The sequence below is a fragment of the Rhamphochromis longiceps genome, linkage group LG18, assembly GCF_057381845.1.
Source record: "Rhamphochromis longiceps isolate RC_006_pf linkage group LG18, R_longiceps_female_GT1.1, whole genome shotgun sequence".
Taxonomy (NCBI): domain Eukaryota; kingdom Metazoa; phylum Chordata; class Actinopteri; order Cichliformes; family Cichlidae; genus Rhamphochromis; species Rhamphochromis longiceps.
Genome location: NC_140574.1, coordinates 3,514,949 through 3,644,514, shown reverse-complemented (window position 1 = coordinate 3,644,514; position 129,566 = coordinate 3,514,949). Strand labels below are relative to the sequence as shown.

Sequence of the window (129,566 nt, the reverse complement as noted above, 5' to 3'; positions counted from 1 at the left end):
GATCCGATACCCATACTTTGTAGAGAAACTTATTTTATTTATTGTATCTCAAATTATAGCATCATAATGATTACAGGACATCAGATTACTTGTTCTTATCGCTTAATAATGCGAAGTTCATCATATAGAAATAAAAAAAAAAACTGAAGCTGTGCGCTATTTGAACACGTTGCCTGCCTGCAGCACTAAAGGACTCCGTGAGAGACGTCTGTCTCGCCCTAGCAGCATCTGTCCCTGTCCTCTCCTCCTCTTCAGTTCGCCTCAACATACGCTCATCATATTCTGTGATATGATTTATTCTGAGGTGTTTGACAAGGTTAGTGATGTTGCCACAACACCTCACTTTCTTGCCACATGTATTGCAAACCACGTCTCAGCTGTTTGTGGAGGTAAAATACATCCGCACATGACTCCAATTAAGCTCAGCCAGGGGCTGCGACACATTTATACAGCCGTATTTCGCACATGACTATGAAAGGCAGAAGAGGAAGTAGTTCCTTCGAATGCAGACAATCCGAATGTTATAGTTTCTTCCCACTGTGTTCCTGTTAATGATAAACTACAAATTTACCCTAAATTACTAAAATATCGATATTTTAATGTGAGAATCGATTCTAGAACATAAATGACTGGTATCGGAGGAATCGATATTTCAGGATCGATCCGCACATCACTATAAAGCAGTCACAAGGACGTTTTTAGTGCAGTATCATTTAACTTTTTTGACCAATTTCACCTAGCAACAGTAAGCCACCAGTCAGGGTTACATCTTTTTCCCTTGGAACTGGTAGTTACCAGTACTGACCGGTCTCTAGGCCTGTGTGACTAGGGTCTAAATAACCAGCAGACTGTAGGCCTGTCCATCAGTATTCACACAGTAAAACTGGCTTGTGTCGAAGGGACACCAGAGTGGCTGTGGGCAGCACTGCTATACCACAGGGACCATAAAAGAAACATGACATATGGTGCCTTCTGGCTCTACAGTGATTGTAAAGGATGTGGGTTATAAAAAAGATTTGCTCTTTTGTAGGGTGGGACTAAAGAAATACCAATTAAAAGACAAGACAAAGAGCAACAACTCCGCATATGTTCTCTACTCCGGAGTGTCATAAACAAACATGAATACCCGTACGTTTTTATCCCTCCGGCTCCTCGCCATAATTCAGGATTCCTTTTTTCTCTGGTCAACACCTGCTTTCTCCTCCATCAGAGTATTCAGTGACTTTGTGCAGCCATGCCTCAGAAGAAACATCAGAAACTCAAAGAAGAGAAACACGAAGCTTGTAGTGGTCGGACATTGGTGGCCTGCACTGGTAGTGTGAGGCGCTGACTGGAGGAAGGAAACTGAAGCTCAAGCAGGGGTGAAATGCTGGTTTGTTTTGCCCTGAGGGTTATATTCTCACTGTAATGCGTTTACGATATCAAAGTGATTATGTAATCAAGCTGCTATACCACAGGGGATAATGGGTTTTTCCCTCTCTGTCAAACAGATAATATCAGTGATGCTGAAAATAGAAATATAGGCACTCATCCCAGAGATGACTGCAGAGGAGGAGAGTGTGTTTCCTTTGAAAATGCAGTAAAGGAGAAACTCTGAAAACTCAAGAAACTGTAGCTCATGCCAGGTTCAGACTACGCAGTGTTTGTGTCTGATAATGTGGAAGTAGCACCCACCAAGAGCTCGAATCTCAAAACTGCAGTTCCTCTAACGACCACTTGAGGCTGGGCCCAAAAGTGAGTCAATCCCCATAAACTCGCATGTTAAAAAGTACAACTTTACATCAGCAATAAACATGTCTACAGCCTGCTCCAACAAGCAGTTTAGATCTGTATGGGAAGTTTCACCCCTCGTAACATTATGGAGGTCATTTTTGTTTCTTTTAATAACTTTCTTTTAAGCCTGAGCACATGGCTAATGTTATTCTTTGTAATTATGTGGAGTCACTAAACTTGTTCTTTGGCAGTGTTTGTGCTTTTGAGGTGTTATTCAAATGGATGAAGTGTGTCAGCTAATAACTAGCTCTCTGTCCATTTTTCTAAATATAGTCAACTGTGGTTCTGAAGCATTGTGGTAACCAAAACACTAATGATGAGGCTTCAAACTACAGAATGTAAAAAGACAGATTTTTTTTAATACTGTGGCATAAAACCATCAAAATGTTGCTCATTTGTTCTTCTAATGTTGCTTGGACCATTTTTGTGCTAATGTCTATATAAAAACAGAACATTTTGACATTAAATTTTCAGTGTCTGATGTCTGAAAGTGATAACTCAAGAACGAAGCGATGTAAGAGTTTTAAATTTATACCACAGGTGTATTTAATAGGAAGCTGTGGGGTAGCACTGTCCACTGTCCATTTTTATTATGGCAAAGACTCTAGGAAATAAAAAGACTAAAGAAATAAGGAAAGATGAAGCGCAAACCAATGGAGGAAACGCTGCCCCCTGGTGGAGAACATTTTCATTAGTTTGTAAAGTATAATTACAAAAGCTACCTTTAAGTTTGGAACGAGCTCGTAAAGAACATAACACGAAGAAACGATAAAGCCCATGAATGTTGACTCTTGAAGCAGAGTTTCAAACTGGGATGAAGTGAGGAGTGAAATTCTACAAAGAAGCTAGGAAGGAGGTGAAGTCATTACCTTAAAATGACCAGCCCAGGTAGACAACAGGAAAAACAAAGACCTCAGCATATTTCCACATTACTGTAAGCTCCTTCTCAGCATGCACTCTTTCTATGCGCGGTGCCTCTGCTAGTCTCTGCTATCAGCTTACAAACATCGGATTTATTTGTGCAAATGCAATTTGAAACTTCCCGAGCTTTCAGGAGCTCAGACCATAAACCGCTCCAAACACCGTAATGGCTTTCCTGCAAGAGCAGCTGCCGTTTTACCTGAAACTTAATTAAGTGCTTCAGGTGAGCCAATAACATGGAGCCAAGGTAGACAAGCTAATATAGGAGACGTATGATCTCGGTCTCTTGTTCCTGTCTCAGATTTCACATCAGAGGCTTTTCAAAGAGCTACTGGGACATCCTGATAATAAGGAATTAGACTAAGAACGCCCTGTCTCAGAGTGATGCCGTAAAACTACATGTAAAAGTATGAAGCAGGCCGCCCAAGAGCAATAATCAAAAGTGTATTTCATACCAGAGGAACTGTAATGTCCAGAGTAATATTCTAAGCTTCTGTTCACGAATTTTTGGTGAATTTATAAGTATTAAAGGTCAAAGTTCTTTCTTGGCTCATACAAGTTTCCATCCTCGAGGAACTTCAGAGTCAGTTTGGAATGAGACACAGTCTGTTAGCTTAGCTAACAGAGGTAAAATCCTGTTTAACAAATGGATATTAGAGTTTCCCACTGAAACCAGTTAAATATGTCCATGATGAGAGATGGCGATTGTTTTTCTGATAAGAACGTGGAGTTGGAGCTCAGAGGTGTCTGAAGGACCTCGGTATGACTCTATAGCACTGGACTGCATGCTGAGGTGGCAGTTCAGCCATTTGATGTTTCATGTTGCAGCAGCTCATGACTGAATGAACATGGTGCAATAAAAGTATTTTTAGAAGCAGATTTTTCCAAACACTTAATTTACTTGAGTAGGGTTAGGCGTTGCCACTTCAGCATGCAGTCAAGTTCTATACTCTTGCTAATGGCTTACTAATTTTATTTAGGTGTGTTGCAACAGGGAGACATGGAAAAGTTTCAGGACACCGGCCCTCAAGGACTGGAGTTTGAGACCCCCGGTTTAGAACATGTTCATTTGATAAAACATGGAAGAAGCAGTGGATCCAGAAACCGTCCCAGGACATGGACAACTGTCCATTTCTATTTCCCTTTACATCAATAATCTGTACCATTTTAATTAATGAGGAACATTTATCAGCAATTAAGATTCAATAAAAGAACTAGATGTTACAGTCCCTGATAATGTCTTTTTGGGAAATGACAAACATCTGAATGTAGTTTGTTTGAGTGTTGTAGTATTTCAACCGTCAATGTTTTAAAGTATTTTAAAGTGAAACTCAAATAAAGAATAAATAAATCCAGAGACGCTGATGTGTGTGTGTGTGTGTGTGTGTGTGTGTGTGTGTGTGTGTGTGTGTGTGTGTGTGTGTGTGTGTGTGTGTCAGAGAGAGAGTGTGTATTGATATCTTTGTGGGGACCAAAAATTGGAAATTTACTATACTTGTGGGGACCAACAGCCCTTATGAGGACCCAAATCCAGGTCCCCACAAGTTTGAAGACATTTTTGAGACTCAAAATGTGGTTTTAGTGACAGGGTTACAACTGGGTGATGGTTAGGTTTAGGGTAAGGGTTAGGGTTAGGCATTCATTTTTCATGGTTAGGGTAAGGGGCTTGGGAAAGCCTTATGTCAATTAGATGTCCCCACAAGATATGAATACCCGACGTGTGTGTGTGTGTGTGTGTGTGTGCGCGCTCTCTGGTTAAAATTGACTGAAGTCTTCAGACTTCTGTCGATTTCAGTCCAGACTGAGACACTGGTCCATCCAGCTGCTCCGTACAAAGGCTACTAATGGCGCTCGATTGTATGCGTGTGTGTGTGTGCATGTGTGTGTGTGCATGCATGTCCGTGTGTGTGTGTGTGTGTTACAAGCGTGCACACACAGCGCTCGCACAGAGACCCCATTTCCAAATGTCAAGTGTTTGTGAAATAAATGTCAACTAGCTGAGGGATGGGAAATCAAAAGGCTCCTTTAGCGCCGGCTGCAGCAGATACGACGGGAAACGGAAAAAAAAGTCATCGATTTTTCTTTTTTTATTTCCATCTTTGACGTATCTTTAAAAAACCCAACAAAAATCCACATGAGGCCTGCAAAGAGAGCAGACGGGGCCGTCCTGGAATCTGCAGAGAGCAGCTGGGGGAGAATCTTTGGTATTGACGGACTGTCAGGGCGCCTGCCTCGCTCTCATAACGTCAGCAGATCTGAGAGAGGCTGGGAGACGCGTTATGACACCGGCGTGCGGTGGCAACCATCCCACGGATTTCTGGTTTTAGTCAGCCTCCAGAATCCGCTCCATCTGTTTGAACAGGTGAGAAGACGCCACCTGATTCCTGCTGCCATCATAGCACACCTCGTCCTCAAACTGTCGCTTCTTTAACTCAGTTTATTTTGCCAGAAAATGAGCCCAACATGTCAACTCGTGTGGTATTTTCTGGACAAACCGACAGCCGATGAATGTCTGATGACAACTGATAAAAAATGTTATCATATCATCCATCCATCCATCCTCTTCTGCTTATCCAGTTCAGGTTGTAGCCGATCCCAGCTGTCACGGGGCGAGAGGTGGGTACACCCTGGACAGGTTTCCAGCCTGTCACAGCACATCTCCTGGAAGCTAAATAGTCTTTCCCTCTTTGTGCCTGCATGACGGATGTAAATAAAACTGGTAACTCATGTGGGACGTTTTGCACACAGCGCAGGTATTGCACATTGGAAAAATAAATTCACGAGGGGAGGAAACCTCTTTTGTCCAGTAAGCTGACCGTCTTCATTACTCACCTCTTGTCTTTGGTCACATGTAATGGAATCACCGAGTCTTTGTGAGCGGGACGGATACGCAGGCGCGCTGTAATGGTTCACCTTTATGGACGTGCAAACTGATACTGGGCGGTAAGGATAGCAAACACTGCACTGTGTTCCTCTGCCTTCATTACACTGCAGGTTTTGCTTTGAATAAGTTCGTTCTGTTGCTTTGCAGTAAAGACAAAACTTTAGAGCACTCTTTGCATCTGATTTCTTCCTGGTTATCATCACTTGCACTGCATCTGAAGTATTTCTAAACGGCAGAAAATCCACTTTGAGAGACGAGCTCGTCACGTTCTGCTGTGCCAGACTTTTGCTGTATATCTGTCGTTTAACGCGATGTTCCACATCCAGACTCCTCCAGGCAACTTCACTGTGCTGGAATTCACAGGTTTACCACAAGGTTCACGTGCTATCAGCCAAAGGCTTCACCCAGGAAGTTTCCCTGAACTGTGACACCAGCTGAACCGTTAACATTTGCGGCCACAGACTGCTGGTTGTTTGGCGAAATGATGGCATATTTGCCCCACAGGAGGTTGATCAAGGCGTGCTGTTTGTACTTTTTAGTTTGGGTCACTCTAATCAAACAGAACTGTAGTTTTCCATGAACAAACATGATGAACTGCTGATTTTGAAAGACTCATTGATCACTAATGAAAGAACTCTGCGGTCTTTGCTTTTAGCAAATCAGGAAATCTTCCTGGAGATGTTCAATCAGTGACTTTTCTGTAAAACTCGAGCAGTTTTTCTGGTTGTTTGCAAATCACATCTTTACTGTAGGAATTAAAAGGACGTTTTTTGTAATTCTCTACAAATACGAACAACCTCAGGGCTGAGTTGTAATATGCAGATTGCAATATTTCATGCTCGCAAAGGAAACAACCTGTCTGATATAAAATGTTCAGAAAGGTCTTTGTGCTCTTTGCTCTGAGTGTCTGTTAGTCTCATTAATGAGCCACCTCAGAGCCTCATTATAGTCTCACTGCAGGTTTGGTCATAGTAAAAAGAATGTGTGCACGCTAAGCTAGTCCACAGAAGCTTAATGCTTGTACTTTTGGCTTACTGACTTATTGAACGTCAAACCGGAGCACGAACAGATTCAGGGTGTTTTTATATGAGATCCTACAGACGTGACTGCTGTAGCCATGAAAGCAGGTTTCTGAAGCCGCCATTGTTTGTGCTTTGTGGTGCACCGACGCTCTCGTGCACACGCGTGCCTCTTTTCTTTTGCAGTGTACCTGTTCCTTCTTTTGTCTCCGGTGAAACCTGCCCGTCACGTCCTACTTTCAGTCCGATCCCATCAGCAGAGACCTCTGTGTGCCGCGTCTGAGTGCACCGAGAGAGGAAGCAGGGAACACAGCAGCAGGACAGCAGCTCAACTCTGCCCTCTAAGGTGGGAAATGTGGTTACTGTATGCTGGTCTGTTAGTGGTTCAGCACATTTTCTGTGTTTTTGTTTATCAATCTAGCTGAAATAACGCGCTGCAGCCAAACGATTTCCTTTCTGAAGTTTCTCTCAGAGCATGTCTGAGTCACCACATCAAATACAAACGTAGGAGTAATCCTCCTAAAAGTCAAGTAGTCATCATTCCAAGAAAGGAAGAGTTTCTTTTTATCTTCATTTAACATCGCAGCTCTTGTGCTATCATTCAGCTTTGTTTCGTGCTCCAGTATGGTGGCTCTGCTGTGTTATTGCAGAGGGAGGATGTACACAGCAGCGGTTCATCCAACGTTCATGCAGAATCTAAACCTCTAAGTGATGTTATCTGCAGACTAGAGGTTGCATTAAAGGGCGGAGCTGTGAAAATTCATTTGAATCATTTTTTAGTGGTAGACACATTTAATAGAGATCAATCGGTCAAATCAATTTCAGTCACTGATACCATAAAGAGAGGGCTTTTCTCAGGGCAAGATAAACACGACCCTGAGTTTCCTGCACTCGCTTTCATGAGAAAACAGGAAATAGTCCCCAAAAATTAAAATGCACATTTGTTTATATTTATTTTGTAACTTCTCTAATTCAGTATTATAATATCGTGTTTGATCGTTACAGCAGAAGCACTGAAGCGTCGCCGTACGTGTGTCTAGACTTCGCTTGTAGGTCTTTTATTGGACAGACAACTTTCATATTAGATTTTATTTCATCCCTCAGCTGCCTTCTCCGACCCTGAAACTGTCAGTGTCATGGACTGCGTGAAGCAGGCAGGGATGAAGGACCCAGAATGCAGACTCAACAGGCAGACTTAACTCAAAGCTCAGCTTCATTGCTGGAAGGAAAAACACAAAACTAAACTGGGAGATACTAGAAACTACACTCTCAAAGCGAACACACAGCCAGGGATGAGGGAGAACGTGACGCCGAGCAGAGGGAGACGCAGACACTAAATACAAAAGGGAAACAGGGCAAAGAGGAAACACCTGGGAAACATGGCTGGCAACTAATCAGACAAACGAGACGTTGGAGAAGCAAAACAGAACGCGACGCACAGGAAGTACAGGAACACACTGAGACACATGTCGTGTCCAAATTCATGGGCTGCATTCTCCTGAGGCCGCATTTGTAGACCGATTACGTCACAGCGACGCGCCGAAGGCTGTCCAAATTCGTAGACCCCTCCGAATGCAGCCGACAAATGCGTGCTCCTTTTTCCGAATTTGAAGGATGGGTCGGGTGTGTCCTTCGTGGCCCACCATATCCCAGAATTCATAGCGCGGCCCAGCCAAGCTCCAGTTTCCGGCTAATGGCGGCCGCTACTAAGTTTTAAAATTACTCTTATTAATCTTTCTGGGTCACAAAATAAACTTTTAACATATTTTCAGGCGAGAAAGTAGCTGTGTAAACATCAAATATCTGCTCGGTTTATCAAGATATCGCATCTTTGCTAAAGTGCTTCGACGTTTTCGGAGACGTCTGCTACCCACCAGCTCGATAGCTAGCCGGGAGCTCGAGGGTTACTGATGCGGCCGAGAATGGCACAACTCCCGGCACATCATTTTCAGATCACCGCGGACTTTCGCTGCTCGGGTTAAACGTTGTCAGCCGGTGATCAGCTGTGATCAGCTGATCACGAGGCCGGGGTTAAAAGAGAGACGCCACCCACCTGTTCGCCACTCAGACATCATTCTCTTCGTGTCAGGAGCTCCGAAACTCTGCCGACGTCAGTCTCCGCCTGATTCAGCAACCGTGAGTGATTATCCCTTCAATCCTTTTTCTCTTCCCGGCTCCGCTCGCTCTCTGTCGGTAACGACCGTTCCGAAGCCACGCTTCGTGCACTGATCGTTACTAGAATAACTGCGTGCCTGCTCCAAACCCACCGCTAGCCTTCGCCGCGCTTGGGTCTAGCCAGCACGCCACACGGGCACGCCGAATTACTGTGTGTAACCCGCCCGGCCGTGACAAACGTAATATATAAGTCACTTAGACAACCTAAAAATGTTATTGTTGGGCTTTTTTCAGTGTTTTGTTTGTTCGTGAGTAAATCGGTTTGGCTGAGATTAAAGTTATTAGATTAGATAAAATAAGACTTTATTAATCCCCCGGGTGGGTTCCTCCTTGGTTTTTACACAGCTGACTAAACGTCAAACAGAAAACTGATTAAACAGAAGTGTGAGATGGCCGAGAGTTTACTCCAGTGTCCTGTTATATTTTAGACAGCAAGGAGCAGACGGCTGAGTTTATTAAACTCCACCGAGACAGCGGTGACGCTAATCAGAAGGCTAGACCATCCAATTTCACGGCCGTTTACTTCCGGCCTACCCGATCTTCTGAGGACCCGGCCCACGTAGACCGCGAAGGCCGGGTCCTCAGGAGGATGCAGCCCATGAATTTGGACACGACCACAGACTGACTAGATCAGGCTTGGTCAACCCCAGGCCCCGAGGGCCGGTGTCCTGCAGGTTTTAGATCTCACCCTGGGTCAACACACCTGAATCAAATGATTAGTTCATTACCAGGCCTCTGGAGAACTACAAGACATGTTGAGGAGGTCATTTAGCCTTTAAATCAGCTGTGTTGGATCAAGGACACATTTAAAACCTGCGGGACACCAGGGCCTGGAGTAGATACAGGTAACAGCAGGAGCGACAGAGACACGACTGGGAATAAACAGAGACAAGACTTTACGTGGGGCATGGAACAGCAGGGAGGCAAGACAACAGAAGACCTCAAAACTAGATTGGAAAGTGAAGACGACCTTACAACATAAACAGAGGGTCGACAGAGAGCACACAGGAACTGGGGAGACAGACCACTTAGACAAACAGGAAGACAAGATAGACTTCACAGGAAACACACAGCGGCAACATGCAGACAACAAGAACACTGAGACGAGACCAAAACACGAACAGGACCAACAGGACTAACTTAGACACCAAAACCAGAATAATACTGAATAAGCTCCCTTGGTCAACGACTCAACAATCGGCCAGTATTCAGCCGTGGTTCGTTGGTCAGGAGAGATCAGAGTCACTAAAAGTGAGAGTTTCTGATCCTGCAGAGTGGCCTCCTTCTGCCTCTCTGACCCTGCAGATGCTCCAAGACATTGATGCAGGATTCAGCCATGTATGTTTAATGTTATAAAGACAGCTCAGTGTTAACAGTGTTGTGTGTGAATTTTATGGCAGATTCACCATAAACCTTTGAATCATTCAAAATGACAAACAGCCGTTGGAAATGTGAAAAAAATATTTGGTTAATGAAGCTCTGCTGCAGGCTGTTGGTGCACTCGGCTGTGTAGTGTTTGGTTTTCACTTCATGTTCACGCTGCACAGTTTTAAGATCCCAGTAAGATTTAGTCAGCCTGATGTTTAGATGCTTTTTGTTTTTCATTCTTTTCTTTATTTGTGATCTAACCCGTGGAAGCTGCAGGTCACCTGTTACTAAATAAAACGAATGGGATTTCTACACCCAGAGCCTGGTTCTGCAGTCTGTCGTGTCCTCGTCTTTGTTTGCCTGTCTCATTCTCCTCCCAGGGAAACAGTGAGGGGACTCAATACACTTACAATATCAGGCATCTGGAATTTAAACTGGGATTTTATGTGCAAGTTTCAATTTATTTGAAACTTTTCATGGTGAAACAACCAAATCATTTAAACCTAAGAATCCAAAGCAGAAAAAGAAAGAAGACTATGATGTGGAACCAGCTAAGAGTAAAGTTACTCAGAGTGCTCATTTCCTCATAAATTAACATAGATTATATTTAAAACCAAGCAGTCTTAAACCTGCAGTCTTTCTAGTGGCCAGCAGGGGGAAAAGAAGTCCAGATGTACGGAGTTTTTGCAGATGTGACCACAAACGATGTCGTCTGCTATTTTGGACATCGGACAACCGCGGTGATGATGTATGATCAAGTGAATAAGGACTCGGTCACAAAGGCTTAGAGAGCGATCCACACGGAAAAATCAATATTCCCCAACTGGTTGTGAGCGGTTTCTGGAAATCCCTGGGAAAGTCGCACAGGCCTTCAGACCAGTCCATGACCCCCCCAGTAACGATCTATCGCTGGGGAAGAACGTGTATTCTTCAACCTGCTGGCAACCAAAACAATGGCTGCGAGGTTTCTTATGCATGTCATCGAGCAAAAGCTACCTGCCTACAATGCCAACCAACCAGGGAATACACATTTTCCCTGGCTGCATCCTGTCGCCAGCTCGATAGCAGACTGAGAGGTCAAGGATCACTAGAGCCCGGCCGAACAGCAAACACACCCCGCAGTCTTTCGCTACTCAAGTTAAATATGATATACATGCCAGCAAACATCCTCTCAGATGTTTGCTGGCCCCTCTCTAAGCTCATGTTAGCATATTTTTACATATAAAACAAGGCAAGAACAATAAAAGAAAAATTAGTAGCTATGAGTGAAACTAATCTCTGAGAAAATTGCTGAGCTTGGTTGGTTTGAACTGGGATACTGGAGTACACAGAAGCTCAAACAATGAGTGAGAGAATACGAAGTAATTAAAATCCAGTTTGGGCGTATGTGCGCATCCCTGCAGGAAATCAAACACCCATTGTTCCTCCACCTGCCACTGCCTGCTCATCTCCTCATCCCCTCACTCTTCCAGACATGCCGTCTCCCCCTCTGTGGAGGATGACTCATTGTTTTCAGAGTTTCCTCGACTCACAGCCACATTGGAGTGGGCTTATTTCTCCCTCTGTGCTGTGGGACTCCTGAACCCCCGGCTCATCAGCTGTAACGCAACTCGTCACATTGACCTGCCAAAGTTTTCAAGGATTCAAAGGCTCAACGAGAGCTCGGAGCCCTTTTAGAGCGAATAAACATGAAGATTTCTTCCAGAAGTGTAACTCATGTGTGTGAAAAGAAGCAAAACTAACACAAAGAGGCTCGGAGAAGCAAAGGGACACCAAAGGATGAGTACAAGATGCAGAAAGACATGGAACCAAACACGGAGCTCCACCATCTCCTCCAAATGTGGTCATTCATGTCTCCAAAAATGACCGTCTGAGGCTTCAAAATGTTGAGTCCAAAACTAATCAGTGACATGATGGTGGCGATGATCCAATAAGAGGCCTTTACCCATGACTACCACACAAAGTTACCAGAACAGTGATAAAATATGATATAATGAGGAACATGAACAGGTTCAGATGATTATTTGCCCTCCTGTCAGTCAGACTTTGAGTGTGTTTTCCACCTCGGGCTCAGCAGCTGTTATCGTGTGTCAGAAACTTTCCTTCCTGCTCAAACTGTGATCTCACACTTACAGGTGCACTCGCACTGCCTCGCTGTTTTCATTCCTCCAAACCTCGGTTCCCAGTTTCATCCGAGTGCTGCTATTCTCAGCCTCCTGATGAAGAACAGGGCCCACAGCTGACACACAGGTGCTGCGACACCTTTCGCATCTGACGGAAATGAATCGACAGCCTGAGAGCGCACGAGCGCAGCGGGCTTTGTTCGTTGTCATTATGTTTTTACAGTTTAAACTTCTGATTTCGTTTCAGCACCTCGGCTTTTCAAAATGAAACTCGCCGACGAATGATTCAAAGCTGGCAGAATACAGATCTTTAGTCTGCATTTAAATGCTCCATGCTGAAATCTGCAGACCTTTAAGGCTCCTGTCAGCTCCAGGTTTTGTGGCTTGTGGCTGGTTACATATATATATATATATGTATGTATATTCTTATGGGAAGTGATCCTACAACATGAAACGCTGGTATCGGAAGTATGGATATTTTAGGATGGCTCCACACGTCACTACCCCTCAGTCAGTGAGTGAGATGGTAGACAGCGGTGAGGAGGAGAGTGCGAGTGCGTCGCAAAAACACATAAATATGACTGACACAATAGACAAAGCAGCATCTGGCTGCAGTTTAAAGAAGAAGCAGATACTAAGAGGAGAAACCGCATCAGCCCATCCAAGCTGTTTGGTTTTCAGCCTGCACTGAGGACAGACTGCTCGGCTGCTGAGTTTGGGTCTGTTTCTGTTCTGTGGTTTTGTTTACAGTGTTTTGTTTTTGTGTTGAATTAAAATGAAGTTTGATTAAAACATTAAACAAAAGTAAGAATGCCTGCTTTTGTAACAGAACAAATAAACAAAATTAGGCAATTATAAGGTTTCTCATAATAACACTAAATGCAAAAGAGTTTATCAACACACATGTATGAGGCTTCAGACGTATGAAGGAGAGGAAGGTGAGAAAACTTTCAAAGGTCAACTCTAGGAACTGGAAATTTAAATCTTACATGTAACGACTGAATTCATTTTATTTTTACATTTTCATTTACTAAATCGTGACAACTGAATGTAAAGCTTTTTGTGGCTGAGGCACAATCGGCCCTGTCTCTGTTACACAACAAAGACGAGTCCTGATGGTTTAGCTGGTGACTCAGATGAAATGAGCACAAACCTGTTTCTTTTCCTTTTCCTCGCTTTCCTGGTTTGATCGTCTGAAAGTCCATAAACAGGGTCTGTTTATGCCGTCAGGGTTATGAATCTTACATGTAATATATCCCCTGAGCTGGAAATCTTGCCTTCTGTCTCAGACTGGATGACACTCTAACGGCTTCAGCGTGAGCGCTGCCTCTGAAGAGGAAGATTTAGGCAGCAAGGAGACGATCAAAAAACTCTTTTTAGCTGAGGTACAATCTGTTCATGCTGGCGCATTATTACCATTTAATATATGAAAATTGCTTCATGTTTAACATTTAACTGTTGATTTTTAGAGATAATGAAGATTTGGGGATTCTCGTATGCAGTTAAACATTAAAAACAGCAACAATTTTCATTATTTCCCTGTTTCAGCGATCTATCAGGCAGAAGTAGGACGAAACTGGCAGATTTGGTCTTTGAGCTTCTTAAACGATTGACGAGAACATCTCACATCTTCACTTTGGGATCCAGTTACTATTTACAGACATCTCATGAACCATATTAGTAATGAAACGACTAATTTGTTGCAGTGGTAGTGTAAATGTTTTGCTTATTAGTCATGCAAAATAAACTCAGCAGGCAGGAAACAATTTGCAGAGTCATTCATACGGAGATAATAGATGAGTGTAATCTGCCTCGCAGTCTGTCATCAAATATCCTGAGAGATGCTGCGCTCTCTTTTAACCTGCCCGGCCCTCCTCTGCTCTTCACACCCACTGTCTGCTTTATGTACGAGCAGCTGCACTGCCTAAAACGATGAAATCACGTCAATCATTCACAGAGTTGATCCACTGGTTTTCCAAGTCAAGTCCGGAGATAGGCAAGCCTTTCAAAGCTACAGGGATGTTTCAGAGCCTGAAGGTGAGACCGTGCCAACGACAGAGGAAGAACAAAGACCATCCATGTGTCCGTGTGCGCTGTGGGGAGTTATCGAAGCCCTAACTCAGGGAAAGCCTGGCAGGAGATAAAAATTTGGGTCTGTTCACTCAAACTGATGACACACGACTCATCATTTGACTTTTAAAATGAAAACAGTTTAAAGGAAAAAAGTTTCTCCAGTGCCCTCAATCTATAATTTCCTGCCTCAAATTGCTGTGATTACTGCCTATTGTGCAGCTCGTTATGGGCTGAATAATGTTTCACGATGAATGCTCAGGTTTGTTTGGCCTTTCTTTCATTTTTTCTTGTAAACAACTAAGAAAACCTCCGAGAATGGTTTCCAGGAACAGTCTGAGATCACGCAGCGTTGTCCAAATGTTTTGACAGAAATGTTATTGTTCTTCTTCATGACGGATCACGTCTTACCCTGTAACAGAAATATGCAGCGTAAACTTCAAAGAACAGAAGCAGCTCCTGGTATTGTTTAGGCACCTGTGAGACGTGGACATTAAATTGCTATTTTTGCATGTGTAGAAAGTTAAAGTCTTATGTATGCGTGCTTTAAAATAACAGTTTAACATTAAAGTTAATGTTTTGTCTCCGAGTTTTGTCTCCAGTTATTGATGTGTTTTAATAAGAGTGAACTGCTGCCCATAGAGTCGAATATCTCCTTTAAAGAAGAAGGAAGGGCGCGTTCAATTTTCTTTCACTCGAGTGAACTTTCATCACATTTTCAGGCTTGTAGGAGGCAGGTTTGTAAAACATTACACATTTCATGCTACTCACCAAAGCATAAGATCTCCTGTAATCTCATATAAATGGCCCAAAATGTGTTTAACTTTTACACTGACAGGGATTTCAAACTTTCTTCATCCAAAGTGAAAGCAGAGTTGCAAGTTAGCCCAAGGTTCCTGATAGATTATTTAACAAATGTCGAAAGAGGACCAAGAGCTTTCATCATCGTAGATACAAATCTGCCAGGAGCACACACAAGGACTTCAGTTTCAGTAAATGTATAACTGAAGGCCATCTGCATAGCAGCAATAGCAAATGTCTTCAACGGGGCTCAAAATATGCTGAAGAGGAAGTAGATATATTAGAAACAGTAAGGGGCCCAATAAAGAACCCGGTGACACACCGTGGGAAAGGGAAGTGGCAGATGACCTGTACTTGGAAACCGCCACAGAAACGCATCGTTCAGACAAACATGAGAACCACTCCAAGGCAGATCCAGATACACCGACCCAATATTTGTTGGGTTTTTCTCTGTGTGTAGTATTGTGGGGTCTACCTTACAACACAAAGCACCTTGAGGTGACTGTTGCTATATAAATAAAACTGAATTGAATTGAATAATTAACATCATAACAAATGCAGCAGCATTATGCAAGGAGACGTGTTGCAGACAGGTTGCACTCATCAGCACACACTGGCTCAGGCTGACTGCAGTTATTCTCTCCCTCTGTGAGTGACTCAGTGACCACCAGGTGACCTCTGCGATAACCCTGCTACTGAAAGCTGATCCTAAGTTACCATCTCCAGATTCAGCCACAGTCTTCCTCCAAAACCTCTCTTTAAAAATGACCCATCTTCAGATGCTGCTCCTGTCTGTTTCTGTCCTGTTGGTGCTGACATGAACTTTAATTTTACCCAGAAGTTGTTTCAGAGAGCAGCAGAAAGAGCCAATCAGGAGTCTCATCTGTTCACCGCAGCCGCTCGTCAAAAACTAAACCGGTTCTGACTCGAAGCACAAAAACATCCCAGAGCAGCCCGACAATCAGCAGCCATCTTGGAGGTAATGAGAAAACTGTGACTGTTTTAACGTTTCATTGACCTCACCGGCTCGCTGATTACACTTGTCAATATTGTGCTGCACGCCGCCGCCGCCTCCTGAGCAGGAAGAAGATGAGACAGCGGTGAACAGGCCACTTATGGTCTCAGCGCCTCAGCAGAATCGCAGATGAGTGGACTGACTCCATACGATGCAGGATGTGTTCATTTCTCAGTCACACAGCAGCTAATATATTAAAGTAGGATTTGTTTCTGATAGCACAAAATAATCACCACGTACTTTTCAAAGGGGGGTGACGATAAGTGTTTTCCCAGCTGCTTCCTGGCTTTTAAAATCGGCTGTTTTCAGCGGCTCAGTGGCAGCAAACTGGCTTGGTGTGTTAGAAATGTTATAATTAACAAGCATTCATGGCTGAAATGTTTAATGGCACAAACAGTTTGCAATCAATATATTTAATCAACACTTACGTTTCCACAGACACATTTTGGTAAGATTGTGCCCGGTGGTGTTATATCGAGTGGAAAATGTGGGCACATTTAAGAGTCCACACATACAAACTCACAGCCTTACATTGATTCCTGCATATACACACACACACACACACACACACACACACACACACACACACACACACACACACACACACACACACACACACACACACACATCAGCGTCTCTGGATTTAAAATCAAAGCGGGAACATCAGGAGACCCTGATCAGTCGATCTGGGTCAGTTAATAACTTCCTGATTTTTTTCAAAGGTGCACATAACAGTGGCTTTGGTATCACCACCTCTATTGGTTTTGATGTGTTTCACTACAACTTGTTCATGAACAAACAGATTAATTCACAGGATGTGAGAGACGGGAATGTCGGCAGGTATGCAAAGATTGACCTTCCCGCAGGGACTCACCTGTCAGCAGATCAGGTGTGTGTGGCTTTAACATTTTAAACTCGGGTCTAAAAGGTTTACATTGAAAAAAGCAATAGATGGATGTTTATTTTACTCCCTATCTGACATCCCATTGGTTTAAAAATTAGACAGAGCTCTCTGTGTGTGAAGCCCCGCCCTCTTCACACACATGTAAACAGGCTGAGTGAAACTTCTTCCTGGTTAAATAACCGTCTGTGTTTCTGTGCTGACAGCGAAACGTTGCTGACTAACGGATAAATCTGTTGATGTTTGCTCGGTGATCACAACACGCCCCCCCCCCAGCTTTATTTATAAGCTGACCCACCTCTGTCACTCTGTCCAGATGTGACACGCAGGCATCTCCTGCATTAGAGTAATTACGCACACACAGAAAAAATGTGTTTTCGTGTATTTTGCGTCAGGCGGAGGGAGAGTGCTGCCGGCTGCAGTTGACTTTAACAGACGCTCGGCGTGCCATCTGTGGGGCCAAAGCTCTTAATCACCCTTAAGTCTATTGGACAGTGCAGCAAATGTCCTTAAGAGCTTAAAAAGCACAACCGGCACACTTTCACACACATTTACACATCAGCTCTGAAGGGTTGTGCGTTCTTTTTTTTTTTTAGCAGAGTTCAGATAATTACCATCTGCAGATCATTATTTATTCTCTTATCTTGCTAACATGTGACAAATTAAAGGAAAAACTGAAACATAGACCCCTCCCACCAAATGCCAGACGTCCAATGGCTTTGTTTTCTGGGATGAATCTGGTCAGCTATAGTCTCTGCTGTTAGAAAGGCGTTCTTTTACACACTTATAGAGGTGAAAGTGAAAGATTTTCAGCTTAATATGGGACTGGAATTATTAGCGAATCTGCCTCAGCTGTTACAGCCACCACTTTTATTATCATAAACTATATGATGCAGTCTGCTTAGTGTCTTCATCATCATCAATTAGCTGAGCTGCATCATAGAGATTACGTTTTAAAAGAACTTCCAGCAGATGAGCTGATGACACTCACACAGCTGTCACTTCAAATCTATTTTTAATGAAAACATCAGGAAAAAAACGTTCATCATTGAAATATTAGCTGGGAACGTATAGTAGGAACAAGAGTGACACATCCAGACAGCATTCATAAGAGTAGATATGCACTGATAGCAAAACCATCAGAGCTGTAAAATGAAGCCAGCATGGACATGACAAACACTGCACTTCCTCTGATGTCCACTAGGGGCTGCCTCCAACCTAGTCCTCATGGATTCCCAACTTTACAGCAGAAATAAACATGTTTACAACCTGCTACAAAAGTAAACAAACAAAAACCACTTTAGGTCTCTACTGACAGTAATGGTAAGGCTTAAAGTTAGGGGCGTGGCCACTTTGATTGACAGGTTAGAAACAGAAAGCTGTTGCTTCTACCTGTGTGCTGGGCTTCACCTGCACAGGACATTTCAACCATGTCTGTGTGCTGCAGTCTGTGCTTCAAATTTGATGAGAGCCATTCTAGTATAATAGTCTGTTACTTAGCAGTAAGTGGATAACCTAGCAGTGTGAGTGTGTGCAGACCTGTATGGTTTATAATTTAGCTGATAAACACTCGGCCCATTTATCTAAATAGGGTCAAACACTTATATCTCCATAAAGTATGACAGCAGCCAAAATGCTCATAGTGGTTTCCAAATGTGATGAGTAAAATAGTAAAATAACCACAAAATTAGTTTTTGTGACTATTTTACATCTTGACTCGGCTCTTTGTGTTAATTCACCTCTCTGCATTCAGTCATTAGTTATTCATCTCTGGCTCTCTTTCACAGTGTGTATTCTCCCCCACCTCCAACTGATCACAGCAGATGCCTGCCCTCCCTAAGCCTGGTTCTGCTGGAGGTTTCTTTGTGTTGAAAGGGAGTTTTTCTTTCCCACTGTCCCCATGTGCTTTCTCATAGTTTTTTTTTTTTTAAAAGGCTGAAATGTAAATAATCATGTAAATATTCAGTCAGTGTGTGTGTTCGTTTTGGACCCTCATACTTAAACCCAGCATGCGCTGAGGTGATGTATCTCATAATGAGCTCATGGTAACATGACTGAACTCCATCATGGCTAAAAACGCATCGCTGACCCTCTGCGGTGAGCTCCGGGGTCCCGTAGGCGGCTATAATTAGCACCGTCCCGGTGAGCAGGCAGCATATGTAGAGCGGGGGCGGTTTTTGGCTCCTACACACACACTTCCGTGTTTATCTGTCACCGTAAAGCAGGAAGCACTGTAGTAATGTGTAGGAGTTGACGAGCCCTCCTGCTGCTGGTTCCTCACAGGTATGTCCACCGGTTACCGTCTCAACTCTCTCCCCCTAACGTCCCCCTCCCGCCTGTCTCCGCTCCGTAAACCCTCCGCAGCCGTTTGGACCGCAGACATTAGCCTCTCCCGGGCTAATTCCTCCCGGACGGTCCGTGTTTACACCGCTGTTCCTGTTTAGCCCATTAACGAGCCTCCCGGCCTCTCTGTTGAAGGTGTCTTATGAAGCCACAGTCAGGTGATTTCTGCCGTTACAGGTAAAGAGAAAGCAGCCGGGGAAGGAGCTACATGGAGGCTAACTAACTGAGCCCGGATCCGTCGGTGCTCGGCAGACGATCACACACACACACACACACACGGGGACTGCGGTACATCGGTACCGAAATGCCAGCCGGTAAGCTGCATGTCGGTGTGTGTCAATGAGTGTGAGTGTGTGTGCTGACATGTTTGACAGCTATCCCTACAGTCCGGTGTGTCAGTGTTGCGTTTAAGTGTTGGGCTAATTGTTACAACGGTAAATGGCTGTCTTAAAAAAAGTGCGGTGGTGTGTTCATGGTCACTGTTTCACTGTGGGATTTTTAAGGTGTCACCTGTAGTCCCCGCAAATGACGGATCAATCGATTAATTGATGATCTTCATCCTTAAAATGCTTCTCAAAGTAGAGAATCTTTTTTTTTAGTCCAGATTGTTACACGTTTCACCTATAGAGTGTAACACATATCTTCAAATCAGTTTAGAAGCAAAATAATCTGTTTTGTTTTTTTTTTTAATTTGAGAAGCTGCAGATTGTTACTTTTGACATACAAAGGCCCTAATTCATTTAACTGTTTAGAAAAAAAAAAAAAAAAACCCAGTTATGATTTAAGTTTCAGTGAATATGGAGAATATTACGACAGTGCAGCTCTTTTGTCCATCCCTAAAAGGTCAAACTCACTTGCTGTTTAGTTCAGTTCCAGCCGAGATCTGCTCAGCTCAGCAAGATTGGTCTCGAGGAAGAAAAAAGTTTTGACAAGAGAATGTTTGGAAGTTACGACTCCAGAAAAACATTACTGACAACATCTAACAAGGAAGGGCCTGATATGTCATCACATGGTTCAGAGTGAATCATTGTCCTCGTCAGTAGGGAGTGTCCACTGGAAAACTTGGGTGGTAACTTGTACATCCATTGTCTGCTTTTGTCGAATAAACATAAAAATGCCTTTCAATACAGAAAAAACTTTTATGTGGTGCAAGAAAAGCAAGAAAAACACCAAAACAAGGTGCTCGGTGGAGGATAAGCCCCAGAAATAAAATATCCAAGTCGTTTTTAAATCTAAAAATGGAGACTGCGTCCTTCTCTTTTCACCATCGCCTGTCGGTTGGGTGTAACTGCTTCTGTGCCGTGAAAGAAATAAGGATGAGATGTGGGCTAAATCTATCAAGCGTTTCCTCGAGCCGTGCAGTAACTGTGATAACGCTGATATAAACTCATAGCTGAGTATCATTTCTGATCTAAAGCTTTTCCTCTGAATGCTGTTGTGAGTCACTCCTGCTGCCAGTGCGTGTAAGGTGCGGTCAGACCTGTGAGGCCAGGTGGAGTTTAACCCTCTGATGTGATGAAAAGCAGCCGATGATGAGAGCAGGGCTGTAAACAGGAATAAATTGTAGGAGATGGCACGAGTTAGCTTCTCTGAGCTGTTCCTCCTGCTCTGCTGCAAACATTATTTGATCATCCAGGTGAATAAGCTGCACTTTATTTCTGAAGATCAGACTTGTTTGTAGCCTGAAGCCAGCCTATCACTCCTAAGCTGGCTGAACACTGATCAAACTTCATTGTCAGTGTCTGTAAGTTCAGACCACCATGACTGAAGACTTTATTACACGAATGTATTTCCTCCTGTATGTAAATCACTGCTCTCTGCAGCAGCTGTGTAACTACTGGTGCAGTTGTAATGTCAGCTTGGTTTCAACATAATCATTTATTAAGGAGGAATTGATCTTAATTTTCAATCGACAGACCTAAACATTCACCTACATGCACACGCAGCTGAATCCCTGATGTCCACTTCATTAGATTCCTGGAATATTATGGGTTTTTGTGGAAGTGTGTTGCAGAGAGGAAGCATCAGTCAGGCAGTCTCAGAGGTAATTTGACGACTGGGTCCCTTTAACAGAAATGAATCCAGATGCTTTTTTCCTGTTGTTTCCCCCCTCACGGTATTTTCTGCATCCAGCCCACAAAGTTTGATTTGTGGAAATGACGCAGCTGCTGTCGGCATCACAAAGGATTTATTGTCATTGAACTTTTGTGGTGTATTCAAGTAAATAATAAAACATGTGTAAACATAAAAACAGCTCTCATATAGCACACTGGATGCGTGAGACGTCTTCCAGTGTAAGATACCGGTGCCAGATGAAACCCGTCCAAGTGCTGTTTGTTTGTTTGTTTGAGCATTTGGAAAGAAGCTCTGGTGCTTCTGGATTTCATGGATTGATGACGTCTACTAGAACGCAGCAGAAGTCACACGTGAACTTCTGATAGTTTCAGGGATTTCTTTTCCTCGTGCAGACGGTGACAGACAGGTCGGGGTGGTCTGTGGTGGTATAGAGAGGGCTGTTGATGAAGTGATTCCTGCCCTCACCTGTGGTCGCGAGCTGTGCATAGTGATAGAAAGAAAGAGCTCATGGATACGAGCTGCAGAAATGAGTTTCTCTGAAGGATGTCTGGGCTCTTCCTTAGAGACAGAGTGAGGAGCTCCATCACTTTAAAGGACTCAGAGTAGAGCTGCTGCTTCTCCACGTTGATAGGAGCTGGGTGAGGTGGTTCAGGATGTCGCCCGGGGCACCCACGACATGCTGGAGTGATTATGTCTCCCAGCTGGACTGGAAAAACCTCTGTGCCCCCCCAGAAGAGCTGGAGGAGTTGGCCAGAGAGAGCAGAGTCTGGGTCTCTCTGCTTGGACTGCTGCCCAGATGCAGAGAAGCAGCAGAAGATGGATTTAAGTTTTCTGCTGTGAAAACTTGTTTCTGAGTTTGAAAACCCGTCTCATTCATCACAGAGGAAGTCCTAAAGTTTGATTCTCAGGGATTTGACAGGATTTTTGTTTTCTGCCGGCTGTAGGTGGAGTGAGTCACACCTCTCGACATTGGAGTTTATCATCTTAAAATTCAGCATTTTTGTTTTGCTTTTTTCTTCTTTCGCTCTCTGTAACTCTCATCTTTTATCTGCTACATTAAAGATGAAGTCAAATAAAATAAATCAGTCTTTTTATTAAAAACACATCGAGGTTTCTGTGATCTGCTGCAGTGGTTTTTTTCTTGTCCTTCTTACTCTCTGTCCTCACTTTAACCCCTTTAATCTTGAATCAGCGATACGTGATTTCAGACTCTGTGTGTGTGTGTGCGGAGTCTTGACTGTTTCTATTTTGGGAAAGTTGGACTTTGGGCGCCCTCGCCTTTTCTCCTCCTCGAGCAGCAGCTCTGGCAGGTAACCAGCTGCTGTTTACTGCAGATCGTTTCTCTCCTAAAAACCCACTTGGCTGCTGAGACAAGTAGGATGAGAAACGAGTCTGCGGGCCAAGAAACAATCTCCCCCCAGACGGACTCATTATGCTTTGGAGCAGTAGCTGGTGCTGGTGGTGGAGGAGGAGGAGACGGAGGTGGTATTTCAGGCTGCTGATGTGTGTGGATGCTGGCGGTTTTGCTGCAGACAGCATCTGCAGCTTCAAGGACTCTGCATCCCTGCAGGCCTCGAGTCTGCTCTATAATTAGTCCTGGTGGTAAACTGCTGATTGCATTAGTGTTAATGTGACGCTTTCAACATCGATCCCCGATGGGCTGAAGGAGCCGCGCAGGGGTGCGTGTATACATGTATGCATGCATGCATGTATGTATGTATGCATGTGTTTGCTGGACCCAAACGTCCCTCCTTATGTTTGTTTAACTTAACATTAAAAGTTTTCCACTTTTAAAGGGTGAAAACATTGTTTGGACACACGCAGCACTTCAGAGCACTGAACTAATTATTATAATATTTTATTATTAATAATAATAATATTGTGATTTACACTTCCTTAATAAATGACTCCAGATTGAAGTAAAGGCCTACGCTGGGAATAAAAGTAGGGATTTACATTTACTTGGAAACTACTCGATAAAGATGAGACAAAACGAGACTAAACCTCTGAGGGTTAATCAGATCAGTTTGTGATAATAAAAATGAAAATGTTCTCAGTTTTTACAGAGCTCAGGTTTCTCGGTTGCTATGGTTACGCATCCCACTGAAGAGTCTCAGTCATGCGTGCTGTTGGTGTCGGCAACAAACAGCGCTTTGTGACTGTTTCACTTTATTTTAAAACGATTTAACGGCCAAGTTTAAAATAACTTTATTCTAAAACGAGCTCCCAGACAGACGGTGGGCGTCAGTGATTGGTCCTTAGTTTTTCACGCTCGCAGCTCATTCTCGCCTCTGTTTGGCTGCTAATTGGGCGAAGGAATGTGCTGCTCCCCTCCCCCGCTCGCTAAACAGTCGGTTCACAGGGAGATGCTAACAGGCTGCAGCTGCGGTGATGTCACTTTTTTCTTATTTTTCACATGAATTCTGGAGCAGACGTTACAAACTCGCTGTTGTCTCAACGACGATCCCTCCATGCTCATGTACATCCAACCAAAGTCTCGTCCAATCAGCATCGGTGTCACGTTTCCTTAATTCCATGTCAAACATGGCTCAAGTTTCAAGTTATGACATCAGTGTAGGTACAAGGCTTCAGATTGCTTTAAACACTCAGTATCGGAGCATTGCGAGGGAATGACGCTAATATGGTCATCTCATTCCCACGGTTTGCAAGGGACAGCCAATCAGAAGACAGCTAGCTTAAAGGAGGGTTGGCTTCAAGCCTACCCAGTCAAAGTTGAATCAGGCGTGTGCGTCTGAGCCACTGGGAGACAGGAAGTGGATAAAACTGTGTTGATTTGGCTCATTTTCAGTTCTGTTGGCATTTATAGTCGACACAGATTTTTCTGAGCGCTGCTCCATTTCCAGAGCTCTCACTCCTGGGTGTGTTGTGGTCTAGAGGCTCTTATTATCCTCAAAGTGTTAACCACCTCAATTAAGTCATTATGTAGGACAAACCCGCCGTCGCTGCTGTCGCCTCTCCCTGTGCTGCTGCTGCTCTTTAAGTCTGAACGAACAGTCAGATAAGCGCACGGGGAGATAAGTGGAGATAAATGGAAATATTCCTGATGGGAAACATTTTTTATTCTCCTGTTATTATGCAGAGACATTTACATTCAGGGTGATCTGAAGAGGACGCTTCAGTCTACCACTCAGATCCTGATGCCCGTCTTCTTGTAGCCACTAAACGATGCTTTAAACAGTTACGTGTGGCCTTTCGGCTCTGTGATGAAGCACCTCTGCTCGCTCCCCAGAAGCCTAATGTTTTTCATAATGCTGTCGTCACTTCTTTGGATGTTGGCAGAGTGCCTGGTTGGTCCCAGTGCTGCAGGAGGTCTGCTGATGCCACATTTACCAACCCTGCCTTAAAACTGTCTTCATCTACTGGCTATAAATCGATTGTACCAGCAGGCTTTGAGCAAACAGCACCAGCTTGTCTTAAGAAGTCAGGAGTTTTGGGTCTGTCTTAGGTCTTAGTTTCCAATTGTTTTGGCCCAGTGTCGATAAGTGAACCATCTTAAACAGTTACACATGGGTTATTAGTGGAGATTGACTAATCACAGAAACCCCTGAAATTCTACCATACGAAGAGCTGAATGAAACAGATTGTTAAAAGTGTCCACTGCAGCCATCGTCTGTGATTTTCAGATGTTTTTTTGTGATATTTACCTTTTTAAATGTGTTTCTTCCATTCCTGGTGAACGCTGTCACTCGCTTCCCTGTTACGGTCGATTTATCAAACAGCCAGAATTCAACGGCCGCGCAGCATCGTCCACGTTCAGCGCCGAGTTTGGGTTATTCATAGGTAAACGCTTTTGCAAATGGACACAACCGCAGTATTACTCGGCATAAGAGGCACAGGATGAATGGAAATCATGTACAAAACATCACGTGCAGTAAGCTGGAGGAGCTTTATTTTGAGAACTGCTTCAATGAGAGTGATAGAAGTTCTTGAGATCTGGTGCAGCTGACAGCAAAAAGAAATAAAGGTTACTAAAAGCTCGGTGCTTTGTTCTGAACATGAATGAAAAGAATCACCAAATCTGCTGTAAATCAGAGCTGCTATAAAGGGAATCTGAACTGGAACACCTTTAAAAACATCAGAAATAAGAAGAAATGTTGGAGCACCTGTGTTATTTACAGGTGGGATCAACGTTTCTTTCTTTAATTTGAAGAAAAAACAAGGTCAGGTTCTCCCTTCCTGTTGAGCTGCTTGTACCTGTAGCGGGCCCAGTCTTGATTCCTTGATCGATCCGATGGTTCAGACTTCTCGATGTGCGGCCTGGCTTAATGAAACATACTTACGATCAGCCTGAGATGATCGACGACTTCGGCCTTTAGGAGACTGTTGGGATTTGTTGCCATTTTCTGATCTTTTGCAGATCATCATCATCAGTTAATCGAGAAAAATATCTGGCAGATTAATTGATCATGAAAACAATCATAAACAACAGCAATAATGTAACCTTCAGAAGATGAGACACCAGCGTACGGTGATGATTACACAATCTAAAATTAGCAGGCTGCTAATTGATTTTCATCCCCTAAAGAAAAAAAATGAATCGAGAAACATTTGACCAAGAAAGAAACGGAGAAGAGTGCAGGACGCATTCAGAGATCATCAGTAGAAATCAGGCAGTGTTCAGAAGACTTTACAAGCTGTGTCAGAATAAAGGTTAACATGATAGATGTGCTATAACTTAATCCTCTTTTCTGCCACAGCTAGCGTGTGCAGGGTTGCCATTAAAAAAAAAACATTTAAAGGTTTATTTCCATTTGCGTTGCACTTTTATTTGCGTTGTCGGTGCTTACGCCGTTGTAAAAGCGTCTAAATAGATCAGGACCACCTGCGGCGAGGGCCCTCCGTCCGCTCACATCTTCAAAGTTGTGTCGGATGAGAAGCTGGTCGCCCGTTTGCGTCCTCGGTGGAACACGGGAGTATTTAGGATGCAGGAGGAGTCGCAGTGAAAGAAACCCAGCGGGCCCGTGCTGTTTTGATGCTCCGCTGGCTAATTGTACGTGAGCTGTCGGTTCCTGTGCTCTTAGGACGGTTCCTCCCTCAGTTGTTGGCTGTGATTTGTATTCACAGTGGAAGACGGTTTGTTCTGCAAAGGAGGATTTTGGCCTAAATATAACTTCAAAGGAGATGCGCCTCGCTCTGTTTCCCCCACCGGTTGCGTCTTTGCAGACGGGGAAGCTTTTATCTTTCTGTGCTTGTTGTTTGACGCCCAGCTCTCTGCTTTTCAGCACTTTCGGATGGATTTTGCACCTTTCTTCTGGTCTGTTTTGTAGTCGGGTGTTTGCACGCGTCGCTGTCAGTATCACAGGTGTCGGTACAGAGATGTTGAGCCGCAGTCCTCTGTCAGGACAACAGCAGCATGTAAAACAGCCAAACGGGGGGCAAAGCTTCCAGTTTTCACTGCAGATGCTATAAAATGACTGTGCAGCTTCCACATAATGTTAACCCTCTGAGGTCGCCATCGATCACGACTTTAATCTCAATTCTAATCATAAGTAGATTTAGTTTTTATTAAATTGTTCTTCCAAGTCTTGGAGATCAGGGGACAAAGACGACGGTCATTCTAGCTGACAAATCAAAAACTCGTCACGCCTTCCTCGCAAACACAGGGTTGGGTCGGGTTATGCTGCGTAGCTGATTGATTCATCTAGCGTTCATTTCTCCAGCCAGGTGTGTGGAAGCAGCCTGTGGATCATCAGCAGATCACATCTGTACAGTCGCTTGATGGAAATATTCTAACATTTATTAGTGGAATAAAAATGTATTTGGTTTTGTAGCTGAGGGGGAACCTCATCATATCAGGAGGCTGCTGACATTTAAACTCCGCATGTTTGACATGGACCAGCTGAATTTCAGGCTGCTGTCAGTCCAACCTTTAACCTTTGCTGTGAAAACAGGAAGAGTGTTTTCTTCACGGCACAGCTTAATCTTGTAGTTCCCACATCGCTCCCTTATGGCTGTTTGCTGCCAGACCTTGCCTTTCAGTTCAGCGTCATGTTTTTAAAAGAGATTTTTTTTTTTGCAGTTAGATTGTTGTTTAGAAAGGTACACAGTGTCGTATCTAAAGACCACAACCCGTCCATCGTGGCGCTCTCGTGTTCCTCTCTCGGTGTTTTGTTTTCAGAGCACACGCGACTCGCGCGGTAGCGGTCCAGACGCTCGCTGTGAGGTCCCTCTGGCTCTGCAGTCTGTCCTTTTTTGGATGCGAGAGGCTGTTTGTGAAGTCTGTGGAAAGAATGTCAGAACACAATGAGCAGGAGGAAAAAAACACAGCTAAACTTTGCTTATTTTAGAATAAGCAAAGTGACTAAAGCTTGGCATAAATGAGCACTGTCTACAAACACCACGCAGTGACCTGCTTGGATGTTTGATGTTTGGCTTCACTTGGTCAGGTGTAGGAAAAGGTCATGGGCGGGGCTAAAAAACCCTCTGGCTGCTCAAACTAGTGATGAACCCAGCATCTAATTTACTGTTACGCCGATTTAAACAGGAAGAAATCACGTTTAGTTGATTGTTTTGAAACATTTCAATACAAGTGAGTCGTAGATGAGGTTAAATATTACAAACATTAGTTGTGAATTTTGACTTTAAGGAGTTCATAAATCAATCGATTTGTATTCATAGGTATACTGCTGCCGTTCCACCCCCTTATTGTAATATTCACATCTTCATGACATACGTACGAGTCAGTAAGGACAAATGACTCAAATTCATGACAGCACTTAACACTCAAATGAAATAATATGTAGGAAATATTTCCACCTTAAAAGCTTCCAGTAGCTGCGGGTTCATATGTAAACTAACAACGAGTTATCTTACTGGAGAACAACAGAGTGACTGACAGACACGGGCAACATCATACATCATCATGTGATCTGCTGACTAATGTATGTAAACATGAGCCTTGATCGTGTGCTCTGCTATCTGAACTCATACCTCTGTACACCTCTATTCTTAATCTTATACCAAACAGACGTCAGAAAAAGGTTAATCTACTAAATAAATCATGTATGTGTTGAATGTTAGTAACAGTTCAGAGAGTTGTTCACTTTGTGTGATGTGATTTGTCATTGGGGTCTGGTCAGTCGTCAGCATTTTGTTATCATTTCTGGTTAGCGCTGTAGGTCAAGCAGAAACGGACCTCACAACAACTGGGAGACTTTGATCCATGCACATCTGTACGAATGAGCTTTGTGGGCTCACGGTGTTTGAACGTGTCAGCCAAGAATGGCTCTCGAGCCGGCTCAGCTCACGTTCACGACTTTTTCGTTATCCAAAACTATCAGCGATGTGTTGATAACGAAGCTCGTGCTGTGGATGGCTCGTCGCAGACGTTTGGTCCATTTTCAGCGTGGCCTTCCTGCCACCTGATGGTGTTTACCTCTGCTCGAGACCCGGAGCTTGAACTTTTACTGAAAACTGTTTAACCATCATGCTCCATCCTCCCTGTGCTGGCATGTTTATATTAGCCTAACCTTAGCTCTGTAGTCACAAGGGAGCACGTTGTGTCAACTGGCGTAAATTCACCAACTGTCCAAACGTTGCTAATTTTTAGCTTCTGGTCTTTGTTCATCGCAGATAGCTGACAGACGTTGACCTCAGACCAAGTCTGTTTCTCTCGGCTAGGTGTCATATTAACATGAATTTAATGTAATTGTTGAGTTAACAGTAGCTTTAATAAGAGTGCACGACTCACATGGAATATACTGGATGCACCTTGTGGTTCAAAATGGTTTTGTGCAGCTGAGCTTCGTTATCAACTCCATCTTCTCTGAGATACATTACATACACGTCCCAGCTGGTGTGTATTCAGATTCTGTTCATATTTTTATTATTTTAGGTTTGAAGCTGTTTGATAAAAAGCTAATTTAAGAAACAACTAGAAGCTAATAAAACACCATCAGAACTAGGGCTGCCACGATTACGTCGACTATCAAAATCGTCGACGACTAATTTAATAGTCGACACGTCGTTTTAAGCTTTGTAAGATCCCAAAAGACGCAGGAATAAGTAGCAGGATTTAAGAGTGTAATAACGGACTGAAACGGAAGATGGCAGCACTGCATGTACAAGGATGCCAGCTGCCGTTAATCCTCGAAGAAGAAGCTGTGTCCGGTATCTTAGCTGTGTCCAAATTCTGGAACCGCATCCTCCTGTGCCCGCGTTTGTAGGCCGATTATGTTACACCGACACGACGAATACTGTCCAAATTCGTAGAGTCCGACAAATACGCCCTTCGTTTCCCCAGATTTGAAGGATGGGTCGGTTGTATACTTCGTGGCCCAACCTATCCCAGAATTCATAGCGCGGCCCAGCTCAGTTTCCAACAATGGCGGCAGCTAGTTAGTTTTAATGTTACTCTTATTATTCTTTCTGGGTCACAAAATAAACGTTTAACAGTTTCAGGCGAGAATGTAGCTGTGTAAACCTCAAATATCGGCTCAGTTTATCAGGACACCGCATATTTTCAAAAGCGCTCCGACGTTTTCGGAGACGTCTGTTACCCACTAGCTCGATAGCGAGCCGGGGGCAAGGCTCACTAGAGCCGTGAGAACACCGGACTCCCGGCAAATCGTTTTCAAACCCACCGCCGTCTTTCGCTACTCAGGTTAAACATACATAAGTCACTTAGATAACTTAAAAATGTTATTGTTTGGCTTTTTTTTTCAGTATTTTATTTGTTCCTGAGTAAATCGGTTTGGCTGAGATTAAAGTTATAGTTTTTACACAGCTGAATAAACGTCAAGCAGACAGCTGATTATCAGAAGTGTGAGATGCTCCAGAATTTACTCCGGTGTCCTGTTATATTTTAGATAGCAAGGAGTTTATTAAACTTCACCGAAACAATCTGCAAATTTCATTAAAATTTAACAAACTATCATCTTGTCTTTATTGTTATTTAGCACATACCTTAAACACTTAAAGCTGTAAGCTAATGATAGTTATATAAGAGCAGATGCTGCTGGTGCAATAAGCTGTACGTTTTTACGTTCAGTGGATGATGATCTGACTAGTCGACTATCAAAATAATCGTTTGTGGCAGCCCTAATTAGAATCATCTCAGTAAATTCAGGAACAATAAAGTTTTGTTTGTCTCTCACAAGTAGTAAATACAAAAACGAAAAACAAAATCTACACAAGATTAATAAAATGTAGCAAATATAATATGTAAATATTTCAAAAAGTAGCAGCAGCAGGAAACAGTAACTGAAGCTTTGAGTGTTTTCTGGCAAATGTCTGAGCAAAATAAAGGCGACTTAATGGAAAAGTGTTTATTTGGAGATTATTTTTAACAGTTTCTGTCAGGTTTAATTTTGCAGCCTGTATGTTTATATAAGAGTGGAAGTGGAAGCTGTGTCCTTCCCTGTTCATTCAATAATTGACCAGTTATTCTTGTTTTGGTTGTTTTTTGCTGCTCTAACAGAATAAAATCTGGTCCTGTCCCCTCCATTTAGTCCTGATATTGCATCTTTTGAACTACGCTGCGGTTCAGGAAACGGAGCCCTGCGATAAAAGTTTTAGGTAATTTTAACAGACCGAGCGCTGCTGTGATTTGTGCCTGTCTGGAGTGTTTTCAGCTCAGTCTGACTCTAAAATTAGAGCCTGAGCCGCCTGACTGTGTGAGGTATGACGGTATCTGCAGCAGCCATCTGTGGCCGTTACGCACCGAGCTGCTCCACACTCGCGAGGACCCGACATCAAGCGTTTCTCCGCTATCTAACCTTGAACCCGAGACCATGTCTACACTAACCCTCTGAAATTGAAAGTGCAACTTGGCTGAGCTTCTGTTTGGACTGAAACGTGAACTCTTTTAAAAACAGACTGAATAAATCCATAAGTTTGCTCACTAGCATAGATGAAAACATTTTTTTAAAACCTCATTTTGTGCCACATCAGCAAACTTATTAAGCATGTTTCTAAAACCAGATAACGACTGTTGTTATTTTTAACCCCGAGTAACTGGCAGCTGTTTGGCAGGCGTCAAAGCTGGTCAAGGATTTTATAGGGTTCAATTTTCCTAGCGACCGCTGGTTGCCAAGTGGTTTCCAGGTATTTGCCAGGTGGTTGGCAGCCAGTCTCTAGGCCTGTGTGACAGCGCTCTTGGTGATGGCTCTCTGGCAGGTGTGAGAACTCGTCGAGGTTTTCTGGGGAGCCGAGAGTCTCTGAGTTCTTGTTTGGGGCAGTTTCCCACATTTGTCCTGCACGAGGTTTCGACTTTTTGCATTTGATTCCTGCTAGCTGTGATGACACCTTCAGTTTGTGCCTCTTGTTGTGAATGTTGAGGTGTGTTTAGGATCAATATCTGTTAGAGAAACCGTCCTCTTGTCATCTTTTTAACGCTCCCGTGCCTGCGGTTGCAGCACCGCCTGAACCAGCATCGATTCATGTTTGTGCTCAACATTCGGAGCTGAGGTTGCAGCCAAATGTCCACATTTAGACGTCGTCCTTGAGCGCCGTGGGGCCGGTCACAGCGGGAGGGTAACAGTGAGGATCTGTTCAAAGAGCAGATCATCGTGAAAGAGAAAACCTGGCTCTGAATGTCGTCTCTCTTTGAATCGCACCAGCTTTCTGAAATGTTCTTTACTTCTGAGAAACGTCCTCGTGTTCAAGGTCTTCAACTAAAATTAGTCCCGAGTTACACAATCGCAGAGGCCCACACACACTCACACAGATGTAAATGCACATGCTCACACACATTTTTAAAAACGCCAAATTCCTTCAGCAGCAGTCTCTCAACAAATCTGCGTAATTACTCTCCAATCAGGATGATTAAAACACCGTCGACCCCGCACACGCACAAAGCCAGAACACACACGCTCATTATGTCAGCTCTCCAGAGTGTGTTTGCATCTGCGTGTGTGTTTTAGCATCCTTTCCCCTCAGCCGTCGGTGGGGGAATGATACCGACGTGGTTTTTTGGAGCCACTCTGCAGCGTTGCAGCTTCACCTGCGGCGTTTAGCTGAGCTGCTGCTGCTCTGCCGCTGCCGGCGGCGAGGGGAAACGAGCACTACAAGGTCAGTGGTGAGTGTCAGCATGTGAGGAGGGGGGAGGAGAGAGGGAGCGAGCGAGCGAGGCTGGAAACAAAAAAAGGAGAGGGAGAGAGAGAGACTGTGGAGTCGAGGTCCACCTGGCAGGCCGTCCTCTGCGTCGCCTCCAACAAGATGGATTCAGAGAACAACGAGTCGGGTAGGGAGCTTCTTTTTAATAAGCAATGCCTCTCCTGTGTGTGAGGGTGTCTGTGTGTGAGAGACATTGGCACAGTGAGAGAGGCTGACAGAGTCCAGGTCTCGGGGATGAAGCCTGCGTGGCAGCGGCCATCGATCTGCTCGTCTCGGTCGTCCAATCAGCTGCCGGTGCTCCTTGACTGACGTGCCTCGAGACCAATGATGGCGAATGCACAGATTTCATGTTGTGAGGGATCCTGACGCTTTCTGACTGCTTTTGTTTTTGAATCGAAGCTCACAGTCGCCTCAGCAGCTGCAGACGGTGTGTGTGCGTGCACGCATGCATGGGTGTGTGTCTGTAGGATTTGTGCCTGTACAAATGTGAGTGCTAGATTCTCTTATTGCTGTGTCATGTATAAATGAGTATGGGTGGCATTCAAAGAGCTACTTAGATGTATGAACATATTAAAATGCTCAAACATACAGAAAACTCCAGAAAGAGAGGGGAAGAGCTGAGTTACACCATGAAATACAAAAGTTGTGCCTTATTAATCCCAAAAGTTCGGAAATTATTTTCACAGCAGCCAAAAAGCAGCAATAAACCTGAGTGACGGTTTCTCGCAGGATGTCGAAAACCCATCGGCTCGTCCGACGTCGCCGACTTTCAGAAATGGAGGAGGAGCTCGCTGGAGCTGGAGCTGAATGGCTCAACTTTGCTTTTATGCAGGAGACACAAAACAAGCGAGAAGTGAGAGAAATCTCAGCATCCCACATGAGGTTCTGGGAATAAGCTGCTGTAGTTTGGTTCCAGCTGTTAGAACATTTCCGGGGAGTTATCTGTTACGGGTGCAGTTATGACCACAATGATATTTATCAGGTTATTTATCAGGATTATGCTTTGAGTTTTATGTATAGTGCAAATCTTTGCATCAAAATAAAACTGTTCCTCATTCACCTAAATTCAGTGCACCGCTGAGAAGAGCATAAAAAACAACAGGAAATGAAGTCAACATCTGGCCGACATCACGTTTACCTGAAGCCTTCGGTGCTCACTGTGTTTATTGCACTCTCACCTTTTGCCAAGGGGAACACGACTGGCTGGAGATTCAGGTGAGATGGACAGAGCGCACGCTCGCTTTCATGGACGTCTGAGCTGACGTTGGGCGATTCATGTTCGCAGCCACTGACCTGTTTTACTTTGTCGTCACGCATTAATAATACTGCAGTTTGTGCTGTGTTTGCTGGCAGCTCATTAAGTCAGTTACGTTGCTTTGTGTCATAGACACAGCTCTACAGGTATTCATCACTTATGCTAAATCTGAAGTACTTGCAAAGAACAGATGACGACGTTCTTCTGGGAACAAGCTCGTCACGTTCTGCTGTGCCAGATGTTTGAATTTTTGTTCTCATCGTCTGGTGTCAGTTGTGTATCTGTCTCTTAACACACTGTTACTCATCCCGACTATTTCCAGGAAACTTGGAGCTGCGTGGTGCAGTATGAGGTCGTGTTCATTAAATTGTATGAAGCCAGAATCCTGATTTGGATTCAAATCGTGTGGCTCAATTAGCCGTAGTGTTTCCTTCCCTCGTGTTGTGATGTTGGCTGTTCAAAGTTTGGAGGCATAAATGGCAAAAACTGTTTCATGCAAAAAGATTTTAGCATGAAAGTTTTCTACTTTTCCTCTTCAGAGCTCTCCTGTTTTGCAGCTCATTGGCTCGTCTGATTAACGCTGCAGGGTCTTTACAATATAAGACTGCTGTTGTGTTTGTTGCACACGTTAGTACTTAACAGTTGCTTGGTTAGCTCATCAATGGTTTAAAAAAAGGACAAGAACCAAATAAAAACAGCTTTTTTAAATTTTTTTTTTAAAGCTAAAACAACAATTTGATTGGTCACAGGAAGTCTTTCTGGGCTGATGGCATCCATTTGTAAACGAGATCTCTCAAACATGGCCGACTCGATCAGCTGCCTCACATTTACTCGTTAACCAACACAGAGTTCACGAAGTTAATCCACTTGTATCTGAAGCTGCTTCGGCCTGTGTTCCCAGATGAAGCTGAGCATGAAGGACTGCGTGTGCGTGTTTGGGTAGCGGGCGGTCGTCCTTCCGCTTCAGGCTGGCAGATGTTTGATTGGCGGCAGCGCTGAAGCACCAGAGGTCATCCGCTGCCTTTCACGCTCAATTAAGTCCCTGCCTGCGGTACACCCTGCACGTCTTTATGAGGGCTCTCACTGATGTGCATGTCTGCTAACTAAATGTAGCTCCAACAGCAGTCTGATGGTTAAAGCTTTCCTTTTAGAGCCAAGCTTGGAGTCAAACGGTTTTCTCAGCGAGTGAGGAGTTGATGGCAGGCAGCACTTCGATTTCCCTGCTGCAGGCTGTGATATTGGTTATAGTAGTGGCTTTCAGAGAGAGTGTAATGCAGGTCATTGCTTGTAGCAGGCAAGGATATATCAGGATACACTCTCTGAATGCATGATTGTGCCAGATTATAGGTTGCAGCGCTCATCCAAACAGCACGTGTGAGAGACTGAAGTCATTTGTTACAGGAGCTCTGCACGGCTCTGATGGCTGATGCCACAGGTGCTCTTCACATACGTTCAGATACAAGCCTGGAAACAATGGAGGCGCTTTGTCTTTTATTTTCTTTGGGTCTTTTATTGCTGTGCTTGTGCTCGTATCTAAAACCAGTCCACGATTTACGAGCCTTATGGTCATAACTGGTTTGATAAGTGATTTGTCAGCTTGTGCTTACTGAGCGTTTTAAAAATATCCTGAAAGACCAACATCTTCCAGCCGCCCAGGAGCAATTTGTTGAAAATCTGCTTTTTCCAAAAGGTCTTGGAGATTAGACCAGATCTACTCGAGACTCACGGCCCGCCTGTCGGCACACCTCAGGTGTCACTTCAGTTAAGCCTTTTAGTTGTTGTATCTCACTTATTTGTTACTGCGAAGTGTTTGCCTGTGATTAGTTTAAATGTAATTTTTGCATTGTGTGAATTTTGCATTCGGTTTTTATGTTCTGTTGTCTATTTTCTGTTTTCTTCTTTTCCATTAAAAGAAACATGTTTCCTGTCAGTGCAGATCAGATGCTTTCATGCTGGATGGGGAGGAGTTTAGAAATGTTGTTTGAGTTTTCCAGTAAGTCGTACCCCGATGCAGTCTGAATAACATGATGATTGTTGAAAATGATCCTGTAATAGATGTGTGGCATGTCTGGAGTGTGAGGAACACACGTGAGCTATTACAGAAGTAAAACTGATGTAAAAGCCACAGACAAATGAAAGTTAAGCTCCGAGTCCACATCAGCAGAGAGCGTAATCCCTGCCTTTGAAAGTCTGGTTACAAACTGTATTTGACTGAGTCCTGATCTTAGACTTCATTATAATGTAAGATATGACATCTGAGATGCTTTGTGACAGAAGCATAAATAAACTTTGATGTGTTGCATCAAATTTCAGTCAGATCAGACATCAGAAGTCAGATGTGAGGACTTTCATGCGTCGCATCAAGTCTTCTTTCATATTGTGGTTTTAAATCTTTCTCCTGTCAGATCCTCTTGATCTGAGCGGCGTGCCGGGTTGGAAACCGCTAAACCAGGAAATCAAAACCTGAATTTCAGTCACAACTAACTACCTTCAAAATGTCCCTCTCTTTTATTCCTTTGGCAGTTTTCTCTCTGCTCTTATTCTGCATTAACATTTTTAGACATTTTGCTGACATTTAACTTTGCAGATATTTCACCCACAGTCGACTTGGATTTGTAGCTTTTCATCTCTGAGGAAGGTCACAGTCTGAGCTCCACTCGAAAAGATTCTTATAAAACTAGTTCACAGTTATGTAAAATATTATGATTATATAGTTCTGTATTAATTCTATAAATCATCACAATCAGAGGCTCCTCTACAAATGTGCTTGGTTCTCTGTTCTTGGCTACTTTTTAGGTGAAACTTAATAAAAAGCAGCGTAATCCGAGTGCGACTGTGAGCTTCAAGCTGGGTGTTTGCTTGAAATGACTTAATCATTGTTCAGTCAACATTTTCTGGCTTTAGCATTTCAGTCATCATACCTGCCAACACCCCCGTTGTTTCCCAGCAGCAGGTTTACTGTTTTACCTGGAAACCTGCTCCAACTTTATTATGAATGATTCACAGTTTTTATGTAATTAGAACCTTTGTTAAGCAGCATGTTACAGATAATAAATAATAGCTCCACATAACACGATTTTCCAGAATAAAGTGGATGGATGACGGTTGACTGTGTGCAATAAGGAATCTGTAATTTCACCCACTGAAGATCGCAGAGGTTTGACATGGAAAAGGTGGCATGTTGGGACCACGTGCCTTTCATTTATCTGATCCGCACTCCTGTTCGCCGCTCAGTTTCACGCTGCCTGCCCAGAGCAAAGCGTTATAGCCCGAGCCTCGATGTTTTCAGATTTGCTAATGAAGCTGAGGTCAGTGGAAACCGCTGTGTTTTCCAGAATACTGCGTTCTTGGAATCTCGGTCTTTGCTGCGGGATTAATTGAAATGGCAGTGGCTGAACTCCTAATGTGATCAGTGTAATTCAGTCTCTGGCCGATCGAGAAGATGGGGCTGCTGATAGATTCATTCAGAGGCAGTCCCGCTTAATTGGATTCGTTCTGCCTTTAAAGAAGCAGGATGTCTTTTATAAGGTTTCTGCCTGCAGAGCTTCGCTTCACGTGGACCTCGCTGACCCTAAAGCAGCAGATATTCTGCATTCAGTAAAAATATCACTGAGTTAGATCTGCAAAAATATAATGCGCATCATCATCATGTTAAATCATTTGCATACCAGAACATTTCATCGAGTCACAGCTCTCCAGCGCTGGCTGACAGACTGGCCACAAGCGATTACAGCCACAGTAGCAACATGTCAGAACGGTCGAGCGTCTATATTCGGGTTGCGCGAGTACGTACGCTGGTGACAGTTTTTATTTGTGGCAGCAAAAATTCCAAGTGTGGCTGCAGCCAAATGAACACACTGCTTGGACGAGCTGCTGCTGAACAGTTCGGGTCTGTCTGTAGTCATTCATCCAAAGCCGAGGCATAGTTTCCACTACATCTCATCAGGAGCCTCGTGGATGTTTTTCTATTGATCGTCTCTGTAACATCTTTGTTTCGATCTCTGTGAGAGACTCGCATTTGTAAATCCCAACTAAAATCTGCACAGATGCAGTAAATCGTGGTATTTCTGCCTTAGCTCCAAGGTGTAAATGTAGAAATCCTTCTAGGCTGCTCATCCATTTGTGGAGCATTGAAGGACGCGTATAGTCGTGTTCTACAGTGAAAGACTTTACACTTATTTAGAGATGTACTCAAGACTGAGAATAATGCTTAATTACCCACATGCTGCCAATGTTTAGGATCGTGTTATTCACCTTTCTAGTCTCTAGTTATGAACCCACAGCAAAAATAAACAGGTTTAAGTTGAATATTTTCATTGATGCTACATAGAAATATTGACTCAACTTCAAACTTGCTTTGGTTTCAGAAAGCTTGGGTTTGGCTCGTTGGAAAAAATGACCCAAATCTTCTATTTTGCAGTGTTTGGTGACCTAAAAGCCAAAAGATACCAGGGAACCTCTGATTGGCCTTTTAGCAAAACAAACTTTCAATATTCCACTAGCTTACTTGGCTATCCTTTGGGATAGTCTGTTAGCTCATATATTTTTCCAACATGGTGAAAGTGCAGTGATTTCAACGCTGGTATTCTGCTGTACACCAAACGCAGGATGTCTTTGTCTGCTTGGAAATATGAAAATCTTTAAGCATTTAATGGTATTAAAGGTTTGGGCTGTAGATGAAGCATCTCCTTTGTGTTTTCACTGATTTATTGTGATCCCTTAATGATGTGCTTCCTGATGTTGGCCTCCACTGCATTCAGTCTACTGCACAGCCATCAGTCCTGCAGCTGCAGTCACATGACGCACATCATGATGCGAGCTGCCTGTCTAATGTCCTGTAGTGTCTCCTATAGGAAGGGGGAGAGTTGATGTCTCATGACTTTCACAACAGCTGCATCACCGCAGAGACGGTCGAGATCAGGTCCATAAGTATCATCCCAGTGCCATGATGTAATATGGCTGTTCTGTGAGGTCAAGCGAGGCACGCAGTGCTACAGTCCTTCTTTACCTCAAACAGCATTCTGTACCATAAAACACCTCCCAGTGCCTGTTTACTGCCATCCTGTGGCAGGAAGCAGGTTTGATGGCGCTTGACTGGGATCTATTGGAATCTGTAACTTCTGTCATTTTAATGGGTGTGTCCTCGTCCTATTAACAAAAACTGAAGCTTTTTACTTGCAGTTCACCCTCAGCCACACCTACTGCTGCACATTTTAACATGGGAGTCTCCCTTTTTGAGAACTGTAGTTCCTTTAATGGCCACTTTACATGTCGCTCTATACACTCGTTCTTGTGTAACCATATTCTTATTTACTTTGACATGATGCATCCAAAAACAACAACTTTCTGACCTCAGGCAAACTCAACCAAATGCTCTTCTTGGTTCACTTTTCCTCCACGCTGAGCCGTGTTTGAGTTGCCGTTGCGTCGCTGCGCCTAGCAGATGTGTTTTTTCAGCACAAGTAAACTCAAGTGGTGTTGCGTAAACAGCGCCATATGCCCGTGAGTGCTGCATATCGCTTCCTGTGGCAGTCCATTTGCTGACTCATAGAGAAACTGAGACTGTCTGTCAAGAGAGGAAGCAGCACAAAATTGCTCCACTTCAAACCTTCATATCCTGCTGGACCAGAGGCTGATTTTAACTGCTTTCGTGCCCTTCAGCCTTCGATATTTCAGCAGCTGAGCTGGATAGTAAATGTGTTTGTTTCGGTGAACAGCTTGTTTGCTCTTTTTTTATCATTTTGAATGTGGTTTAAGAGGTTTTTATTGACAACATTTCACAGCCTGGCCGTCCCAACATATCTGCTTTGTGAAGAATAGAAAATAATATTTTGAAATTTGATCTGAAGGAGAAATGAGCTGATAAAAGCTTTAGGATTGAATTTTTCCCGCGCTTCCCGTACTCGACCTCATCTCGGTTTTCCTGCTGTTACTGTAAAGTTTTTGCTCATTGGTTGTAAGAAGCGATTTTATTGGTCAGATTTCATTGTTTAGGATGCAAAACGAGGAGGCAGAAAAACCTGTTTCACAGCACCTCTGGAAAAAGGGAAGCACAGTTTTGATCTCTTTTCCTTTTTTTGGGTTTGATGGGGGTTTTTGAAGATCACAGCGTGGGGGCAGCGCCTCCATCAGTCCAATTGAACTCCCATTGTGAGCTGACATAAAGCTGAAGGCCTGGCGGATGGAAGCGGGAAGATAAACATTTGACTGTGATGTGAAGCAGCGGGGTCAGCCGTGTTGACTGAGGTGGTCCTGAACTACGACTAGATGGGAATAGATGTGATTTTATTGCCGCTGAGGTCACAGAATTAGTTTATAATGAAAATACAGATCATCTGAATGTTGTTTTCTGTCAACTGTTGCTGAGGTTTAGTTGAGAAAAGATCAGAAGCTGTGACATTTTATCTAATCCAGCAACTGGATCAGTTCATTACCTCTTTTTTTTCACACTATTAAACAACCGTAAACACTGTCAGCTTTGTTTGCTGCAAGTTACCATGAAAACCAAACAGAGCTTTCACTACAACAGTGAAACGTAATAATCAAAGGCCTGTCTTCAGTCCATAAGTGTAGCTGTAGCCAAGCGTGATAAACTTTGCGACTGCCCTGAAGTATCTGCAGCTGTAGTCTCTGTCAGTCACGCCTGTCGGCTTTCTTCTGGAGCACGAGTTAAGTGAGAGATCCTGTGAATCCCCCCTCAGCTTCCACTGCAAACACTTCACAGCAGCTTCTTTATCAGACTGACGGCTCTCATCTCACCACAGCCGGTGGAGATATGACAGGGAGAGAGGGAATGCTCCTAGCTGAGGCTCTACACTGACACATAATGGCTCCGTGAAGAGTGCCAGACCTGTTTTTACTTTTTTAAAAACTGTGTTTGTTAGCAGGACTGCTGAACGAGTTGTATTCACATTTGCATTAAATTGTTCCTGCCGTGGAGCTCTGACCAGGAAGTGATTAAATGTGCCCCGATTTATTTATTTTCATGTGCTGTGGCACAAACACACACGTGCACACCTGCCATGTATCATCTACACCTACGTGCACGTGACACAGAGCTGTAAAAGAGCAGCAGTCATGCAGCAGGACGTGTTCCCGGTGTGTATTCGTGGTTTGTGACTCGTGTGCAGCACACAGCAGTTGTAATGCTGCCTCTGGATATCGAACTATTACAGTGCGTCTCTCCTACGTCTCTGCTGTGGATTTCATGCATCACATTTTGTGTGTTTGTGCTTCAAGGTGTGTGTGTGTAAGTGTGTGTCTGCAGGCGTGTCTGAGTGAAATGATGATGTGATGAAGTTTTTATTAATTATTCTTCTGTGTGCAAAGAACAACAATAATCCCATGTTGTTTTTTATTGGCAGGTGTTACATTAAGAGTTAAAATAAAAAATAAACGTATATGCAACAATAAAATTTAAAAAAATGCAGTGAACGTAAACAATCGTCAATTTAAAACAAACAAAAGTAGTTAATGTGAAAAATAATGTCAAAGTGAAACAAAAACACTTGGCAGCTGATGACAAACTTAGCGTTTACTTTATTAGTTTCTATCTGAACAGAAGGGTCGGGCCGTGCAGCTGAGACCACCAGCTGTCACCGCTAAGAGAAGAAAAAGCTGCACGACTCGGTGAGGGAGAGGCTGAGAGAAATTATTTTATTTTAAGGCAAATTATGTTATTCATGTGTTATTCATGGAAAGCCGACCTACAGACAAAATACCTGTGAACTATACTGTGCTGGAGCACAGAAACGTCAAAAGCACAGATTTTTACCTGATTGGCTCTTTTAGGGCCGCATCAGCTCACCTGCCATGTTTGCTCCATCGATTTACGATCTGTGAAGTGTGTGTAATAGATGGTTCTACAAAAGGACCCCTGGGCCTCACCTTACTCATCATTTAGATTCAGGTAGCATCTCTAGATTCCTTATAATGTAATTTAGAGACTCTGCAACATTAGAGAGAAACTAGGAATCAGGTGATCGGCTATGAGCAGCACAGGGCGACAGTGGTGAGGAAGAACTCCTTATTAACAGGAAGAACCAGATTCTTCATCAGTTAGAAGATGATGGGAAAGAGGAGGGAATCCATCACACTTTCAAACACAATGTATCAAATGAACGTTGTATTTCCAACACTTTCTGCAACAACAGTAACGGCTCGTTTGCACCCCCCGCTTCCCCAGCTCTAAGGCTGCAGTTTGGCATCCAGCAGCTCTTTGATTCAGGCTAATGTATTTAATATAACACACATTCTTTGCCAAGAGTTGAACTGAGAGACATTAAGAAAGTGATTCAATCCAATAACCACTGAGGGATCCTGAGCTCTCAGGATTTATGAAAAGGAATGTCGAGTTAAATCCCCTCGCTGCGCCTCTCTCCCTCGATAAAAGGCTTAGACAGGTAATTGTGTGCTGGCGCTGACTCTCACCACCCCACTCCTCCTCTTGGATGCCCACCAGCTTCAGTTTTAGCAGCTCACTCTTTCACTTAGCTGCTCCCCTGAAATGAAGGCTGGTTTAAAGACGTCCTGATAGCTGCGATTCATTATTTAGCAAATACATACAAGTGAAGTTTTGGTCTGGACGTCAGATCTGTGATTAATGTCGTCATCTTCAGTGTCCTCCAGAGCTTCCTTGTCTGGGAGGTGGATGGGAGGGTGGAGGTCTTTATATTGGGCTCATCTGTCAGGTTGTAGCCTCTCCTCCTCCTCATAACCTCTTCAGTGTTTTCTCCCTTCTTGTTTTTCTCCCTCTACCATCACCCGTGATGCCACCCGTTCAAGTCTTTTGCCCTTTTAAACCTTTTGTTCTGTTTTGTCCCTTTTTTACCCCCATTTTCCTTCCTTTCTTCCCCTCTTTCACTCCTCCTCTCGCTTTTTCCTCACTCTTCCCCCTGCATCCACCTCTCCCTGTCTATGCTGGCTGATTTCTCCCTGCCGGTGGCTGTAATTTGCTCAGAGACGGATGGGTCGGCTCAGCAATCATCCTCCTCCCTGCTGTTTTTGATGGATCTCCCGGCTCAGCCGTTGGAGTCATTCTTCGAGCCGCTCGGCTTTAGCTACCCCCTCTGTGTCAGACTGATGGAGCGGGCGGCTGGGAGACAGCAGCTTCTGTTTCTTGAATGCGTTTTTTAAAACCCAAATGTCGCCGGATGCGCTCTCTGGGTCGGCATTATAAGCTCGACCTCACTGGTGCTGAGTAGGATCCCCGCTGGCCTTTGCTGAAAATGTTGAAATGCTGGACCCTGCTGAGTCGCCATCTTGGACTTCCTGTGGATTTTCAAGAGGTCGCTTTGTGTTCCCTCATCTTGATGGTGGTCTGTTGGGCTCGGATCAGGAGGTCACGTAGATCATTTGAGTGTCGTGGAGAGAAGATGATTTATTTAAGAGCCTTTATTCCTGCTGGAAGCCTGCTTTTTAGAACCCGTCTGCAGATTGTTATGAAGCTCCGATTCGGTCATTTGCTGCTCAGAAGACAAGAAGTCTGCAAGAACTGGCATTAATTAGCTTTAAGTTTTATTCTTCATGTAAATTTGTAAGGTTTTTTTTTTTTTTTTTTTTTAATAGATGTTGAACAGGTTTTCTATCATTCAACAGCCACTTACTGTTTTGTGGTTTTTATTTGACTAATTTAATGGTTTGCTTTCTCAAGAACTCAACCTTTTAACTAATTCAGGTCTTAAACGGGTCACAGGTGCCAAAACGCATTTTCTCAAACGGTACGGCCTCAAAGATGCGATGAAGAGCTTGGACATCCAGAGGGAGCTCGTTGTAGAGCAGGGGTGTCAAACATAAGGCCCAGGGGCCAGACTGCCAGACACTCCGTAAATTTCACAGCATTTCTTACTGATAGGTAATAGATGAAAGAGGTAAAGACATGGCTGTTCATACTATAATTATCAAAAGCAGAGGTTCTCTCTAATCTTACACATTTATTTCTTACAATTTAAACCCAAAGACTCGAGGGTTGAATGTGTAGGTAAACTTCTTTACGCTGACAGAGGAATTTACTGTTCCAGCCCATTTTAAGATCAAAGTGAGCTGTATGCGGTCCACCATGGAAAACGAGCTTGGCATGGCTGGAGAAGATCCCGGGGAAAGGATCCAGCTGAGATGATCCAGGCATCTGATTGGATGGGAGGAGACTCTGAGCTGGACCCACAACAACATTTTGCTGGGAACAAAGCACATTTGGATTACCTGCTTGGCTTCCTTGACCTAAGTCTGGAAAAGTAGAAGATGCTTTGGGAAGCATGGCTGTCAGTGATGTATTGTTGACCCCACAGACACACTAAAGTCTACCTTTACCAGTCAAAGAGTGCTTGATGTTTTTCTAGTGCATCCTTTACTGCTTTTTAACATTTAACATCATCAGGAATCTGTTCCAACACACCTTGAGAAGCCGTTATCTTTTAATAAAGGATTATAAAACAGTCCTTCGTGGTCTGGCCCAACTGTGACCTCAGTCACCAACACGCAGACATTCATGAAGTAATACTCACTTTAAAGTATTTAAACCTGAAACCTGTAGCTTTAAATAAAACTGCAGTATTTTTTGTCCCCTCTGTTCTGTTTTAGGGGTTAATATTCACTGTGCTTAAAGCAAAATAATCCATTTGTCGTTTTGTAAGACTTGTACCTTCCCGCCTCAGCGTTTGCAGAGAGCTCAAGTTCCCCGTGACGCCTCCTTCCTCTTCACCATCTAGGAAACGTGAACCCTCAGATTTCATCTGACTCCGTTTCCATTTCCTTCTTTTGTCTCCTCTACATAAATATTTAAATGAGAAACACTGAGCTTCCACCGCCTCCGCAACAAATCCACTATCTGTAGTTGGATCATAATTCACTTTCGAACATAACAAATTTATCACAAGGCGCCGACTGTTCCTGTGGCTGCTGGTTAAATGTTTATAAGGCAGTGCCACGGGGAAGGTGAGAGCGCTCAAGGCGATACCATCGCAAATCTCTCTACTGTATAAATAAGGGAAGTGTTGGTGAATATCCTTGGTTTCAGGGAAAAACTTTAACTTGTAGATTTATTATGCAAATTAAGACTCAACGAATTCTGCACGTGCTTTAAGATGTGTTAACTAATACAACACGAAGCACGGAGGGAAGCGTTTTTAATTGTCAACTCTAGATGAGGTTGAGATGTTGTGTGATTGTTAAAGTGTATAAAGGTAAGCGTAATTCTCCAAAGCAGAAGTATTTGCTCTATATTATCTTACAGACACTGTGGGTGAGGGGGTGAGGGGGGGGAGTAATTAGCAGAGAGGGTATTTGCATAATTCATAAACAAATGCAATAAACTAAAATTAGTAGAGGTTATTATAGCTTCAACGTTGAGATTGAAATAAACTGTAATGTAAATTAATATTTGAAGATTCAAAAAAAGAAGTGTAAACGACCAGATAATGAAGTTGTTGTACAGACACCTGAACGTAACTTTACCCTCATCACAGTTTGTGGAGGAAAAAAATTATTTGTTGATTCAAACAAAGAAAGTCTCGGTTAGTTCATGTTGGATCAATTAAACGTATTTTTAGATTAAATGATATAAACATTTAGAGATTAAATAATTAGGGCCTTGTAGTCTACATTGTGATGGGTGAGTTTTTAGCTTTTCACAGATTGTCCAAAAATAGGATTAAAAGAAAAAGATGAGTATATGAGATGATGCCGACTCCCTGACTGGTTTTGAATGTGAAGATAATTTTAACCAAACAACTCACAGGCTGCGTGGGAGCAAACCTTTTGGAGTAATGTCACAGCTATAGCATGCTAGTTAGCTTAGCTTAGTCTGTGATAGCTTTGGTATCGTTTGGATGATACTGGCAGCATGTTTTTTTTGGTCTCAGTTAAGTCCGTTTCCTCCGAAACTCTGGCTGAAAGATCAGATCTGATGTCACTGATCGCACCAAATGGAACAAATATATTATATTTGCAAAGACAGCGAGTTAAATCCAACAGACTGACTCGTTAAATGAGAAACAAACTGGACTAAACAGGCTGTTTTATGAGTCCTCCTGGCATCCTGCGTCTGCACATCGAGGAAAGGTCGCAGTAATATTGAGCACCACAGGAGAGTTTATTACTCTGCTTATGAGTCCAAACTCCCTCGACCTGTATTGCTCGACTCCCTTTTATAATGTCCCAAAATGAATGTTGTCCTTTCGCTCTGAGGTCTAAATGCCCCGGCTCATGTAACCCTAACAGCTCACTCTGTATTTTCTTTTTTTCCTGAAAGCTTTAAGAAGTTTAAGGTGTTTCACCCCATCGTTCATGTCAGAAACTCATTATAAAATATCTTCCTAAATAACAGCACATCCTAACTCTTTCATCCTGCCCATTGTTGGGAATAGAATGAAGAGTAGTCCTTATCTTACTCGAGCCAGAGACGAATTGGAGAAAAATCCACATATTACAGAAGTTTAGCCTCCACAGTTTCATTTCGCAGTGGCCACGTTTATGATGTGAAAGGTAGCAGTGCATGCAGGGAAAATAAATCTGATAATCTGATCAGTGTTTTGGTCCCAGCGTTTCACAAACTAAGGTTGAACTAACAAAATAGGCAGAAGTCTTACAGCTGAACATCTGAGCTCTCCGACTGTGCTTTAATATAAACAGCATTTCTGCAAAGGAACGGGTGCAGCGAGCTCACCTTCTGCTGATAAATAAGAGACCTTGAGAAGTTGTGTGTCCGGCGGTCAGATAATCCTGCTGACAGACCGCCGAAACCCGGCCACAACTCCGAGCCACAGACTGAGGGGGAAAAACAGATTTTTAAGCAGCATAAATTTAGATATCCGTCTGGCTGGGACAGCTCCAGAGCGACAGGGAGGCTGTAAATTTATGGGCCATCATCTGTTTTTGTGCATGTGTCCTTCAAGGTTCAAAAGCAGGATGTGGTAATGCAAGTCAATGAGCCCACCAGCCATTCACAGGAAGGGTTTTCAAAGCAAGCAAACACTCGGGCCATTTGCAAAATGCATAAATATCAGGATATTTATGGGTATGAGCAGCAGACATTCATGTATAAATAATGTGTAACTGTTAATGTAACAAACAGGCTCACAGCTGCAGATCTGATGAGACACTTTTTAGGTGTGAAGTAAATATTGGAGTCATGATGTGTCAGATTTCCATATTTCCTTCGTCTTCCTGACTGACAGTGAGCCTGTTGGAGATGGATGTACAAAGTGGGTCCTTTTTTCTTTCCAGGTGAAATAAAAACGACATATTTGAATATGTTGGGCACATCGTATACAAACAGTTTGCTTTTAATTCTTGAACATGCATTCACAGATTTGCATATTTCACCAACAGGTGCAATGGACAGATTCATATATCTGCTAATTGGTACTAACAGACTTGAATACAGCAATTTCACTCACCAAAACTGGAGCACAGACAGATTTTTATCAGCTAATTCCAACAGTATAAGTGTAGCAGAGAGAGTCGGGTTCAGTGTCGTGAATTAGTGGAGGTGAAATCTGCAGCTGCTTGTGTCGGGCCACCTATCAAGTCAACTAAGTCAGTAACTTTAAATGGATGAGTTCTTAAAAAGGGAGAAATTGACTCTACAAGCCCATCTTATTCATTTTCTTTACTGCTTTATCCATTAGAGGGTTGTTGGAGAGGTGGGACTTGCAGAGCCTACGTCGTACCAGCATTTATGCTCCTGTCTGCTTTGTTGTTCAATTTCACCACCAAAACACTAGTTGGCAGAGTTTCTGTCTTTGATTTGCTCCATTCTCTTCTGATCTCTTTGAAAAATGGTAACAGAAGAAGAAGCAGCAGTAAACGACAGCACTAAACGGTATAGCAGGGCGATATGGCCAAAAATATTTATCACGATATATATTTGAAAATTTGCGATAACGATATAACTCACAATATAACTGATTGCGAGACAAAATACAACTCCACAACTTTACAAGCGCAAAAAAACCCATTCCATTTATTTTCACTTAAACAAGCAGCTGTTTTTTTTTTTTTTTATGTGCACTAAAGCTATATAAAAATGTAACAGTGCCAATGCAAATTCCTTGCTGACAGTTTAACCAAAAGGCATTTCCAGTAGAAATGGGCTGACGTATCCTGAGCATAACCATGTATAATATCCACTAAAGTTATAAAGAGGTGCTTTGCAACATTAAACTGCAGTGTGGCAAATAAAAAAGTGAAATACGTATTTTTCGGACCATAAGGTGCACGGGGTATTAAGGCACATTAAGCGAAACAAAGCAGTCAGATAAATCAAACTATTCAACTCATTCTTCTTGCTTCTTCCACTTCTGTACCATTGATTTGTTAATGCTGTATTCTATCACAGCTGCTCTGTTCCCATGTTGTTGCAGTATATTAATCACTAACCTGGTATTGTGGATGGATTATCTCAGTTGTTCTCCTGACTGAAGTTTGGTCCGTTTACAGCATCCTGCCATAGGATTGCATTTGTCCCTGACCACCAGGAACCTTCACGTTAACTTTTATCGAGTGGAAAAGTGTTAGCTTAAATCCTGCAGCTTCACGGTTTATGTTATGCTAACATAGCTGTGTCGCTAGCGATCACGTAGCACATCATTATATACCAGCTAGCCCAACTTCAGTAACCCTACAAACGTCACTGCTGTTTAGTTTCCTGTCTTCATTTATGTTGGAAGTGATAGCAGAGCTGTACATTTGAATTTTTTCAGAAATCTCAGTCAGAACATGCTACATCATGCTTAGGTAACTAGCGAAACTAGCGAGCTAACTTCCGCTAACTTCCTGCTAACTTTTAACTCCATTAAATGTAATAAATTCTTTTTTTCATGGATGCCTGGATGTTAAACTTCATAGTTACACCTGGTAAAGCAGCAATGCTGATTGTTTTATTAAAGATGAAAGAATTTAGACAGCTTTTAACTCTCAGTGATGCTGCAGTGTTCGTTTGACTTTGGGACCTGAAAGGGACGGAGTATAGGACCCAGATTACTCCCAGATTTACGAGCACCTTAGTCCGACAAATACGGTAATAACGACGGCTCGCTTGCATGTTCTACAAAAAAAAGTGCTTTGATGGGTATCTGACGGACAAACACCAAACCAGTTCCACATCACTGAAGTGGCACCATTTTTACAAACCAATTCTGGTTCATCCGTTTCACTGAACGATCCGCTTTCTCCCTTCTCATTCTCCGTTACCGCCATGCTTTTTCGGCCATGTGCACATGCGCGTTTTACACATATTATCGCGATATTTCTTTTTCTTATCGTTGCCTAACATTGTACCGGGGACCATGCTTGTGCATCAGATCAGTGTCAGAGCTGATGAAGATGGATCTGTATCAGCTTTATATCTTCATATAAATACCTGCGTCCTCGTCTGTAGTCCTTCAGTGAGAGGATTATGTTTCCTGTCTGATAACATCGCCCTGCTTTCCCTTGAAAATTTTAACAATAACACGCTCAGCCGCCCGCTGCTCTCCTTCAGGCCGCTCTCACAGCTCATTTAAATCCAGCTTCTATCATCACAGACTCAACTTTATTAATTTTTCTTATCTCCAAGGACGGCGTCTCAGCAGCCAGACGGGCCCGCGCACACTCATCTGCGACCCCAAAAACGCGAGGCGAACAAGGGCGCAGCGAGGAGGATGCTGTCGGGCGCCTGATTGACAGTGTGTAGAGAGAGAGGGAGGGAGAACATGGCTTTCATCTGCTTGTCAAAGGGCAGGGAATTAATCAGCAGGGGTGAGGGCACTCTTTAATCTTGTAGATTACGTGCCTTGCAGACCGTTTAGGTGTAGATTAAAGGACGGGCCGATGCCAGAGGTGAGAGTTGCGTTGGTGGGAGGTGTGTTTGTTTTTACTTACGGCTGGAGAAAAGATGGAAGTAGTAGATGGAGCAGCAGCGTCATGCTTAAGAGGTCTTGAGGTGTATGTTTTCATGGAGCTGTAGGGTCTGAAGAACATAATTCTACCTCTGTATACGCCACTGGAAGTATAGGGTAACATATCTGATGAAAGAAAACTAAACCTGATGTGTTTACTGGCTTTAAATATGGATGAAAATGAGGAGGAAATACAACCGCCCTCTTATGTAGGTTGATTGGTGATGTAATCATTTATACAGCTGGGGAAAACATCCATCCGTGAGTGTAGAGTGGTGCTGAGTGTCATCATTTATTTTTTTAGCCTTGAAATAAAATAGCAACAGACAGAAGGCCATGTATCAATACCTCAACTCAAAGGCAACATATTCTGCTCTACAGTTGCTTTGCATGAATCACTGTTCAAAATAATCCCTCTTTATGTGCAGCATCTCACCTGTTTCTGTAACTCTTTTTGATTGGCAGCCCATTAACCTGCAGATGGGTGGGGCTTCCTTACCTTACGTGACCTTTTCAGGATATCTACACTCTGTGACATCATGCACATCCAAGAGTAGAAAAAAACGTGTGAAACAGAGTGGTTAGCCTGAAAAGTGCGTCATTAATTAAAACTTTGTCCATGTTTAAAATGAGCATCAATGAGTTGAAGATGACGTGTGTCGCAGGAAATAAGCAAAACCAGAACAAGTAGTCTTTAAACCTTTGAAGTAACAGTTTGAGTTACCAAAACTGATTGATTGCACTAAAAAGCCCATTCGAGAGGTCGAGTGGAATCGAATTAGCTGATCTGAAGCTTCTCCAATAACAGTCAGCAACAGCTACTTCAGCTGGTATCCACCCCTAACTCTGAATTATATGCAACTTTAAGCATAAATGAAATGTAAACAATTTAAAGCGCCCCTCTCGTAGTTGTTATGAACTGGAAGCTCTCCACAGAGAACTACAATCATGCTTTGTTGCAGGCCTAAACATTTATTGTGTAAACTTGCCTGTGGGGACTGACTCGTTTTTGGAGAGATCCTACAGAGGCCATTAGAGGAGGTTCAATTCTTGGCTTCATTTTTCATCCCTGGAGGTTCCTGGTTGGTTCTTCTGCTTTCAGTTTGCATTTTTTGGATTTCTGGTCCACAGGTGTTCATGTATCCAGACACAGGGCTGGTTTTGGAGCTGTATGTTTACTCATGTCTATACCAACCAAACTGGCACATTCCCAGGACTTTTCCCAAAAGGCTTTTCCACATTGTGTGATTTCTACTGGGAATCTTTTCCATTTAAATGCCTCAGCTTGCCAAAAACTACTTGTAGCCCGTGTCCTGACAGCCCGGTCCATTCTTCTAGATCATTCCTTTTAATCTGTTTTAGTTTCCATTTATTTAGTTATTTGAACAGCTCTTGGTCATCGTGCTTCTTCCAGCACTGATCCTTCCAGACCCTTTCTTCTCTGTTTTGTTTTGGAGATATAAATATAGGCTGACTGTAAACTGCCACTCACGAGGACAGGATGTGTTACCAACAAGGATGTAAGGGAGCTCATTTACATGCATTTTTTTCATAGTGTATAACCATTATTAAAAATGTGTTTACATTTTCATGAATAGAGCATATAATTCGTTTTTGTGTCCAGCTTGTGGAACCTTTCTTCTCTGGTTTTTTACCTTTTAAGTCTTGTGACGTCCTGTCATGTGATTAAAAGGAACCACAAAGCTTTTATTTGTGGTTCTCAGGTTAATGTTCCTCTCATTTCTCACTGAGCTCCTGCTCTGAGATGATGTCAGAGACACTTTGAGGCTCTTCTGTTGCCAGGTTTTGTCCCCGTCTCTGTGTTGGATTACGTTTTCCAGTGAGCGCAGAGGCCGGTAACCCGAGACCCTGTAGACAGACCTACATTAGGCCCGGCAGGGTGTCGTCTTCTCTGCCAGAACGTGGGGTAATCCCAGGTGATTGTAGACTCGCAGCTCCAGCTCGAAGCCCAGTGGTTGAGCATGTTGTCCATCACAGATGTGATGCTGATCCTGTACCAGGGAAAAAGCATGAAAAGGTGAAGCTGGAACGTTTTCTTGGTGTCACTGGTGAGGCGGACACAGAATCTACTTTTTGAGCAGACAGTCTCATTTTGGAGGATTTACTCCAAGAAGAGAAGCCCATGCCTGCCCACTGAGGCTGTGGGATCTGTTTGGACCACAGTTGGGATAAATTGAAGTTTTCTGCAATTATGCCGTCATTTTGTGGTAACGTGAGGAGGGGTATCCTGAGGAGATACAGGCAGGTGCCTCGAACCGAGGCTGACGGAGCCTTCAGCTACAACCGCTCCTCAAACAGACGAGGCCTCGTGAGCTCCGGTAGGTCAAACTCGACCCCACGTTTGTTTTTTTTCTATTTAACCAACATTTCAAACTCTTCTGTTTAAAAAGTTTAATGATCATTAAACTTTTCTGAAGTAAAGAAAAATAAAGTACTAAACTAGATGAGAAGGACAAACGCGACGCTTCAGTTCAGTATAAAATTTTAATCACAGTCTGGTTGGTTTCTCATTAAAATGAGACACAGATATTAGTCTCAATGTGACAAACGAGCAGAAAATCTCAGAGCAACAGTTTCAGAAATCTGAGTTTATCGTGCTTACCTCTGTAGCTCTGTGATCCTCCTGCTTTAGCTTCTTATTTTCACTTCACATAAAAATGCAAACCATAATATTTGATTAATCAAACACGTGCAGCTCTGTGCTGGGCTGGATATCAACCAAGAAAAATGATGTTAGTACTCAGGTGTTGCTCGGGGGCAAAGCAACTGTCTGATGACAAATCTCTACCCAACATGTGATTAAAGCACGTGTTACAAGCTATTTAGACCCACTGCAGACAGAAGTGGATTCAGACGTTTAGTGGCGATTCATGCTTCGCTGCATGACTCCAGCGGTTTGTCAGGACGTGTTAACCAACGTCCGTCCGCCTTTTGTGTTCGTCGCTGCAGGATGATGGATTCCATCCTCTGTAATGGCCTCTCCTCAGCCCGCTCACTTTGTTGTGCGTGTTTGTAATTTATTTGTGTGTTTGAACGACCACCACGGTCTCTCCGTCTGAAGCCCGCAGCAGTCGCGCAGCCTTCTCTGCAGCGCAATGCTTGAATTGATGCATCGCCTCTATTATGGCGCTGAAGTCACGATGCTCGAAACCAGAATTAGTTTTAATGTAATTTAAAGCTGCTGTCGTTCATTTTCTGCTGTTGGTGCCTCCATACAGACGAGCTGAGCGGGGCTGAAGGCGGTCCAGGAAACGCAGTGAGATGGTAAACTGATCAAAAAAGGATCACAGCTCAAAATACAAGGCGAAGAGGACCGAATGTTAAAGGAAGCATTAGAGCTGTCAAGAGACAGACGGCTTGGCAAAGAGGAAGCTGAGCACCGGAGCCCGGGTGCACTCGATTAGTCCAAAATTTGACCTCTGCCCCCTTTTCCTTGACCTCAGTGTAGTCAGGAGGTAGAGGAATACCGATGGTGCTCAGAGAATCTGACTGACGATACTTCACTCAGTTAGGAACCTTCCTCAGTGAAACTGACTTTTTAAATACACCCCTGAAGGTCTCTGAGGGCGGAGCTAGCGGGATTATATGATAACTGCACATGTAGGCCTGGGTATCGTCACTGATTTCTAGAATCGATTCAATTCCGATTCACAAGGTCCCGAATCGATTCGATCCACGATTCGATTTAATTCGATTCGATTCAATTTAAATCTGGGAAATTTTGACAGTCAGAAATATAATTCAGATCAGTACATTTACATATTTTTGTATCTATAAAAAGGAAGCTGACACTCGCAAGACTTTATCCAAGCTGTGAGCATCACAGCAGATGCCTTTGTGTCAAAGTAGCTGAAGATAAAACACAGAAAAACATGTAGGTGATTTTCCTGGCCTGGGATTTTATAAAAATATTCTGCAGTAGATCAAAAACGAAAGAAAACCATTAATTAATGAACATTACCTCTGACGTTACAGCGGTTTTATTAGACACACGGCTAAGCATTTTGCATTTTGAATAATTTTAAAAAGTTTAAATTTGTTCAGTATTGAACAGCAGAAATGAGGTTTTCTTTTCGGAAGAATGTAAAAGGGAAAAAAACAGCGGCCGACAGCGCTGTAAGCAACAGTAGACTTGTGTAACAAGCAAGCGAATAATGAAGAAAGCGAAACTGTTCGAGAGAGAGAGAAAGAGAGAGGGAGAGAGAGAGAGAGCTGCGCATCGCAATGGAAGCAAAACAGTAAAAGAATTCATGACGATGTTTATGTGAAGCGTTTGGATCTTCTTTTGCTGCTGATTCGGTCAATATTGTTTGGAGAGAGATCAAACTAACAGCTTTAGAATCAGCGCATAAAGGGCGTGAACACAAAGCGCGGACCCGGATCAGCGAGCTGTCGGCTTTCACTTTCAGCCCCGACTGTGAGAAAGGCGACATCTAACTGATTCTGATCCGCGGGTCACGCCCTGTGTTTAAGTCTATGTGAAGAATCCCTGTACCTGCTCTCATTTACTGTTTGGTGGTTCTTGAAATTTTGTGAGATGTCACCAGAGATTCTGGCATTTCGGACAAAATAAATTTATATTAAAAAATCGATTCAGGATTTTAATGAATCGATTTTACGTTATCCAAGCCAGAATCGATTTTAATCGATGAATCGATTATAAAAACCCACCCCTATGCACATGTGCCTTGAGCCTCTCTTTAAACTAGTCCTTTAAAGGTGGATGCATTTTCACCCTGAGCTGCTGCGGACGCTGGAATGAGAGGCGAGTTAACGAGGATGGAAACAGAAAGCTGTCACACCACCTCCCCCCTCTGCAGCGCCGTGTTTGGCCCGATCCATCTGCTGTCCCTGAACGCCTCACGCAGGAGGAGCCGCGGCCTCCCAGGTGTTTCCACTTCATCCTCAACGTCTGCAAACACACAAACACACACGCTGTGTCTCTGCAAGAGCCCAGCATGTGCGCGTTTACATTCATGCGTCTTCACCTTTTCAAGTGTGAAGGCTGTAAATAAGCCGTGTATAAGATGACTGCAGCGAGAGGCACAAACGCGATGTTTAATCTGAAGAAGCTTCTGATTTTACTCATTCTAGAGGCCCAACTGTTGATGTGCAACACTGTGATGGACATGAAAGTCGTGTCAGCTGACGGTCACAATAACGAGGCCAAAACTTTGGTTAAGACATGAAAACGAAGATTTAAGTCAGAATTAGCAAAGCAGGGACGTGCACACGCTCATGGCTGTGAACAACGTGACTTTGTCAGAGTCTCTGTGTCGCGCTTACAGGTGTAGAGCGTCGGAGCTGAATTCCATTAAAGCCGACGAGTTGCACTAACAGACGGCCGCTCCCCCCGCCGCCCTAATGTGGCAGGCAATTGTAGGATCTGTAATGAATGCTTTAAAGTGGCGGCAGGTTGTTGATACAAGCCTTAATGAAGTTGGTAATCTGCAGGTTCCCCCGAGGACTGCTCTCTGGAGGTGTTGCAGTCACCTTCCATCTTATGAAGGGTGTCAGCAGCAGGGGCTCCTGGGAAATGATGTCCCAGGCCTGATCCCTGAAGTTAGTGTTCTGAGTCTGAGGAGGGAAGCGGAGGAATATGGAGAAAGTAGCATTTCTGCTTTTGTTTCCCATAATCTGCCTTTAAATGTTGGTATTCAGTGTAACAACTGAAAATAAAATTTAAAAAAATTTAATAAAATAAAAAAATGTTGGTATTTAGTCAATAAATGGATTAGAAACATCTTGGCAAAGTGTTATCCTGATGACACACCCACACCGCCACATCTGTCTCGCCGTCAGTCTGTGGAAACTTCTCCTTTTCAGGTTTTATCCATCCATCCATCCATTCGCTTCCGCTTATCCTTTTCAGGGTCACGGGGGGCGCTGGAGCCTATCCCAGCTGTCATAGGGCGAGAGGCGGGGTACATCCTGGACAGGTCGCCAGTCTGTCACAGGGCTAACACACAGGGACAGACAACCATTCGCACTCACATTCACTCGCACATTCACACCTAGTGGCAATTTGGATTATCCAATTAACCTATCCCCACAAGTTGCATGTCTTTGGACGTTGGGAGGAAGCCGAGTACCCGGAGAGAACCCACGCAAACACGGGGAGAACATGCAAACTCCACACAGAAAGGCCCCGGCCTGATGGTGGAATTTGCCACCGTGCTGCCCCCCCCCCCTTTTGTTTTTCTTTCAGGTTTTATAGCACAGAAAATTAAAATTAAGGCAAAGTGTGAGAATGTGTTTTATTTACCTGTTTCTGGGAAAATGTTCCAACATCAGCAGCGTGAGGAGGCGTTGGTGCAGATGTTTTTGGAGCTGGATCTTCTGATGGTTGTGAGCCAGCTGCCCGCTCAAAGCATCGAGCTTGATTGATTTTTAAGAAATATCAATAAATGACGCCCGGCTTCATAAACTGTTTAAACGTTTCTTTGCAGCTGATGGATTTAAATTTAATTCTGGGAAGTGTTATTTGGTGTTTTGGACGATCATGTTTGGAGGATTTCTCTCCTTTCTTCTGATTCTCTGCATTTGGATTCAGCTTGAGCCAAATTTACATGCTGTTAATTCCTTAATTGATTTTTGGTGGTTTCCAATAGTTTTTCAAATTTAGTCTGAAGTAAAAAAAACAACAACAACTACTCCTGCTTAGTCTCTCAGAATTAAGGTCAAGGTCTAAATTGTTATATTTGTATTATTTTAACACAATGTTACAGAACTGCTAAACATTTTTACTGCTTCCATAAACACCTTGCATTTATTAAACCTTTACAAATGCAGTGCTGTGTGAAACTCTTAAGCCAGCACTTCTGTGGTGAAAAAGCACCAATGTCCAAATCAGAACTCTGGAGCCTCAAAGTTTGGGGAACTGCTGCTCTCAACCATTTGATCATTTCCAGGAAGGAAACAAAGCATAAAGAATGAGTGGTGGCTCGAGTGTGCACAGTGCTGTTGTCCTTCTCATTTCAGATGTTTAGAGTTGCTTCCCCTCGTACTAATGTTTTGCCTCATTGATCGACTGTCAGGGCAGCGCGGCGCTGCCGTGACCCCTCGGCTGTGGTCTGCTGCTCCTCTTAATGCAGAAACGCTGACATTTCACTGATGACACTTTGCACTGACGGTCGAGGTCATCAGTCAGGAAGAGCGTTCACAACTCTGTGTGCACGTGAAGTTTGAGGCCTGTCGGGACAGAAAGATGATAATGTTTCATGTTGCGTTAGGAGAATTACTGGATAATGTTAGGAAAGGACAAATTCTCACCTTGGATTTAACTGCTTAGAAAGAAATGGCCATAAAGTACGCAGTAGTTGAACACTGCATGAACTCGCCTGAGTCAGATGCCCCTCGTGAGGACTTCTTCGCCGCCGATCCTAGACTCTGATGACTCATCACTTTCGTATTGACTCCCGGCCTGCTGCTTGTAATGCTAATTCATGTTGGTCAATACGAGGTGACCTATCAGAGCCAGCTCCTGACTCCAGAGTAAGTTTGGATTGTCTCAGGCGCTCGTCCATGAGTCACAGGAGGAAACGTGAATGTGTTTTACAGTCAGGTTCCATCGATCCAATTGAAAGCTCCACATTTCGTCCTCAGCTACTCTGACTTAAAAGGGTTACAAGCTCCATTTCTTGCCCCCAGTTTTCTGTTGTCTGTGAGGCATGAAGACAGCTGCTAATTACAGAAAGTTGGAGGTCAGGCTTCACTGATGGCCATTTCTGTCTTCGTTGCAGGAGTTTGCGGCTGCTGTGGGCCGCTGAGGCCGAGGTACAAACGCCTGGTGGACAACATCTTCCCTGAGGACCCCAAAGTAAGTACCTGCAAACACATTACATGTTTGTTGTCTCCCCTATAGGACATTTAATCTAATCAAATACACAAAGACTGGACCCAGGTGTGACGTGACCTCCGCTGCATAAAATCTACCATTAATGTGAAAATGTTTTACATCCAGATTAGTAAAGTATCAGATTTTTACCTTAACACAGCTGAAACAGCGCTCCTAAAGACCTTTACTAACACTAGTTTGTGCATTCATGTGTGAGGCCACGTGTCAGATTTGTTCTACTGATCCTTTATCTGTTGCTCTGGGGAAGCTGCGAGGGTTTCCCAACATCCTCCGCTGTGTTTTTATGGACTGAGAAGTTTGTGTCCTGCTGGCATTTGATCAGAAATGCTGTGGTACAAAAGACAAAGGAAGCAGAAAACCTTCAGACTGAGTCTGTTAGACAGAAGTCTGTAGCTTCCTCAGTGTGTTAGCGCTGCGTCTGCTGCCCGGGTCTTATCACACCTTTGGGATTGCTGTGGAGACCCGGCGACACGCCCACCGACGAGCTTCATCGACACAACACGGAGATAATTGGTCGACCGCAGAGCCACGCATGAACGCTTCAGACTTTGATAATTCTGCCAGTTAAATGTGACGTGGCTTTGATAACCAGACCACCACAAGTTGTTCTCACCTGTTTGGTTCTTTGACGCGTGTTAATTAAAACGCCACGTGTGTGCGGTTGGTCCGGTGCTCAGGGGAGGGATTTTTCTTTTTTTTTCGCGTCCTCCCCACACGTCTTCTCACACGTCTTTTGGTTTAAGCAAACATGTGCAGTGGGAAATCAAAATGCCTGAACGATCGAGACCTCGGCCAATTAATTATCTCTCACTGAGCGCCCGAGGGGTTGAAAGCACTCGGGGAGCAGCCGGTCTCAAATTAACTCCCCCCTCTGGCCAGTCAGTACATACAGTATGTATACGTGTTGACTACAGTACAGCATTGAAGTCCTGAGGTTGAGCACTCTGATAGAGAAGAATCTGAATCCCTACACCGGAACGAGCTCTCGTTAGTTTTAACGAGGCAGAAATGGACCCTGAGTGAAGAGAGGGCTGTGAATACGCTGCAGTAATTGGACTTCAGTATGAATAATTTCTGATAATGTGCAGTTTCAGTCTCTATAATGTTTCTGAGCACTGATCTGTGGTGCTCATTCGTTTGCATCCATGTCAGGGAAGCCAAATTAAACACACTCACAGTCCACTGGTTTTAATGTCAGTGCCACAAAATGAAGTTTAGGAAGTTAAAAGAAGGATTCAGATGACTTTGATCAACTGAAAGAGTCTGACTGGAACTTTGACAGATTGATTTTTGCCGTTCGATGAACCTGCTGATAAGTGTTCGTTTTTTGTTCTGACAATGAGAAATTGAGATCATGGGTACGAGAGCTGGAAATGAGCTTCCTGTGAGTCTGGGTCCAGCTTTAGAGATGCAGGGTGAGGAGCTCAGAGCGGAGAACGTGCTGGAGAGATGATGTCTCCTGGCTGGCTTCTGAACGCCTCGGTCCTGCAAGAGCTGGAGGAGACAGCTGGGAATACCAGATACATGTTCAAGTTTTTAAATTCTTCATCTTTACATCTGATAGAATTCAATCCAACCTTTTTGATCGCCACATCGAGTCCAAGAGTTTTTAGTATTGTAAGAATATTCTTATTACTTTATTATAGTACCGCAGAAAATCTGTATCATCGATGAGCGATGGCTGCAAATAGCAATGAATATTTGGCTTCATCACATCGTGTGTAAAATAACACTGAAAAGCAAAATAGAATCAAAGTGATGTCGTCGAGTTTCGTGTTTCGTCCGATCAGCAAAATTCAAACATATTCAGCACAGAGTGCTGTGATGTCTTAAAAGGCACTGAGTTTATTTTCAATCATACGGGAAGATTGTGATGTGTTTTTAGTTAAAACTGCACTGATTTATAATTTGTGTTACGGCTCTGCTTTGGTATCGCCCTGCTTCATGTGCACGCATGAAAGCCAAGTGGACAGGACAGCATCAGTGACAACAGATAAACTCTTTTAAAAGAAGACGTGGGTTGCAAAGTGGCTTGCAGAGGCAGTAGTGGCTGTATGCAGGCTGAAGCAGCTTATATTTTAAGTGGACAGGTTCTTATGTAACTCTTTTCTACTCTGCTTGAGCACTCAAAGCATTTTATACAACACGTATCCTTCACCCAGTTTCACATATTTGCACAAGCACTTTTTTCTACGTCTAAATGTTTTTCGAACGTTCACGCTCTGAACGCTGCTGGAGTAACTCTGGGTTCAGGAAGCCTGCTCTACATGCGATGCTCTATATGACAAAGTGCATCATCTGATCCGTCAGTGCGTCAGTGTTGACAGAAGATAGTTTTAGCAGGCTTTGTTTAAATCCTCTGAATCCTGACTGCGTTGTTGTTTCCAGGATGGCCTCAGTAAGTCGGACATGGAGAAGCTCACCTTCTACGCCGTGTCGGCTCCAGAGAAACTGGACAGGATTGGAGCTTACCTGGCCGAGAAGCTGAGCAGAGACGTGGTGCGACACCGCTACGGGTGAGTGGTGTTTGACTTGTTAAGTCCCAAGCACCAGATAAATGTGTTTTATCCCGGAAAACCCTTCATCACCTCAAACAGCAAATGCTGTTAGCTTCAATTCATGATGCAGATTCAGTGAGATAGCAGGAGGAGAATAAGCTGCACAGTTCCTGTGAAACAGTGAGCTGCAAATGAATTTGCCAAAAAAATACTGGAAATCTGGAAATGACAAGAGAAAAAATTCTGAGGGAAAAATACCTGAGAATGTAGTGCGACGTAGCAAAGACACGTAAGGATGCTGAAAAACAGGATGAAAGCAGTCGCAGTCAGCCCGAGGTTCAGAAATACTAGGTGACATTTAAAAACAGAAAGTGAAGGAGACTGTCCAGCCACCTGTCATTAAAACTCATCAGAAGAAGTGCAGTGACATTAAAAGTCTCGTCCACTTCCATTTCTGCTCTGGAAAGTAATTAAAATGAGCTGAGAGACGGAACAAAGAACCTCCCTGAAGTATTTCTGAAAGAAGACTGTCAGCACTGAATCGATACAACCATTATAATGTCAGACTTTCTGTCTGAATGGGCTCTGATGTTGTTTCCCTGAGGATGACGGTCAGAGAGTAGACGCGTCTACCTTCTGCACGGCATCCACGCACCCTTACCGGACCGCTCATCACCCAGCAAGGCGACATGTTTGCATGCTCGGGTCTGTAACGTCAGCCTTCTCCTTCCAGGTGGAGCTGCTGTAAAGTTACATCATGCAATAATGTGCTCAGTGCACAGACACTTTCAACCCGACAGTGACCCACTCTTTTTGTGTATTTTGATCGAAACACATCTGCTGCACCGTCCTCTGTTCAGAACCAATCTCTCGTCTCCACCCTTTGCTGCTTCTGTTTTTAAATAGAGAAGAGCCTCAAAAAACTGTTCAGTTAGCACATTAGGAGGTAGTGGGTTAGGCAAGGTCTGGGTGTCTCTGCTTAGACCTCTCCCCCTATGACATACATCCGGAGTAGTGTTTCTGTAAACTTGCAGGTGTTGAAAAGCTCCTGTGTCATGAGTGTAAAGCTTATTGCTGTGTGCAGGAATGTGGTGATAGCCATGGAGGCTCTGGACCAGCTGCTGATGGCGTGTCACTCTCAGAGCATCAAACCCTTCGTGGAGAGTTTCCTGCACATGGTGGCCAAGCTGCTGGAGTCTAGAGAGCCAGACCTGCAGGTGCTGGGAACCAACTCGGTAAGACGAAAACACAGAAACACACACTCGAAGCCTTTTTTCTAGATGAAGGGAAAGGAGGAGAGCATGCAGAAATGTGTTGATAAAGACACTGTGAACTGTAACCTTAGTGAAGCCAATTGGTACAGCAGGTAATCCAGACTAATCTGTGGATTATGTAAAAGATGAATGTGTACAGATTTCCCTTAAATGAATGCTTTACAGCATCGGAAACCAAAACATCGTTTCTCAGAGAACTTTGCTTCCACTTGCACTTTCTTTCACTCTTTTAAAAAAACGCCTCCCAGGTGTTGTGCTCTGTCCACATTCCACAAATGGTCTTACAAAGAAGAAGCGTTAGCATGTCAGGTGACGCACAGCCTGTTTTGCATAGATAGGACAGTTGGTGTGCCTTCATCATGCATGCCAGCAGCATTTGAAGCTGCCGACGCTGCAGATGTTGGCTGGACAGAACTTCCCTTCACACGCTGTAAACTGCGTGCAATAAAAAGCTTCTGCTCTTCTCACTTTGAGCTTGATTATACTTTTAATCTCAGGCGGATACTCTCTTAGCAGCAACCAGGATTTTATTGTTGACTCTGCTTTATTCATACTTCGTATGTTTCCCATCACAGACTAACCCACAATCCTCCAGATTAAAGCCACAACAACGTTTTTGACACACACAAAAAAATAAGGTCATAAATCAAAGCAGGTCAAATACGTCAGTGGTTGATGTCGGCACTTTAATAGCTCATTTCACTTCTCCTCTCACAGAGGAAATTGTCGTGTAACACATCCCGTGAAAGACTCTAATTATTATTAGCTTCTAAGCCGCCAGCAAATGTCAGCCCCGTTTCTCCTTCTGTTTCTTCTGAAGGTGAACCCGAAGTTTTTCCTTCATGCCGCCTCCTGTTCTGAGCCTGTCTGTCTCCATTGTTGGGGCTTCATCCGAGCAGGAAACCGAGCCCAAGGTTTAGATGTGAAAGCCTTTGCATTATTTATGTGTGGTATTTAGACTGACAGAAGAGAAGAGCAGTTAGCTGAATCGGGGGGCTGGAAGGTGCTCGCCCTCTTTAGGTGAGAGCCGTGTTAATTAAATTTTCCTTTACGGCGCCGGCTCCAAACGGAGACGTTTCGTTTAATGTCTCCGTTTGGTTTTGTGGCGCAGCTGAGCAAAACGGAGCTCCTTTGTTTGCTCTGTTGCCTAATTATCAGTTTAATGAGTTTGTTTGAGACGTCTGCAGAAAAGCACCAACACAGAGAGCTCAGCAAATTACAGCAATTTGGTCAAAAGACTGTTTGAAACCAGCTGGCCGGCCTCAGCGGTGTCTAATTACTTTTAAACGTCACACTTTTAGTGCTTGTTGTTGCTGCTCAGCAACAAAACAGCTTTACAGTAGCTAAAGAACTTCATATCCTTCATGATACAAGCAAACAACAGGAGGTTAACTCCTAGAGTCCTAGAGGTGCTTATGTTGAATGTCTGTGCTTTAAAGCATCAAAATAAACTGCTATGAATTTTTGTCCATGACACGGAGTCATCGTGTTGAAGAGCAGAAGCTGAAGTAATTCTTCTACCAATTTTACCACAAAATGATGCAGTGAGTCAATCATACAAGTCATTAACGACACGTTACAATTTAAAACGCCAGGACTGGAAAAAGACGACTTCTTTAGAGGAAATGCCCCCTGGTGGTGAAAGTTAGTTACATAAGTGTCTTTAATCCTTTCCTCCATAAAGATGACGTTTGACAACCTCTCCTGTTCCCGCAACCTGGTGAACCAAACATCTGGTTCCACGTGTTGCCAGGTCTGTTGTTTAAATACAGACATCTGTGGTATCCACACAAACATCAGAATCTCAGCTCAAAACTCACAAAAATCATTTCTCCGACCGCAAAACAGAACAAAAAACAATTATAAGGCAGGTAACGATGTAAACACAAACGCATTCTATCTTCCAAAACTTAACAGCGAGAAAACTGTGAACAACTCAACGCCCCAGAGTGCTTCAAGAGCAGCTTCCCATCGGACATCGACATTTTCTGGTGCCAAATTACAAAATGTCTTGCTATGTCTGTACTACAACCTCTGTAACTTTGCAGATGTTGATTCATTCCACATGTTGATTTGTGGTTTTCTGCAGTTTTTGGTCAATTGCAGCATATTTTCAAAGTACAAAAAGAAAAGAAAATAATCTTTCTGTTCCATACTCAGTTACTGTGACACAGTGGCATCTATTGTGATTCTTGTTTACCTTCATACTTCATACTCTTCATACCAAGATGGTTTACATGGAGTTTGTGATCGCAGAGAAACACTCAGTTCATGTTGGGCGCATCATTCTCGAGCAGGAACCACAGAAAGAGAGTTTTAATGAGTAGTTTGGACATGTCACTTTATAGCTCAATAAAGACGCGGTTTGACGACCATTGGAACAGATTCCAGGTTTTTCCAGGTGTAGCCCGAGTAAGTTGTATAGGCAGAGATCATCCACATTAACTTGTGACGTCATCTTATTCTAGAAACACGCCTGAAATATAACAGAAATTGCTCAGTTCAGAAAAGAGAAACAGGGATTTCCTCTAGTAGGCATCCAAGGGGCAAAGGGTTAGATTTAAAGATAAAAGACGGGCGGGGATGATATCATATCAAAATAGATGGAGTGTTAGCTGCAGACCTCAGTTTTTTTCAAAGCCCCTCAAAAGCCAGCAAAACTGTTACTCTTACAAAACTTTGGACTTTGGAAAAAAAACTTGGAAAAGTAGTGAAGTTGGGCTCGTTGATACAATGACGACGACGGGAAGGAAGGCCGAAAATGGACCAAACTTCAGTCCAGACTATGTCTGAGATGATCCATCAACAGCTCGAGGTTGGTCACTGCTGTGTGATTTGGTTTAATCATTATGAAAAAAATCCCACATCCGCACTGAAACCTTAGTGGGCACAAAAGCGTTTCTTCAACGAATCATTCAAATATCGGTCTTCGGGAGCTCAGGGCTGTTTTTAAAACCTTGTGTTAAAACAAGCTGGAGAAGCAAAGAATGATGACTGAGTAGCTTTTAAGGAACAGTCCATTTTAGCTCCTCCCCCTTAGCTCTCCCTTGTAAACTGAAGGTGGGTGGGGCGTCCGTGCCTGATTGGCATATTAGGAATATCCACTCTTTATGACATCATGCAGAGCCAACAGTAGAAAAAAAAGTTGACCTTGTACTTTTGTACAAACGTGGGCCTCTTTATCTTCTGCTGTCTAATGTGAGCATCCAGCACTTGGCGAGGACATGTTTGTCAGACAATGAGGGAAAGCCCAATAAGTCCATTGCAAGTTAACTTTGGAAACATTCGGTTGACTAACGAGCCAAAACAAACCATCGTGGGGGGAGGTAGGTGATAAATCATCCTGTATATAAATAATACCAAAAAAGTTCCAATCAGTCTAACAGTGACATTTTCATTAAACCAAACAACATTTGTCACCTTTAATGTAATCATTTTCCTCCTACAGCCCCACTGGCTTTCCTATTTCTTACCGTGCCCAGTATAAATGTGTGTGACCGCTGTGTTCTGCTGCTGTCTGGCTGCCAGCCGTTCACGCTTTACAAATTCATCTCCCAGTTAACTTTATCACAAGAAATTGGCAAACTGTGACGGCTCGAAGTGGCGCTTCCTTCACTCCATCTCAATGGAAGAGGCGCTCATCAGTCCAGACTCAGACACCGAGTCAGACACACAGGGGAGTCCATGTGTCTGCGATCTATAACCTGTGGAGCCAGATGTGAGATAGATGCAGTCTACAGCTTTATCCCAAAACCCAATTTTCCATGTTTAGATTTGTGTACAGTTTATGGATAGCAGAAAGTTTTGGTCAAGTTCAAAAACTATGTAGGAATAAGATTATTTTTATTTTCATTTCTCCAAAGTTTGAAGCATTTTGACACCTTGATACCTCCGAGACGCTCCGTAATCAGAGTCAACGTCTCTGGTTTATCGAATTCCATCTGTTGCTTTTCACTGCGGCCTTTGTTGTCCTTCTCCTCTTGTGATTTCACACGTTGCAAGCACTTCGCAGATGGCCAGAGAAGTATGAGCTCCGCTTCTAACAGACGAGCCTTCGTTAGTCAACAGTACAGCCTTTGTTTCTTCCTCTGTCGGAGCCTTTAAGTGAAGCTCAGACCCCAATTTGGGAAAAAAACCAACAGATTTACAAAAGTTAGATTTGGAAAAAAAAAAGATATTTTTTAGCAGATTAAAAAAAAATTGCACATCATGCAACATGATGGGTGTAAAATACAGAAAAGTAACTTTACAGTGCAAATAACATCAAAATAAACATTTTAACGTTCAGTAACCGCCAGCTGATCGCACGGTGAACTCGATTTTTGATGAGTAAACCCCCTGTCCAACAGTTACCGGGGCAAGGAGTTCTCCATCATCATCATCATCAGCTGAGTCAGGGCTCAGGAGGAAGCAGCCAGTTATGAATCTGTCTACAGCTCAAGACGTTCCCCCAAGTTGTCGTAAACTTCCTGTGAACTTTCTCGCGGGAATGATGCCGAAATGTCACGTTTGATGAGGTTACAGGAAATTGAATGCTATCAGGAAGTACAACACCTGTAAACTGCTTCAGGCGCACGATACATGAAAATGAGTCAGCCCTGTTATTACAGGTTATCATCACTTATAATCAGAGCCGCTGTCAAAGGGAATACACGCTAATAATTAGTTTAAGCTTCAGTATTCCACTTCCTGGCTTGAGTCGGCAAACATTCAGCCTCCTCCCACTCAGACTGTCAAGCTGACACTCCAGCAGGTTCACCAGTGAACTCTCAGCCCAGGCAATACATCGTCCCGATGACTAAATGTCAGACTTATGCACTAATGAATTAAAGACCCTAAAATCAGACGAGAGGCATCTCAAAACAGCACATATTCAACAAAACGTGGAGCATTTTTAATGCCACAAAGGACTTCAGACTCCTTTCTGTGAAGTTTGAGCTTGTCTGAGAGTTCTGTCATGGTTTTACAACAATGCAGTGTGCATAGTGTGTGGATATTAGAGAGTATACCCAAACTAAAGCCCTTCAGGATGTCTTTGTGTGACGTGCAAATTCAAGTTGTGACCAAAGCTTCTCCTTCTACCTCCTAAACACGACTGTAATTGGTCTGTAAGTGCCTACAGCTTGAATTTGTTCTTCTGCAGCAGCACAGTACCGTAATCTGCTGAGGGGAAGCCACTCTCCTGTGCACCAGCTGCCGGCATAGCTCCTTCCATCTGAGCCATTACCCCCAGGAGAGGTTAGGTACAAAATGGGAGGAAATTACCGGTAGAACGGAGTGGTTTTTGCCACTGACGCTGAACTGTGCTGACGCAATTTGTCGTAGTGGACAATGACAGGTTGGTGAGAGAGGCTCCTCGAGCGCAGCCGGCTGAGCCGGGAGGAGGAGGCCTCTCTGGAGGACACTCGAGGCTCGTTTGGAGGGAGAAGATTACAGGCTGGGCCGGGTGGGGGAGGTGGTTCTAATAGTTATTGTCATTGTCACACTGGCTCCAAAATTAATTAGTGTGCAGGAATGTGACGGTGCTTTGGCTCACAGGAAATGCTCTGACATGTTATCAGTGTTGTGATCGAGGGATTTTTTTTCTTTGTATCTGTTGTTGAGGTGAAAGGTCAAACATTCATCAGCTTCCCATTTTCAGGACTTCAGGTTCCTGCATAAATGGACAATATATAAAACATGGCTGTCCTGCATTGGTTAGCAAAGCCTGTACCTGAGTGTTTTTACGGTTGACAGGTTGGTGTTTTGAAACTGGATTAGATGGGCGTGGACTCATCAGCTGACGTGTGATTGGCTGATAATCTGTTAGACAAAAATGTATTTAATGTTGTTTAAAGTAAGAAACAACAGCTCGAGACTGTGAATTAATCAGGAAGTACTTACTGAGGTCACAGGGCCATTTCCCCCACAGAGTTATTTAATTGTCTTTTTGCAAGCAGAGGAGGCTTCACTTTACAGGCCTGGAAGCTTTTTGAGAATATTTTTTTACTCTAATGTGGACACCTCGAGGAGTGCACCATTCACTAATTCTAATTATTATTATTTATTAATAGTACAGTTACTACTTTTCAGAATTTCACGGAGCCTGTGTTCACTGTGTTCACACAGAAAATTCAGGCTGATGAATGTTTGCTGATTCTTCCTCTGCTCTCTGCAGTTCGTGAAGTTTGCCAACATCGAGGAGGACACACCTTCCTACCATCGCCGCTACGATTTCTTTGTCTCTCAGTTCAGCGCCATGTGCCACTCTACTCACGAAGACCAAGAGACCAGAACCAGGTACAGTCCAAACTCAGACATTTCAAACAGACCCTCTAATGACAAGTATACTATATTTATATTTCAGGGTTTTTTCATCTTGAAAAACCTGAATAAATTAATATTAATTAATTTAATAATAATTAATTTTTTAAGCATTAAACTACACAAAATGCTGGATTAAGCAACAATATACAGGTTAAAACTTCTATATGGAAACAAACTGAAATCTCTTTTAGAAAAATTGTCACAAGGTTCAGTGAACATTTCAAAAAGTAGAGTTTTCTCATGGTTCAGGATTTACCCACAAAAACTGACTGCTACACAATATCAGGACATCCTCTAACTTTTTAGCAGGTTTTAATTTTGTTTGTCCTCATGATTTTGTTTTTATCTTCCTTTTAGTTTTATATCTTATGTGAAGTACTTTGTACTTTTTTCTGTGATAATGTGTTTTAGCTCTTTCTTTTTGACAGTGATAATGGGCTGGTTTAACTTTTCTGACCCTCTGCCATCAGCTTTTAGATTTATTTCATCTTCCCTTCACAGCATTGTTCGTGGAGTCCCACAGGGTTCAATTTTGGGCCTCCAGTTGTTCTTCAAAAACATGCATGCATTAGAAAAAATGGTTTAACTACTACAACTATAACAAATGTGATATAAAATTCCTTGTTTTCACCATGCATGGTGTGTGTGTTCATGTTTTAAGCTCTAATGGAGCCCAAAGGTTTGAGGAATTGCAGTTTTTTGCTTCCCGTGACTTCATTTTTCAACCCTGGAGGTTTCTCCTGGTTACTCCAAGTCATCAGGAAATGTTAATGACCCAGATTTATGTTTAACCAGATATTATTATAAGAACTTGTCGAAAAAGACGACCAGAGGACTCGAGTAAGGCTGCTGTTTATACCAAGAAGAACAAACACATTCATTATGTCACGTTCTTTCTCTTTATTCTCACATCACATTTTAAAGACTTCCACAATAGTGCTGGGCGATATGACGATATATATCGTGTGGACGATAGAAAAGTGTCTATCGTGCCATTTGTCTTCTATCGTTTCTAACCTAACTTTATAAATTATTACATAAAATATATAATTAACCCTTTACAACCGGTCGGAGCAGGCGCACTCCGTTTTACCTAACTGTTTTTAAATCCCCGTAGAACTGGAACCACGTAAGCTAGCGCAATATTTTTTTTATGCATGTGAAACCATTGGAGTTGTACTTACATCTAATGCCATTAGCTTTCCCTAGGTCACGGTTTCCTTCCACATATAGCTTTGCAAAAATTGCAAGAAGTGCAAGAAGCACTTAAAGCAACAAAAAGATAATATTCCAGAAACACACTTTGCCGATGTTCAATAACACTTCCTACGTTGGCATATACGCTAGCGTGAACTATCGCATGTCCGCCATTACCTGCCCGAAACCGGAAGTGACGTCATTTTCGCGAAAGGGCCTTATAAGCCTATGTTGTATTTTTTGTTTTTTTTAAAGTCATGTTTGACTTGGAAATGGTTTGTTTTGATGCATTATAATATTTTCATTTTTCCTGTAGTATATAAAAATTAGTGTATCTCAAAAATAAAACTATGAAGACACTCAAAATAAATTTCTCGTGGTTGGAAATTATTTTGTGCAACCTTTTTTACAGTTTTGACGGATAAACCTCTTAAATTTTTCTTACTAGAAATATATGTAAAAAACCCAAAATGTTTTTCAATTTTTTTGTAGTTTATTGCACTACAATTGTTTGCAATTTATGTAGTTACTATGGACTTAATGCATACATATATTAAAATTTGGGCTATAACAGTTGTATTGATATATGGAAACTTGAAATGCTCCCACAAATGGCACTACAGCATGTAAAAACATAAAGATAAGCTCTAGCGGACTTGGTTCTATGGTAGGTCTTAATAAAGGGTTAAATAGCCTGTGGCAAATATATTAGTGTTGTCTTCTCACTATACATGCTCTTAACTTTATGCAAGAGAAAATAAAGTATAAAAAAATGATATTTTTCGCAAAGAAACTCCGTCTTGTGGTTTGCTAGCTGGTGCTGCTGTACGTGCACCCAGATTTGCGACATGCTTTACGGTAACTCAAAACAAAGACTGCACCCTCGGCACTTGCTGTTTACAGACTGCGTACTTTCTAGATGACCACAGGTCAGGTGGTATATTGTGATATAAAATAATTCATATCGTGATAAATATTTTTTCCATATCGCCCAGCACTACTCCACAACTCAACTGTTGTTTGTTGCACTCAGGAGAGGCTGAATAATCCTAAATTTAAAATATAACCATTGATTCTCAATCAAAGTTATAATTTTACTCCCCTGGAGCAGTCTGAGTTAGTGATTGGTTTCCTTTTTGTGTTCAGGCCGATTCACTCGAAGCTGCTTTTTTGGACCAAATTAAAATCTGGAAGCAGCGAGCTTTACTTCTAAAATCTGGGCTTCATGCCGCAACATCATTTTGGAGTATTATGAAGACATGTCATGGTGCTCCTCCACCGCTGAAAATTTCATGAACGACCTCTTTCAAGCCAGCGAGGAAACATGCTTCAGCCAAAAGAGGGGCGGAAATAAAATCCCCACCAGGGCCGCCCTCACCCCCACTAGAATCCAGTGAATAAAGAATTAGAAATACGTCTGACTGATTTAGATTTTCGGGCCTTCTTCTGAGAGGGCGGGGCTTGGTAACACCACCACAGGAAAGCATTGCTCCACCGGCCAGGTTGAAATATAAGGATCTGAAATGATGATGATGGAATGATGTGTTGGGAAGGCTCTGCATAAATGAGGCTACAGAGAAAGGAGCGTACCTGCCTGCATTGCTTCCAGCATCAGGAGCTCATTCTTCCCTCCACAGCAACAACTTCACTCACAGTAATGAGAGAATACAGCAGGATACTGATTTGTCCCGTTTGGCTTTTAGCCGTCTTTAATCTTTAACGTGGATTTAATATTCTTTTATCTTTCAGAAACGTTTTTATTGTGTAATAAAGCAGAAATCACAGGGATGTTTATGAGGCCTTTAAATGAGTAATATTTTATGGCAGCATCACTAAAAACAACAAAAATAACTTTGCTTGAACCTGACAGGTGGTAGTCTGACAGTTTATTCCTCAGATTATATCTCGACACCTAAAGCTCCCTCAGTTATTTGCTGGTGAAGGTGTTATGTAGGAAACATTAGCAGTTTTATTAGGTGATGATTTGTTGAAACAAAGATGCAGCACCGAGAGGAAAATGGCTGGTTGAGAGTAATCACTCACAGTCAGCAGTCTTTCGAGACGAGAGAAGAATATATAATGTTGCAAGCCCACAGGATTTGGAGCTGAGGAGAATAATAAACAGTCGAGCAAGCCGCGTGCAGTTCAGAAATATAAAGTCTTAAAAGAAACAAGCAGGAGCTGCAAGTAGGGAGAAAAAAGTCAACGCCGATCCACAGACTGTATATAAAAGACAGATGTAGTCCACGTGATGTTGCTCTGTGTTTTACGACGTCTCGCTGTGAAGCCTCAAGCTGAGTCTTTTTGTGCCTTTGAAAAGGGGATCTGACAAGTAAGGCTTACGTAAGCTTACGATGTAGCTAATGCAAAAACTTAAAGCTGCACTCTTTCCAATGACTCTAATAAAAATACTGCAGTGCAGATTCAGGCCGACACCTTCCAAACTAGCAAGGTGTAAAGACTTTGATGGACCACAAAACATAAAAGAATATAAATACAATAAACGCAAACAAAAAGAAAAACATTTCTGATTAAACCATGAAAGAACTCGACTCCACCAACCTAAGAAACGAAGCTAATTTCTTAGTTTCAGGTTGAGGGAAGGATTACATCCGTTTTCAGACGCTATCCGGGTCCAGGTCATGTGGGCAGCAGTCTTGCCTGAGATGCCCAGCATTGGAAATGCCTGAAACACCTCAGCTACGAGGTGTCCAGGAGGCGTCCTGGTTAGATGCTCAGTCTCAGGAGCTCTACTCTGAGTTCTTCCTGAATGACAGAGCTCCTCAGCCCCGTCTTTAAGGGAGAGCGCAGGCACCCTTGTGAGGAAGTCCTTTTCCATCACTTGTATGTTCGATCTCACTACACAGAGCTCATTGTTCATTGGTGAGGATAGGAATGTCATACCATGAATTGGGGGCTTGTCCGGGATTTGAACCCGGGACCTCTCACACCCCTAGCTAGAATCACAGCCCTAGACTTTACCACAATAGAAGGTAAAACATCCACATTACTCTCTCCATCAGTGTCCCGCTGTGTCCTCGCCTCATTCATGAACACGACGCAGAGATTTACATTTTAAAAAGAGGCAGACGTCAGGCACTCGCATTTTTACTGTGAAACTGAGAAACTGTCTGCTTGCGATCTTTATTGTAAGTAGGGTAAAAAATAACTGGTTTGGCAGCGGCGGTGAGGTTGTGACACCACACAGCACGTTAGAAGATGCTTTCCCCGCCGGGGCGCTCGCCCTCTGCATTAAAACAATACCTGGAGACTTCTGTCTCATTCACTGTGAAGATAACTTCCCTCCTCCAGAGTTTCTGAAATCTCACTGCAGCAGCGACGAGGTGTCTGCACGTATTCGTGCATAAAAAGCCTCTTTTATCTCCATTTGTATGTATGAGGGTGTGTGCGTGCTGCAGGTTGGTTGAGGGTGGGTGGTGCGGTGAGAGCCAGGGGATGCTGGGATTGTTTTTGAGTGCGCTCTATACCTCGCCGCCACCGCTGAGCTATAAACGGTTTGATTTCTGACGCTGCTTCTTTTTTTTTTCCTCAGTGTTTTATTATTCCACTCAGCAGTGTCGGCTGTAGGTGGAGAGGAATTCCCAAATAGGATTTCTGTGGCAGTGATTAGATTAGCTCTCAGGCGAGGTCATCAGTGCTGTTCTTTGTGTTATTGCTCATGGAGTTATCCGTGTCCAAAAACGAAATAGTAAAAGGTGAAGTCGGCCTCACTTTGCTCCTGAACATTTCTGCTGTGCAGGCTGCTGAACCTCTTCTCAGGCGGAAAATTAGATTAAATCAAAGGTTTGGATGTTTTTCCTCTGAAGTGAGATAAGATTTGGAATTTGAGGGAAGAACTTGGAAGGTTAGTCTTTAGTAGTGAGTTATTTGAGAGACGTTTTCAGATTAAAAGCACCGTGATGTTGTCTGGTAGCTGTTTGTCCATGACCAGGTAAAACTGACTTCACTGGGGACACTGATGCTGGTGTTCCAGCAGTTTCCAGGTTACGTTAGCCTTAAGCCTTTTTAGTTCCTGGGTTGTTCCTGAACATCCTAACCAAATTCCTCTCGCCTGAGGGTGACAGTTTGCCCACATCTGGAAGCAGACCCAAAGTGGTGACATATGTGAATATTTATGTGCGGTCATTTAAATGGATGGCCTTTTAATCCTCAGTTATTCAGAAATATCTCCCAGAGACCCTCCCAGTCTGTGTAAATCTACAAGGAGTTCCTCAGATTTTCCCGTTGTTCACAGTGTTGGTCAGTCCAGTGAGTGCTGTCGAATCTTGAGAAACTAGCACCTGTAGTCGATCATGAACACTAACGGGAAGCTAATAGGCCTTGGCCTTTTCAAGTTAAAAGATATAATTTCAGTACCACTTATAAAAAGCTGTGTATATATTTGACCCTGTGTGGGTTCGAGAAAATGAATTAAGTTGTGCACCCAGATTTGTTTTCATAGTCTTTAATGGTTTGTGCTGTTAAAATCCCAAAATGACCATGACATTCATGCCTGTGATGAGTGATGTAAACTTCTGTCCACAGCTGGATGTGTGCCTTGTTCTTCCTCTGAGTCTCTCTAATCTCTGCCGTCAGGATCCGTGTGGCCGGGATCAAAGGTCTGCAGGGCGTGGTGAGGAAGACGGTGAACGACGAGCTGCAGGCCATCATCTGGGAGCCGCAGCACATGGACAAACTGATCCCATCCATGCTGTTCAACATGCAGGACAGTGAAGACCTGGACAGGTACGACACACGCCAAAGCTGCCACGCGCTCGCCTCAAACCGAAATCTCCCTGCCGTGCGTTGTTTTCCCATGACTCATTATTCTCTGCCCTGAATATGGAACTGGAGCGATGGCAGTCTCTCAGGCAAATGTTTGATTTTCTGAAGTGAGAGCTGTTCTCTTTCAGAGGTGACCTTTTTTTAATGGGCCACACAGTAATGCACAAAAACTGCCAATCAATTATACATGCTGAGCTGCTGCTTTTCTCTCCAGGCAATCAGCAAAGTAAACTAGTTTTCCTGCAGCATCAAACTTTTCTGCACACGCGGGAATGAGTGTTATTGTTGTGCGGCCAGCTCTCATATCCCACAATTCAGCTGTCACCTTCACCAAAAAGTCTCCAATCAGACAGGATCTGCAAATCATGGGGAATGATTGAGGCCTCAGAGGTTTGAAGGCGCAGTGCGTCATAGCTGCAGGGCTCTCTCTTAATGATAGGGTGAGACGTTTGGGAAGGACTCGCAATAGAGCCGACACTCCTGCAGTGGAAGAAGCAAGATGAGGTGGTTCGGGCATCCACCTCCTGGGTGGGTGTTCCAGGAGGAGGCCCTGGGTTAGACCCAGTTAGGCTGTCCACTGTTAACTGAGAGGTTGAAGGATAATCAGGGCTTTTTTACTGCTTTGAATAAAGCACAGGTTCAAAACTTTGGCACAAGCTTGCAGACAAATAAATGCAGTGATCAGGAGCAGTTTGTTCCAGCTCAGCAGTCGCCAATCTAACAAAAACCTTCTCATCTGGAAAGGATGATGCATTCCTTAATTACATCTAAACTGGACGACTTCACTCCTGTGTTTGCAGCCTTGCACTGTTACAGAATCCAGTTTAAAGCGGCGCCGTTTGTGTTTAAAGCCGGTCTCTCACCTGCATGTGTGGTAGATACGGCGTGTCCACATATTCCCTCAATATCATTAAGGTCTGAATGTCCGTCAGTCGTCATCATCTTTGCTGTTGCCCCGCCTCTCTGGAATGACCTAAACAACCTCAGACGAACAACCTCAGCGACTGTTTCCAAATCTAAGCGTTTGGAAGCGGCTGATTTCTGTGAAGGTGTGTACCGTCAGTTTTTTAGGAACAGGTTTATTCTGTTTTAGTGTAGCGCACTTTGGTTTTAAACGTTCTGTAGAAATCAAGTTTGCTTACTTGGCTCTCTCGACTGGGAATGCCCACGTGCCCCCACGGGTGAGCTGGGAAGAAGGAGGCCTGTGTATCTCTGATGAGGATGCTGCCCATGACCCTGCAGACAAGTCATTAGCTTTAAACTGGACTAAAAGTGGTGTTAAATGGTAAATGGACTGATTCTTATATAGCGCTTTTCTAGTGTTAGACTTCAGCTCTAGACTAATCCACAGGATTTCTGATAGGTCTGGTTGCTTATCATTCAGTCGCCATCTTTTCCTCGTACATGTGTGCTTGAGGTGTTGATCCACCTCATCCTCTGTTCACATCCTGCTGCTGTCTGCTGTGATCCTCGGGATGATTTTAAGCTGTCAAATCCACTCTGAGAAACAGCTGGACGACAACATTCGACAACACAGACTCCATCAAACCCGGCCAACACATGAAGCATGTCGTAGCCATGTCAGGATTAAAGCGGCAGCGTCACCGTTTTTTACACGAGCTGTATCTGACACTATGCTTCCTGCTTTCTTTAGAGTTTAGAGAGGCTCATATTGAATCGGAGGGACAAACTGGTTTACGCCACAATTTTTGTTTCTCTAAGAAAACTGACGATACAGCTGTTTTTCATCTGCAAAGTGGGAGGAGCTAATTCAGGCTCTCCTGTTTGCAGCATTAGAGACTCCTGTAGAAAATTATCGTGTGACTCTGGAGCTGATACAAGCAACAGAGATTCACAGACTCCAGATTCAATAATCAGTTGATAATTTTTGGTTCTGTGATATTTAAGATTCTGCCGCTTTCACACTGAGTGTTAATATTTATGCTTCATAGCAGTTTAACACAGCTCATTGTTCTGTCCGCGATACAGAGAATTTAATCATAAAATAAAATAAAAACAGCTAAAATATTAAATGATCTTCTCTCAGATTGGATTAACTAGACTCAAAGTATTTGTCTCACGGCTGCAGAACTGATCCTTAGTGTCACATTGTTATTGCTGCTGTTTGTAGTCCAAGTTAACAGGTGTCATCATCTGTCAACATCTGCCTTGTTGGTGTTAATGAAGCTTTCAAAGAAACTCTAGTCGGACTTATCTTTAATCAAATGAGTCTGTCTCCAGGTTAAAGCACGTCTCTGTAAAAGTAAAGTTTTTTCTGTTATTAATAATTTAACTGAAAAAAACTGACAAAAAAACTGTCAAAATAAAGGAAATATAACAAAACCCAGAAAATGTTCACCAAACAAAAGACTAAATAAAAAATAAATAAAAAACTAAATCACCAAAAACCCCACCCTCCTCTCCACAGAGCAGGAGCACGACACACACCCCGGAAACAAAGGAGCGCTCTGGTAGGCCACACCCACACAGAGTCAACGTCACAGCAGCACAGAAACCTCACAGCTGTTGCAAGGTCTGTGTTTCCCAGTAATGTTGGACCTGTTGAATAAAGTTAGTTGATGATTAATTCAATTCAGTTTTATTTACACAGCGCCAAATCACAACAACAGTTGCCTCAAGGTGCTTTATACTGTAAGGTAGAGCCTACAATAATACATGCAGAGAAAAACCCAACAAACCCCCTGTGAGCAAGCAGGCGACTGTGGAAAGGAAAAACTCCCTTCTAACAGGAAGAATCAGGGAGGGGCGGGGCCATCTGCTGCGACCGGTTGAGGAGAGAGAAGGAAGACAGGATACAGACATGCTGTGGAAGAGAGACAGAGATTAATAACAAGTGTGATTCAGTGCACAGAGGTCTAATTATTAATTATATTTTCATGCCGATATTACATCCACACTCGATAGACTCCACAGCGCCCCTGGTGGCTGATAATTTTCAGAGTAGGTGTTTGAAAAAAGACTCGACTGTGTGTGACTTTCAGGTGTAATTTCAGCAGGAGACACAAAACCACCAATCATGCAGCATTAAGAAAGACAGTGTAGAGAAGCTGAAAACATGATTTATGACCTCAGTCGGTCTATTGTTGAGTTCCAGATCAGTTTTTGTACAATTCACCACCTATAATCGAACATTTTTGGCAGAACTGTCTTTTGTGGCGTGCACATGAAGATGAAAGGTCAAAATCCTGACCGTGCTTTTAATTATAACCAGCGACATTAAAACCAGTTACCAGCTCTCAGGTGTATTTGTGCCAAAAATTCACCTGAAGCTCATTAATCAGCTGAAGAATCCAAAGACGGAATAAAAAAAGACGTGTCCTTCGTTACAAAGTGACAGGCAGAGAAAAAATACTTGAGTTAGTAAATGGAGCAGCGAGGGCAGGTTTTTATGAAAGGAAACAAATCTGTGCCTGCGTGTCACCTCATAACTCCATTTTCCCTCCAGCTTTTATTCCTTCCTAAACATTTCTCTTATCGTATCCGAGCAGAGTCCTGGGACAGAGCAAGATTTATTGCTTTCACAGTCTTTCATTCCTGCTCTCCTCCTCAATGTATTGTTGGGTAAACGTGGAAGAGTAGCGACTCTGAACCCTCACACGAGGAGTTTGGGAAGCGGTTTTGCTTTTGCAGAAACGGTTAGCTGATGAGGTGTGTGTGCAGGTTTTATAGATCATCGTCATTAGAGGCGTAATTTGATTTGGTATTTAGTGGGAAAGGAAGCCTTCTCATCATGTTGTAATGCAAACGATACGCTGTCGTCATCTTCTGGGGCCTCATGAGTGTCGGATGGGGGCGTGCAGCACAATTTGTGTTGGATCTCAGATTGCGTTAGATTTCGGCCTTCAGTGATGTGTGAAAACTGTAATTACTCGGTTTCATATGTTGAAGGTAGGCGTGGGCAATATAACCTTAAAATTATATCAGCATGACATCATTGCATCGTTTATTCATTTAATAATGGTTTTGTAAATCATGCAAAAATATACCCAGGGTTAATATGGATGGTGTGTTATGGCGCAGTCCTAGTTGCAGGACTCCGGCTGGACTCTATCGAAGAGCCTTCATGTACTGGAAAGGTCCCGTCCGGCCATGAGCTGGGAGTGAACGCACAAGCATGAGTGCTGACAACGACATCGACCGCTTACGTAGGTTACATCATCGCTCTACAGAGATTCAGCGCAGAAGTCTAAATCAGGCCTGAGAGTTTTTTCCACCACGCATGAACCAGTGTGACAAAGAAAGGGCTAACAAGACCCAGAGCTCCCAGTTCATGCTGTTCTCAGTACTTTAGAGTAGAGAACCCCAACGATCAAATGATCCCCGTGAAGAAGCACGTGGCAACTTCGGGGAGGAAGAACTCCCTTTTAATAGGAACACACCTCATTCAGAACAAGAGGATTTATTCAGTTTGACAGGAACTTGGACATGATAAGATTAACGTTGTAATACCAACCCAAAATATGACCGCTGGTCACGCTGAGCAACCGAAGGATCTTGGCTTGTGTTTACTTGGTTGGTGCGTTTTCTTCTTCCTGCTTTCTAACAAACTCTGCTGGTTTTCTGTGTTTCTCGCTCTTCTTTGGACCTTTGACGTCTTTAATTCTGCCCGCAGCACGTGGAGAGTCAGAATCCAAAGTAAATCCTGCTGTTGGATCTGCCGTAAATCACTCAGGATCATCAGGTTGGCCGACGGAATACAAACCTTCACCTGAACTCGAGCGGAGGAATTACCGCCTCCCACACACCTCAAACCTCATTTTATTCACTCAGCCCACAAATCCAGGCTTGTATCCAGGTGAAGGAGGAAATCCCGATGTCGTGCTGAGGAGCTTAGTTCTGCTCCTCATCCCCGGGCTGGGAGTGATGCTGTGCCTGCACTGCAAAGATCAACATGACCGAGCACAAAGCTTAATTCTGGTGTCTTTGTCTCGTTCGAATTCCTTACCAATCTTCTCCTCTGTCTTTGAGACAGTTATTGATTTAAAAAAGAAAAGATGTCTGAAATGTACAATAATAGTGCGTCAAATATCTTTTCTTGTTTTGAACTAGTGCTTTGATCATTTGCAGACATTTTCTGTCACATATTTAATAAGAAAATTAACCCAGAACTGAAGTAGTTAAATTAAGCAGATGATGGTATCTCTTTACTCTCCTCGCTTTTCCTCCTCAGCCTCTCATTTTTATCACCTTCTCTCCTGATTTCACCACCTGAGCTCTGTTCTGTAGAAACCTCTCCTTTCTCATTTGTGTGGTTTCCATGTGAACAAAATGCTATTTTTGGACCTGCTTTTTGCCTCCCTTTGACTCTTTTTTTTTTTTTTTTTCCTCCTTCTCTCGCCTGTTTTTTCTTTTCCTACCTAAAGCCCCACAAGAAGCTCGCTCCCTCCCTTCCAACACATGTGGAGGAATGAGAGCGCTGTGGCTGTTCGGACAGGTTGGTGTTCCTGTCACCCACAGGTGTGGTGGGAGGTTACTTCCAAGCATTTAAAGCAGGATACCCAGGGGTCATTCAAGTTCAACTGCATGTGAACACGTATCTAACCAAAATTGAGGATCAGAATGAAGAAGAAAGAAGATTTAAGTGACTTTGAACATGGCACGGACGTTTGTCTGACTGTTTCAGTACCTGATGATCTGCTGGGACTTTCCTCACAACAACCTCTAAAGTTTACAGGGAATGGTTTGAAAAACAGGAAATCGCCAGTGAACACGTCTGCGAAGGTTCTCAGTCATCCAGGTCATCGTAGTCTGAGATCCCTTCCCAGACGCCTTAACGCCCACTCACATCCTGGGCCATCTGATCTCAGGAATTCGCATGATAAGGTGGGGCCAGGTTTCACAATGAACTCACCCGAAACTCTGGCTGATTGGGACCCACACCCAGTTTCACACCTTGGCTCAGGCGATTAGAGGATCATCAGGGGGTCCTTTTGTCCCTCTGTGGGGGGAAACTCCCACTAGGTTTATATCTGGGACTCTCCACCATTTGACCCTAGAATTGAAGAAGCTTCTCGGATGAGAGGTGAAACGTCTTCAAGTAACTTAAAGAAGTCCAGACGCTTTTCTTTGCAAGCTCCTTTGACCACCAGTGAGCATGTTACGCTTTTAAGATTTTAAAGTTTAGCTTTAATTAATTATGCTGATCTTGAGATGAACGTCTTCTGTTGAAGGAACGAGCTTTGCTGGACCACCGTGAAACACGGGTCTCTCTATTTAACTGTCATGCACTCTTTGTTTCTCGTGTTTAATCTCGTGTTTATTTCCTGCTCCTAACAGTCCAATCACCAAATCTTATCTTCACCATTTAAATGGAAATGCACCTTCCCATTTTCCTGGGATAATTGTTCTGCATATCTTCCTTCCCCGCTGTCCTGGGGGGGAAACATCTCTGCAGTAATGGCAGCGTTCGAGTCGTTTCTGCGACTTAATGAGCAGAAACCCCGAGCCGGATCTGAGGCTGGAAGTGTGCTCTTTGAAGGAGGCGAGGTAGGATGTGTGAGGTTAAACATGAAGGACACGTAGTTAAATATTTAAGTCTGACTCTTGCCTTTAATCTGTCCTTTTTGGCGTAGATTGACTGAACCGCGAGTCTAAAGTTATGAAATCATGAACTCCAGCCACACTCGAGTCACGTTACATTTTTCCTGACATACAGGAAAGAATAGCACTGCCTAAAGAGGTTTTACCTTTCTCCAAAGAAACATCACTATAGTGATAAAAATGCTTTTTAACCTGTTTTTTTAAATCAGTTTTAATTAATTCAAGCTAACAAATAAATAAATAATAAAATTAAAATCATAAATAAACTAGCACAGTTTTTTTTTTTTACTTGACCATATGCAGAGGAGTCAGTTTGGTAAAGTTTGGTAAAGTTGGGGTGGCTGTAGCTCAGGTGGCAGAGCAGGTCAGCCACTAATCAGAAGGTCGGTGGTTCGATCCCAGGCTGCATCCTGGCTGCATGCCAAATATCCTTGGGCAAGATACTAACCCCGTGTTTGCCTACTGGTGGTGGTCAGAGGGCCCAGTGGCGCCAGTGTCCGGCAGCCTCGCCTCTGTCAGTGCGCCCCAGGGCAGCTGTGGCTACAATGTAGCTGCCATCACCAGTGTGTGAATGTGTGTGTGAATGGGTGAATGACTGAATGTAGTGTAAAGCGCTTTGGGGTCCTATGGACTAGAAAAGCGCTATACAAATGCAGGCCATTTACCATTTAAAGTTTGGAAGAATTTAAATCTCTGAGTTTTTTAATCTCTGAGCCGTTTTACTTGGATTACATGCAGCGGAGTTTTATTCATATAGCACCGTTTCACAGCAACAGTTCGATGCACTTTTATATCGTGAAGTAAAAACCCTGCGATGTTAGAGAGAAAACTCGTGATCTGTCCTATTCCCAGTGGATACTTAGCATCAGCAGATACTTAAAGCTAAGGTGTCAGCATCTTACTGGAGCAGGCTTCATCTTTGAATTTTGGTTAATGTTGTCCCCCTTCCTGATGTAACTGTTCTTAGCTGCTGTAATTACACATCACTGCTGAGGGAATATTCATGTCAGGCTCTAGACCAACTGACGAGCCTTCGTCTTGTAGCTTCCGTCCACTAGAAGACTCTGAAAGTCTTATAAAACACTGAAGTCTGGTGCATCCTCACATCTGTGTCAGAAGCCAGGTTGGGAATTATTTGGGTATTACTAAAAATGGGGAATTTTATTTAATACCTTGAATTGAAACTCTGAACTTCACCACAGAGGATTTTAAATCGGACACAAAACTACAAAAAATGTCCTCGTGCACAAACTTGTGGATCCAACTAAAGGTTTTTAGCTACGGACTGTGAGGGTTTGTAAACAGTGGGGATTTCCCATCATGCTCTTCTTCAACATTTACGTGGTGAGAAACAGTTGAACGCTGTAGCTGTGCTGATATTTGTGCTGAAGAAGATGATGGTGGCGCAGAAAGTGAACATGAGGCTAACAGCAGTCATGTGTTTCAATGTCACTGTTTGCATGACCCAATCAAAAACTGTACAACAATACACGTTTAATATTATCGCAATATCAAGTCTAGAAAAAGGCCTCACACAGCTTTGACCTAACGCCAAGCGATCGAGAAGATGAGCTGGCCTTCAAATCCAAACTGTTATTTTTCTATGACTCTGACATGGTCTCACTCACTTATTCCCCCCACTGCTAAAATAGTTGATCCAGTATCTGCAGTATCTTCTCAATGAACCTTTGACAGGAAAAGCAGAATTCTTGCCAATCCATCTTCCATGGCTGGAAGATAAATCTCAGTAAAACCCGACCCTTTTCTGGGCGGGTGTTAAAATCCATGTGTAACCAATACCCGCATAAATATGAGGCACACGTCTGCAGAGATGTAGGAATGCGACACATTTAGTTTTAGAAGCTGTTCAGTCAAATCTCTTTTTTTCTCTTGGAGCTTTTATTGTTTCGACTTGATCTCTTGGCAGGTCTTGTATACCTTCTAAAGGCCTGTAATGCCCTATGAAGCTTCCCCAAACTTCGAAGAATAAGTAAAATGCTAACGTTCGTCTGTACAAACTGACGGTTCAGCATCGAGTAGAAGGAAGCTTCTCTCACAAGGCAGTTAGCAGTTATTTGAGGAGTTTACTGGTGACAGTTTAGCTAAAAAGAGCTGGAGAAACGAAGAGCGGGTGGTCCGCTGAGGATAGTATCACCTCCCTGCAGGGTAATCATTAGTCATCTGTAATCAGGCACCTTATCGTGTTGCTTTGTTCATGCGAATGCAATCACACGCAGCTCCATGCAATCACAGGATGCATAGCTTAGCTGGAAACATGTGATGTGCATTTTATTTTTTCCGATAAACCAGTTTTCTTCAGCTTCTCTCGTCGGTCTGCCTGTTTCACAAAATCTGGGAGGTCAAGTGGAGGAAAAGGCTGCCTGGACTCATCAAAAATCTCTCCCTGGGGAGTTCAGACTTGTTTCTCCATGGATTGAAACATCTTCCAGTGGCAGGTGAACATTTGTTCTGCACTTTTCTGCCCATTCGGATGCTGACCTCCCTCCTTGGAGCAGCTCAGCATCACTGCGGTCCAGCAGCATCCTGTCAAACTAAATGTCTTTCTGCAGGTTTGGGGTTTGTCGGTTTAATAGTGTGACTCAGAGCTCACCACTGAAACACAGTTTGATTCTCGCCTCTGAGGGAATCGCTGTTGTGCTTGTTTGTTTGGTTTTTTTTCTTTCTTCTGATAATTTTGTCTCCGAACTCGGGCTCGGCAGCATGTTGTCGGCTTTCTAATCGAACCTCTGGAGGCTGCTGGGAAGCAGCGGTCAAGGGCGTTGGATACTCTTAATTGCGTCTTGGGGAAGGCGGACGTGCCCGGCGTGCAGAAACCAGAGAGGAAGGCGAACAAAGCCTCCTCCTGCGTCACGATTAACTGCCTGCCTGTGTTGCTCATCAGCACACACACCTACATACAAACACGCAAACACACTCTCTCTGCCACCTTGGAAACGACTTTGACCTCTAACTTGTCTTAACTGCCTTAATCTTTGTAATCACACCACCGTCGTTTCTTTAGAGCACACTTCTTGATTAAATGCACGCACACAACAGAGGCTTCAACAGTACAGGATTGTGTAGTCTATAAATACATCCATTCTGGCATTTCACAGTTACTGACAACTGTGGATCTGAACACAACGTACGAATGGAACCAGAACTTTTTTCCTGATAAAAGTGTTAGACGGTCATAACTTTGTCATTTTGACATGTAACTTGAAAACTTTCTTAAACTTCCTTAACATTCAGTTCAGGAAGCGACCGCTGAGGGTTAAGAGGACAGGGAGTGAAGAGAGGAGTGGTCAGTGCATCAAGGAGGCTTTCCTTAGAATATTCACATTTAGCTAACCCAGCTGAAATCCAGTAAAGACAAACACATTGATCTTAACGATGTGCTGGTTGCTTCACAGATTCATCTGCTGCATTGAGTAACCTGCAAACATCAAAAGCTTGCAGTAGCTGCTGGTTTGCACATTAAACATAAGCTCAGAAATGAAAAGTAAACCAGGATTAAGGAACATTTTTGCATCATTCACATAAACTCTGTGTCTCATCTCATAGACCCTGATTTGCCTCACCTGCTGTCTTTTTCTTACTCCTACTGTTTGGTACAATAGTAGAACAGTAGGAGTAAGAAAATGATTATTGGTCTATTTTAATATTTTTGTTTGGCCCCCACTCTGTTGGAGGTACAGCTCTGTTAAACCACTCCAGTATCTGTTTCAAATTAAAAGGCCTATAGCGTTTTAGTGGACAGAAAATATTTATTTCTCAACCGGACTTTTATTGTGAAATCTGCAGAAAACTCCAGGTTTTTCAGCTGATTTCACAGTAAAAGTCCTGTTAAGAAACACACAGCATAAGAATATCTACAGCTGACAAAGCAAAGTCTTAAGTTTAATTTTAGTAAGCAGGTTTCTGTCTCCTGAACCCAAACTGGGAGCTGTTTCCACGGAGGCGGGGCCTGAAAGCTGAAGGCTCTGCCTCCCATTCTACTTTTAGAAGCTTGTGGGAAGACAGGAGGACATTACTCTCAATGTTGTTGGTGCATTTCAGGAGGACGCTGCTAATTAAGTTACACAATTACAGGGTGAATTCGCGTTTATTATTATATTTACAAAATACCACAGTTCTTGTCTTGGTCGTATAGTTTTATTTTGTTGTATTTATCCGCCACACATTAACTGGTCCGTGAAAATATTGTCTGGCACAAAAAAGGTCTGGCCCGCTGCTCTAAGATATGATGGGGCCTCATTAGTCTAGATCTGAATGAAGAAAGCCAAGAGAAGCCAAAATGGGAGAAATGTGGTCTCTCTTTCTAGTCCCAGTTGAGTTTTTGGATTGACTGAAGCTCTTTATTATTTCCATGTTTAACCCCCGAAACGCCACAATTTAAAAAAATAAATAAATAAATAAATAATGCGAGTAAACTTTTTTTTTTTTTTTTTTTTTTTTTTTTAGACTGTAGGACATCAAACACGAACTTTTCACGTGTGCTGTAAATCCTTTCAGACTTTTCTTTTCCCGTGGAGGCTTGAAATTGAGTTTCTATCTGACCGTTTTTTTTGTTCTGGAATGTTTTAACAATCTTTTTCCTAAAGTGAGCAATCATGTGGCTGTAGCTCAGGTGGCAGAGCAGGTCAGCCACTAATCAGAAGGTCGGTGGTTCGATCCCAGGCTGCATCCTAGCTGCATGCCAAATATCCTTGGGCAAGATACTAACCCCATGTTTGCCTACTGGTGGTGGTCAGAGGGCCCGGTGGCGCCTTTGTCCGGCAGCCTCGCCTCTGTCAGTGCGCCCCAGGGCAGCTGTGGCTACAATGTAGCTTGCTATCGCCAGTGTGTGAATGTGTGTGTGAATGGGTGGATGACTGAATGTAGTGTGAAGCGCTTTGGGGTCCTATGGACTAGAAAAGCGCTATACAAATGCAGGCCATTTACCATTTACCATCATCAGGAAAAGTCTGGCTTCAGCAAAGTTTCTTCTATTTCATTAAATAACAACAGCCCACCTCCTATAACATCAGAGATTTTCATTTTTGCCTCATTTCCCTGCTTCTAACGAGCAATAAGCATTTAATTTCCCCTGAACCGCCCGTGTGGGCTGTCAGTAATTGCATTGTTTCCCTCCTGAGAGCTGGCTGCCTACAGTCCATCTGTGACCAGGCTTATTGCTTGGGAAATTATTTACTATTGCATTATTTTATCAATATAACACATAACATGAGGCTCTCCTGGTCTCCGGCCAGGACTGTGGATTCCTGGCAGCTCTGCAGGAAAACTTCAACCAACAAGACGGCAGAAGAAACTAATTGGCAGCATCTTTCCTCCATCAACATGAAGCATTTGGAGTTTGTTGCTTAAAATAGGCCCGGGTTGTGGCTTTGTGAATAATAACTTTGTTCTCTCAGAAACGACGCTGGATTATTCTGCATTTATTAAAGTGCTGCAACACCTCTTTGGAAGGAGGTCCAGATGCAGCAAACAGCGTTCGAGATGATTACCGTGACCTTCCCCAGTCATCGTAGTTACTAAATATTCAATATAGAAATCTTCAGAAAGTTCATTCATGGTGTCTTAAAATCCTGTCCTCTTATAAAGCGATTCATTCGTCTTGCAGACGAAGCCAATCCCAGACTTCGGACCTTTGCGGTCCAGTTTGAAATGTCAAAAATCTTCCGTGACCCACCCAAACCCTGAACTCGGATCATCACATAAGCAGAAAGTTTAGTTTTTGATCATTTGATTCCCAAACAACAGCTTTAAAATCCAGTTTAAATTCGATTTTCATCCACCTCGTGCTGAGATGAGACGAGTTCAGGACCAAAAACAGGTCCAACGATGATAACTGGAACAATGACAGGGCATTAATAAAGTGCGTAGCTGTGTTTCAGTAGTTCAGTTTCTTTTTAAAATGTTAATATTTTATGATTGTTTTAAACTACATTAGACAATCTCAGACTACAGGCCCTCAAACTACACAGGTATTATTATTGTTGGGTTTGTCTTTATAAAGAAAGCGCCTGTATTCTTTATAAATGCAGGCGCTGTCTATACAAACACATTTAATCTCAAACCAAATCAATTTTATATCCACGTCTCATTTTGTGAGTGTCAACATGGTTTCAATGAACTACATCAAATTTCCCCCCATCTCTAAGAGCTTCCAGGGCCTGTAAATATTCACAGCATGAAGGACTTTTTGTACAATAACTTTATCATATTTAACAAAGTCCCCGCTGACTCTCAGGAGGTCAGGAGGAGGCACTCTGGCGTCCGCACGCATCACTACAACAACACGATTGCTTCCTGTTTGTGTTCTTGAGGCCGGTTTATTGGACCACAGGTGCAGGACAACCGCCATCCTCAGGCTTTCCCAATTTTTAGGGTGTCCTAAAAATCTGAATGATAAAATAGGAAGGAAGAAGAAAATAGAAATATAAAAAATGGTCAACATCCATGTTGACCTTACGTGGCTCATGTACGTCGCTGACAGCCCTCTGCAGCATCTTCAGGACCGCACCGCTTCACGTCAGTCTCAGTCAGCGCGTTCCTCAGAAGCGGGAAACGCGCTCCCTGCAGCGGTGCTGTCTCGGACAGCTTGCACACCTCAGATTTCACACCTCGCCCAACGAGCTTGAGCTTCAAATAAGTTGAACTTTAACCCTGTTGTCAGCTGACATTTCACAACAGGTCCAGTCTCATTACAGAGAAGAGAGCCCACGGGCGTGAGAGGACTCGCTTCTCATTGGCTGCGAGGTGATGTTTGTAAATTACAAAACAGGAATCCTCAACATTACTTATCTGCCTCTCTTCCTGCTCTTCCACATCTCGGTCCTGCTTTCGATGTCATCGTCTGACAGCTCATTAGGATTACTTTTTATTATTTTCTGATATCAGAATTCGCTCTGCTGCAGCTGCGGCGCTAAACATTTCTTGGTGGGCTTACTGTCACCTCTGCAGAGCCACACCCCGAAATCTTCCGCTCATTATTATTTACTCATTCTGCTGGGCTGCGGCTCCTGCTCCTCAGACTGTTTTCTGTTTCTGCGGGTGACAGTGATCCACCAAAGTCTGTCAGGATTTGAGTTTTGGCTCAAAAGGCAGCTCAGTTATTAAAGCAGCTCTGCATTCATGCCTGCAGAAAGCAGCTTTATTTATTATGACAAAGGTATGACTTCTACAAATGTATGTGTGAGTGAAAAAGGTTTATTTCAAGCAACAAATGGGTTTATTGGGCATGAACAAAGGTCTACAAGCTTGTTAAAATGTGTTATTAACCCTGAAGTGGAAAGTCTGTATGTTTAAGTGTCTCCAACACCTTTATTTTGTCTTTTAAGTGGTCAGACTCTTTCTGCAAACCTTGAATGTCTTCAGTTGTTTTCTGCTCCTTGCACAGCTTTCTATTGTAAGGTAAAGCGCCTACGATTATAGAAAGAAAACCCCATATTAGCACGCTCTTGGCGAAAGTGGGAAGGAAAAACCTCTGGCGGATCCAGGCTCAGGGAGAGGTGGCCATCCGCTGCAACCGGTTGGGGTGGAGGGAGGACACGGGACAAAAGAGCTCCAGAGGTTGATTGCAGGCAGACCTGCCTCTTTTCAGCTGCTCTGGAAAGCCAGCAGAGAGACATCATCTCTGCAGAATGAGGTCTCACAGATGGGCGTCTCATCCTTGTCAGATGCTGAATAACCCAGACTGCATCCTTTTGATGTGGCGTAGCGGCAGCTCTGCTCTGAGCTCCTCAGCCTGTCTCTGAGGCTGAGCCCACGCACTCTTCTGCTGCTTGCATCTTCGATCTCATTCCTTAGGTCACTACCCAAACTCGTGACTGTGGCTGCGGCTACCTGACCAGTAAATCAAAAGCCACTGCTTCCTGCTCAGCTCTTATTCTTTGCTTGTGAGTATCTACAACGCGTGGGATAGAAGGGCATGGCTGCTGTTGGCCGTTTCTATAACTCTGTGTTTCTTCTCTGTTTACAGTAGTTTCATCTTTATCTGGTTACTGTTGATTTTATTACAGTTTTCCCCTCGAGAGTAACACAGTAATCCTCAGCCTTTGAAGGTTTGCACTGTTGGTTTGCGATAGCTGACCCATCGGACAGGCAGCCGTCCTGAACGCTCAGTCATTCAGTCAGAAGCCTCGATGATTCATCAGTGAGCCAATCAAAGTCATTATTTCAGTCCTGACTTCTTCTCTCTTTTCTGATGTCGCAGTGAAGGAAGGCCTGTTAAAATCTCTGCCTGGCACAGACTTTGCAGTGTTTCTGTTTCCTCTGTCTGTGCGCGCGCGCACACACACACACACACACACACACACACCCCCCCCCTCTGGTTGAGGCAGGTTGATACCCTCATTGATTTCTCCTTTTTTCCCAGCTGCTCTGATTGATTCTTTTCAGATCTTTTCTCCTGTTATTCTGTACTTGTTCTTTCCTCCTGGCTTCCTTCCTTCCTTCCTTCCTTCCTTCCTTCCTTCCTTCCTTATGGCCTGAAAGCTTCTTGCGTCGTTCCTCCTGTACAGATTTTTGTGTTCAATGTGATAAATTGATTCTTGGTTGTTGTTCAGTCATTTAAAATTAAGTAAATAATTTGCTTTCTTGTTTTCAGTCCAGCTTGTTTAAGGTGTTTGTTTCTCGTGAACGGTCACCGCAGGGGGGTATTTTTAATTTTTCTTTCTAAGCATCCTCTCTGTTGTTGTTTTGGTCTCTCTGGCAGGGCGGGACACCCCAACACGCCATCGGGGGCGGGTCAGGATGGCGAGGAGAACCCGTCAGCGCTGGCTGAGAACTGCTTCAGAGAGCTGCTGGGCCGAGCGGCGTACGGCAACATGAACAACGCTGTGCGACCCGTGCTGGTGTGAGTACCTGAAGTATCGTACACTCGCTCCTTGAGGATTCAGACTTACTGTAATAAGCTCCCCATAAGTGTTCCAGATGTCTCCCCCGGTTTATCATCGGGCGCACGGTGGATCCACGAGTGTTTCAGAAACGGAGCATTTAAGTCTGCCGGTAGTCTTTTATTTTGAAAATTGACTGGCTTCTCCCTGCTGACTTCCTGCCTCCTCATCTTTTCTGTGAAGCTTGAAGATGTGCTATTGAAACGTGTGTGTGTGTGTGTGTGTGTGTGTGTGTGTGTGTGTGTGTGTGTGTGTGTGTGTGTGTGTGTGTGTGTGTGTGTGTGTGTGTGTGTGTATTCCCGGGGTTAGAACACAGATCTGATTCCCAGTTTAAAGGACTGAGATATTGTTACCAGCCTTTTTTCAGTATATGCAGTGTTTGATCCAGAGTTTGAGCAGCCGTGCTGAATCCATGCGGCACTGCGGCTGTTATTGATTGAAAAAATAATAACAGCATCTCTGTGTTTGCTCCACATCGCCTGGGCGTCGTCACATTCCTGCCGCCTCCTCGTCACTCTGCGGAAACACGGCAGATTTATATTACATGTTGGGTTCATGACACAGAGAGGAGGAGAGGTGACGGGACGCCAAATAAATCTGCCGCCAATAAGCGCGAACACACACACACACACACACACACACACACACACAGGTTTATATATATCTATACACTGGCTTTCTTTCATTTTCCCTCTCACACCCTCTCTGACTCCCAGCACACAGAGGAAATTAAATGAGCTCTGTTATCAGCTGCCACGTGAATGCTGCACACTGCCTCCAGCCGCTGATCATGCCCTCCCCTCATCAACCCCTCCTGGGACTCCGACATCCTCAACACTGCTCCTGTTGGATGCACCGGCCCGCCACTCGGCACTGTCCACCTAAATTGGACAATTACCAAGCGAACGCTGAGCCCACTGAGGTTTTCTCTGTTTCTGCACCGATGAGTGGAGGCGGCTTTTTTATCCTCCCCGGCTAGTGCAGATATTTAAAGTAGCTGTTTAGGTTTTTGTGTTCAGCAGCCTGGCTCCGTGGGCGGTGCTGTCAATTTGGTTGGTTTAGGCTGGGCCTCCGTTCCACCTGCGATACAGACGGATGGATTTTATAAAGATGCCACTTCTGAGTCTGTTCAAAACAAAGAGGAACAACAGGAACAGTCACAGTTTACACATTTATATAAATATATATATATTCAAAATCACATCATGTTCGAAATGCAAAAACAAGCCATGCGTTGCCATGCGTTGCCATGCGTTGCCATGCGTTACGCTGCTCCAGCCTCAGACCATCACGTGCATGTTTCTACATTTCATGACAGGAAGCACAGAGCTGCTGTCAGCCTGCAGCAAAGTTACCCAAATCAAAGATGATGGCAAACTCAGCTGAGAGTTTATCTGCACAGCTTTTACTGTAGCTTACGTAGCTTTAGCGTAGCTTTGCAGCTCAACAGTTCAGTTTAGTTTTGCTGGGAAAAGTCTGAGAATGGTTTTAATTGCCGTTACAGAAACAAGAGCTGCTGCTCAGCTGCTCAGTCCACACTGCCTGGGCTGAACACAAAGTCAACTGACCCAGTGAAAAAGTGAAGATGGATGCTTTTAGATCTTTATTTTTTTATGTGTTGAGTTGCTTGTTTTAAATGAATACTGTATAAAACATGATATGTTACACTTATCAGTGACAAATCCATCCATCCATCTTCATCCGCTTTATCCGAGGCCGGGTCGCGGGGGCAGCAGCCTAAGCAAATCCGATTTTCAGAAAGCTGAAGCTGGGGAGGGTCTCTGCCCGTGCAGCCATCATCAAACCACGTCTTTATTGATACGCGCTGAGGTGCCAGAACTGATCATTGAAGGTCGTCAGAGATGAGTCAAACTCACAGGTCGGCTGTGAGAAAAGAAATGAGCTAAAATCATTTTTTTCGCTCTTCTGTGTTTTTGTTGTTTCTTCAGCCTGGAGTCAGAGCGACGACTGTTAATTAACTGTATAACCGCTGCTTGTATTTTCAGACGGGGGAGCGAGCCTCTTAATGCTGCCATTAGCAGTTAATTACACAATACCACTGTGGCTGTTTGACATCTGCAGGGCCTCTTCAGGAAGCAAGCGGCCGCTTTTCTCACCTCTCGCTGGTTTCGTGCCTCAGAGCTTTTTCAAATAAATACTTGAGCGCTCGCCGTCCTTTCTTCTTCATTTCTTCCTCCTTTGTTCTTCCTGAAACACGACCTCAGGCTGACCTCACATTCGTGACCATCTCATTAGTGACCCGTTTGACCCCAGATCAGTTTCTTTAAGGGATAAAATGCATCCCCACCTGTTGCAAACCCGCATGCGTCAAAGATGTGCTCGATGTCACATCGAGGGCAATTTGTAGCGAGGGAGCTACAAACTGGCCTCTCCCCGTCTTTCAGACGTCTCTTTCTTTCCACCCCGGCTTTATTAAACCGTCTCGGCCTGTGCGAATCAATGTGGCTGTCTGTCTCGGAGGAAAATCACTTTTCTACCAGCAGAACACAATCACCAGGAGGAGGAAAAGCTTTAAATAGACAGCCTTCATTTTCTGTCTCATTCTGTGGGCTGTGAGCTGAAAATGTACAGCTTAGCAAAACTACATCTCTGCAGTGGGGAAAACTCTTTTATTCCCAGGTCTCCAGCTTCTGCGTTACATACACATTTCTGTTTCTTCTCTGAGATTATTTAGGCTTTAGTTTAGAAGAACAAACGCCTGGAGCTTATTTGATGAAGACCTCCACCTGCTGCTGGTGGAGCTCAGATTGAGCTACGCAGGAAATGTGCAACAAAACTATCAGCCTATAAAGCTCAGATCCTCTGCAGAGCTGCTGAGAGGTTTCACCTGGACTTCAATCAAACACGAATCAGAAGGGTTTTTGCAGTGATGGAGGAAATATTCTGTTAAAGTCTAAATAAAAACACTGATATTTTTCTTTTAGTAAAGTATGATATGTAGGAAAATGGCTTTTCAGATGTAGTTTGTATGATGCAATTATTAGGTGAATTTATATAGTCCGCTTTTATTTATCAAGGTCAAATTTTCATGGACCACCCTGTCACATCATGCAGTAAAGCATGCATTGGTGAAAACAGCAGCACCATTTTACTGCATCAGTATAAACATCCATCCATCCCTCTTCAGGTCTGGGGTGTATCCCAGCTGTCATAGGGGAAGAGGCAGGGTACATCCTGGTGTCGCGTCTGTCTCAGGGCTAACACACAGACAGATAATTCACACCTCAATTTACAATAACAAGTTAACCCCGTGCATATTTTTTGGACCGTGTGGAAAGCCGGAGCACCCGGAGAGAACCCGTCCATACATGAGGAGGAACATGTAAACTCCACCTCCATAGCACCAGCCTCTTGCCCCAGTATGAAGTTCAGTTTCAGTCTGTTCTCGGTCCCGCGGTGTTCAATAACACTTCTGTCAAAGCTGCTGGTGTTTGTCGGACGCAGGGTGTTCTTTAGGGAGAAAGGTTTGTCACTCCCAGCTCACTATTCATCAGCCATCAGGGTTAGCTTTGTGAAGAGGTGCTTTTTAACCTGAATCACCATCTTTTCCTGACTCTGGACAGGTTTCAGTGCCTAAAGCTTAGCAGTGAGTGAAAGTGAGTGGAATAAAGGCAAACCACCACGTCTCACCTGGCTATGAAATATAAGACCCACCCTCCCTACGTGCAGTTTGAAGTCATCTGAAAGTAGCCAATAGTCTCACGTTATGGCGAGGGGAAACAATGAAACATGAAGTCAAATAACAAGTTCCTCTGTCTGCAGTTCCTCTAATGTCCACTTGAGGCTGCCTCCAGAAGCGAGTCAGTCCCCACAGTGCGCTGCTTCCAGGTCTGAAGAGTGAAGCCAGCACAAAGGTGCTTTAAACATGTATTCTGTTTAACAGCCAGCAGTGGGCAACACATGGTCGCTGCAAGAGTCAGGAAGGAGGATTATCGAGGGTACGTTCAAGAGTAATCAGTCACAAGCTGACTGTGGTGCACCTGGTTCTCCAACCCCCACCTGCTTCACAGCACGTCTTTACGAACCAATCAGTGATGTCACAGTGGCTGTGCCCATCTTTTATATACAGTCTATGGAGAAAACAAATAGAATCAGCAAGTGGGACCCAGTGTCTCCTCATATACCTGTCAGATATACCACCACCCCTCCGTGTCATCATGTGTGACGACCAGAACATGAACCACTGATTACAAAGTAGAGATGGCACGATACCACTTTTTTATGTCCGATACCGATACCGATATCATAAATTTGGATATCTGCCGATACCGATATGAATCCGATATAGTGTTTTTTAATCAACAAAACTGTTTTTTAAATATCTTGCTGCATTTTGTATAAGTTCATACTCAAGTTTAAAACAACAACTACACTAAAGCTATTCTGTTATACCTGTATGCAAAAAAAAATATTTCATAGTTCAGCAATACTGATCAATCTAATAAACTTAAACCTGCACCATCCTCCCTATTCTGGTATTTTAAAGAGTACTTAGCATAAATATTAAGCAACCTAACTAATAGGGTTCCAACTCCCAGCAACAACAAAAATAAATAAATAAAAAATAGGGAACCACCCCTCACGCTCCACCTCATGATGCTTAATCGACGTAATCAACCTTAATTTGATGCAGTGTGAAAAAAAAAAAAATGCACAGAAATCAATTATTTTTCAAGAAATATTAAATAGATTCAACATCTTTCTTCAACAAAATTGCAGACTGCACAGATGGTACCTTCCCAAAGGAAAAAGTACTATAGCTTACTAGGGTATATATATTAGACTTAATAGTTACTATATACAGTAATGGACTTCTATACATTTTGCATCAAATTAAAACTTTGGGTGTCAGATAATTATTTATTAAAAGCTCGACATTTTAAATGAGAATAAGAAAGAAAAGTATGTCTTTGTGCCCCCTTTTCCCAGTTAATGCCCTATCGGCCCCCCTGGCTAAACTTTGCTAGATCCGCCCCTGCACAGTTACCAGCGTCAGCTACGTAGAAAAAGATCCTCGAGTAGAAAGTAATATTAAATAAATTCTAACAACAGCTTATCAAGCTTAAACGTGCTGCTGTTGTTCAGCCGCTGGTTTCCTCTTTCTGGTGCAAAGTGGGCCAAAAGCAAACTAGAGACACGGACTCGCGACAGAAAAGCCGATCAGCTGATCGTTAAGCAGTTTCATGATTGAAGTAGCAGCAAGAAGAGGCAGTCGCTTGTTAAGCTTAACGCAGGAATGCTTTACAAACATTCAGAGATGGACTTACACACTTGCTTTACTTCTCTCGGGATAACTTTGTCGGAGATGAAATGCCGGGTTGCTAGCGAAGCTCCAAATGCTATCCAGACCACCGACAGGTCCCGCATGCCACAGCTGCTCTATCACGTGATGCATACTGCTCCGACGTGCTACTTTCTGAGGCGAGTTACGGTGTGTTGCAAGTTTTGTGAGGTGCTTTCGTGATATTTAATGGATCGGATTACATTTTTTATTTTTCTCCGATATCCGATCCAGTAATTTAGGTCAGTATCGGACCGATACCGATACGTAATATCGGATCGGTCCATCTCTATTACAAAGACACCCTGTGATAAACAGAAGCATTCAGGTAGCGTCAGCGTCAGCCTCTGGCATATTGAAACTGCTGACTGGATAGCCAGTTTATAGAAAGATTAATAAATACAATTACTCATTTTTAACGGAAACAAAGCTGTCAAATAATTTTAGTGAGGTACAAAAAGCACATGGTTGTCCTCTGAGTCATACCCAAGTAAAGCACCTAATTTGTGTGTAACTAGAAGACTACTTTAATACCGTACTTAGAATACTTCAAGAGTTTGTTAGTTAACGTTTTTGTTTTCGAGTAATTTGTTGGATTGTGTCACTCAGGCCAGTCTTCACTCCATGATGTCTCCTTCCTCTCTGTTGACACCCAGTCAGAGCTCATCTGAGGTCTGACACTCGACACAGGGTGTCTGCCAACCACACACACACACACACACACACACACACACACACACACACACACACACACACACACACACACACACACACACACACACTCACTCCTTCAGCCTCTAATAACCAGCCTTTAACACTGCAGCGGTGTCTCATTCTTATACTTCCAGCTGGTTACTGTACTTCGTGTGTTCAGTGTCACCTCCGGCTCTGACTGACTCACTAGCATTGTGCGCCCCCTGCAGGTCAGGCAATGCCCCCCTGAGCTGCTACTGTTGGAAGAATCCAGCCTGATGATGATACAAATGGTTTGTGTTGCATCTCTGTGTGTAAAGCTGCTGAGCAGAAACATTTAGCCCCTGTGAAATCCACACGAGGTGCTGCCGACGTGTCTGAATGTGTAAGGCTGAAGCTTGGTGACCTGATGGAGGTGGTTCAGAAACACGACAACAGGTTTTAAAGATTCAGCGGTCATGTTTTATTCAGCTCAGCATTTTATTCTCCAGTAGGCTTTTAAATATTTTACAGTGCAGGGTGATAAATACGTGAGGTTATGCTTCCCCTGCGTGGTTATTTGGAGACCAGCGCGCCTGCCGTAGCTGAAGGTGGGGTTTAAATGCAGCAGGTGGAGCTGACTGACTGAGCGGGGCTGCATTTAGTTTTCTGGGGTTAGTTTGTAACCAGCAGCAGAAGAAATGTTTGATAAATCTCTGTTGGTATTTCATCAATCAGTGCTGCCAGTAGTGATTAAAGTTGCACTGCACAGGGGGAGCAGCGCCACCCTCAGGCATGGAGGAAGGAAACGCAGCGCGCACGCACACACACACACACACACACACACACACACACACACACACACACACACACACACAGCAGCTTCCTGCAGTGTGTCCTCTGACTGGTCTCCTCAGCAGTGGTTCTCTGTTATAGCAGGTTCTCATTTATAATTAACAGCCTGTAGCCTTTCTTTTACTCGTATATCACCTGTTTATAACCTGCTGGGACCTCACACAGAAATCACACGTCAGACTTTCTGGTGTGTCTGCAGAGCTGCGACGCTCTCTGAATAGCAAATACATTCCCGCCTATTACGGCCTCATTCAGAAAACCGACAGGCAGAACAAGACTGAAGACTCCCATTAGTGCACTCCACTCTTTAATTTTTCTCTCGATTGAACAGCCGCCGCACTCCCCAGCCCGTCGTTCCTCTCTGCGCCGCTCTCTCCTCCCACGCTGCTCCTGCAGGGAGGAGGACGGAGGGGGGGGGGGCGCGCGCGCGTCTTCAGACTATAAATAGCAAGCAAGGATTGGGGTTAACGGAGGGGGTGGAGGAGGCGGCGAGTTTGGGGTGTTTGAATTGACGTCACGGTGCAGAACTGTTCTCATGATAACAGCTTCAAGTCATTCTTATCGCTCTCCTCTTTCGCTCTACTCCCGACTCTCTTTATTTATGCAAGTCTGAAAAGCATGATTACTGTCAGACCGCCGAGTCACCCTCAGGGTTTCAGGCCTCGTACGTTCAGTTACCCGGCATACTTACTTAAATGGCTCTTTTTTTAATGCCTCGTTTTCAGCAGAGGTGATAAATTCAACATGATCAGTCAGATCTCGATGTATCTCGTGACATGTTATAAAATGCATACGTGGCTTTGCTGCGTAGCAGGTGTGGTTATTGTGGCGTTGAGCTGCAGGCAGGTGTGATGCAGGACTGTTGGGTTTAGCCGGGCGGTGCACCACTTCAGTTTCGCTCACGGGACTGAGCAGGAAACCTGTTTGACCCAGCTTTCCTGTCTTTCTCCACTGTCCTTTCACAATAAAGGCTCAAGTTTCACTGTGTTTGGGAAATCCTTACCTGTCCTGTTTGTTTCTATAAGGTTTGAGTCAGAATGAGGGGAAAAAAGCATCATCTGGGGAATGTCAACCTGAAATGGGATGAACATTTTCCCCATCTGTGATTTGGACAGATGTGATTTAAACCATCTGAAGGAAAAATATTATATGCATTATATTCCAGAAGCTGTAAAAGAATTAAACCCCTCCTCCAAACCTGCTGTCAGAGACTTCGAGCATCCATTGTTTTGTCTTCTTGAGCTGCACTGCTGAGCGTCACAGCGCCCAGAGATGAACTGTAAACCATCTGAAGGATGTAGCTCCATAGGCTCAAGGAGTTTTCTGGATGATGGACATTGAAAATCAATAAACTGATCCCAAAATAAAGAAAAAAATCTAAAATCAACCAAAGTTCATCACTTAGTTGTTTTTATTTGTTTGATAAAACGAATGAAAGTAGAGTCTAAGGAGCTTGGAAAGAAAAGCGTCTGAACTTCTTTAAGTTTCTTGAAGACGTTTCATCTGAGAAGCTTCATCAGTTTTAAGATTAGGTGGAGAGTCCCAGATTTAAGCCTTGTGGTAGTGTCCCTAAGAGGGTTGTGGACCCTCTATTGATCCTCTACCTAATCACACAAGCCAAGGTGTGAAACTGGGTGTGGGTCCCAATCAGCCAGAGTTTCGGGTGAGCTCATTGTGAAACCTGGCCCCACCCTATCATGTGATTTCCTGAGGTCAGATGGCCCAGGATGTGAGTGGGCGTTAAGGCGTATGGGAAGGATCTCAGAACTGGATTATAGATGGCAGACAGTTGGTGTCGTAAACCACCGCCTCTGATCAAAGATGGTCGCTCACAGTGGGCATGGATGGATTCTGTCACTCCTCTTTCAAACCATCTGTCCTCTCTGTCCAAAATGTGAACATTGGCATCCTCAAAAGAGTGACCTTTGACCTTTAGATGAGGGTGGACAGCCAAGTCTTGTCCCGTGGAGGTGGCTCTTCTATGTTGTGCCATGCGCTTATGAAGTTGCTGTTTGGTCTCTCCAATGTAGAGGTCTGAGGATTCCTCACTACACTGTGCAGCATACACCACATTAAGTTTGTGTTTGGGATGAAGCAGTTTGTGTCTGAGTGTGTGGGTGGGTCTAAAGTACACTGGGATGTCGTGCTTGGAGAAGACTCTCCTGAGTTTCTCTGATAAACCTGCTACACAATCAGAACAATATTGTCATCCCTTATCAGAAACTTCTGAATCTGATGAGGGATGACAATATTGTTCTGATTGTCCTTCTGATTTTCCAACTAGGGAGAATCAATAGGGGTCCATGACCCTCTTGCAGACACTCCCATAGGGCTTAAAACCAGTTGTTCTTAGAACTGAAGAAGCTTCTCTGATGAAACGTCTTCAAGAAACTTAAAGAAGTCCAGATGCTTTTCTTTCCAAACTTCTTAGACTACGTTGACCTGGATGACTGAGAACCTTCACAGACGTAGAGACCTGAAACTTCCCGTTGAAGTGCATCTTTGCGCCGGGAATTTTTAGAGAAATCTGTGATGGTCAGGTGGCGCGATAAGGTCGCGTAACGACAGAATACGGGTCACTCAGCAGGGCTGGAAACGATCCCTCCATCTTTATTCGTCTTGCTCTCACGCAGGGCAGCGGCGTGGCCTCTGACAGCTCTCGTCTGTTGTCACATAATCAATCCACGCCTACAATACGAGCCTGTAAATGGACTGCATACATAACGATCTCCTTTGGACTTATCGACCGCTCAAAGCGCCTTACAGAACAAGCCACATCCTCTCGTTCACACAGCGCCGTTTTATTTATCGATCCGTGTTGGTGTAAATAAGCGGCCGCTGTTGTGCTTCATACAGGGAGGATATGAAGTAACGACCATAAAAACAGCAGTTGGCACTCTGAGCAGCCTCCTAAATGAACCTGATACCTGAGCAGACACAAACATGAGCTGATGAAGACAAGCCAGCGCTCTAAAGATAAAGATAAAGCAGAGATGGGAATCTTCAAGTGGCCGTCAGAGGAACGGCATCTCTCCACACTCCCGTCAGCCCTGGAAGCTTTATTGTCGGGGAATTAATGTTCACGTCTCTTTCTACCAGCTCTGCACGCTCTGAGCTGTGAGCCGCTGGGCGAATAAGCCGTCCTCCCCGCGTGTTTGTATGTATGCACATATATGCGATAGATGAGTTTACCTCGCTCCCACTGAGGTGATTAAATCTGCCGTTATCGATCGTTACCGCTCCTCTTCCTCACCTTCACGCACACCCACGCGATGCTTCTTTAAATCTGTGACCGAGTGTGTGCGAGCCTCTACGACTCGGTTCATCTTCGAACACATACGTGTTCATGGCCTGTGTTAGTCAGATTTTCAGTTTTCCTGCATTTTTGTGTTTATGCGACTGATCCTCCTCTGCACGATCTAATCATAATCTGTCTGTGTTACTCTGCAAGCAGCACATCCTTCACTTACACAGCTGGGCTGTGATCCTGACATGAAGGCTGATGATGATTATTGTTGCTCATCACTGAACCACGATGAGATTTAATTTGCAGACTCTCAGCCTGACATCCACTGACTAAAGTCAGTGATGAACTTTTTATTTTTCTTCTTGTTACTCTTATTTGTTTTTGTTGTGTTGTTGTTCTTCATTGTTACGCAATAAAAATGTTGAACTGACTCTGAATCTGTGGCTCAGAGCAATGCAGCATTATTATTATTATTATCCTTTAAATAATTCAAAGCAGCCAAACAGCAGAGAGGGAGATCTGACAACAGCAAACATGAGCCGGCCGTCAGTCAGGCTTCATCCCGAACTCCCTGACAGCACAACTGCTGTAGTAGCAGGAAGGATGAAGGAGCTCCGGCTGTTTCCAAAGACACAGGACAGGAGAGAGTTCACCAACCTCTGAAAACCCCTGATGGATTATAATATTAGGATTATATTAATCATAACACTAATATTGACAGATTATAAATCCGTTCTCATTCATGCAGCCGAGTCTGTGTGCGATTTCTGGATTGTGTCATTTTAAAGATGCAGTCTTTGCAGGGATGCTCCTCAGAACTGGGTCGATTGAATAATCACTTTATTTTCTTCTTCCTTCAGTCACCTGGATAACCATCACCTGTGGGACCCCAACGAGTTTGCAGTTTCCTGCTTCAGAATCATCATGTACTCCATCCAGGTACGTTGCACTTCCTCTGACATGTAGGTCGAGATGGCAGAGGCTAAAAAATGGAGCTGATTTGATCTGGAAGCAGTGAAAACCAGTAGTCGAGAGCTCTGCTGACATGCCGAGTCTTTAAAAAGGAAAAGTTCTGTCTAAAGCAGCTGCTGGAGATGTTTTAAGGTCGAGTTCACATCCAGCAGCTTCACAAAAACGTCCTCGATGTCAAAGGTCGCCTTCTGAAGTAACTGTTTTATAGCAGTTCAGCTGCACAGAGAGAGGAGACGCAGCGAGCAGGAAATACTACAGACTGCTTTAATAACTGAGATGCTTTAAAGAAAAACAAACATTTCTTCACTTTCACTTGTTTGTTTGTTCTCTATGGAACTTCAGCGGATTATTGCTGCTGCAGTTTGTCCAGTTTTACAGCCGCTGTAAGATGTTCGTTTCAGTGGAAATTTGCTGGTTTATTAGCAACAAATGAAAGAACACTTTGTCTAGTATCTGCATTCAGCAGCATGCTAGCACAAATCCTCCTCCAGCATAACAGAATCAGCCGCACCTGCTCAGACGTTCACTAACTACAACTATAAACTTTTTCTATTTAATGTTAATAATTCTGCATGAAGAAAAGTTCATTTGATGAATGTGTGATAGTAAATCACATAATATGATTTAAGGATTTAATCATAAATGATTTTTGCAAACTGAAAAAGTCTCACTTAGCTGCATTCTTTCTACTGGCCAGCAGGAGGCGCCTCCTGGTTCAGAGAACTGTCATTGTAGAGAAATTTATTGGAAAAAGTTGCAAATTGTAACTTTAACATATGACATAATTCAGCATTTTCCGATTAGTTTGTGGTCTCGTTTCATGGTTTTGTTAAATCTAGCGTGATGCTCATTTTGTAAACAAAGGTCGCGTTTAGAGTAAAACAGATCATCGTACTGTTTACAGCGGACCTACCTGCTGATTGACACTTTTCACCCTGGTGCGAGTGTATCGTTTCCTGCTGCTCGTCACGTCTGGTCTAAAAACACTGTCCGCTCGAGTCTGTAGGACGGGGCTTCAGAAGCTGCTCCATCATTTATATACAGTCTGTCTGTGAAGTTCACCATGTGATCGACAGCAAACTCTATATTTGTTCCAAACATCATTTGAAATCCTCTTTGGCTTTTTCAGGCTCAGCACTCGCACCACGTGATCCAGCAGGTTCTGAACCACCTCGACACTAACAACAAGAACACGCCGCGGGTCAGAGCCGGCATCGTCCAGGTGCTCCTGGAGACGGTGGCCATCGCCGCCAAAGGATCTGTGGGTGAGTTAAAGTGACGGACTGCTTCCCTCTGCAGGACGTCATGGAGGAAGATGTCATCATCTCTCTGAGGTTTAAAAAATGGTGTCATTAGCTTTACCACTGCAAGTCTGCAGATGGCCATAACGTGTCAAACACAACAACAACGCGCTGGTAGAGGCACAGACAGAGGAGGCATTAACGTAAAGAAAGAATCTGAAACGGCGTCGCCCAGAATCAGGATTAAATACGTGCATCAAAGCAGGATGTTGTTGGCCTTTAGCTTGCTTCTCTGCAGCCAGAAGAAAGTTATCATCCGATGTGAGCTGGCTCAGTTTGCACACACAGGTGTGTGATCATCTGCAGTAACAGGCTGGTAATATTTTCACATTTTAAACAGGAAGCTGATCTGTGATGTTTCGGCTGTTAGGCCAAAATAATTGTCAGCAACAACAAACACAGTTAACAGATCCAGTTCAGTGACCCAAAGAGGCCACACCCCTAAATTTAACCTTCACCAAAATCCAATAACAGGGGAGTGGCTCAGTTTTAAAGGCAGCCTCAAGTGGAGGTTAGAGGAAGTACAGTTTTTGACACTTCCACGTCGATTTTAGCTTTCTAGCTCCGTATGTTTAGTTTAAAACCATAAAACCAAAAGGCAGTATGTATATAGTATATTATTACTATATTATTATTAATTACATTTTCCTTTGACAGGCTCGAAACAGTAACGAGTTTTGTTTCTTATGTGCGATTATTAAGCCGAGGAGAAAATGTCACGGTCCGGATGAAGCGTTGACATAAACGCCTCCCACTGCAGAGGAAGCTCAGACTAAGCTGGTTAGAGATGAGTTGTTAATAGACGATCTGCACTCTTATTAAATAAACTGTCGGAGCTGAAACAACAGCCGATTAACTGATGAAGAGAAAAACAACCTTTTTTCTGTTGTTTGTTTTCAGCTGTTTTAAGATGTAAGCTTGGCTTCTTACCTGTCGGGACCACGTCAGTGAAAATGTGTCCTTATTTCACCTGAACTTACAGTTGTGTTGCTTATTAAGTTGGACAGAGCATTAAAAGCAGGCGCTGGGTGGAGGAGGGTTGCAAAGCAGCTTGCAGATTCTCAGCAGCTGTTGACAGGTTGAAGGAAGTTAAATCGTAGGCTTTATATATGAGATTTGTCATGGTGAATGCTAAACTGACACTTATGTTATTGACATTTTGACCTCTTTAGACTTTTGAATCTTGGGAGAAATTAAAGTTTTGCTACAAGTGTTACTTTGTTACCCAAACTTGAAGGAACACGTTTGAATTTGAAGAAACACAAAGTAAAGACGGCACTCGGAGGTGTTTAAACAGGTGCTCCAGTGTTTTTGATGTTGTCACGTTGTGTCTGCTGTCCCGGCGTTTCATTCTGCTTGAACGTTTGTAGATGCTAATTGCCTGATAATTAAATCATCAGGTTTTTCACTGTTAGGAAGAAAAGAAGTCAACAGAAAACATTCAAATTACTCTGTCCCACCGAGGTGTGGAAACAAATTAAAAACTTGAGAGTATTTAATTGAAGAAAAGCTGTAAGTAGTAATTATTTTTACTGCCTCTTCCTGGAAATAAAACACAACCTTCCTCCTGGATAGGAATGATCCAAGGCTCCAAAAGAAGTGACGTGTTCACCTTTGAAAGCGAATGCACGATTCCTCCTAATCTGTGGCTCGGTACGGTATGACCCTGTGCTTGGATTTAAACTGAGTAGAGCAGCTTCTGCAGACTTCCCCCCTCGGCACACGCCCGGCGTTAATGAGCATTCTGGGTAATCACAGCTTTCACGTCTCAAGTTTTGAGAAAAAAATAGATTTATTTGAACCTCTCTTCTCTTGAGTTTCTTTCCCCTTTATTCTTCCTTTTATCTTTTACCAGCAGATGCTCTTAGAGCTCTTAGATGATGATGATGATGAGCAGGAATACACCACCAGATACTTTCAGTTCAACTTTAACGTACACAGACTGATCAGAACCAGATCATGTTATAATCTGATGTAATGCAATAACACTGCAGTAACTGGAAGGGTCAGCTTTATCGTCAACTTCTGCAGCATTTTGTGGTGTTTGTCTCTGAGATTTAGGTGCAAGCAGCACTAAATAACAGACAGTCATACTGTCAGCCTTTACATAGGCAACGTCTCCCAGTTAACATGGTGAGCAGCTACGTCCCAGTAATACCAGTAGGTTGATTGCCCTGATGCTGTAGAGGTTCTGCAGGGTAGGCTTGAGCAGCAATCTTTATTACAGGTTTCTTCACAGTGTGCCCTCTGTAACTATTCTATATATTTCTTTCTGGTCACTCAGTGTCATGTGACATTTGAACAAATCCACAGAGTGTCCGAAGTGTGAGCTGAGTAAACGGGGAAGCTGCAGACGCGCAGAGATCACGCCGTGGTTGTGTAGCTCAGTGTTGGTGGTATGTAGAATAGCACCGTCGTGTGATGCTGTGAGTCAGTCTGTGTCAGTAGATTAGAGTAAGTATTACTAAAGGTAATTCAAAATGTGTTGTTGTAGATAATTGTTTGCTCCCAGACTGCTAGAGAAAGTAAAAAATAACCCTTCAAAGAATCCTGATCTGTGAGATTTACAAAGATGGATGTAGCTACTGTGATGTCATCCACTGGTTTGTGAAGTCCCATTTTAAATCAAGATGAGCGTTTCCACCATCACCATGAAGCTGGCTGTGATGACAGACGGGCACTCCTCAGATAATCCTCCTTTCTGAAACAAAGCATTGCAGCCTGACCCGTGTACTGGCACACCCATAATATCAGCCAGTGTTAGCTATTGGCTGATCTACTGTATTGGCATTTATGGCAGCCAATAACAAAAAGGTAAAGAAGACATGGAGAAACATCCTTCAACCATGTTATAAGTGCTGACATTGCATAGTAGTCCACTAGAGGGCACTCTGCAGTTTCTCTGTTTGGAACGCCGTAAACAACAACGAGCTGAGCTTAATCGATTAAATAACAACCCTCGACAGTTTGCTTCATGTCTGATAGAAGAAAAGACGTCTGTTGGAATATTAGATTATTATATATCGCCAAATATATTATCTGTACTGCTACATGTTTATAGGACCGGAAGTCTTTTTGTAACCAGTTATCTCCCTCTACTGGTCATTTATAAAAGTGCAAGTTTAAGGCACTTGTGCATTGGCTTCACTTTTAAGTCAGAATACTTTAATAATCCCAAAGGAATTTATGTAAAAGAAAGCTATTAAAACAAGCGAACACTCTAAAGTACTGAGTAAACGAAAAAAGTAATAAGTAAAAAGTAAAGAAGCAGGAGCAGCAGAAACGGGCTGCACGCTGGTTGACGCGTTAACCTTCGAAGTCCATCTTTTATAGTTTGAGGTTGACTCACTTTTGGAGGCGGCCTCAAGTGGCCACCAGAGGAACTTCAGGACCTCTGTAATGTCGCTTTTCATATTCATAATATTTGCTAAAATTTAATGTAGCTTTATATTACCGTCTCCATTTGTTGTTTTTTATTTTCCTGTCTCCGTTTTTTTTAAAAGTTTGTTTTCTGTCTTCTTTAAACGAGCGAAGTCCGAGCTGTGCCTGGAGCTGCCCGTTCAGCGCTGGCTTGTAATAATCTGTGGTGTTGCTTTCTGTGACAGAGTGAATTAGGACTGCAAAGCAGAGCCTGTTCGTGTTTATTTTACTGCAGTTTATGTCGGATATCTGCAGGTTCAGCTCCACCAAAAATAGCTCACTAGACAATTTTAAGTGTTTAAAGCAAATATGTTTTCTTCTCCTTATCACAGCAGCCTGGAAGCTCTCCGAATTATTTATGTTTTAATTGGTCTATTGGTAACATGGCAGCATCTGCCTGATGGAAAAGTATTTAAAATTCTTCCTGAGTTTATCCATGAACCCATTAAAATAAAAGTTAAAGTTTTAGTAAAAATGTTTTGCCTTATTTTTAACGAAGCAGTCAAACTGTATATTTCCCTTGATTATTGGTTAAATACCACGTCGGCTGCATTATGTTAGCTTAGCGGGGCCAGAGCTAAGCATGTTGGAGCAAACAGCCAGTTCAGAGACCAGCTGGGTAGAAACAAGCAGGAGGAAACTATCAGAGCACATGTTACACGTGTGTCTCCTCAACAGATCAATCTGAGGCAGGAGTGTCGATATGTTTCCATTTAAGGCTGTTTGAAACTGATGGTGACTGTTCACATGTTGGAGGTTTCAACAGCTTTCTACAAAAATGTGACGGCTCAGGTGGAGTGTGGGATTTATCCACCGAAGGGAAACAAACCACGTAAATCTGAAACCTGAAATTTGTGTGAAAACCACAGAATTTTATTTACTGTGAGATTCTGACCAGTCTGTGTGTTTGTGAAGCTACTGAGCTCTCAGCCACTCGTGGACCACACAAGCAGTGTCAGCAAAACCCCAAATTTCACTTAGTGGCAGCTGACTAATACATGTTTAAACGACTCATTAAAGAGCTCGACCCAGGCTGTTTATACAGATGTTTCTACAACATCTGCCACTGGCCTTCAAAATAAATGAACACTTTTAGCCACACCAGGTGCAACGAAACAGGCCCTGTTTTAGGATTAAATAATCCTTCTCTCTTCACCTTTTTGTGGCTTTTCCTATGCAAAGCTCCTACGAAATCATAGTTAAAAGGCCCGATACGAACAAAAGATGGAAACCCGACTCTTCCTGTTTACGAAAATGTCAGGCTAATGTTTCCTGTGATGTTCATTTAACCTGCGGGTGTGATGGCAGGGCCCACCGTGCTGGAGGTGTTCAACACTCTGCTCAAACACCTGAGGATGAGCGTGGACTTTGAGCTGGGCGACAGCTCGAGGAGGAACTCCGCCTCCAGCGTTTCGTCCGTCCGCGGTAAAGAGAGCGAGGAGCGGATCGTCCAGAACGCCATCATCCAGACCATCGGTACGAGCTCCTCTATTACTCCAGAGTGTGTTTGTCTTAATGAACATGTGCCTGCATGTGTTAGTAAAAATAACCTTGAATGTCAACGTTTTTTTCATTCACTGAGTTCTGACTCATCTTTTTCTCTCGTGGCGTCGCCGCCAGGCTTCTTCGGTGGAAATCTGCCAGACTACCAGCGAGCTGAAGTCATGATGTTCATCATGGGCAAAGTGCCAGTCTACGGGACGCCCTGCCACGCCTTGGACACAGTCAAGATTGGGTGAGTCACACATTCATTATCCAGAGACCCGGAGGTTCCCTCGTAGAGCTGCAGCCAGTCAGCTCACAGCTCTGAAACGCCGCCGCTAACGCTGCGTGCAGCTAAGACGCCGATTCGGCTGGTCGCTCGTCACAAATGAAGCTGTGCTCACAGGACTGTACTGTCAGGAGACTTCTCTGCAGCTGGATGATGATGATGATGGTGACGATGAGTGGATTTTACTGTCACGGCACATTTAAACTGTCCTGAACTCCATGCTTGTGTCAATGAAACGATATGATTTGATGATACGTTTCGTGCTTTTAAAATCATTTTTGTAATATATTTTATCCTCAGAGACCAAAGGGCAGTCATTGGGTCAAAACATCGCCTCTCAGTACTTTGCCTCTGTTTGTGGTCCTTCAGTAGCTGTGAGGTTTGGGCTGAACCTTTATATTCTGGTTTCATGGAGTTAAAGCTGTGCTGATTTTTTAGCTCAGCGCTGTAACGTGTAACACTGGAAGCAGTTTCTAAAGAAGACGCTTGCAATTTTTTTCTCTCTTCATCAAATCTTTCTCCTAATCTGTCCTCACTTCACCTCCTGGACACCCCGCAGTGCACCCGTCCCTGCAGCCAGAATAAAGAAAGAAAAACAAGCTAATCCCTCAGGCGAGAGTGCAAGGGCAGATAATCCCAAATCAGACGAACGCCCTCCTCCTCCTCACAGACGCTCGCTCTCTCTGTTCCTTTTCGGGTAATTTCTCTCTGCAGCTTGTTGATGCTAACAAGGAGGTCTGACAGCGTTTCACTATAAAAGTCAACACTGAAGATGTCCTGCTGCTGCTTACAGCACCTTTACTCTTCTTCCTCGTGGAGTCTTCAGACTGTGAAGAGAACCACAGACTGTCTGGATGTCAGTGCACATTCATTTTGAAGCTTCAGGTTTTGTGTTTTGGCTGTTTGCTATTTTATAGGCAGAGGTGAGCACATCTGGACTGCATGTTGAAGCTGTCAGCTAAAGCTAGCATCGTCAGGTTTTCACTCCATGAAGTCTATTTAAAAACACTGAGTGCATTCTCATTGCCTCTGTGATTTCAGACAGTGAGTAGTACCTCAGAGCCACTTATCAAATACACTTGATTAACTGATCCTCAGCAAGTGTTCTCACTTCTATAAACGTTTGCTGGTCTGAACCAATCGTGTGTTGACAGTGACACTAATAAATACGAAGTAGCAGATAAAATGTGTTCATTTCACTTCTCGGGTGTTCTGAACCTCACAGCTTTCTTATTTGTCATGCAGTTGCTGTAAACATGTAACATGGCAGCCTGTGGGGACTGACTGCCCTCCGGTCTGCTGTACTGGACACTGTGAGTTTGCGGTCGGTCCTGACGGGGTTTCTTTATCTTTTGTGTAACGCAGGCATCAGGGCACCAAGCGGATCCAGACCATGCTGCTCAGCTCCCTCATCATGGTGAGTCCTCGGTTTGTTCCCTCCGTTCATGAGACAGGAACAAAGACACCGGCATACAAAACCTGAGCTTCAATAAGGAAAACTAAAATAGTGCACAGTCCCACCTGAAATACCCACGGACGAAAACTCTGGACGTCCTCACAATGAGTCATGTTCTCTAAATGTAAAAGCATCAAAGACGCGTTTCTCCGTCCTAATGACGCGTCTCCAGTTACATGAAAGTCGTATTTGTGTGTTTATTATCGGCCATGTTGGAGCTCTGGCTGTTTAACACTCGAAGTCTGCGTGAAGTCGCTTCCTTCTCCTTCATTATCTGCTTCAGTGAGAGACCCTCATCTCCCCGAGACGAGGAGGCACAGGTGGCACACACACACACACACACCCTCGTGCCCGCTCTCTCGCCGCTTCATTACGGATGTCTGTCCTCTTCTCCCCTCGTCGCGCCGCCACCTGCTTCTCAGAGCAGCTGGAGGAGGGGTGAAAGGTTGAAGTTTTTATAATGCCATGCGACAGCAGATGGGGCTGAGCATTATGAGGTGTGTGTGTGTGTGATTTTGCAGCCTGCTGGGAGAAAACCCAGATGTTTTCAGGGTTCGTAGTCGGGGTGAAAGCAGGGACTCACCCAGGACGAAGATCAGGACGCAGCTCGGAGAGGTTGCCAGTCCATCACAGGGCCGACTTATTCAATTAAAGCCATTTAATAACTGCGCTGGTAAATTAGACCACAGTGCACATGTACAAACACCGAGTGAGAGTCTGGACCAGCTGACATGCTCGGTTCACTCTCCCACCTTGTTTGAAGTAGGCGAGTCTGCTTCGTTACAGATTTCAGCATCTCTGAAGCTGAGTGATCATCACAGCCAGGACTCAGCAAAGTTACACTAAAGCTTCTCATTTGCAGCTGCTGCTAACAAACCAAACGGTTCGAATGTTAAAAATTCAGCGAGTTGTGACGGTTTCTACTGCGTATGCATCTCTGATGTGCATGTATTGCGAGGCCCTGCTCTGGCTGATCACATGGGCCACATCACCCGTTACAGTGATCAGTGTGGCGTCTGCATGCGTCTCTGACAGGATACATTTTTTGCTAAAAACAGTGTAGTGTTTGTCATTTTGTGCCTCGACGCGCTCTCACGCAGCAGAGTGAGGCGTGCCGACGCGGAGCGTGATTGTGATAACGATCAGATTTGTCTTCGGCTGTTCACGCTGATCGAAAATGATCACGTCAGAGTCACAAACGGTGGGAAAAATCAACACTGGCACACGCTCACAAGCTTGTGAACGTAACCTTTAAGCTCTGCCGATCAGCCGTTTCTCCCTCTGGGGTAATTGCTGCACGCCGCCATGAATCTCACCTTGTCTCCTCTTCCTCAGGTCACCTCCGGCTTCAAGTCTAAGTCCATGGCGGCGGCTCTGCCTCCTCCCTTCCTGGACCCGCTCTTCTCCATCTCTCTGATGGAGGACAGCGAGCTGAGGCAGCTGGTGTTCGAGATCCTGCACAACATCCTCGACCGCCACGACAACCGCGCCAAGCTGCGCGGCATCAGGTAGCGCATCGCTCACCGTACTTACACGAGCCCTGCGGTGCTGGCGCCAGGTTTAACGACGCTCTCGTGTCCGGCTCTGTTACAGAATCATTCCTAATGTCTCCGCACTGAAGATTAAGAGAGAGAAGATTTCCAAGCAAGACGTCGCATTCATGAAGAAGGTATCATAATCGCGCTGAGGTCACAGTTTCTCTTTTCTAAAGAAATACTCCTTTAGATTCTCAGTCTTTTACTGCTGACCTCATTTAACCTTAATCATCTCTTGGGGGGGAAATGTGACACACAGAACAGTTGAGAAACACAGAATGATTGAAACAAAATGCAACTTTTAAAGGGGATCTGATGCTGCATAATTTTAGCCGATTTTAGCACTCAGTGCTTTCTTACTACAAGTCTCATTCTCCCATTCACTCACACACACACACACACACACACACACACACACAAACGCAAGGACTTTTTCACACCCTCACACTCCAGTGCATCCATGAGAGGAAGTTTGGGATTCAGTGTCTTGCCCGAGGATACTTCAGCATGCCGGGGATTTAACCACCAACCTCCCAGTTGGTAGATGACCTGGTAGATGGCTGTATAGATACAGCCTGTGATTATACAACTGACTTAAATCTGCATTCTTTCTTGTGGCCAGCAGGGGGCAGAGAGTCCGGTTTTTAAAAAGAAGGCAGGTTTTTATAGAAGTTTATGAAAAGAACCAAATTTGCAAATTATAAACATGAAAAAAAATCGTTGTTTTTCTTTTGTACATGTTAACAATGTCAAACAAGAAAAGCCGACAGCACCGTGTGGAGCGATGTGTCTGCTACATGTTTGAGGAGTCACCTGATATACTGGTGGTCATTCTGTGAATAAGAATAATACAGGGGCGCAGCTGCCTCATTCGTCTGCTGGCCAAATATTTGCAATGCCAATCAGAAGGTAGGGGGAGGAGCTAAAGCAGGTTATTTCAGACAGATTATTTTGAACCGGGAATCTTGGAAAGCTGCTCCAGCTGAGCCGTAGTGAAAACATGGAGCTGGAGATGATCCGAATGCAGGTGTTTTTACAAGCGAGGTCTTTGGAGCTCATTGACCTGGGCGGGAAGCCTCGGTCATCATCGGCACGCGGCATTTCCAAAATGAAGCCCTGCGATTTCACTCTTTCACCTGCGAATCACACCTGAGCCGTAACCAGAGGTCGGGGGAACGACCTCCTCTGTAGGCCGGTGTCTAAGGTCATTAACGTGTCTAACTGTAATTAATTAGCTGTAAATAAAAGTTTTTGTCTTCAGCTGTCGAGCTTATAACGAATGCAGGCAGCCGGGCTCTGCTTTTATGTGTTTCATAAATCCCACTCCAGCAGCGGTGGGATATTTTTATCCAGATTTTAATGGGATTAATCATTTCATTTGCGTTTTCAGGGACAATAACTTTTTGATTCATCCGCAGTGGAGCTGCTGTGATAGATGTTCAGAACAGGGCGATTAATTAAGACTTTAATCCGCTGGTTGTTTTTTTTTTTACTGAGAGAGCCATTAAGTTCTGCTTATTGTCAAAAATGTCAAAAAATGTCCTTAAAAATCGCCGTCATGCATTTTTAGAGCCCAAGGTCTGTAAATGTCTGTATCCATCTGATAAAAAATGTCAGGTTAATATCGCAGAAGATAAAAATGAATCTTTACAGCTGGAAAAGAGGAAATGTTGATATTTTTTACTTTAAAGAAATTAAATTTGAAGCTAAGCAATAACAGCAGAATTAATAATAATAATAATAATAATGGATTGGATTTATATAGCGCTTTTCAAGGCACCCAAAGCGCTTTACAATGCCACTATTCATTCACTCTCACATTCACACACTGGTGGAGGCAAGCTACGGTTGTAGCCACAGCTGCCCTGGGGCAGACTGACAGAAGCGAGGCTGCCATATCGCGCCATCGGCCCCTCTGGCCAACACCAGTAGGCAAGTAGGGTAAAGTGTCTTGCCCAGGGACACAACGACCAGGACAGAGAGCCCCGGGATCGAACCGGCGACCTTCTGGTTACAGATACGCTTCCCAACCCCCTGAGCCACAGTCGCCCTAATCTCAAACTCCTGTAATATAGTTACTATCCCCCCGCCGTCCTCAGCTTGCCGTCTGTTATTAGGCAAGGCAAGGCAAATTTATTTGTATAGCACAATTCAACAACAAGGTGATTCAAAGTGCTTTACAGAGACATTAGAAACAAAAACAAATAAAAAGCATGATTTAAAATTGATTAAAACAAGCAAACAAACTAACTAACTAAACACACACATTTCACACCTGTTCGCGCGATCTGAACCCTTATCGTAAGGGGAGCTACCAGTCCTTCTGTGGACGAGCTACTTTCTATTTTAAATTCCCCGAATTTAAAATACTCTCTAGACCCAGTCTAGACCCAGCTGGGGAGCTACCCAGAGCTCTAATCCCACTTAACAAACAAACAAACAAACAAACAAACAAAACAGTATATAAAATCAAAACCGATAAAATCAGAAATAGATAAGATCAGTAGTTAGTGTAAGTTTTGAAATTTAAGCTTAAAAGTGTGGATTTGGTGCTTTATTCAAATGCAGCTGAGAACAGGTGAGTCTTCAACCTGGATTTAAATAAACTGAGTGTTTCAGCTGATCTGAGGCTTTCTGGGAGTTTGTTCCAGATATAAGGAGCATAAAAGCTGAATGCAGCTTCTCCGTGTCTGGTTCTGACTCTGGGAACTGATAAAAGACCGGATCCAGATGACCTGAGGGATCTGGAAGGTTCATACTGGGTCAGGAGGTCACTGATGTATTTTGGTCCTAAACCATTCAGAGCTTTATAGGCCAGCATCAGAACTTTAAAGTCTATCCTCTGACGGACAGGCAGCCAGTGTAAAGACCTCAGAGCTGGACTGATGTGGTCCACTTTTTTGGTCTTAGTGAGGACTCGAGCAGCAGAGTTCTGAATGAGCTGTAGTTGTCTGACTGATTTTTTAGGTAGACCTGTAAAGATGCTGTTACAGTAATCAAGCCTACTAAAGATGAATGCATGGACTAGTTTTTCCAGGTCCTGTTGAGACATCAGATCTTTTATCCTTGAAATATTCTTGAGGTGATAGTAAGCTGATTTTGTTATTGTCTTAATGTGTTTTTCTAAGTTTAGGTCTGCATCCATCACTACACCCAAATTTCTCACCTGGTTTGTGGTTTTTAGATGTATAGATTGAAGTTCTCTGGTGACCTGTAATCGTTTTTCTTTGGCGCCAAAGACTATTACTTCAGTTTTGTTTTTGTTTAGTTGGAGAAAATTGTGGCACAACCAGTCATTAATTTCCTCAATGCATTTACCAAGAGCCTGTACAGGGCCTCGGTCTCCTGGTGACATTGTGATATATATTTGTGTGTCATCTGCATAGCTGTGGTAGTTTATTTTGTTGTTCTTTATAATCTGTGCCAGTGGGAGCATGTAGATGTTAAACAGAAGGGGTCCCAAGATGGAACCTTGGGGAACTCCACATGTGATACTTGTCTGCTCAGATGTGAAGTTACCTATTGATACAAAGTATTTCCTGTTTTCTAAGTATGTCTTGAACCAGTTTAGTACAGTTCCTGAAAGACCTGCCCAGTTCTCCAGTCATTTGAGTAATATGTTGTGGTCAACTGTATCAAATGCTGCACTGAGATCCAGTAAAACTAAGACTGACATTTTTCCACTGTCTGTATTCAGACATATGTCATTAAACACTTTGGTCAGAGCGGTTTCAGTGCTGTGGTTCTGTCTAAAACCTGACTGGAAGGCATCGTAGCAATTATTCTGTTTTAAGAAGTAATTGAGCTGTTGAGAAACTGCTTTTTCAATGATCTTACTTAAAAATGGGAGATTTGAGATCGGCCTGTAGTTGTTCATTTGTGTCTTGTCAAGATTGTCCTTTTTCAGTATAGGTTTGATTACAGCAGTTTTTAGTGGTTCTGGAAACACACCTGACATTAAGGAAAAGTTGACGATCTGTAACAGGTCTGACTCTAAAGTCTTTGAGACCTTTTTGAAAAAACTTGTTGGCAGGACATCTAAACAGCAGGAGGAGGAGTTCAGTTGACCTAAGATGTCCTCCAGGTCTTTGCTGTTAATCGGGTGAAACTGTTTGATGGTGTTTAAGCAGTTTTTCGGTGGACACAGTACATATCCTGGATCTGCTGTTGATGTACCAACTGCTTGTCTAATCTTTTGGATTTTGTCTGTGAAGAATTTGGCAAAGTCATTGCAGGCCATGGTCGAATGAAGTTCAGCTGCCACTGACACAGGAGGGTTTGTTAGCCTGTCAACTGTAGAAACTAAGACCCGAGCATTATGGCTGTTTTTAGTGATGATGTCAGAGAAGTAGGACCTTCTTGCACTCCTCAGTTGTAAATTATAATTGTGAAGTTTCTCTTTATAGATGTCATAATGAACCTGGAGGTTTGTTTTTCTCCATCTGCGCTCAGCTTTCCTACACTCTCTTTTTTCATTTTTCACCAGTGTGGAGTTTCTCCATGGAGACTTTTTCCTTCCAGAGATAACCTTCACCTTAATGGGGGCAATAGTGTCCATTACATTTAACATGTTAGCATTGAAGCTATTGACGAGCTCATTGACTGAACCTTTGGACAGGTCAGGTGTTAATGGGAAGACCTGGTTAAAAATTGCACTACTGTGTTCAGTTATACACCGTTTTGTGATCACTGCTGTTGATATATTTGTGTGGGCTGAGATTTTACTTTCAAAGAAAACACAGTAATGATCAGATAAGCCCACATCAGACACAGTAATGTTTGAAATGCTCAGGCTCTTGGAGATCAGTAGGTCAAGAGTGTGTCCTCTATTATGTGTGGCCTCTGTTACATGCTGAGTCAGCCCAAAGTTGCCCAGAGTGTTACTCAGGTCTTTAGTCCCTTTGTCCTGAGGGTTGTCCACATGGATGTTAGAATCCCCAGCAATAATTACACAGTCAAAATCAACACAGATCACAGACAGCAGTTCACTGAGGTCATTAAAATAGTCTGTGCAGTATTTGGGAGGCCTGTAAACATTAAGAAACACAACTTTGGATGGGGCCTTCAGCTGTAAAGCCACATATTCAAAAGACTGAAAACTTCCAGGAGATAGCTGCTTACATTGAAATGATTCATTAAATAAGACAGCAACCCCTCCTCCTCTCCTGCTCACCCTGGCCTCACTGATAAAACTGTAGTTAGGGGTCGTCTCGATGAGAACAGCTCCACTGTTACTTTGGTCCAACCAAGTTTCAGTTAAAAACATAAAATCAAGGCTGTGCTCAGTGATTAAATCATTAATTAAAAATGTTTTCCCAGCTAAAGATCTAACGTTTAATAAAGCCAACTTAAGTGTTTTAGAGGCATTACTTGTCCCCTCGTGTTTGGGAGCAGTCTGTGGCATCGTTACATCGTTTGACCCTGTATGCAGAACAATGTTTGTCACAGTTGGATATTCATCTGCAATTTGAAGAATTCTCTCCTTCAGGATGTTGACCATATCGTTAGGAAAGCAGAGGACTTTAGTGTTCTTACCGCACATGCTTTGTACATCCTTTACGGCAGAGTCACCCACAATCAGCGTTTCAGGCCTAGCCTTTAGCTTTCCCCGTGGATTTTCAGGCCTTACTTCGCTACTTTTAGATGGATGGTTGTCCGATATAGATCCAGGGTCCTTTGATAGTGGAGCAAATCTGTTCTGCAGTTTCACATTCAGTTGTTTTGAAGGTTTGTTGTTAACCTTCCTATTTACGGTTGTCCAGTCCTGTTTCCTCTCGTGTACAGGGGTAGAAGAGCTTCTCTGTCTCGTAGGAAGTGAAGGCCAGTCGGTTTCAGAGATTTCAGTTCGCTGTGCCCTGCCTGTGATACGTCCTCCCTCTTCCAGGAGACATGATTTATGTCTTGGTTTTGCACCAAGACAGTCCAAGGGGGGATTATCGCTTGAAGATTTATAATAGTGCACAAAGTCTACTTTCTTGGTCATGTTATCTGTGCTCCTTAGCTGTGTGCTAGCTTGCTCATCGCCATTGTTTTGAGTCAAAGGCAAGGTTGTTTCATTTCCACACAGTCCATTTACCTCCACGTTTACTTCTAAGCGATGAATTTTTGTCTCCAGTGCTGCAATCGTCTGCAGGAGGCTGTGGTAGTCATCTGTGGAGAGGGAAGGCATCTTGTTGCTAGTTAGCCTAGCGGTTAGCACCTTTCTAGGCTATTGAGGCTGCTCGGTGCCTAGACACTGTAATCAGGCTTCAGCTGTGTCTAGGCCACAGACACACGGAGCGCTGAGGATAAGGTAACTATAAAAATGTTGCTGTTTCTGTTAAGAACACTTTAGTCCTAATGATCTATAAGTGTCCAGAAGCTATCGCAGGTAAGCTCATACGGAAAAAAGGGAAAAAATCAGCATAAAAATCGGTAAAAATCAATAAAAGAAGAAAAGCATTTAGAGAGCAAAGAGATGAAGCGTCCACACTCACAAAGGGGGAGGAGTACTAAACTCAATTTACCTGATGGTCCAGAGTCAGCGTCTCCTGCTGACTGTGTGGGTGACGCAGCCTGAGTCATGTGACTCTGTTGTCATCCACATCAGTGAGTCTGCACTGGAGAACATGGACCATCATTAAAGTGAACCCACATGCTGCAGTTTACATTTACCCCACACTGCCACTAAAACTCCCCACATATCGTTTAATCCGCCACTGAAAATAGTCCCCGACACCTCCGCTGTTTCCTTATGTTAAACATGTTAAAGGTACTTTTTTTAAACAGCTCTCATATTTCTGTCCTCCTCTTTGTTTCTGTCTTTGCTTCTGGTTCTGCGTCGTCCCTGAAGCACGGCCAGCAGCTCTACCGTCACATCTATCTGGGCTGCAAAGAGGAAGATAACGTCCACAAAAACTTTGAGCTGCTCTTCACCACCCTCGCCATTCTGACCATCGAGCTGGCCAATGAGGAAGTGGTCATCGACCTCATTCGACTCGCCATCGCACTGCAGGTAAAACCGATGAATTCACATCTGAAGTTTCTGTTTTTAGTCAAAGCGAAGACAAAAGCAGTTTCCTCTGTTTGGTTGTGTTTGGAAGCTCAGTCAGAATAATCTCATCATAAGTAGATTTTCTGGCTCTTTCTGTCACATTTACAGTTTCAATTAAACTTTACATCCATAATTCCCAGAGTTAAGTATCTGAAATCTAAAAATAGTCTGCACCCATCTGTAAACTCTCGATTTCAACACACTCAGGAGAAAGGTGAGGGATTTTCTTCTGTTTCTGATTTGTTCTGATCTCGTGTCGCAGCCTCACTGAGCTCGATTCCTCATTAACAGCTTCCATGACTGTGGCTGTATCTCACCTCTCTCCACACAGATGTGAAGATCTGTGATATTTCTCAGATCAGAGATTACATATAGTCAGAAGGTTTTTTCCATCTGTAGCACTTTATATTCAGGACGTCTGTGTCTCTGTGCAGAGATCAGAACAGGACAGAGAGGTTGCAAAGCGGCTTGCAGCCAACGAGCTGAGGCTAAAATAAGTTTTAAAAAAGTGCATCTGAACATCTGATTTGTCATAAGGATGTGTCAAAGCGTGTCAGATGGGAATTTTAATCTAAATAATGTTTGTTTAACACTTTTCATTTATTTTTACCGTCTCTGCATCACCACAGACACCCAAAGAACCACGTGACAGCAGAGATATGGTGGTCAGAGTTTTTAAGATCAGATCTGACTGATGACATGTACTTTATGTTCTGGTGACCACTGAAATGAGTTAAGATGCCTGCAGTGATGGTGTGTGTTCGTAGAAGGCAGTAACAGAGTGACACAGTCCCCAAACATTCACTCAGATATAATGTAAAAACGTAGCTTATTATAACTTGAATACCGTAAAATTAGACGAGTCATGAGTGTGCAGTGTTTCCAGGTCACCGGTATCAGGTGATAGTGGAAACGTTTTATCGGCGAGGAGATCAAGTCGTCTGTTGAAGCTGTGGTGCTGTCAGTGCCGAGGTGTGGAGTAAACATCCTCAGTTACATCCCTGTTTGGAGGGTTTGTGTTTAACCTCGTGTTTAACCAGCTCTTCACGCTCCACATTATGGTGCTTCAGTCTAAAGCACCCTCGATGTGATTATGCTATATTTTTGGTGTCAGGTGTCATATTTAAGTGGCTGATGAGTAGCTGTGCTGTCATTTGCCTTTATGTCATTAGACCGTGAGAACCCACGCAGCTCCAATAAAACCTCCTGGAAGTGCAAGAGAGGTGCGAAGGAAATGTGCACGCTCGCACCAACACACATAAAAGACACGCACATGCACACACACACGTGCAGCTTCAGTTTGTTTGTGCATCACGCTGAGATCTTATCGTTTCCAAATGTCACAGCACTGTAGACATGATGTTTGTGCACGCACACACACTCTGAGTGCTGTGTTTACCTTCGTTTAATTCAGGGAACGTTTGAGACATAGAAGTATTAAAAAAAGACTGTTTAGTTTCTTTCTCATGCAGTTTCAGACAGGAAGTGCTTCATAGCACAAATTCATGGGGACGCATTTCTGTCACGTTTCCCTTCAGTCTGGTTTCTGTCACGTGTCTGTTTCACAGTCGCCTTGAGAAAAGTTGGCGAGTGTTTACAGACAAGTCGGCATTTTTCATGCAATTTACTGGCCACCACTGCAATCTGCTAGTAACCAAACCAGTCCCAAGGTTTCCAGTGCAGCATCCTATACCAGTCTGTAACCATTCTACACTCATGACCAGCTCCTGCAATCACTCGCCAGACAATTTTAGTGCTAAAGTGTTTGCGTTTAATTTAAAGGCCACTGGGGGGCGATACTGGCGGTTGGAAAAAGACTCCAGTCTTCTAGACATCGATGGTAAAACGTTCCTCCAGCCTGACCTCTGTAAACACTTTGAGTTTATGGTTTCAAGCCAACGACTGCGGCTTCAGTCAAATCTGATCGTCACATCTTGAGTTTCAAGATCGAGCACTTAACCCGGTCTTGTGTCAATTTTCAGAGAATCTGATGTAAAATAGTTTATGAGTATACTGAACCAAAGCAACCACACATCTGCGCTGGTCCTCTTAGCTCGAGTGAAGCCAGATATTTGTTTCCAGCTTCTCCACTTAGATAGTATTTTGCTTTTTATTGGCATTATTACTGTAATATTCTTTGGTAGATTTGGTTGAAGCTAAAACAAAGTCGCACTCAGTGCGTCACAGACATGTGGCACAGTGTATTTAGTCTGCCTTGTTTGCTGTGTCACCTCAGGGTCGTTACCTTGACAACAACCTTTTTACTGACGGTGTGTGAAAATAGAAGATACGTGTTCGTGTGACCTTAGAGAAACGCTGCTGCATGCTATAACCCTGCACACAGATTAAAGGGGAAGTAAACCTCAACTCCTGTGAGGGTGTACCGAGTGTATGCGGGGAGTTCTGATGCTTCCACGACCAGAAACGGAAGCCGAGCTGCTGGTTTGTCCTCGCTAACACAGTTTTTGCAACTGGTTTGTGCAGGAAATGGCTCTTAACAACGAAGAGAACCTGCCCATGTTTATCCGCTGCGGCATCATGGCGTTGGTGGCCGCGTACCTCAACTTCCTGAGTCAGATGATTGCCAACCCGCCCTTCTGCCAGCACGTCAGCAAGGTGACTCCTCCCTGACCTTACTGAGGATCAGAGCAGCTGCCTCTCATTCCCACTTTTTGTTTTTACTGCCATTTGTTGCAGAAAATACAAAAATATGATTTATTCAGTATGCTGATGATGCACCGCCGTTTTCTGCCTGTTAGCTGTTTCTTCTTGTTTACGTCTTTCTTATTTGTAAATAGTGTAACATCATATAATCAGCTGTTCTCTGTGCAGGTTATTGAGTTGAGGAACATGGATGCTCCTTACCTCCTCCCAGAGCACATCTTCAGAGACAAGTGTCCGTAAGTGCAGATTACAGCCTGAATTTGTTTCATGAGAAATAATCCAATGGCTCAGGTTAGAAAAAGGCTGTGAAGCCTCATTATTTTCTAATAAACAGAGCAGTAATGAGTGTGGCAGCTGAAGCTTAAAAAGTTTGAAAGTTTACGAGAAACAAACTCAGGAGTGAAGGAACCGTGCTGCTTCACTTTTCAAGGTTGCAGATAAATTCACATATTCAACTTCTGGGATCAATAACTCATAAAAAAATATTATTAGAACAACAGCAGCATGTCTTTGCATCGACAGATGTAAGACTGACAAACAGCTACTCGCTTCAGTTCAGTTTTATTTATACAGCACCAAATCACAACAGCAGTCACCTCGACGCTACCAGCTGCTTTTCATTTAAGCGATTTGTGCTCCGACTGGGACAAACAGAGTTTGTCTCTGTGCAGCCAGCTGTGAGATGCGTGTGCAGGGACCCCGATATGAACTTGTACAGAGTTGAATTACAGATGAGAACAAATGTGACCTTTTTGCAGCGTCGCTCTGAGAAGTAAAGCCGTGCTGTGCGTTGACTAAAAACACGCTTTCTTCTGAGGTTTTTCCTCAGGAAGTTTATTTTTGTGTCTTGCGTCTTTTCTTCCAGGCTTCCTGAATCTTTGGACAAAGAGGACAGCCAGCTGTACTTCCAGACGGCCGACATGGCCGAGTGTTTGGCCGGGCCGGGGTACAACGCCGAGCGCCTCTCCATCCCCTACGTTCCTCAGGTCACAGGTACGACAGTCCAGCCTCCGTTAGGACGGGGAACTTCATGTTTCTATTTCTTCTTATCTAAGAAAACTGCTGCTCTGATAACTTTTTTTTTTCTTCCCTCATTGGTTGATTCATACCTTTTTAATCTCATACCTGTTGAGCAGCCTTTTGTCCTATTTCATGGTTTCTCAGATACCAGAGACGCTTTCTGAGAAAATGTGCCTGAACTGATTCTCGGAGCATCTAAAATATTTCCTTTTGATGGAAAAGTGTAGCTGTAAAAATCCACCGAATTAGACGATGGTCACATTATGCTGTTATCTCTTAAAGAGGAAATATGATAAAAGTGATACAAGTAACAAGTTAGAAGGAAAGTCAAGAGTTGAAAAGGTTGTAAAAAGTCAGATTAAAGGATTTAAGGCGCTCGCTGTCTGCTGCTGCGCTGTGTGCTGTATGTTTTATTTCCCTGCTTTTCATACTCACCGTGCCCTCAGAACTGTTTGAAGCTTTGTCGGATTAAGAGCTTAAGGAGTGTTCAGTGAAGAGAAAATAAAGTTTCACCAACTCTGTGTGCGATCAGCTTTATTAGTCCGACGGCTGTCGCCGTCTCCGTAATTTAAAGGTTTGTTTCAGCTCAGAACAACGTGAACCTCTGCAGGAGTTCACACACACAACTTTCTTTAAAAGCACTTCTTCAAAATGTTGCTTGACTTCAACCTTGAAGTCTGCCCACGTCCAAAAAAGGCTCAGGAATAGTTCGTACTTCACGTGCTCTTCCTTTGACCTCGTGTAGATAGAACGAGCGGGAGGAGAAAACTGATAATTGTCTAACAAGCTTTTGTTTTCTTCCCTCTGTCATGCTTTCATGTCCCTTCAGTTCTTTACACAGTAGGAAAAATCCTCCACAGGTGCAAGCAGACGTCCAGAGGTAACCAAGGCAACCCTGTGCAGGCGTGTAGAGATGTGTTGTCACCTGGTGTAGCTGGGTTTAGATCAGCTGACACATTATTTGTGCAAAACCAAAGGCTTCACTTTGCAAAGTTGGGTGAATGGAAACTCGTCACGCTTCAGACGAGGAGGCGCAACAATGAAGTTCTTCCTTTGAATCGGTCCGATTCTCAGAAGTTCGTCTTCTATGATCGTCCCACGTTTCCCACTCATCTGTCTTCTTTGATCTTATTGGTCTTTGGCCTTTGAAATGGCGACTCCGACCATGGGGACCAGGTCTGCGAGCACTCGGTGGTGCATGAAGACGACGATAAAACTACAGTAAGACAAAGTCTGCCATCAGTCTATAACTGAAAAGGCTCTTTCACAAGAACTGTTGCTGTCTCCAAACACCAAAATTACTTGCAATCAGCAATCAAAAAAGTTCAGTGTAATCAATGCAAACCCCAGTTTTTGATTGCACACCGCTTTCAGTGTTTGACGGCTTCTTTCTGACCTTGAAGTCTCCGAGTTGAGCTGTCAGTGTAAGCAGGTCTCCACACTCGCTGTGGACCCCGAGATCCACGTCTTTCACGCACACTTCTCAAAATCTCAGGATTGGATCACTTTGTTAGTACAAAAGTCAGATCCAGTGAAAACTCTCGCAGGTCTCCTCCTGTTAGCTTCTTCTGCACTGCTGACTCACCCGGTGGACTCGGCAGAGAAGGAGAGCGAGGCTGCTGCTGTGGAGAGGAGCAGTGTGGACACATTTCTACTGTGTCGCTAAAGCGGCTCGAAAACAGGCCGAAGTAAAGCAGCAAAATGCTGCGTTGGCAACAGTAAGCTTGATAACGGCTGCTCTGGGCAAGAGGTCAGACGGGGTGAGGTGGCTTTAGATCCGCACGGTGACAATTTCATTAAGGCGCAATTTACTTATCAACCCCAGAAGCACAAGTGATAACAGCATCGGTATAAAAGCAGCGTCTGAAAGGCCCCCCAGGAGGAGAGGGAGGGATCAGCTCGCACAGACTGTCCTTTCATGGCGCGAGGAGCCGCGGATCAGCACCTGGTGCTGACGTGATGTCACAGCGCCGAGCGGCGTCTGCGCGCTGACGAGTTTACCCGACATACAAAGTGAAGCCTCGAACTTGTGTTTAAAAAACATACAAGAAAAAGAAATATCTTTATAAGTTGGGGGTTAAATTTAAATTTGAAAAGAATTTCAGAGATTTTCTTCATGATCTTTAGTTTTCTTTAGTCTCAGACTGTTTTATTTATTTATTTTAATTTGTTTAATTATTTTAGAAGATTTTTTGTCAGCTTTTTTTTTAATTTCAAAGATTTTTTTTTTAGTTTTTTCCCTAATTTGTAAAATCTCAGAATATTTCTTCTTCTTTTTTTATCATTAAATTTTTCCCTGAAGTTCACAGTTTTTCCGCAGGATCTTTTTTTTTTGAGTTAATAATAATAATAGCACACCCTTACATTTTTAAATACTGCGAGTATGAAAGGACCCGGGGTTTTGAGCTGTGACGGTGAAGCATCAGAGTCTGCAGGAGCTCTCGCTCTGCTCGCTCTGCTGCTGCTGTCGTCTCAGCTGAACGTGTAGAAGAACAAATATCAGGGTCTCAAACTCAAATGAGCTGTGGGCCGCCGCTGGCACCGTCATCTCATGTGACCACTTTACTGTTCATGCAGTGCAAAAAACAACAAGCAAACAAGAAAACACCCACAAATATTTCCAAAAATGTAGTGTTGTGTTTGTTTTTTAAAATGTCTCACTCTTAACTGAAGCCTTTCATTGAACTACCAAACAAACACAAGCTGCAGACAAACACGTGTGCCCGTGTGGCCCCCGGGCCGCGAGTTTGAGACCCGTGGTGTGAACAGTTTAAGTGTTTTTCACACTGAGCAGAGACCAAACCTTGAATTCATGACAGCATTTTGACGCCTGCAGAGAAACTCGCCCTGACCTTTAAACTGCTGAGCAGCTGTAGATGCGTCGTTGAGGTGCTTCGTTGTTTCAGAGCTCGATGTTGTGTAGCTGTAGATTTTCCCACCATGTGATTTGGTAACTCTGTGAAATGTTTTGCCTGCATTGCTCGTGGACCTGTTGCGGTGAGTACACGTGCTGCCACGTCTGTGTAGAGCAGTTTACCCGTAGTGCACTTAGATTGTTTACATGTGTGGAGCTTCTGTCTGCAGTGTTAACAGAAAACAAACTTTTCATGTAGGGTGTTATTAATGACATGAAGAAGTTAATCATCATGAAGCAGTTAGAGCTCAGAGAGGAGAGTGGGTGGGTTCAAACTCCTAATAAGGACAAACCAGTGCAGACCTGTTGGACTCCACCAGGCAGCCTGGTTTTATGGACCAGAACCAGCTTCGTCCAAGCTGTGCAAGGTTTCCTGCTCAGTTTGGTGGCCTCAGGATCGCCAGGTGGAGCAGTTTGCAGCTGAGGGTGAAGCTGTGGGTGGATGGGCTTTGTCTTAGAGATGGAGGTCGATCATTCAGAGGGGTCTTGGCCTCCACATTGAAGGGAGGCGGTTCAAGCATGTGACTAGGACGCCTCCCAGGTGAGCTGTTTCAGGCATGTCTAACTGAGAGGAGGCCCCGAGGCCAGACCCAGGACAGGACTCCTGAGAGACTGTGCCTCTTGGCTGGCTTGGGAACACCTTCGGGGAGGATCTGGAACAGATGGATGGAAGAGAATGAGGGACGGATGCTGCACAAGTTTGCAGGTTGATCCTCGATCATGAATCACAGCATCTCTTTAATTCCGGCTGCGCTTCAGTAAGATTAAATTCATTCAGACTGTAAATGTGGTGAGTGGGACCTTAAATCAGTGCATGAGGCCTTTAAGAGGGAATCTGATCTCTTGAAGTCCGGCAGGACCGGGCTGCATTCAGGCTCAGGTGGTCAAAGTTTTTGGAGACCGTGGCTTCCTGTCACGTCGGCTCAGTTCTATGTGTTTCATCACCGTGTGAACAAAATCTTAAAGCTCCAGCGGATCAGCCGCGATCAGATCGTTTTCCTCATTAACGCCCGCAGGACGGCTGCTGAGTCAGGCCTCTGCAAAGTTCATAGCAGAGGTCGTCGTGCGATTGTAAAGAGCTGCTTTCTGTCGCTTTTCACGCCTCGGCTGATCCGCTACCTTTCTGACCTTATCAGATGACCTCACAGCTCAGACAGTAGCTGCCCTTCTGTGGTCCTTATTTTCCCCTCTGCTGGCGATGAATACACAAGTGCTCGAGGTGCGTTTGTCCCCCGGGGACGAGTTTATCCCCGCGGGATCAGGCGGATTTGTTCCTCGTTGTATTGAAGTGGAGAAAAAAGATGGAGTTTGGTGTGTGGGAGCAGAGATGTCACCGCTGTTGTCAAGGACGCGCAGATTACAGGAGCTACCTGGGTTTCAGTAATATGACAGCTTCAGTAAGCACAGTTTGATTATTCTGAAATCGTTCTGCTGGAAAGAAACAACTTTTACTTTTACGTGACACTAAAGTTAGAAATGTTTGTGGCTTTTTAAAGCATTATGTGGTGTGAATCTGTCATCCTGAAGGTGAAGAACGTCTGTCCAGGAGGCCGAGTTTCGTGGACACCGTCTCCCTCCAAGTGGACATCATTTCCAACAGCCTTCCAGAAAAGGTCTGAGTAATCTTCTTTAAAGCAGCGTGTGGTCCTGGAGGGAAACATGAGGTCACGTTTGTGTTTTTGTGTCCACAGTCGCAGCTGGCTGAGGAGATCACGTTTGAGACCCTGAAGAAGGCCATCGGTAAGAACGCGGTGACTTCCTGCTGTTCCTCATGTTGACTCTGGGTTACTTTGTCCACCAGGCAGCCATCTTCACCAACACCTCTGGGCTCTAATGTGTTCAGTTATTGATAAAAATGATCTAAATGAACTTTTAATTTCAGTGACCAGCAGAAAAAAGCAGCAAATCTGATGAAACCACTTAAAGTTTGCAGATTTAGCCTCAAAATAAGTTTTCAAAAGCTCTGATTTTATGACGTTTCAGTGAAATTTTCACCATTAAAAATATTTTTTAACCAGCAACGTAAAAGGACGAGAAGCTCGTCTCGCGGAGAAGAAAGAGCGCTCACAAACCACCACATAGTTAAGTCTCTGTTATTAAAGCAGCTCTGTGTTTGCGGTTTGTTTTCAGACACCACCGGTTTGGAGGAGCAGGAGAGGGCGAAGAGGCGGCAGGTGATGGAGAAGTTCCAGAAAGCGCCGTTCGAGGAGATCGCCGCCCACTGCGAATCCAAGGTTATTAAAAAAAAAAAAAAAGAGCCAGAAATCAGAAAATAATAAACTGTCAGCGCATCAGAAAAAACACCCAAATAAACTCCTGCTCACTTCTTCCAGGCAAACATGCTGCACGACCGGCTCGCACAAATCTTTGAACTCACAATCAGGTGAGTCTGTTATGCAAGTTTTCTAATTTAAATATATGAATTTAGATAAAAGTTCTTGGTGTGGTGACATTTACACCACATTAGAAAAGCTTAGGCGTGACACTAAAAGTCAAAGAAACCCAGAACACCTGGCTGATCTCTGGCTGATCTCCCGTCGAGCTCGTCCCCTCAGCTCTGCTGCCAGCGTCCCGTCACGTTCTGTCCTCACTGCTAAAGCTGCGTCTGTGATTTCACCACCGTGGCTGAGACGCCCTGAAGCCTCAATCACCCGCCGTCACCACAGTGTTCTCCTCAACAAACAGATGTTTGATTATTTTTGGCCCAGATGTGGCTCCAGGTGAGTGTGGCTGCCTGAGCCCAGCCGCAGGTTCACCTGATCTGCACCAGGCTTCAGGTGTGTCGAGATATTTGGAGCGAATGTGGCTCATGATAAAACACGACCCAGTGTTTTTAGGCTTAGCTGTGTTCGTCTGACATGTTCTCACTTCTTTTTTGATTGCATCGTCACATGAACACTATAACAGTCTGTTTGCAGCACGTGAACGAGTACGACGCCTGCAAATAACGTGCACTTTTCCTCATAGTCATGCTTACATTGCTAACACGGCGTTCTGGAACGGTTTGAGTTTTCTTTGAGTTGCGGGTCGTTCCCCTCAGTACTGGCCGCCTTTTGAAAGGATTTTTTAGAGGAAATGAAATGCTCCTTCAGTCATTACCTGCTGTGTAGTTCTCCTGAGTCACAGCACTGTGAGCGTGATTAGACCCGGCTGTGTGCGTTAGCTGAGACGTGCACGTACGTGTGGGCAGGACTGTCGGAGCGCTGGAGGCAGTGCACAGGTGCACACGGAGACGACTTTGAAAGGGACAACAGCCTAATAATCAGGTTAATCAGGTGGTTTTTGCTTCCTAAAGGTTACATTTGTGCACGTCTGCCAAACCAAAACCAGTTTTTCCTTCTAATTTAACATCTTGTTTCACGCCCCGTCACCAGGCCTCCTCCCAGCCCGTCCGGAGTGGTTTCCATCTCAGCGGGACACACCCAGCATCAGTCCGTCCCCGTCTACGAGATGAAGTTTCCAGACCTGTGTGTCTACTGAACGCACACATCCACAAACCAACGCACACATCCACAAACCAGCTCACACGCAACATTGAAAATGCACAGAAAGAACAACACACTCACATCTGCACTCCAGTCTCCTCTGTTCAGGTGGCCGGGATGCCGTCAGGGACGAAGTTTAAATCCTGTTTCCCGACTTGACTCAAACCTGCTTTAATCCACGCTGCTCTGATTGGTTACACTTTGTTTCCTGACTCGCGTCCCTGAAGCCAAACTGAACTTTTGAGTCACCAAGAACAAAAAACAACAAGAAAACCCATAAACTGCTTCCACTCTGAGGTTTTAGTGTATTTCTGCTGAATCAGACGTTGCTTCTCTGTTCCAGTCCAGCCAAAGCTTCACTCCTTGTACATACGCTCTTAAAAAAGCAGCGTGAGGCTCACAAACGCAGCTCCTGCCTCCTAACAACTATCTGTCTCTTGTCAGTAGCCGTCGGTGCCGTCACTGATTAGTAGGAATGTGCAATATACATATATATATATATCTATATTAGCCGTCAGCTATGAAAACTGAAATTACCTAAGTGGTGGTAGAAAGCAGTTTAGTTTCAGGCTCGCTGCTCCTCAGCTCTTCGCTCTAATCTTCAGTCTTTGCTGTTTAAGATAAAAGTGTGTCACAAATGACTCCAACAACCAGCTGAGTTCTTATAAATAAATTCAATGACAGCAATACTCGAACTGCTAGGCAGCGACACTCTAAAGCTGAAGAGTCGACGTTTGGACGAGTAGAAATGGGCTCGCTCGTGTTTGGTGATGACGTGATTGTTTCTGAGAGGCGTGAGTCTGTAAGAGGAAGGTCAAGAGGAGTGTTCATGTCCATCAGCTCCCACCTGAGACTCTATAAAAGATGGACATAGTCAGTGTGGTGTCAATTTAGTGGGGAGCTTTGACATTGGATTACCAAATGGTGGAACTAAGACTGTATACTCCACTAGTACTACTAGTACAGTAGCCACAGGTGGACAAAATCCGAGACATCAGCGTCTGGTTTTGAGCTCCACATTTGGAGCCTCAGTGTTGAGGTTTTCGATGATGTCATAATGTAGTCACCTGATCAGAGCAACCATGTCTCCTGTATCCAGATGAATTATCAAAAAAACATTTTTTTTAGGATGTAGTCATGTTTATTTCTGCTGAAAGCTTCAACACGAGAGTCTGAGGACTGTCTCACTGCTGGAGTCGCCCTCAGGTGGCCGTGAAAGGAACTGCAGTCTTTGGTGCTTCCATATTGGCAGCTTAATGTTACAGTAATGAGGACGTGATTTATAAAATGAAACTACAATCTGAGCTCAGTGTTTACTGACGTCTAAACGCAAGAAGGCCTTTGGGTCTTATTGTCAAAGAGTTCAAACCTTTCAGATATGGAAGCTACATCCATCTTTAATATACAGTCTGTGGCTTTGACGATGGTCCTTAGAGAAGTTGTTGTAAAGTTTGTGTAAAGTTCTTGTGGCGGGGCTGATGATTTTAGAAAGGACTCTAAACTTCCTCTATTAAAAATTTGGGGTTAATATTCTCAGAGATTGCAGTGAAAATATCACAAAAAAATACAAATGTAGCATCTTTTAAAGAGTTGAAGTTTATTCCTCAAGTATGAAGCAGTGCAGTTATGATCACAGTTACGGGCCTGTGTGTAAGTAAAATTAAAGCTACGCGCTCTTTGTTTGTAATATTTCCTGATATGAGGGGGAGCTGCAGGCAGCGTGTTGGCTGCAGATGAATCTGATCCAGCTCCTTGACTTTGCGCTGTAGTCCCTGCGCACGCCTGCTTTCCATGAACGAATCAGCCGCCTCACAGCTTTGTTGGCAGCCTTAAAAAAAACAAAAAAACAAAGCTGTTTCATTGCCAAACACAGAAGTTTGATTTTAAAACGTCTCAATCTAAAAAGGCTGTTGTTCGTATCCCGTGAGGAGCCATATGGTGGAGCTTTTCATTCCAAAACGAAGCGACCGGCAGCATCAAAGTTAACCTCCCCGCTGGACGCATTAATATTAATATCCATCCTCAGCCCCGGCGATACAAAGCACTGACATTTTGGAGGATTTAATCATCCTTGCATTTTCAACAGTTATCACAGGGCCGTGATTTATTTCCAAAACAGGTTACAGGAGGCGCTCTGGGAACGAGAGGATTCGTATGTGGTGCAGCTGCAGCTGTGATCTGTAATAGCAGATGGTTATCAGTGTTTTCCTCTGATCTGAGCTCAGCGTGGGAAGAAAATCCCTCCAGTTGGAGGAAGATACCTGCTGCCTCTGTTTGGTGCGAGCAGCTGTTGGAGGCTGAAGGTCGGCGCTTCCTTTCACTCAGAGCTGATTGGTGTGTTCGGCTCGTCGGCGAAGGAGAAATGAGTTTCTCGAGCGCTGGTTGTGTTTCTGAATGAGAGATGCTGGCTAAGCTGGAAGTCTGTGTTTGGCATCACCAACACGAGCCTCACAAATCTGAGAAACTTTGTTAGTAAATGTGTGTTTTTCAGCATCGGGTCGAGGCCAAGCAGTTTGTGAATGTTTGATCTGGATACGTGACAAGTGGTGCGACTGTCCCGATCACATCGCAGCGTCACATCTGTACAGTTGAGCCCGTGCAGCTGTTTGGACGTGGATGCTTTAATGTGCAAGGCCAGGGTCACGAAAGCTGCAGGACATGAAGCAGAAGAAATTCAGAAATGAAACGTTGGCTGCTCACGGAAAGTCGACATAAATACTGATGCCAAATTTTTAGGGATTCTTTTTCTTCTTTGCTTATATTGTAATTTTTTTGTATTGAATATTGCAGAACGTTGCGTTGTGATCCCGTCGTTATGGTGAATTACTCTATACTCCACTTCCT

General features: G+C 43.7%; 1 protein-coding gene across 2 annotated transcripts; it reads left to right on the top strand.

The window, feature by feature from the left end:
- Positions 1-19,007: 19,007 nt before the first annotated feature.
- efr3a (EFR3 homolog A (S. cerevisiae)) lies at positions 19,008-127,709 on the top strand. Of its 2 annotated transcripts, none has more exons than XM_085390268.1 (24): positions 19,008-19,333; positions 19,571-19,707; positions 57,439-57,515; positions 59,943-60,070; positions 61,137-61,287; positions 67,484-67,605; positions 73,426-73,575; positions 88,895-89,035; positions 100,012-100,090; positions 101,253-101,388; positions 106,153-106,320; positions 106,465-106,579; positions 107,981-108,032; positions 109,407-109,579; positions 109,665-109,740; positions 116,439-116,600; positions 119,124-119,255; positions 119,472-119,539; positions 120,169-120,296; positions 124,765-124,850; positions 124,929-124,977; positions 125,368-125,471; positions 125,571-125,620; positions 126,612-127,709. In XM_085390268.1, the coding sequence occupies exons 2-24, from the start codon at positions 19,698-19,700 to the stop codon at positions 126,715-126,717; spliced, it is 2,463 nt and encodes an 820-aa protein (XP_085246394.1). In that variant the 5' UTR covers positions 19,008-19,333; positions 19,571-19,697; the 3' UTR covers positions 126,718-127,709. The 2 variants fall into 2 exon arrangements, with proteins under 2 accessions (XP_085246394.1, XP_085246397.1); XM_085390271.1 differs by having other exon boundaries at positions 19,329-19,464.
- The last annotated feature ends 1,857 nt before the right edge of the window (positions 127,710-129,566 follow it).

Coding starts and splice junctions, on each gene's coding strand:
- efr3a (XM_085390268.1), top strand. Junction 109,580..109,664: donor GCCAAGCTGCGCGGCATCAG/GTAGCGCATCGC, acceptor GCTCTGTTACAG/AATCATTCCTAATGTCTCCG. Junction 120,297..124,764: donor CTACGTTCCTCAGGTCACAG/GTACGACAGTCC, acceptor GTCATCCTGAAG/GTGAAGAACGTCTGTCCAGG.